Here is a 129,845-nt window from a genome sequence, read left to right on the forward strand (position 1 = left end):
TTGCTCCCAACAATCCCAGATGACGGAATTTTAACGGAATTCTAATTTCTTTATTCCTTCTTCCATTCCTCCATTTTGTCATTCTTAATATTGATGCTCAAACATTGCAGTATCCCCTCCGCAAGGCCCGGAACTCTGCACATCACGGGTGCACTCAACAACACTGTATACTAGTATCTAACAAAATCACCCTTCCCTAATCCTAACTTTGTCTAACCCATTGATAGTCTCCCCTCTATACCATGTATACAATAATTATGCATACCATACAAATTATTGTTATGCATGCATCACGTTAGACAACTATTCAATAACTATCTACTATTAAACAATCAGCAATTAGCTGGCAATTTCGTGTAACAACATGTATCAATCAAAAGGAAAAATGTAAGAACTCACATTGCTTCCTTATCATTGTTAGTTTAGCTTGTTTGAATTGTTAGAGCCTCCTTTTTCCTAACAGCCAAACATGACAATCATTTACTAGATAAGCTAAAGATGTCCAGATTTTAAAACTCATAATCCATCATTGTAGGAAGCTTTTAAGAGTTCTTACTCTATCTTTTTCTTTAATCCGTAAGAACAGAGTGGTAAAGAAGCTTACCAGGTCTTTAATTTCTTTACTACCAGTCTTCAAATCACATGATTGATGTAGCATGCGAATCTTTCTTTAGTTAAATTCTTTTACTCTTCAGAGCAACTAGAGAATGTGATGTTATAGGAAGAAAAATATGGAAACAGAATTAAGAAATTCTATCTCCATACGCACATATCTATATATATACTCATTTGGTATGATATTCACTAATTGCCACAACCATTCATTCTTAATCATTTTGTCCCTCACTATGGAACCAACTAGTTCCATCCTAATCGAACCAAAATTGAGATCCAACTATTCACAATTCAACCTTTGAATTTTTTTGAATTTCCTAGTAGAGTCTGAAATTTTTCTAATCTTTTTAATTTAATCTTAACCATCCTTTAATTTTTGGGTCAGTAAAGATAACCGAGTGTTAAATAAACGTGGCAACCCTCCTCATTGCATGCATCAGTTCTTTTGAAGAAGAAGCAACAGAGTGGCTTACGTAATGGCCCTGGCCCACTAAAGTGTTGTCATCTACAATGACCATAGTTGTGTGATTCGATTCTAGTAAGGTCGTAGCTCTAACAATAACGGGATTGAAACCAAGTGGGATCCGAGGCCCATTTCGCTTACTTTCTCCTACCCTCACTTCCTTAGACTAATCTTTCTTAAGGGTAGATTGTGGCTTTTTTCCATTAGCCTTTGTGATTGACCTACCATTAATTTTTCTTCCATGTGAATCCTTTACTAACTCTTCAGAATTTGATCCCTTTAAAATCTCTCACCTGGATTCTTTCTCTTTTAAATTGGCCTTATTTTTCATTTTAGAATATTTAGCTTCCTTATTTTTCATTTGAGAATATTCAATTTCATTATCAAAAATAGTTTCATTCTCATCACTATTATATTCTAATATTTGGAAGCGTGATTTGCTCACTTCCTCAACTAGTGGTTGATCTTGTTTTCCTTTTATAGTAGACTTTCCCAAAATATTTGGTCTTTGTCTACAGGTCGAAGCTTGCATACAAGGTTTGTATAGAGAAACTGGATCCTTCATAGCACTCGCGATTGTAACTGTCACAGTATCAATAGTTGGTACCACTGTTGGTTCCGTCGAGTCCACCTTTTTATCATTCTCTTGCTATTTTGGATAGCTTTCCTTAGTGTGTCCATAGCAGCCACACTCATAACAGATGATAGGCAAGCCATCGTACTCCACATATTGAACATGACCATCAATACCAACACAAGAAATTATAGGTTTTTTTAGATCAACCACTACAATCAGGCGAGCAAAGCAACCCCTCTTCGCTTATGTCGTGTTATAATAAACTTTTACAATCTTTCCCAGCACTTTAGAGATAATTCTCAACAAACCTTTAGTATAGTATCGATATGAGAGTCAAGGAAACCTTACTCATACCACCATCTTCGAAGGATAACTTTCACTTGTTGTGAAATCTCGACTCCATGGTTGTATCAAAAGATAATGTCCATAAATCATTCATGAACCTCCCATCAAAGCATTATCATAGTCATTTTGGTTAGTGAGTTTAACCAGGAAAAAATTGTTATCAAGATCAACCACCTAGAATCTCCCAGTTAAACCCCAAAAAGATTGTAAATGACCTACCGAAGCTTTGTAGCTAATATTTTTTTTCCAAAGAGACGTGCTACAACTATCTTAGCCATGCTCCTATCAATCTATTCATGAATCCGCTCAAAAAAGTTACCTCAGGATACTCGCCTTTAGTACTCATCCTCCCCAATTTCAAGTTCCGATTCTACAAGCACTTCATCCTCTAACCCCATATCCTTCACATTCCCTACAAGTTTGTCTTGCCATGAACCTTTTGGGAGGTCATCTTCCATTACTACATCCTCTGGCTTTGGACCATTAGGAGATTTATTCTTGACTTACTTTATGGTCCTCTCAAGGCCTTCAGGGACCGTGGACCCTAGTCATTCTAGCGAGGCAGAAAAGAAAGACTCTAGCGGTAAAATAGAACCCATTTTTTTAGTATTGCTGTCAAATCTTTTCCATCATATATCTTTAAATTCAAAACACCTCATTTGGTTACTGGTGTAATAACATAAGGGAAAGTGTATTTAATACATATGTATTAACATTAGTAAAAGCTAGTGTACTAATATAAGTAAATAATCCAATGTTTGGTAGGTGAATTGAAAAGAATGTAATAGATATATTTTGTTTTGTTTAGTTATGGTATTGAACAAGTAAAATTTAGATTGCCAGTACAGGAGGTCGTAGGTTCGAGTGCGTTGAAGCGCATTATCCTCCTATTTAAGGGTTGGGGAGAGGTTATGAGCAGTTCTAGGTATTATATCAAAAAGAACATATATAATTTAATGAGATTATTGTTCAAAATAAAAAAAAAAGCATATTATATTATGAAACATCAGTTTGTATTTAACGAAAGAGAACTCAGTAAATCAAATGAATGCTTAAAAATCATAGTGAAGTCTGAAAAGTGATGTGGGCACATTTATTAGAACACTAATAAATAAATACAAAAAGAATGAAAATTTCAAACATAAGTTGTTAACATAGTTCAAACTTAATTTTCATTTATGAAATCTTACGGAGAAAAGTGTCCACTATGTTCTCAAATACAATAGATGATTTAAAGCCCAACTCTTGCAGCCTCACTATTGTATCACCAAGTGAGCTCATGATAGAAAAGCACAAATTGAACTCAATTTTCCGCTCAAAGCTCTACATATCCTACAAATACTTACAATCCTAGGTAAATAGGATGATAATCAGCTTAGCTTGTTGATCTGCACCGTATCGAATTTGCAAATTGACCAGATCAAATTCAGTCTTAAATATATTTAGATTCATGCTCCAATCACTTGGACCTTCATAAGTTATAACCCAAATCCTATTGGGTCACACCACCTATGTGCAAATGAAAAAAAAAAAAATCGGGTTTATGGTTAATTTTTATATTTTATTAACTTGATGTCTAAAGTCATCATACCACCAACTCAAATATAAAATTATTAAATTATTTTGATATATAAATTAAATTATTTTTATAAAATTATTATTATATATAATAAATCAATAAAAATAGATTTCGAGTCAATATCATGCATAATAAATATTTAACTTTTATTTAGCTAAATCACTGATTAATTTTTTATCAACTTTTAGTAAATGTATTTAATTCATTTATATATAATTTTAGTTTTTTAATAAAATTTAATTATTAAAAATATAATTTTTACTCACAGCGTGAGTGGAATAAATAGTAGTTTATATATCGTTACTGCAAGTAAAGTTTAATGCATGCAGTATATAATAAATAACTGAAATTTCATGGTTAGAGTCACCACGCATGGCTGCTTCATTTTCAACGGCTCACGTACCCCCCTTCTCCTCCGCACGAAACGAACTTTTTTCATCCTGTCATGGCTTCGGAAACAGCGTCGTGAGATTGAAGCCCCAATTGAAGTTTCAGACTCAGTCTCTTAAACACAAAACCAGGCCTAAACGAGGTGAGTCGATTAAGCGCGACGTGATTAACGAAGACGATAGCGTTGACGAGACTTACAACTCCGTCGACGATAAGCAGTTCGTGTGGTGGTTCCGTGAGGCTTGGCCTTACCTGTGGGCCCATCGTGGCGGCACTTTTGTTGTTATTATTTCTGGCGAAATTGTTGCTTCCCCCTTCTTAGACGTCATTTTAAAGGCAAATACTAAATCAATAAAAGAATTTTAAAAAACTTCTAGATCTTATTTACGATCAAGGGTTTAAATTGTTTTTTTTTCTTTTTCTTTTTATTTGCAGGATATCGCGTTTTTGCATCACCTGGGGATCAGATTTGTTCTTGTTCCAGGAACTGACGTGATGATCGACAAGCTTTTGGCTGAGAAAGGTGATCCAATAAAATAAAGGAAACCATTTCAAGTTCCTTATTTCTCATTTTATAAACATATTTCTGCTGAATTTCAGCGCATATTTTATGTTCAATATTCCAGTCTTTATCTCTCGCTTTCACTATGATTAGATTTTTTTTGTTTACATAAGTAGATTGTAACATTTAAGATGAACTATGAACCATTACAGGGCGTGAACCCAAGTATTTTGGCAGCTATAGAATAACAGACTCTGAATCATTAGATGCTGCAATGAAAGCGGCAGGAGGGATTCGTCTAACCATAGAAGCAAAACTTTCACCTGGACCTTCCATATTTAATATTCGTAGACATGGAGATACTAGCCGTTTGCATGAAGTTGGTGTCAGTGTTGCTGGTGGTAACTTCCTTGCAGCCAAGGTTAGAATGTTCCTGTTTTTTATATAACATTTGGATTTGGGTTATGCTTTTATGTAGATTTATGTTCTTCTCTTCGAAACTATGACTATACCCTTGTAAATCATATAGTGGGAATATATCATTTTTTCCTTGCGTATTTACATGTAGTGATTATGGGTGGCCTGTAAAAGCATGTTTTTTGTATGTAGTATGTAGTTCGCTGTTAGACATCTTCTGTTTTTGCTTATTTTAATCTTTTTAAACCCTTTTGCAGAGAAGAGGAGTTGTCGAAGGTGTTGATTATGGAGCATCGGGTGAAGTAAAGAAAGTAGATGTTGCTCGCATGTATGAGAGGCTTGATGGTGGTTGTATAGTGATACTAAGCAATCTGGGCTATTCTAGCTCTGGAGAAGTTTTGAATTGCAAGTATGCTGTATAACTTTCAGTGGTATTTTATTGCAGCTTGCTTTTTTTTATCTATTATCTGATGAAGTGAAAATTCTTTGATTTATCATTCTAAAAGAGCTTTTTTTTGGGGTGGGGGGGGGGGAGATTAATATTGTGCAACTCTTATAGCAGCTATTGTTGATCAGGAAAGTCATCTGCAATGAGAAAAGGCATCTTTTCCCATTTTACAATTTCTATCTTCATTTAGTTCTATCTAAGTTGCTTTTCTCATTTACAGAGGGATCACTTAGTTTGGTGTCTATCTCAGTAAGGTATATTTTTACGATTAGCAAGATGTCAATCACAAGGTTTTGGTCGAGAAATATCCCACTGTGGAAGTTACGTTCTCTTAAGGGATCGAATATACTTTGTCTCAGCATGAGCAGTCCTTATATTCTTTGCATATGTAGTTTAATTTTGAAAGCTAGTTCTATTTAACTAAAACTTATGTTTACTTCATGGTGCCTCATTACTAGCCTAAATTTTTTGTTTTACTTCCCACTGATTTTAACCTGATTGCTAATACTTAATGTTTTCATAAATTTCAGTGCGTATGAGGTTGCTACAGCTTGTGCATTAGCTATTGGAGCAGATAAACTTATTTGCGTTATAGATGGCCCAATTTTGGATGAGTATGGACGCCTTATTAATTTCCTGCCTCTTCATGAAGCTGATATGCTAATCCGTCAGCGGGCAAAGCAAAGTGAGATAGCGACCAAATATGTGAAAGCTGTTGGTGAATATCTCACTAGCATTGGACGTACTGGTTCTACTGCAGTTGTCCACTGTTCGCAGAATGGCAAGGCTCCTAATAGTACACATTATGCAACCTTTCAGAATGGCATTGGTTTTGATAATGGCACTGGACTACGGTCTGGAGAACAGGGTTTTGCTATTGGAGGGCTGGAGCGGCTAAGTAGACTAAATGGTTACCTTCCAGAGTTGGCTGCTGCAGCTTTTGTCTGCAGAGTAAGTTACAATAGTTTCTCTGCCAACTTAGTAAATGTAGATACTTTCCCATGAAAGAAAAAAAATGGCCAATTGCAAGTTCTGCTTCATTGTCAGGGTGGTGTAGAAAGAGTTCACCTGTTAGATGGCACAATTGGCGGGGTTTTATTGTTGGAGCTATTCAAAAGAGACGGAATGGGGACAATGGTGGCCAGGTATTTGCAGTGAACTTATTGGTTAACCTTAAGGGAAATGTTTGCTGATAGGCAGTAAGCATTAGCATATACATTGTCAGCTTAATTTCCAATGTATCTGCATTTGCTTTGTGAGTTCTTAATCCCTGAATGATTTATAGCCTTGGATGTCTTGGTGGACTCTCCCACTCAGGTGGAGGGTTAACCTAAAATGGATGTTTTTGCAACTAAGTAATCAATAGAGTTAGGTACATATTATTTGAATTTCCTATTACTTAAGAGGACTTTCTAGTACTATAACAATCCATTTTCCAACCTGGTTTTCAGAAGCATGTGATACTTCTTAGTTAGTTGTTGGGCGTGTGTAATGCGCGAATCTGCTACATAACATTTAGTAACAGACAAACTGGAGGGATATGTTGTTCTAATATCCTTTTTCCAAAGATTAGGGATCTCGGAGCAACTTCTTGTGGCTGACTTTTTGTTAATTTACATGAAATGCTGTTGCAAGATTTAGTAAGTCATTAAGTTGTTTTGCATTCTGTTCATTGACTCTGGTGTTGCTTGTTATTTAGTGATCTATATGAAGGGGCTAGGATGGCTAAGGAAACAGATGTTGCTGGAATCAAGCAAATCTTACAACCTTCAGAAGAGTCTGGTACATTGGTTCGCAGGAGTGTTGAGGAGGTATGTACTGTTTTAGTTATGAGCTTATTGGACCATAATAGACGTTTGGTCCTACCTTGCATGCTCTGTTTCTTCTACTTGTTCTTGGGGTCTTTTGGTTGTAAAGATGAAATTTGTTAAAACTGGCCTTTGTTTCAAGTCTTAACAAACAAAATGGTAATGGAAATTTGCCTTTTTTCTTTTGAGCTGGAGCCAGCATCTGAAAATTATAATGTTGTGTTGTTTTTTGTTTGTGCAGCTAGTTAAGACCCTAGATTCATTCATTGTTATGGAAAGGGAAGGTCAAATTATTGCTTGTGCTGCTCTTTTTCCTTTCTTCAAGGACAAGTGTGGAGAAGTTGCTTGTATCGCAGTTTCTCCAGAATGCCGAGGACAAGGGCAGGGAGACAAATTGCTTGGTATGATGTTGAACATCTTAGACTTCACTACTTATGCCATATAGGAAATGATTATACTTTGCTACCTATTCTGTTGAAGTTGACAGAGTTGCAATGTGAGAATTTGTTGGTTTCTGTCTTATGGAAGCGTATAAATGTATTTGCTGATAAGTTCAGTTCAGATTATCAAAGCATAGAAGGATGCTGAATTTCATCTGAGTGTGATTTTTTAATTTTATGGCCATCGTTTTGATTTGATATTTCTACAAGATAACATTATGTGGTCATCCAATCAGATCATTCCTAATAATAATTCTCTTGTTGGGCAGATTACATCGAGAAGAAAGCATCCTCCCTTGGATTGGATATGCTTTTCCTGCTGACTACTCGTACTGCTGATTGGTTTGCATTTTTCTCCCATTACTTATTAAACATTAATTATTAAAAGCATGCAGCTATTTCGTGCTTCATTTACTTATAAGTTTGAAGTAGCTTTTTTAGTCAGAGAGAGAGAGAGAGTTTGGTTTTGTTGGAATGTTGTTTCGGTTTATCACTATACCGGTACCTATCGGTAAGAAAGTGAACACCCTACTATGGTTTTGCAGGTTTGAAAGACGAGGCTTCAAAGAATGTTCCATTGACATGATACCAGACAAAAGGAGGCTAAGGATTAATCTATCCCGTAAATCCAAGTATTACATGAAGAAGTTCCTAGCAGATCGGAGTGGAATTATTGCTGATAAAGCATTTGAATGAGCTAAGCAAAGGATAAAACTATGTTGTTTCACTTTTCAATTTTGTTGAAATACTCAGGTTTGATACTCGTATTTGAGACATAGATATGAATATATGATTCTCCAAATACATAGAAGAAACCTAGAAAAATCTGATCATATACGTATCCAAAGTAGCATAGGATAAAGTGTCATGCCCCTTTAGTCAACCCTAACCAGGGATGCAACTTCATCCCATCTGGTTAGCTACAAAACCATATACTTTAGGGGAGGATCTGATTTTCTCTGCATCAGGTTTTTGTCATGGTTTGTGGTTTTACATAATTTTGTATGTTAAATGTAATTACTATAGTGCTTCACAAAATGATAAATAAATTGGCCCCTTCTTTTATGGTTTATTTGTAACTCCGAAGATAGAGTTACAGCCCTAAGGATTGCTGCATTTTCCATTTCTACTACTACTGAATTTAGATCTAAACATACAATTATTATACATTGATTTCATCTTCCATGTAAAGTCATATTAATTTTAGCGTAGTAAATAAATAATCTCTGCCTAGTATTTGTTTTTTCAGAGAAAAAACTGGATAAAATATATGTATGGGTAAATACAGTTTTGATCTTCATGTTTGTATTGAGCTGCTTGTTTTCACTTTTCATTGTAGAATCCTAAATAAATTAATTGATCTGAAGAGGCTAATTATCTTGCAAATTTCCGCATTTATTAATACAATAAATTATTCAAATAATCATTTTCAACTACCAATTAAGTTTCATCCATCCTGATAATAATTAGGGTAAGCTATACCCGTACTCATTCAACTATTGATAAATTTCTTTTTAGTCATTTCATTATAAAAATTACAAAATTGTCATCAACTTTTCAATTTTGTTTTTTTAGTTACTAGCGACTAAATGGCCAATAGAAAGATGACGTTGTAACTTTTAAAATTGGCATAAAACAATTTTACTCTTATCATTTATATCTTGTGTCAATTTAATTTTGATTCTAAAAATTTAACCTCAACATTTACACATTATGTAATTTGGTCTTTTTGTAGTTTTTCTTTTTCAACCTTTTTCTTAAAAAGCTAAAAAATTATCAATTAAATTTAATTGAAAATATACCAAGTGTAAACACTCAAAATTCAAAAATAATTTTCATCTTTTTTATTCTTTTAAAATTAACTCTCAATGTCACCAAAAAAAAAAACTACAAAAAAGACCAAATTACACAATGTATATACGTTGAGGGTTAATTTTTTTTAAAATCAAGACCAAATTTGTAACACCCCTAACCCTTATCCGTTATTGGAACAGGGTTACGGAGCATTACCAAACTTTACGAATTAAATACAGACATTTCCCAACCTTTGTTACACATATTAAGAATCAATCATATAACACTCATATTGTCCCTTAGATGGACCTTCGAGGCCCAATATTCACCTTAGAAGTGAATCGGGACTAAACCTGGTACTCAGGGAATTTTTTCCAAAATTTCAAAAATTTTCTTAGAAGTAGGGGATACATGCCCGTGTCTCTGCCCGTGTGAACGAAAATAGATCATTTTAATGCCACTTTTCTCACCCATTTTGACATTAACCTGTACTCAACATTCACATACACCAATATATCCCAACCAAGCAATCAATACAAGCTAAAACATGTTCTGAACATGACATAACATCACAAATATTTCATTTACTTATACCTACCTATTTAATTCATTTCATTGATTTATCAAATTCTACTACTAATTACATACATACAAACATTTAATATTCACAATCATAATTCAAACTATTTCATTGCCAAACCAACCCTATACATGCCATATAAACCAAAATTTACATTGCAAAAACTACCGGAATAAACTGAATAGTGTAGCTTGATGTGTTGATCTAATCTTCCAACTACACGTTAATCTACAAGAACATTAAACAACACGAGTAAGCTTAATGAAGCTTAGTAAGTTCAATAGGTTAAACATTGATCTTATCGAACTTAATATAATATAATAAATTAAATTGTAAATAAATCATACATTTTTCCCTGTCAAATACAATATAATCAATAAACACACTTCCTTCAGATCAATATCAATAATAATTTATAAATCTTTCAATTCAATCACATAAGTCTCTTACCATTTCTTACTGAATCGAAGAACGGCTTACGGATATGAGTACATCGTTCTTTTTGTGCCATAGTCCAACTATGGTTTTACACATGCATTATCATGGCCTTGCCATGGTCTTACATTTGTAGTGTCATAACCCAGTTATGGTCTTATCATCAGAATGCCATAGCCCAGCTATGGTCTTACACATGTATCTATAATGCAATTGTCCAACCATGGTCTTACGTTCAAGGTGTCATAACCCAGTTATGGTCTTTTCATTAAAATGCCATAGCCCAGTTATGGTCTTACATTTAAACATTTAAACATTTCTATGGTCTTTTCATTAAAATGCCATAGCCCAGTTATGGTCTTATCCGTCAATTCATTCTTTGCCACGGAACGATCGTACTCAATCTCGCGTTCTACTCGTTTTAAACATTCAATTCAATTTTCATACTTTTACAATAATCTTAATTTCAACAACAAAATATAAATAAATATATTATACCATTCCTAAATTAACAAATAATCATGAAATTTTAACCATATGAACTTACCTGGATTGGATTGTAAAATTGGTAATAGTTTAGAGACTACTAGGCTAATTTCCCTTTTTCTTGTTGATCTACGAACTCTTGATCTAGAATGTAAAATTTTTCATTCATTAGCATATATTTCAATTTCAGTCCACTTCACAATTTTTTCCCCTCAAATTTCAAAATTACATAATTACCCCAACTTTTACAATTTTTACTATTTAGTCCCTCACCAATTAACTCATCAAATGAGATAATTTTTCTCAATTAACACTTTATATAAATATTATAAGCTATTACACAACCATTAATAAACAAAATTTAATACCAAACCCTAAGATTTAATCTTTTCACAATTTGGTCCTAAAATCAATTTCTATTGAAATTACTTGATAAAATCTTCATATGACAAAATTAAAACTTCAAATCCATGTTAATTCATTATAAAATCTGGAACTCATCAATGGTAACTTTCAAAATTACCCATAGAATCAAAAACTAATGAATTAGATTGTTGGACCTAATTGTAAAAGTCTCAAAAACATAAAAAATTCAAAAGAAAAGCAAGAATTAAACTTACATGAAGTAAAAATATAAAAACCAGCTTAATAAGCTCTCTAATGGTGTTTTTGGCTAAGAATTGAAGAAGAATTGCCTAGAAATCTTTAGATTCCTTTTTATTTAAGCTTAATTTCACCAAATTTACAATTTTACCCTTAAATCACCTAATTCCAAGATTTTTTTCTGCTTATCCCGCCTCAGCCATTCCTTGGGTGTCTAATTTCCCTTTTAGTCCTCCCTCATTTACCATTTATGCTATTTAATCACTTTACCAAGTTTTGCATCTTTTTCAATTGAGTCCTTTTTAATTAATTAACTATCAAAATGATAAAATTTTCTAATGAAACTTTAATACCACCTTAATGACACTCCGTAAATATTTATAAAAATATTTACAGCTCATTTTATAAAATTGAGGTCTCGATACCTCGTTTTCAAAATTAATTAATCTAACAAATATTTCTAAAGCATAATTCACTAATTCATAAGCCTTCCTAAATTCTCAATCGGCTCATAAACACTATATAATAAAATTTACGAGCTCACTTGTCGAATTTAGTGGTCTTGAACCACTATTTCCGACACCACTGAAAATTGGACTGTTACAGAATTAACATAATTTATAAATGTTGAGATTAAAGTTGCTATTATGTCAATTATAAAAGCTACCAAGTTATATTTTCATTGGTAACTTAACTGTTGGTGACCAAAAAAGAAAAGGTCAAATATTTGAGGGACTATTTTGTAGCTTTTCATTAGGGGTGAGCAAAACTCAATTCAATTCGAAAAAATTAAATTTTTTTCAAATTCTAAGTTAATCGAACGAGTTATTCAGTTTTTTCTGAATAAACTCGAATAAGCAATTTAATTTTTCAAGTTTGAAGTGAATTGAATTGAATTTTACATCTCGAATAACAAAATTGATGTGGTCCTGATAGTTTCGAAAATGTACAAAATAATCCATCTAAAAATGGAAAAGAAAATTATATTTATAAAATATTTTTTCCAAAATTTTATAAATATATATTCAAAAATTAAAATTACTAAAAATCATATATATTTACATATATGTATGTTAAATTATAATTTTTAAAAAATTCAAAATGATAAATTTGAGACCTTAAACAAGCAAGTTATCAAATCAAGTTTATCATACTACTTATCTTTTTTTCCTCTTATTTTGTTTTAAAAGAGTTTTCAAATAATTTAGTCATATTGTCTACAAGATTTATGGTCAGTTTAATTTTTTTTTAATTTTTTTTTAATTTAACTCAAACAAATTTATTTGATTTGTCTCGATTTGACTCAAATCTCATTTCACTTAACTCGATTTGAAAATTGAGTTAGGATGATAAAATACTCGGCTAACTCAAAATTTTTTCACTTTATGCAACTTGATTTGACCGAATGTTTACCCTTACTTTTCATAGTTGGATGCCAAAAGATTTACTAATAGTTGGGTGACTACTAATATAATTTACCCTAACAATTATGACTAATTAAATTTCTAAAATTAAAAATCATTATATTTAGACATTACTTTTAATTATGTATTGAAATATCTTAAATAAAATATCATTACACCTATTTATAAAAGCATATAAGTTAAATGGTATTAAAGAAAAATCACAAAATCAATTTGAACAATTTAACTAAGACTATGGGATATATTCTAAAAGACAACTGTGATCTGAAGATGATATAAAATGGAAAGTTTTGATGATATTTAGAATCTTATTCCTATTTAATTGTTAAACCCATTATTTAAAGATAAAAATATTTATAATACAAAATCATAAATAAAAGTGAAATACTACTTAAAATATATTTATATTACAATTCTTTTTATTGAATATAGATTTGTTATACAAAATTAAATTATTATTATTATTTAAAAGTAACTTTTAAGTTTAACAAATAAATTCATATGCATATGTTAAAATATGATAGACTGCTCAAATTAATCATTCAACAACAAAAGTTTAAAAGTTTCTCCACATTTGAGTTATTGTTATTTTAGGATAATTATTAGGTGGAGTTTTTCAATTATTATTTAAAATAAGTAAATGAGATAAATTATAATTTCTTGCTTGTGAAATTAAAAACATTTATATATTATAAAGTGTACCGAAATGATCAATTTATTAATTTTTAATCGTAAAACAATGTTTTAAGTAACTTTGATGGGTTAGTTTACTAATTATCCAAAATCTAGGGTTGAAATTTAACTTAGAGAGAGATTAGGGCTAGAAGTTAATTTTCATATTTTATAATCATACATTCATCCACCTAATAAGCCATAGATATAAATACCTCAAAAAGAAGCGAGTAGTAGTAGTAGTAGTTAAAAAGAACATTTCCTCAATTTCTATTTTATTTAATATCTTTTGGGGAAAAAAAATACACTTTTTTTTTTTTTCCCAGTTCTTTGTTTTGTAAGAATAATTTCTCGACAAAAAATCCGATGCGCCACTCGTTTCTCCGATCAGGTACTCCATTTTTCATCCTCAATTTTCTCCCCAAAGTTCACTCATAATTCGAAATTCAGTATTTAATGCAAAGGTTTTTTCTTTCTTTCTTTGTTTCGAATTCTCTAGATAAATTGGTCGTTGTGAAGTTTCGTCGAAGTCTAAGCTTTGGATGAAAATGCATTAATCTGATTGTTTGTTGTTTCATCATGGTTAATATTGTTCTCCAGAGGAGAAAAAAGTTGGACATGAATCTATTAGACTTTTTAATTTTCATAAATCTGTCCTTTCAGAATATAATTTTGATTTTTTTTAGAGGAAATTAGAGATTTATAGTGATAGGTACATTTCTTGAGCTGTGAATACATGTTGTGATGGATTTAGTCTAAATTTATGTATAATTTGAGTCAACAGATGTTGAAAGTTTGAGCTTTATGCTTTAGATGGCGTTTGGATTTGTAGAACTTTGTCTAAATTTCTCAAACATAATTGCATCAAGGATTTTATTTTTTCTATTTTTTCATTATTTTGGTATGTTTTTATAGTGAAATTTTAAATTCTGCACTAGTGGAATTTCACTACGGTTGAGCATTGGAGCCTTAGAAAATGTCTAGAAAAAATCTGTCTGTGAATGTCTGGTGGTTGTGTAAATAGGATTATTGCCTTTGAAATGGTTTGATTTAGTTTTGGCACCTATTTCTTCTACAATTACAATGTTTTTTGCTAGTTGTCTAAACATGATGGATAGGCGCATAAGCATATAGGATTGAGTGGTACTAGTGATTGATCTTTTCTAATTCCTGTTGTTTATATTTTCTTTCGTTGGGGATTTCAGGACTTTGTTAATGGGTGCCCCTAAGCAGAAATGGACAGCAGAAGAAGAAGCGGCCCTCAAGGCAGGAGTTCTTAAGCATGGTACTGGTAAATGGCGCAATATACTTTCAGATCCTGAGTTTAGTTCTGTCTTGCGTTCACGCTCAAATGTGGATCTCAAGGTATGTAGCTGACCTTTAGCAGTCTTCACTAAGTACTGTTGGAATAAGTTTTTAAATTTTCTGGTTTAATGACCAGAGGTTGCTATGTCCTGATAGTGCCTTTATTAACTGCATGGAGGTGAACTAATGAGTATAGTTTTATTGTGGCCAGGATAAATGGAGAAATATAAATGCAACCGCCATATGGGGTTCAAGGCAGAAGGCCAAGCTTGCCTTTAAAAGAAATCAGTTGGCTGCTAAACATGATGATAACCCCATGGCTCTAATCACTGTACCTCCAAGAGAAGAAGTCGTTGATGCTAAGCCCCTTGCAGTTTCTAGTGGAACACCAAGGGCAACTGGTTCCAAGAAACTGATTTCAAGGTTATCTATTACGTATATTCTTATGTGGTACTGAACTTACTTCCAGTTGAACGTAGGTATACGAGTTCCTAGATATTAAATAACGACAATTTCAAACTTTTCTATTTAAATTGCAAGGTTATTTATTAAACATATTTGTATATCATATTGAAGTTATTTTTAGTTGAACCTGTTTACATGAGGTTCAGATACTTGCAACATGAAAAGACACAGAAAGAAAAACTTATTATTTCCTATATTGTTTCATTTTAAACTGGCTGTAAATACACATATTTTTAGTGCCTTTGGGCAACAGCGCTTATTTGTAACTGATGAAAACCAAAATTATCCAACTTCTTGGTCTTTGTAGGCCAAAAAAGTCTTGTACCGAGAGCCATGTTATTCTGATTATGTTCAGGCATATTCATTGCTGCTTAAGTGATATCCTCTCAATGTTGTAGGTTGGACAATATTTTACTGGAGGCTATCACTAGTTTGAAAGAGCCAGCCGGGTCTGACAGAGCTTCAATTGCTGTATACATAGAGGTGCTTTTCCTTCTTGGATTATTCCTGAATTCTGAATACTAAAAAGAAAAGTACTCATTTAACTAAACTGCTGGAGGATTTTTTGTTTTTGTAATGGTTTTTATATGTCAAGAATTTTCCTTCTCTCTTGTTCTCCAGTAGGTATGGAACTTATATTTTCTTTTTCTCCTTTCTTGTTCTATTTCTGATTTAAAATCCTTTAACCTAAAGCTCAGCTCTGAAATTACTGTGAATGTTTTCTGCAAACATCTAAACTAATATGAGTTGGTTTGTCTTTGACATTATAGGAGAAATATGCTACTCCACCAAACCTCAAGAAGCTATTGGCAACTAAATTAAAGCTGTTGGTAGCAAATGGGACATTGATAAAGGTAATCATGCTGTTAATTACTGGTGGACCAATATCAGTGGAATATTATTACTTTTGTCAAGCATATAAATTCAATATTAGTGTCCCAGGGTCATCGAAAAGGTCCTTAGAATTCAGACAGAATTGCTTAGGTGATACTTTTGCCATTGATGTTCCTGAAAACAATATTAAGGTTAATTGATATGGCATATGCAATTGTAATATTAGATTTAAAGAAAGACCGCTGGGAAAGGTTGCTTCCCGTTTGCAAAATGTGTCCAACAACTTTGATACTTTTCTTCCTCATTAGTTGCATGAAATGTTGATGTTAGTTTTCTGATCTACATATGGAAAGTTACTGGCATATCTTCACAAAATGGGGGAAATATGTTTCTAAAGAAGATTTAGTCTAATGTTCATAAGTTGCGACTGACTCATCTTTTCAATGTGTATTTTAATAGGTAAAGCACAAGTACAAGGTTGCACCGCGTTCAACTATTTCCGAAGCAAGAAAATCTCCTCTGCTTCTTTTGGAAGGAAGGCCAAAGGAATCTTCAAAAGCAAAGAAGAAAGGCATCAACATTCTTACTAAAACCCAAGTTAATGCAGATTTGTTGAAAATGAGGAGCATGACTGCAGAAGAGGCTGCTGCAGCTGCTGCACAAGCAGTTGCAGAGGCAGAAGTTGCAATTGCCGAGGCTGAAAAGGCAGCAAGAGAGGCAGATGTGGCAGAAGCTGAAGCAGAAGCGGCAAAAATTTTTGCTAAAGCAGCAGAGAAAGCATTGAAGTCTAGGATGCTATAGACCTGGTAAATCATCTTTAATCAGTTCTTGAGTATTCTTCTTAGTGAACTATGTTCATAGATTTGAAAACACAGGTTTTCTCAGTGGATGCTCGAGTTGGTTGTTTAAGAGGGATAAACGTGATATTTACCCCCTGCAGCTCTGCCAATCAACAAACCTTCATTGCAACAACTCCACACCCGTTGAACAAATTTCATTTCACTTATTTCTGTGAGCCTACTTCAACCTTTCCTCTATGTGGTTGAAAAATTTCTGAGACAAAGATGTAGGAAGGAATGGCTATTCGTTTTCTGTTTAGTATCCTTTGACTTCTTTTGACTTAGAGATAGGATAATTTCGTAAAAGAAATCCCTGTGAAATCAGGCAGTTACTTTCACTTCATAACATCAGTTTTTCCTCCTCATAGATGCTACACTTTTCCGTTTATTTTGCACTAAGTATATCCAAGAAATAGTGACATGGTGCGGTCAAACATTTTTGACATCCATCACGTTCATGTTGTCAGAAACTACAATATATTAGTTGTGAAGTACATCCAACAGAATGATGAGTGACCAGACATTTTTGTCATCCATCATTTTCATGTTCTCCAAAACTGCAGTATATTACTGATTTTCTTTTGTGAACTGCAATATATTTTCATATCTTTTGTTGAACTTGTGGTGTTTATCTTCTTGATATCGGTTGCAAACTTGTGCAGATGGCATAAATGGAAACCTACCATTTGGTCTTTAGCTCATTGCTGGAACAATGCATCAGACTCCGACATCATGCTGGCCTGGTATACCAACCGCGATCATGTCTATAACTGTAAATATATTAGGCTTGTAAAGAAGAAAATGTGAGATAAATCGGTCCATCAAGTGCTTCTTTTTGTACGAACATTTGGTAAAGGAGGTTAGAGGTGTTAGTGATTCTATAACTTTATCATGAAGTAAAAGGGTACAGATATAGCAAAAAGAAATAGAGAAAGGCATTCATGATGGCACGCTTTGAGATATATGATCCGTCTCTACTGAGAGTCAACCCGTATACAACTGAACTGCAATTCTGCTAGTGGGTGTTCAAGCTATTTAGTATTACTGGTGGCTAATGGCCGCTTAAACAAAACAACCTCTCTCTCTCTACATCATCTGATTTGACTTGTATTACAATTGCAATATTTTATAGCTTCGTGTGAAGTTTGTAGGTCCATACTACCCACAACCCAGGACCTTCCCAAAGCATCATGGAAAATGGCTTTGAACTTGCCAACTCTCCAAGCTCACAATGAGCATGGATTTGTGCCACACATGTAGGATGAGGATGATGAAGCAGCATAAATATGACAGCTTTTAAGGGCTAAAAACAAGAGCTCCTGCCGAAGCAATTCATTCCTTCATACTCTCAGATCAAATATATTTCAGGCTTGCAGAGAATGATGGTGATGATAAAGCATTCCCTTTTAACCTATTTGAAGGGATATTAGCAATATACGACGGGGACTCCTACGTGGAAGCAGAGAAATTAGATAAGCAGTGGAACTAAGCTCCAAAAGATTAAAAGCAAAAAAAAGAGAGTTTAGAGACGCTACGTACAAATGACACCGCATTATAATAAGGGTTTTCCCAGGTAGGTGTGTAGTAAAACTTGACACAAAGTTCAAAAACACAACATCAGCTTAAAGCAGCAACAAGAGCATTAATTTCAGCCATCATAGTAAATGTCAAAGAAACTCGAATCGATAAAACGAATTTCAAGGTTTGTTCAACCTTTTAATCAAATAATGAAACTTTCTTCCTTCACATGGGTGGCGCAAATAGTTTCAGTGAAATTAAAAATAGTAGTAGCGATTAGTTCTTATAATATTAAAAATTTTTAAAATAAAAATAACTATTAAGGATATTAGATTGAAAATGGAATTTAGTAGAAATTTTATTAGAATTAAATTTATTTTAAATTTTATTAAAATGTATTTTTTAAATAATAATTTTATTAATTATTTTCATTTTCATGTAATATTTATTTTATCAATTCATTTTAATTTTATAATAAAATTTATTTCTAATTCCTTCAAATATATATGTATCTAATTACAATATAAAATAAAATTTATAGATTTATTAAGTAAAGAAGTAATTAATTTAAAATACATATAAAAATATATGTATTTAATTATTTACTTTTTAGTTAAAAATAATCTAGAATTGTAAAAGGAAAAAAAAAATGCAAAAGTAAAGTTTTACCCAACAAAGGATACATTTCTTTCACTAGAGGGCTTTTCCTTCCATTGGAGCTTCAGCCTTGAGCCTTCAATGGAAAACGAGAGTTACAATGTGATTAAAAACCCCAAACTCACCTCTCCTTATGTTATCCAAACAATTTTTTTCAGTTAAAGAGAATATACGCTTGAAATTCTATCTTACCATGGGTGTGATGGAATCCAAAGGGAGCCGTTGAACCATGATCATTCAAAGGTGGCTTATGGAGGATTAAATTGTGGTGGCAAAAGGCTTGAAGAATGGGGCAGCCTAGGTCGAAATAATGTGGACCCAAGCTTTGAATGGAGAGGCAGATTTTGGCAGAAACACCATTCGAGTTGTGACGCGTTTTTGGCTTTGTTATGGATGAAATTGAGTTAAGTTGTCTTCATACAACTTGATGAGCTATTTCTTAGCTTTCCAACGAATCAAGTATCACATCATTTGGATCTTTGTAGTTTAAGCAATCATCATAACGAATCAAGTATGTAAGAGCTAGAGTTATTATATGAATCCAAACTCTGAATTACAACTTGTAAAGTATTAGATCAACTTTAATGACATTGGATCGACTCAACATAATTCATTTTTATGACAATTGTCAGCATTTTATTGAACAACATAGATTCCTCTACTGCTGTTCAACTTCTTCCCCTCCAAGCCACCCCTGCTTCTCCATCCTTTGTTACCTCCTTCCAGCCACCGCACAGTCTCTTCCTTTCCCCACTACCATCATCATCATCTTGAAAGTGAACTGAAAACAGATAAAAGAACCACTCAATTTAAGTTACAAAATTGAGTTCTTTAAGTGGTTGTGACAATGGCGGAGACGCTTCATTTTATCTGTTTTGTATAATGACTTAAAAGTGGGAGAGACTCAAAAAAAAAAAAAAAAGATGGCAATTCAACAACATGAACAAGAAGAAATTTACCCTTCTTTCTTGCTTGATGGTCTTTACTGTGAAGAAGATGATGAGAATGGTGTAGGTGAAGTTGTAGAAGAATTCTTTAACTGTCTGTAACAATGGCGGAGACGCTTCAACTTTTTTAATCGTTTTTGTTGTTGGAACAGGATTTGTTTTGGGAAGATGAGGCCCGCCGTGAGGCGGCGGAGTGGATGCTTGAAGTCAATGCTCACTATGGGTTCACCACTCTCACGACGATGCTTTTTGTTAATTATCTTGATAGATTCTTAAGTAGCTTCTGTTTTCAAAGAGATAAACCATTGGTGATTCACCATGTTGCTATCACTTGTCTCTCTTTGGCTGCTAAAGTTGAAGAAACCCATGTTCCTCTTCTTCTAGACCTCTAAGTATGTCTGTCTGTCTGTTTCATTTGGAAACACAATGACATGTTTTGTTTTTATAGGTTGAAGGGACAAAATATGTTTGAGGCTAAAACCATTCAAAGAATGGAGCTTTTGGTTCTTTTAACACTGAAATGGAAAATGCATCCAATTACTCCACTTTCATTCCTTGATCACATCATAAGAAGGCTTGGGTTACAAACTCATCTCCATCGGAGTTTCTTAAGAGATGGGAACATCTCTTCCTTTTTGTAATCTCTGGTAAGTAAGCCTCTGTCTCAAACACGACAAAAAAAGATACCCTTTTGTGTCTTGTCTCTCATCATTTGGTCTAAATATGTGTTCATAGATTCAAGATCTGTGCAGTATCTTCCCTCTGTATTGGCTACTGAAACAATGATGCACGTTATAGACCAAGTTGAGGTTTTTAATCCAGTTGGCTACCAGAACCACCTTCTAAGTGTTCTTAAAATAAACAAGGTTTGTACTTCATTAAAATAAAAAGACATTGTTAAATTTGGGTCCGTTTGATTGCCAGTAAAATGTTTTCCGTAAAATGATTTTTGGAAAATGTTTTACTTTTCTATAAAATGATTTACTGGAAAATATTTTCTGGTGTTTGATTGAATCTGTATAAAATATTTTCTGCTGTTTGGCAGATTTCCTGAAACTATTTTCCGGAAAAGTTGTTTTTACATATATTAATATATATTAATAAATTTTTATATTTTAAATTGTTTTTACATATATTGCAATGATTTATTTATAATTAAATAAATCAAATTAAATATATAATAATACTCAATTATTAAGCTAGACTATTAACCGTATGAACTAGATAAATGAATCAATGAATCGTAAATTGGCAACAAACTTTATTCAAACAACATTGAAATTCAATTTTATCGCTCAAGATTTTGATGTTTGTATATAATACGGTCAATGTACACTTCTTAATTTGAACATCTATGGAACCGTCGGGATCTCTCTTGAACTTTTTGTGTATGAAGAAAGGGTTGAACTTGGAAGTTGCGAGTCGCTACAAAGACGAAGGAGCCAAAGATTGAAGAGAGTTAAAGCAAAGGATAGAAACCACAACATGAAAGCCATAGTCAGAGACAATCGATATCATCGCATATCTTTGACGGGCAATATGTCGAATGACATTGACCAAAAGACTTGTCACACTAGCAGTTGAGTAAGCCGCGGCTAGTGAGAGAAATGACAAGGCCTGCAATCAGATAAAACACATGTTTTTACATCAAATTATGATAAGGGATAACACCATGGTGATGATATGCATAATAAGCCTTGTAAAATACCTAGTCTCCAACAATGACAACCAGCAGTACGCTTTGTTGTCGTGGTAAGCCTTTAACGAGCACGGAATATGTATCAACCAATGCTAATGACACACTCTATGGAGTCACTAAACCCATGATTGTCACCAAGTAGCTGCGAAAAAATTTAAAGGAAAATTGGAGATTGATTTATCACCCAACAATTGGTGAGCAACAATGAAAACACAAACATTATCTTCTATATCATTATATCTAATGAGCAATTGAACATTATAGTTTGTACCTGCAATTGATCGAACAACACCATAGACAAGGCAAGTTTAGACATTAGAAGACCTTATCCTATGGCAATTTTTTATCATTCAATAGCTTCTGTTACTAGTGCAAAGTCTTTGAAATTGCAAGAACATATAAGGTAAGACGACCATGCCAGTCATAGCAAATTGGTACTTATGGTCTTATGTCATAGCAAATTGGTACTTATGGTCTTGTACAAATGCTCCCAACATTGTGCATTTTATACACAAAAAAAAGACACATTTTTTGCATTTCCATTCACCTAGTGAAAACTTTTAACAGAGGAAGGAGAATAACAAATAATTTCAATCTGAATAGAGTCGAAAATAAGAAGTCCGGAAATCCAGCCTTGGATAACAAATATCATCAGCAAATAAGTTATACAGGCTTCTTCTCACTGCAGTATGGTAGAAACAAACTTTTATTGCCTACAAAGGATGGAAGATGCTAACTCAAGCCTTAAAATAGTTCATACATCAGAAGCTGCATGCGAGCCAATGGCACCTCAAGAGGCATGAAACTTTACACAGTTAGAATCTTCACATTTACCCCTAAAGTTTAGAATTCAAACAACAGAAAATGGTAGATGAACTAGCTTTTTATAGTGTCAAACATGCTGCATTGCAACAAAATATTTCAATCAATATAATGTGATTCATTAATAAGATCATTTTGCTACAAAGATTTCAATCAATCCAAGTCTGAATTTTCCTTTTTCAAATTGACCAGCAAGCTACCTTCAGATCAAATCCTGGGGTATCAATGATGGTGAGGTTAGGACAGTGTGCAAATTCAGCTCTCATTACAATTGGCTTAGGAGAAACTGAAGTTTTAGTCTTCTTCAGAAGTGCCTCGGTTCTTGATTTTATGACATCCGCAATTGTTGATCCAGAAACAACTAGACTTCCATATTCTTTAGAATCTTCTTCCTGTTTTCAATTGTCAATTTTAAGTATCAACGAAAAAGAAGACAATGCAAACATAGGAAGCTGCTCAAATGGAGCATTTACTCAATGAACACCCAGATGTTACAGAGAAAAACTTTTTTCTAGCAAACATTAACCCTATAGTTTAAGATTATTCAGATCTAAAACAAAATAAATCCTTGGTAAATAGATACATTATCGATATTTAACAAAATTGATCCGTCTAATTTATTATAAATTAGAAAAAGCCTTAAATTTTTCGATCATAGATTCGAAATATTTCTTTTGATTATACAATTTGAAATTCTTCCATCCAAAATCCAGTTATTACTTCATATAAATTAAATAAACGCAGATAAAAGCCCGATTCAGCATATAAAAAATCAATAAAAAACTTTAAATAGAAACATAAAAACAAACCCCCTAAAAATAAAGTTATTAAACCAAAAGCACCCAACTTTAAAAGCAAAAACCACCTGAAAGCGACAACGAGGCTCAAGTGCAGAACAGTAATGAACCATTTGCAAAATGAGAGGTTGAGGAGTACCCATTTCAATTTCACGCACATTGAAACGGAATCCAAGCAAAGCTTCAAGGAAAGAGCTTTTTCCATCAGATTGACTGCCGAGGGCTACAATTTTCGGTAATCGGCAACTTCTCTTTGAAGGCCACTACCATGGCTTGGAGGCAATTGTAGGCTTCGAAACGGGAAAGGGAAGGGGTAGGGGAAAGGGAAGGAGAAGGGGAAAGGGGAGAAGAATGGGTCATTTTCCGGAGAATGTCTTACCGAATTCAAAACGGTAAGACATTTTCCTAAAACAAGAACTCCTTTTCCCGTGTTTTGTAAAATATTTTACAATAGGAAATCATTTTCCGCCAATCAAACACGGGAAAACTTGTAATTGATTTTTCGGAAAATCAATTCCGCCAATCAAACAGACTATATATTTTTTGGAACAGGAAAAGGTAAATGACTGTTACAAGTTGATTATTGATTTATCGACTAGACCCCAAAACCAAAACAATGCATGTAATAGTCTTTTTTTTCTTCTGGTCGAACACCCCCCACCACAACCATCATAAGAGGAACCACCACAACCACATCCACAATGCATATCTCAACGTATAATTTTTAAAACAGTTACTCAATTCTTACCGAATTGATAGTTTTTTTTAGATAAATAACTAAAATATTAAAAAATTATGTAAATAACTAAAATATTAAAAAATTATGAAAATACTCTAGTATCAGATTATTTTAAAAAATACCTAGTTCTATAGCGTCAATGGGTGCCATCTCTTTCCAAGGCGGCACCATCCCAAAATGTGATATGATTATTGTCTCATAATTACAAAAATTATTGGATGAAAAAAAATCTTTTTTTTCTGCCACTTCCTAGGACGACACCCTTATAAATTTTTCACTACACCATATTTTCATTGGCATTTCTAGATGTAAATGAAAAAATATATATTTTATAATTTTTTTTACGGCCTCCTTTAATGGAGGCATCAAATTGAATAATTTTTTTTTTGGTTACATGTTTTTAAGTGACGACACCAAATTGAATTAAAAGAAATATTTGTTGGTGCTACCTCCATTGGAGCCACCAATACCAGTAATTTTTTTTCTCTCTAGTATCTACTTCAGATGTGGCGGCACCAGTATTCTTTTTGAAATTTTTTTGTGTCGCCACTTCACATGGAGTCTCCAAAAACAGTGAACATTTTTTTTCCTAGTCCCTACTTTAGATGTGGCGGTACTACCAACTATATATACCCTCATTGCCAACTTAACAAGTAAAGGTCTTTTTTTTTTTTTTTGTTAGGTTGAAAGGAAAAAAAAGGAGAAATAAATGTGTTATGTTGAAGGAAGGGGGATATTTATTATTATGGTGGTGTTGTTTTATGGAAAAATTGTTACGTCATCACCCTTATATATAAACGACTCGTAAAACATAATGTCGTTTTTAGAGTGGTAGTTATGTGGTTAAGAGTTTTCGTTGACAGTGGTTATGCGGTTAATAGTCTACCCCCAATCGAAATACCCCATTTAACACTAAAGGAGATGAAAATTCTAGTTGGTAGTGGTTACACGGTCAAGAGTTCCTGTTGGCAATGGTTACGCGGTCATGACCGCAAATTGGTTATGTTGTCAAGGGAGAAACATCGTTGTGAAAACTGCTCTCAGGCTGGGAAAGTGCTACCAGAATGTTGTACCCCAAGAGCAACCAAAGGTGAATACCGCATGGTTCTTGATCGACCTCATTCAAGCAGAAGTTGATAGAATTGGACAAAATATTGATTTTACTAGATTATCAACTCTATAATGTGATAATTTTAATTAAATTATTATTATTATTGTAATATTTGAAATGTTATTGTGTTAAGAAATATTTAATTTGTTAGTTATGTATATAAAATATGATTAGTGGAAGGAAAATGTTTAGATGATGAGAAAATAAATATATTGTTCCATATAATCTGATACATAAATAAAAATATTTTGTTTTTACAATTATTTTTTTCTTTAAAAATGTAAGATTTCATATAATCGGATGAAAAATAAAAGAGAAAAATATACGATATATGATGGTAGTATAATAAAATAAATCCGAGTGAAATAAAGAAATTTGGAAATGATAAAAGAAATGAGGAAAAAATAATATCTGAAGATGATAAAAATATGAAAATTTAATTGAAAAAATTTGATGTATTAATAAAATAAAATAAAAACAATTAAAAAGAAGATATTAGTGACGGAAAAAATTGCTTGCGTAGGGAAAATTGAAAGGTAATTTTTTTGGTGTATTTTATTAAGCTTAAGTTTATATTAAAAGTATGATTTGTTATTATTAAAAACACATTTTTTTTACTATTAGATTCGATGGAAGACAACTTGTTATTGACGGGGATGGAGGGGGTGATAGTGATGGCCCTATTAAAGATTGCAACTTAAAGAAAGTCTGCTTCCGGCAACCGAGGGAAGATCCTGAGATGAATATGGAGACTGAGGTGGTTCGGGCGCTTGATGTCTCTTGGAAAGACAAATTGCTGGGAAGAAATTCTAATGGATCTATAAGTTCAGATATTATGGATAGCGAGGATTTCGTTTTTTCGGATGGAGACATATTGAAATCCACCGTTAATGGAATCCCGACTATCGAATTCTCTGACAAAATTCAAAATATTCTGGTTCAAAATATGGAGACCACTATTGTTGTTAAACTATTGGGGCACAATATTGGATACATAGTGCTTCATAATCGAATTTCTGTGCTTTGAAGACCATCACAACCTTTTCATCTTATGGATGTCGAGAACGGGTATTTCTATGTCAGATTTTAAAATAAAGATGATTACAAAATGGTGCTTACCCAAGGGCCATGGGTGATCTTTGGACATTATCTCAAGGTCTAAATGTGGACAGTTGACCTTAACTTGTCGAAACCCTTTCCAAGCGTGGTCTTAAACTGGATCCATTTTCTTGGACTACTGGGTTTTCTATACAAGCAACGGGTATTGAAGGAGATTGGCAGCCTAGTGGGTAAGATGGCTAGGTTGGATACAAAACTGACAGTGGTACAAGGGGTAGGTTTGCTAGAATGGTGGTCTATGTAGATTTGGAGAAGCCGCTCACATCGCAAGTCCTAGTTAATGGTAGAGTACAAAGGGTGGAGTTCAAATCCTTATCGACAGTGTACTTTTCCTGTGGTTGGTATGGGCACTTAGAAGGCCTTTGCCCTTCTGTTGTTGCTGATCAAAACTCCGCTAGAAACAAGGTTACTGATTTTGGCCAGACAACCAAAAATCCTGTTTCGGTAGAGACTGAGAAACCCTTTATTGCATGGATGGTAGTCGAACAGAAATCCAGGCGAAATCAAAATGATAACTGTAATCAAAGGGCGAAAAAAGGGAAGGAACCAGATTTGATATTTTGGCATTGATGGAGAAAGAAACAGCTGGTGTGAAAGATTATGGGTCAAACATTCCAGAAACTAGGTTTGTACAAGGAGATTTTATAAAGAAATAAAAAAAGAAATATAGGGCCAGTTTTTGGGCCTGTGGGTGGCCAAAGTAAAATTTCTCGTGGTGTGGGCTACGTGAATGTGACAAGACTTAAGGCTTCATCTTTAAATCGGGAAAACAAAAAAAATAGAAATAGAGGGGTAGTTAGTGGGCAGGCCTTGGTGGAGTCTGATGGAATGTTGAGCCATGCCCTTGGTTCAGGTGTAACTACTGGAGTTGATAAGGGGTAGGCCTTTAATTGGGCCTTGGTGAAGCTAGTGGCTGTGGAACAAAACTCTAATTCCAACGTAAATGCGGTTGAAGAAGCAAGTAATTCTTTAATGCATTTCAATCCCACTTTCGAATTCCCAATTGAATCGATGGTAGATTTAAATTCCAAATTTCTTGATTCCAACCGACACTCGGCTGTAACTTTTAAAGAAAATTCTAGTCCAAATGTTACAAAGAACTCTACTAAGGAAGGGTCAATTGATTTTATTAAATCTAGTTTGGTCTCTAAAGGGCATACCCTGGAGGGAAAATGTGGTAGTGGTTGTTTGGTAAGGCTTTGAATAAAACTATTCGTGGTCGAGGAGGCCGCTTCAGATTAACTGCAGTTTTCGGGTCCCTCTACCTGGTGCCATGTTTTTTATGGCAATGCTTATTAGCTCCCAAGTTTATCTTAAGGCGAATAAAATTGCTCGTTGTATGGGTGGCCATAAAGATGGTGTTGGATCTCCTTTTGCTACTTAGTGGTTGGTCCCATTGTCTCCTTTTTTTTATTATTTATGAATTTTACGATTTTTTGTTGGAATTGTCAGAGGCATGCTAGTACCAAGTTCCCATGATTTTTTTGTGAGCATAGATCAGATTTTATTTAGAAATAAGGGTTAGTGGAGAAAAATCATACTCGATTATAGTGTAGCTTGGCTTTCATTATTCTCACTGCGTGGAGGCGGTTAATTTTTCAGGTGGTATCTGGATTGAATGGAGTGATTCAATTTATGTTGAGGTTCTTAAATGTCACCTTCAATTCATTTTAGCCAGAGTTTCAGAAAGCATTCATAGAAGATCGCTGCTAGTAGCTTTTGTCCATAGAAGCCCTGATAGTGGTAAATGGAGGCATCTTTGGGGAGCTTTGGAAAGTGTCATTCGGTGGACGGGACCCTGTGGCTTGCAATTGGGGACTTTAATGATATACTTTTTTCTAGTGAAAAGAGAGGGGTGTATCTTAGGGAGAATATGTTCCTATTTCGATGATTTTATGGATTCGAACGAGCTTCTTAATTTGGGTTTTCGAGGGTTTTAGTTTACTTGGCAAAGGGGGGGTTTGAGAGATTGGATAGAGCCATTTGTAATGAAGTTTTGTGCTCTATTTTTCCACAATGCACGATGAATCATCTACTGAGACTAAATTCAGACCACAGATCACTTTGCTTATCTCTTATGCCTGATTACCACTCTTCTATGAGCTGTCTGTTTAGATTTTTAGCTGGTTGGGTTGAGCATCCAACTTTCTTCGACTTTGTCAAACAAAAATAGAGCATCTTTAGAAGTATGTCAAAGGTTCACTCAGTCTTCACTGATCAGGTTAGACATTGGAATAAGGAAGTGTATGGCCATATTTATTCGCGCAAAAAACAGTTAATTAGGAAGTTGAATAATATCCAGAAAGCATCGGATGTTGCAAGGTCTGTCTATCTTAATCGGGTTGAAATGGAGGTTAGGGAGGAGTTGGAAAATGTGTTACATCATGAAGAACTCTTATAGCGTCAAAAGGCAAGGTATGATTGGTTGTCTTTAGGAGATCGTAAGACTAATTTTTTTCATTCATGCACACTGTGACTAAGAAAATAGAATCAAATCGCAAAGTTAAAAATGACATGGGTGAATGGATTTTTGATGAGGAGAAGTTGAAACTTGAGGCGATTGATTTTTATAAGAAGTTATATGGTGAGCATCCGGGACAAATGAGAGGACTTCCTCCGAAAGCCTTCTCATGCCTTAACGATGGTGATATGCAGTTTTGGAGTAAATCGATCTCCAATGAGGAAATTAAGGTTGCACTTTTTTATATGCCCTCTTTAAAGGCTCTTGGTAGTGATGGATTTCATGATTTTTTCTACCAAAGTCAGTGGGAACATGATGGGGCTTCGGTTTGTGAGTGGGTCAAAAGGGTCTTTTCTGGGAAGTGCATTGATCCAGACTTAAACAATATGCTCCTTGTGCTTATTCCTTAAGTACCGAATCCGAAAAGCTTCTCTTAGTTTTGCCCTATCAGTCTTTGCTCAACCTTCTATAAACTGGTCATGAAAATCATGGCAAACCGGTTCAAAATAGTCTTTCTGAATATCATCGCTTCTGAGCAGGCTGGATTTGTAAAAGGCAAAAATATAACAAATAATACCATTATCACGCAAGAGGTTATCCATTCAATGAAAAGTAAATAGAAGAATAGAATATGGATGTATATCAAAATTGACCCCGAGAAAGCCGATGATCTTGTGAGCTGGGAGTTCATTGATGCGTCACTACAAGCCGTAAGTATTCCTATTTCTCTTTGTAATGTCATTATGTCTACTATTTCGATTTCTACTATGCTGATTCTTTGGAATGGGACTCCGACGTAAAAGTTCAGACCGACAAGAGAAGTTAGACAAGGTTGTTCGGTATCTCCCTATTTGTTTATACTTTGTATGGAATGGTTAGGGAATTGTATTCGCTTAGCTATCAATTCTGGAGGTTGGTCCCTGATCCGTCTATCTCGTACAGGTCCACCATTGCCTCATCTCTTCTTTGCAGATGATTTGATCCTCTTTAGCCAAGTGGGTGAACATCAAGCGAGGGTCATTAAAGGGGTCTTGGATAACTTTTGTGAGTTCTTGGGACATAAGATTAATATGCAGAAGACTAATATCTTCTTTTCGAGTTGTGTTGACAGTGATTTAGAAATATGTATAAGCAACATTTTTGGTTTTCAAAAAGTGCAAAACCTGGGTCTTTACTTAAAGGTGCCTCTTTTTTATGACAAGGTAACAAATAATACATTACAATTTGTTGTGGAAAAGGTGCATAATAAACTTTCTAGTTGGAATGCTAGGAAACTTTCTTTAGCAGGTAGAATCACTTTGGCTTAATCGATTTTTTCTCTCAGTCCCAAGTTATTTCATGCAATCAATAATGATCCCTAAGGGATTATGTGATGAGATCAAGCTAATGGACAGACGATTCATATGGGGTTCCCAGAATGGTCACAAAAAGATGGCTTTAGTGAGTTGGGATTCAATATGTCAACCTAGATCACATAGAGGTCTTAGGCTGATGCACTTGAGGGATCATAATACTTCCTTCATGATGAAGTTAGGCTTTAATATTGTAACAAACTCCAACGCTCTCTAGTTTCGAGTTTTAAGATTGAAATATGGAGTCCAAAGTGATTTGCTGGAGTCTGTTTCGAAAGGGTATGGCTCTTTTTTTATGGCGAGCCCTTATTAAGGTATGACCTCTTATTCGTGAGAACTTACTATGGTCTATTGGTGATGGAAAAGATATTAATTGCTAGAGGGATCATTGGATTCCAAATCTCGGTCCCTTATACAAACAGATCCCTTCTGTTTCGAACATAGATATGGAATGTTCCTTTAGTGATATGGTAACAAGTGACGGCTCATGGAATCTAGATTTATTTTGCATTTGGGTTACTAAGGAGTTTATTGCTAAGATTGTAAGAATTCCATCTACTCGTCTAACTGTTGGTCCGGATAAGATCATTTGGTTGGCTACTTCTACTGGTTTTTTCTCCTTAAAAAGTGCATATAGTAAAATTCGAGAGGGAGTTTGGAATTCAAAAGAGTCTGTTTGGCAGCTCCCTTAGAAGTTTCAAGGACCCCAAAGAGTTATATTTTTCATTTGGCTTGCTCTAAAGCATTGGCTACTCAAGAATGCAGAAAGGGTAAGGTGAGGATTAGGCAATGACAGTCTTTGTAAAATTTGCTGACATGGTTCTGAGAAGGTGTTGCATGTCCTTCATGAATGGATGACAAAAAACCTCCAAAATAAACACTCATTTTGTTCGAGTGGGGTTGATTGGTGTTGTTCGAGTGGGGTTGATTGGTCTTGTCTATTCGGGATAATTTCTTGGCGCATCTGGAAAAATCGTAATATTTTTATTTTCCAAAACATATCTTAGAGTACGGATGAAATTATCAAGATCTCTTATAGCTGGGCAAGACAGTATACTTCTACTTCTAAGTTGTTTTCTTTCAAGCCACAAAGTCTTCCCACTAGTTCACACTTGCCAACCAATTGGGTATGCCTTAATACCAATGGTTTGGTTAAGATTGAGGAAGGTTCTGCAGTAGCAAAGGGTCTTGTGCGAGACTATAATAAAAAGTGGATTTTGGGTTTTTGCAGATACTTGGGTATTTGCACCGTTTTGGAAGCTGAATTTTGGGGCATCTTGGATGGGTTGAATCTCTCACTAGATTAGGGGTTTTAGAACAATTTAATTCAAACTGACAACCTTGAATCCAGTCATACCGTCCAAAAAGATACTCTTGGAAAGCGCAAGTCAACTTTGATTAGGAGAGTACATTAGCTTTTTGGAAAAGTTTGACATTGGAATATTCAAGATGTTCCTCGAGAAGAAAATACTTTCACAGATGACCTGATTAAGATTGTTTGTGACAGGAAAACAAGACTTCGCTTATTGGAAAATCCCCCACCGGAGGGATTAGTTTAATTTCTTTTAGTAGGCTTATTTTGTTTCACAAAAAAAGTATGATTTATTTGTTTTACTATTGTTTTTATGATATCTTATAACACTTTTTTGTATTTAAAAGAAAGATTTTTTGTTGTTTTGTTTTATTAGATTTAAGTTTGTATTAAATGTATGATTAGTTTGTTTTATTAATGCTTTTGTTGTATCTTATATCAACTTTTTGTATTTAAGGGAAGGATATTTTTTGTTGTGTTTTACTAATTTTAGATTTGTATTAAAGGTATGATTAATTTGTTTTATTAATATTTTGTGGTATCTTATATTAGTTTTTCGTATTGAAGGAAAAATTATTTTTGTTGTTGTGTTTTATTAGGTTTGATTAATTTATTTTATTAATGTTTTGAAGAATCTTATAACGGTTTTTCGTATTTACGGTATGGACATATTTTTTATAATTGGTTATTTGAGTTTATTTAATGTTTGGGGAATTATGTTTATTAATATAATTGATATGTTATATTAATTTATTTATTATTTTAAAAGAATGATTAACAATATTTTAAATAATAATTGTGACAGAAATTAGGATGAGTTCACTTATCACATCAAGTGATCACACGGCACGAAGGATCAATTAGAAGGTAAACAAAAATTAATTATGTCTTACCGAGAAGTTGAAATGCTAAATTTGTGAAATTATTTTTAGTTGATCAAATTTTTTTTAATTGATAGGATGAGTATCGTGTTTTGAGGGCGCGTAGCCATGGTCAGGCTACTGTCCTGACCACAGTATAATGCTATACTTGGAAATGGCTGGATTTGGATTAGCTGGTTTAATCGAGATGTTTGAGTTGCGGCTTGACTTAATATTCGCATTGGTTGAACGGTGGCATTTAGACACCCACACATTTCATTTATCGTGTAAGGAGTGCACCATCACGTTCGAGGATGTTGCACTACAACTCGGGCTATTAGTGGATGGTTATGCGATCATCGGTTTCAGTAAAGTGGCCGAACCTGCTGTTTTGTGTGACCGTTTGCTTGGTTGATCACCAGGCGATGGGGAGAATAAATCTACCAGTTTGAAATTTGGATAGTAAAAACAAAATTTCAAAAATGTATAGAGTAGTGCCATAGAATCGAAGCTTATGTGTATTGCTCGAGCATATATTATACAGATGATAAGGGGTACTGATGCCAGACGCGAACAATAATAGAGTCCACATTATGTACTTGTTACTATTGTTAGATTTACGCGCCGCTTGAGAGTATAGTTGAGGGTCGACAGTATAGGTTGTGTAATACTGTTGCAATCATGGGCTTTGTATAGGATGCCATTTTTGGCATCAATGGGCCACCAACCACCAATGTGGCCGATTGTAAATAGGTAAGTAAATATTAAGAATAACTCAATCAAAAATTAATTTTTTTTGCATAAATTTATTTGTTAACAATTTTCTTTTGTTGGCAGATGGTCTACGTGCCTCGCTATAGGAAGGTCCGCATAGCTTGGGGTGTATCGTCAAATGATCGAGGCTTATTCTAGAGAGGAGGTGGAATTTAAAAAAAAAAATTCAATAAAAATTGTATCATGTTTTTTAAGTAATTACATTATTTCATCACGGTAGTATAACTATGTTAAATATTTTGCATTTCGTGTGGATGTTGAATTCCACACCGAACATTGCCACTGTTATTTCATAGTGGGCTCATGCACACACAACTGTGTGGTGCATTAACGCTCTGGTGTTGAATTTCTCGACCGTTGAATGGTATAACAACAATCGAGTTCTTCGGCAATTAGACTGCAAACAACCTGTTCCGAACAACCCTGTCATATTCGTCACTATCCATGGTATCAATAAGAGAGGGAAGGAATCAAAGAATTAGGCAATCGTGCATCAATAATTTATCGCATTGTGGAATGCCCGGTTGCAACATAAGCATCAATTTGAAATGTGTTTGTTTGACTTCAATCCCTCTGTTGAGTTCCAGCAACGGTACTTGGAGAAAGACGTGCTATATCTATTTAGGGAAAGTTGATCGTAGTCCTGAGACACATATATCGAGCCACACTCTGAGGTAGACCCCAATCCCTAGCATCCGCAATTACATTCATAGTCTGAGTCCAGTTCTTATCGTTCGGACATGGGAGTTTCTAGCTATTTCCCATATAATAGGGAGATGGGCGATTGTAGTAGAAATTTTGAGCAACCACAATCAATAATGATGGAGGATATGTTTCCACCAGCACCCTCGAATACCAAACATTACGGTGATTTGATTTATCGGATTTATTCAATACACCCCAAGGTCCAAGGCAAGGCAACATGAAGAGAATGATGACGATGACCTTCACCCTTGATGGCAAAGAAAGCCACCTCAACGGTACACCTCAGGCACAACTTCGGGCTCAAATGAATTTTGAGTGTCGAAAAAATATTGATTAAATATTGTATGTAATTTGTGTTAATGCTTGAATAGAATGGTATTAATTTCCATAAATTATGTATTAAGTAGATGATCATATATAATTAATTACTTCCATGGATATCATAAATTGACAAAATTACTTAGAGTAAATTACTAGTGAAATTAATCAAGTGTAAACTGGTTTTTTTTTTAATCCTAAAATGAATATGAAAGTAAATATTAAATCTATTTTATTATTGAACAAGATTTTAATTTTGCAATGAAATCAAACAAAAGAAAGAATGGAACTCTAAAAAATGTGCAAGAAGTGAAGTAATCGGATTAAATGCATTAAGTGATAAATAAATTATTTTCATATATTTTAATTTTAATTTTTGTGAATGAATGGGGCTCTTCAATCTTTATTATCCCTTCGACCTCAAGGATTTTCTAGGATGGTAGTTTTGATGTGGACACTTGTTCCGATTGCAACTGACTGTTCTGCAAATTTCACAATGTTTTTTTCCTAACAGCTTTCTTATGTCCATGTCATTGCGAATTTGGGTGACCTGCGGTCAACCTTTGGGTTTCCTACGAAGCCGCTTGTCCAGGATCAACTCGAACTCAAGAGGAATCACTTTCCATGTTGAGACATCCCGCAAGATAGGGAACTTGTTAACCCAAATGCGCAATGTACGTTATAGCGTGTAGGCATCATCGATATATTGTTCACAATCCACATTGGCCCATGCACATATAGCAATAACATGTGCACAGAGATACCGAAAGGCCTACAACTTTACACACTAGCACTGCCTCTTTTGGAGATCAACGCCATAGGACCTAGCTGGTACACTCGCTTGACAATCATATGTTCAGTCACCCAAAAAATTTCCATGTGCCGTGAATATAGTTCTACATTCATCAACCTTTCTTTTTGGTTGTTCAAATCCATCGCCTTCTACACCTCCTCCACTAACATGTGTCCTATCTCCAACTGCTTTAGTTGTCTAAGCCTCATTCTTAGCATCAATGTTGTGAGCCTGTAGAACATAGCTGAGAAAGCGACAGTAATTGGTAGATGACGAGATGACGTGTACGTTTCAGACAGAGTTAACCCCCTCCACGAGGTTGGTAGTCATATGACTATACTGAGACCCGTCATCAAAACTTTGAGCCCATTGCTAGGGCTTCATGATACTTAGAAATTCTTGAAGAGAATGATTAATCACACAGTGCATATTAGTCTCAAGCCCTGCCATCATTTGCCTGAAACAATGTGGTTCTAGCTCGTACCCTGCGTATGTATTTAGATATGACATGTTACGTTTTAATTATATAACATAAATGTATTCAAGATATTTAAATAATATTGTGATTTAGGAATTTACCCATTTTCACCAAATCTTTGCACTAGTTCGCATTCTTAAACTTCTGATAGAAATTAACTGCGATGTGACGGATACATTAGACGAATCTCCACGGAACCCTATATCGTCGAATCGCAACAATTATCCCATTCGATCTGTCAGAGATAATACAAATGTTGTCTTCTCTAACAACATAACTCCGCAAGTTCATTAAGAAAAATTCCCACGATTTCATGTCCTTTTTTTCCATGATTGCAAACGTAATTAGTAAGACGTTTCGGTTCCCGTCTTGTGAAACTGCCTTGTGCAACTGCAATGAGGAGTATCCCGGTATATTTCCTATATAACTAGGTACTGTCAACTTGCACAAGCGGCTTCCAATGTGTAAAGGCTCGAATACATGGATCGAATGTTCAGAATGTTTGGTGGAAAATTCTTCTCCCAAGTTGAAGTTGGTAGTCTAAGCTATAATAAGGTTGCGTCTACAACTCCACGACTGTACCTTACATGTATTATTGCATTGCGACTATTCATCCCTGAAGTTCGTTTTACGACACATCCCAATCACTGTACCACTACTCCATTGCCATTTGTTTCACCCACCATGCTTTGCTATATGACACACGGTACTAGAACTGGGTTTGCATGTCACAATGATGATCGATACAGGAATGGTGGGCATGTTCTTCACCACCGGCATGATGCAGTTGCAAATTGTTTTCGCATCTAATTTGAAATGGTCTTGCGTCATACATGTGGATGTGCATGTATAAGTTTCCAAATGTACCACTATTGAGTCCTCTGCCCCAATGTAGCTTGAATCCATCATTGGTAACCCTTCCCAAACCTCCAACATTGTCCAACATATGATGTCGGTGTAGACTTAATGACTTTGTAGTCCACCGACACTTTCATGTTGTACCGCTTGATGGCATGTAAGCAGTTCTGCTTACTTGGAAATCGTTGCCCTACGAATAAATCTTTCGTTTCTAAAGATGACATCAACCGATGAGCAGGTAGTATATCTTCGTACTTGGGGAACTCAAATGCATGTGCCACTTCAGGGTTTAACACTCAACATGTTTGCCCCAAGGTCATTTCCTATAATAATCCCATAACTCGAGTGCCCGATCGAAACGGGTTGTAGATTTTCACCTTCCTCTATGCTTTCATCTTCGATATCATCCAGGACTTCATCTTGATCGAGGTCACTATATTCTTCACAATTGTGGTGAGAATGAACATCATTATCGGACCCTTCTTCATTGTTTGCATCAGTGCCCCTCACTTCAAGAATTGAGTTATTATATGTTGTCGACCCATACTGTGTATTTTCAGGCTCTATTGATGGCCCTCCATAACATGATTGTTCTATCCATCTGACATTGGTATCAAAGTCAAACCCGTGTTGTTGAGAACGAAATTTTTAACGAGCTCGAGGTCGACTACTCAACAAAAAATTGAATTGGTCCAGTTTTGTTGTCCCCATTCGAGCAACAAATTCCTACAATTGTGCCCAAGTCTTCTTCATCTACAAGTTCCATCTGTTGAAATTTCAACGGATTGAAGGAAATTGGAAATCTGTAGAATAGTCTAAATATTTTCCTCCCACAACGTCGAGCTATTGTGGTACCAATCTTTCTTTCATTTCTTACACCCCTACATTTTTATCGAACCTCATTCCAACCTTCTAATGATATTCAAATACACAACCAACCACTCTTTCTAAAATGACTCTTATCAAAATGAACGTAAACGATAATTTGGTTATTCATTTTTTATACAATCTTTATGTTGCACACTCTAACTAAAAAAATAACTTCCTTTTTTTTCTTCTCTCTTTAACAGTTAGCAATAAACATAGATATATAATGAATTGTGCCCAGAATGGAGCTTATATAAACATACTGATTTTGGTGCTACCACGTTTATAAGCGGCACCTAAAAATTAAAAAAATTTTACCTGATGTCGCCACATCTGGTGTAGGGACCAGGAAAATATTTTTACTCATTCTAATGACTACATGAAGTGACAGAATTGAAAATTTCAAAAAAAAAATACTGTTGCCGCCACAATTAGAGTAGGGACCAGGAAAAAAAATTCACTGTTTTTGGAGACTCCATGTGAAGTGGCGACACCAAAGAATTCCCAAAAAAATATTGGTGCCACCACATCTGGAGTAGGCACCTGAGAGAAAAAAAATAATTTATTTGTATTGGTGGCTCCAATGAAGGAGGCGACACCAACAAATATTTCTTTTAATCCAATTTGGTATCGCCACTTAGAAGCATGTAACCAAAACAAAATTATTCAATTTATTACCTCCATTAAAGGAGGTGGCACAAAAAATTAATAAAAAATAATTTTTTTCATCTACCTTCAAAAATACCCATGAAAATATAGTGCAGTGTAGAATTTATAAAGGTGCAGCTAGGCAACACAAAAAAATGATTTTTTTTTCATCCAATGATTTTTATAATTATGAGATAATGATTGTATCACATTTCGAAGTGGCAGCACCTATTGACACCGTAGAAACTAAGTCATTTTTCTAAATAATCTAATAATAGAATCATTTTATAAATTTTAATAATTTTGGATTACTTAACTAAAAAAGCGGAATCAATTTATTCTATTATATTTTACAATACATTCATGTTCTTATTTTCTAATTGAATTTCAATAAATAAATAATAATAATGTCACTAAACTTGTTCGCAACCCAAAAAGGTAATTTAATTGTATTTACATATTTTATTTGTTCAAAGTTTCCAGCAATAAAGATTTGATCCAGGTATACCATATCAATGAATTGATCAGAGTATATAATTCATGTTGTTACAAAAATTTCACAATTCTATCTTTAAACTTTTGTTCGAGCTAATTGTGTTGAATGCAGAACACGACATACGATTTTATTACAAAATCATACTTTTAGGTGTCATGCACATATGGTTACCTTTTTTTTTTTTTTGTTAAGTAAAACAAAATCATAACTTTAACCATATTTTTTTGAGTTAACTAAAATAAAATTTGTATAATTTCTTAATTAGTAAGTAAAGTAAAAGTTTGAGATAAAATATTCATATAAAAATAAATTAATCTAATTAAAACATATCATAAACAGTTTCAATATTATAGATTGAATAAAAATTTAAATAAAAGATCATGCTAACATGTTTTTGGTTATTCATGATTATTTATAAATTATCTTTACTTTCTTTATATTCTACACACTCATTTAAGATTCCAGCAAATTATAAATACTGAACAACTCTCACATACTTAGAGGTCAATGCATACATTTACTAAAATAATATATTTTAGGCAACACTAAAATTTAATTGTATAATGTACAATACATATCTTCTTTAAAGTTGAAGTTCTTTCTTCTTATTTTCCATTTTCTCGCATTTTTTTTGGTTGCATTTGCATACATGTCATTAGTATTTGAATAAACCCGGGATTTTAAAAAGAAAAAGTTTTATAAAATAGGGGATTGTTGAAAGTTGAATCATTAAAAATTGAAGATGAGTTGAGAAGCAAGTCTTGAATGCTGCCAATCTTCTCAAGTTCATAAGACCTAATCATCACTTGTGCACATAAACAAATCCACGTGCTGGGTAAAAGAGCTTAGTGATGCTAACATAATTTGAAAACCAAACATAATCAAATCAAGCATGTAAACTAGTTATGAATTCATATATAAATAAATGTATACTTGTTGGAAATATACTACTGCAAAACCAAATTGTTAGCGCTGACAGGAAATCAAACAGAGTGTAAATAAATAAGGCAATCACTATGTTGTGGAAGAACCACTGCCTTAGAAGCAAATTCACCCTAGTCGGTCTAATCGTGTAGTGGACGTCGCCCCCCAAGGTTAACATAGTACTTCAATATTTGTACACCTGAATAAAGAAGGTGGAACATAATTGATATTGCTCTTCCCGAAATGAATCGAAACCGAAAAAACAAAAGTAGTTGGTCGAAAATATGATCGGAAAATAAAATGGAAGAAAACCAGCAAAACTACACTAGGTTAATTCCCAGGATAGATTAAAGGGGTCAGACAATCCCACTTAAAACTCAATCTCTTAGACAGGATTTCCCTCTCGTGTAATTTTACAGAACACCAGAATTTAAAGAACAAAAGGATGAGAAAAGTTGTTTTTCTCTTATTGTGTTATATGAAAAGTGAGGAGAATGACCTCCTATTTATATTATTTTCTAAATGGGAAAAACGGCAAGTTTACAGAGTCAGTTTCCTAAAAAATCTCAACAGCCAAATTCTAATTCTGTCAAATTGTAACCATTTAGAAGCTAGATTCTGATTTTGTCAAATCATAATTGTTTAATTTTTTTTTCCCAATTTCTTTGCATTATTAACATTCCCTCACTAATGCAAAGTAATTTTTGTAAACATGAAAAAAAAAAGGTCAAATGTGAGAAGAGCAACGACAAAATTAGTCGCTTAAGCACTAGTATCTTGTGGATTTGAACTAGTAGTGAAACGAGTGATTATTCTCTTTAATAAGTGAACGAATCTTGAACTTGTTAAGGTTGGGGTTAACTCATGACACACGACTAATATCAGATCCCATTGATGTTTCACGATAGATCAACAAGTTTTAGCCAATACACCTTGGGATGTTGGTAAGTGCTCTAAATGACTTCAATGTCTTTCATAGACGGTGGCTAGTCATTCACACTTACGTAGGTGATTTCATCAAGTCTATCTCAATATAGACCACCTAAATCAAGACTATGAAATCATTAAGAGCATTTATGAAGCTCATCCTCTCAAAATTTAAATTCAGTGAATTCATCAAGTCCGTCTCAATAAGACCACCCAAACTCTAGGATATGAACTCATTAAGAGTAATAAACTCAACCTCACATGTCGGTGAATTCATCAAGTCCATCTTAATAGAACCACTCAAATCCAGGGATATGAATTCATTAAGAGTGAGAATTCAATCTTATACATGTACATCGTTCGTCACAGAGATAGGTAGAATGTACATTATGAGTCTTTCCGTGGTTTCGTTTGACCACATTGAATTTAGAGAACTAAGTTGGGTATCCACCATGAATTCCTCAACCACTAGGTTTTAAGATCTATCCCCCTCAAGGAATTAAAAACCATTTTCCTACTTAACCCTTTAGTTAGTAGATCAACTAGGTTCCTTTTAGACCTCACGTACTCTAAAGTAAGTACTCCATTCTCCCATAGAGAAATCTCTGCAAGTAGATTCATAAACCACTCAGCCTCTTGCCTATCTCAGTTAAGAGTTATAAACTTTGATTCCATCGTGATAGTTGCTCCACCCAAAGTAAAGACATACCCACTTGTAAAGCTAACTTTATTAGTTACCTAGTTTGCATCACAGCATCCCTTTAGGACTGCAAGGTATCCAAAAAATTCCAACTTCCAAGTTATTGTACTTTAATTTCACTTAAGACCATTTGAGGAAAGCTCAACCTTGATAACATGCATAGTAATTTGTGGACCACTACACTCCCCCACTTACTATGTCGATGCCCTCAACAACATGAAGCCACATTTTTAGTAACCTTGTTGCATTGAGTTGATATTTCAGTCTTGAGTCCATCTTGGGCCTTTAAGGCCTAAAGATATGATCCATTCAACACACATCAAACATAGACTTGAACTTGATCTCATCTCAACCGTTGGTATAATCTTGCCTATGCTCATTCCTCCATCAAACACTCGAGCTCAATGCCACAACACACAATCATCAGGTTACTGTTGGATTTGGTGCCATAAGTGTAGTATTTTCTTTTAAGCACACTTGTAATTTTTTCGAAGAGATTGGTTAATAAAATTATTAATAAATTACATTAATATACATTGTATTATTGTCCTCAAATGATTTTTGCATGCAAAGAAAAATAGAAGCAAATGTTGCTTATTGGTTGACTATTTTTTAAACTAATATTAAGTGGTATTACGTGGTCGGATTGTAGTACGGAAAGACAACTTGTATTAGTAGACAAACCTAAACATATCCTTAGTCTAATCGGAAATAAGAAAACTGATTGAAAGGCTAATATGTCGTCTATCAAGTCTAATTAGGGAGATGCCTTGTCTTGGACACCAAGTGGATGACTCCCAAAAGATAGAGACATAGATGTGACTGACTGGATTGACAGTACATTGGACAGGACCCAAGCGGAATAAATCCTGAATCTGTTTATAGATTTATTCGCTTGTGACATTTATAGTGTGGCATACCTCAATCCTGAGTGGATGACGGACTATGTATGCATAGCTCGTACACATTGATGTAAGTAAAAGTTTGAGTTCAAATAGATAAGGAACCGAAAGTTGGTGGGTTGGGTGTACAACTTTTTTAGTATGTAATGCCAATTGCAATAGTGGAATTCATAGTCCAAAACATGGGTAAATGATATCCTCTCATTGACATTACATGGTTGATGAAAAGTAAAAATGATCACGAGTTGTCCGTCTTTGTGGTGGATGAATTGATCACTATTTGATAGTAATTGACTTTTCATGAAGGAAGATGTAATGATTACCATGAGATAAAATAGGATCAAATTAGGAAAATGAATATTATCACAAAAAGATCAAGGATATCCCATTAAGGTAACACACTTATGCAAGGTCATTGGACGAGTACTAAGTAGTTGCTTTCATAATGGCATGTCATTGGGGAGAGCTCAGTCACGATCCTATACTGGAATGACTTCGTGATTAAATGAGTTTATAATTAATAGGCAAAAATTCAGAACTTAATTATAAATCATTTGAACCTCAACTACATATGTTCAATTTATCTTTCCGCTAGCTCGTTGAAACCAGAAATGAATTACATGTTATGTTTGAATAGAAATGAAAAGAGTAAATAGGAAAAGAAAAATGTGAAATATTCAAGAATGATTATGATTTTCTCTTAAATAGAAAAATAGAATCATTTGGAAATCAATATAGGTTTCCAAAAATGAAAATGGAAATGATCCATTTGCAATCTTATATATCGAAAGAATGAGTTTATATTATTGGATTGTTTTGAAGCCCGAAAAATAAAATAAATCATTCGGTCATAGTGAACATGTTGAGTTGTGAAATATTAAATATATTTTCTCAAAATTTTACTAGGGGTCTTTCCCAAGACCCTCTTCAATTGGCCCTGAAAGAGCTAGAACAGAAGGAAAGGTTGAGAAGCCTCAATCAAGCCAAGATCGAGGAATCCCTCAACTCGAGCAAACATCCTAGATATCGACCATATCACTCTCGATTTGGGTATAAGTCGAATTCCAGCTTTGATATATCCAACTCCGATGAACTCACCTTCTACATGGCTTATCCGAGTTCCAGAATACCAACTTGCATTTACAGCTTTAGAGTTCCACATTTTCTATCTCTCCAAAATAATAACTAGTGCGGAAGTGCATTTTCTTCTATATCTATAAATTTTTCGACTACTTCTCCGGTGTTGAATAGTTCTTGTTTTTGTTACTCAACCAAAGTAGTCCATTCAAGTACCGCTGATAATACTAATCTCAGCCAAGGAATGAATATTAGCAACAAGGAAATACCCATTGAAGAGATTGATAAAAAAATTACATTTATAATATTTTATTTAAATATCTGACCTGAACACATATTGGTAGAAAACTAGAGTTAGGTATTTGAACTTAAAAATTAAAGAAAAGCATTTAATTACCTATATAGAAAACGAGTATAATTTAAATATTAAAATATTAATAAAATCGAAATATTAAAATCAAACTAAAAAATTTCTACTTTCATATTTTTTTAATGTTTAAGCACATTTATTTTACAATTTATTTGTAAGAATCTATTTTATTAATTTAAGCCCATAGGTTTTCCAATTCTGTTTTCATAAACTTTTTGGTTAAGTGCTTGCATCCAACTTTTGTTTTTATCAAAATTATATGATATACCAATAACTTTTTTCATAAAATTTGACAAATATATTATAAAAATAAAAATTTTAATATTTATAAAGTCTAAAATATTTTAGTAAAAGTGTATCAAATAATTATTATGGTAAAAGCCAAATTTGAAGTGTTAAAATACACAAATCATAACACCTTTTACCTATTTTAGTAATGAGATAAGGATGAACCCTGACTACTGTACACCATTAACATTAATATAAAATAAAGCTTACAAAAGTTGGACCCATTTTCCTTTCTTGCCATGCATCCCTTCCAATAAAAAATCTTTTGCAATATTATCTTTTAAGTAAATAGAGGAGAAGTACTCCTCTTTTGCGGTTCTTTACCCAAATAGTTAAAAAATAATTAATTAGTAAATGACTCTAATTCAAAATAATCACCTAAATAACTTAAAATGAACAGTAAAATTATTTTATGAGAATTAAATAATTGACACCACTTTTTATTAAAAATAATTTTTAGGGTTTTGAATACTAAATAGCCGATACTCATGTATTTAAAAAAAATAGGTGCTGATACACTAATGGTCGACACCCCTTTACCTGATTAAAAAATTATATTTTTGAGTGTAAGGTGCCTAAACTCACCTAACAAAAGAGTTGAGAATATTGCAATGTTGCAATATTCTCATCCCTTTTGTTGAGTGAGTTTAGGCCTTGTTGGTTGACACTAACACCTCAAAAAAATAAGCTTTTTTTAATTAGATAAAGGAGTGCCGATCATCAATGTGTCAACTCTTAAAATTTAAAAAAAAAACACATGAATATCAACCATCTAGTGTCCAAAACTCCAAAAATTATTTTTTGATAGAAAAATAATATCAGCTATCTAATTCCCATAACCCAATTTATTGATCATTTCAAGTTATTTAAATGATTATTTTTTAATTAGGATTATTTATGTAATTAATTATTTTTAGGTTATTTGAGTAAAATAGCCCTCTTTTGTAAAAAAGGAGATCAAATTTTCCCTTTGTCCCACCTTCCAAAAATAGAATCTGCCTCCCTCCCAAAAGTTTCAACGAGTTCAATAGAAAAGGTATTAAAATATGAAATGTAACAGGTGTTTGCTATAATCACAAATAGGTTTACATATATGTCCGAAAGACAACATAAACCCATTTAGATAAAAAAGCACAAGTAGAATATTGACTACTTTGTTTACTCAATCTGTGCAAAATATGGCCGCTTTGCTCAACTTGTCTTTATCACAAGCGGATGGAAGTTTTTTGCACTTTCATAAAACGTATGAGAGGAGTGAAGGCACTTAAAAGCTTTGAAAAAGAATACACAAAACCCAGAGACCTTATTGGCTACTGCAAAGGAGGAGAAGGAAAAGGGAGGCAATGAGAGTGCAGGTCAGAGATATGAGGTTTTATAGAGGGTGCTTCTAGGGCAACATTTTGGAGTGGTGCCAAAGCCAGCAGCGTTAGGGCAGCGGGCAGGGAGGGGAGCGGTGCGTAGGAGGAAGGTGAGTCTCGGGCAGCTGACCAAAAATAAAGAAATAAGGCAAGTTGCTAAGCCTGGCTCTGTACAAATCTAGAAGCACTATTCATTCTGAGTTGTAAGTTTTAAACTACTGTACGTGGAATATCCAGGCTGCAACGTGGACTCCACGTCTGCATTAAGCTCGGGTATAGAAAGAATATGGCTAGTAATGCCATTGCCACACATAATTTTATAATAAAAAGAATTGACGTCATGCACAAAGGAATAGGAATGATTGCGATAAAATATTTGAATTGGAGAAATTTAATTTTTGTTAATTATCCCTAAATTCCTTAAGTATTATTATTATTTAAATATTATCATTCGTCGCATATTTAAATTCAAAGAAAGATAAAATCAAAACTTTATTTTATAATGAGTGAATTCAAATATTGAAATGTAAATAAGCGCAATGTTGATTTGAGTAATGAATATCTTGGATATCTAATATTGAAATTGAATATGAATAATATTCAAATCCACAATATCTGAATACATAAAACAGATTAGATATTTAAGAATATTTGAATCCATAAATCAAATTGACATCCCTATTTAAGATACATCCAAATTTGGAGGCCAAATTAGATCAAATTAATTTTTTTTTTGAGATTTTCAATAATTTCAGATTTAGATTATTTAAATTTAAACTATTTTTGTCTGGATTGGGAAATCTAAGTTTTATTTTGAATTTCTTAGATTATATATATTTTTATTTCAATAAATATGAATGTCAAGTATCACGTTTTTTAACATTATTAAAAAAATGTTGAAAATTGAGTATAGTTGAAGGTGAAATTGAAGTGAGTTAAAATTTTGAAATGATAACACTCTCCTATAATAAACCTGCAACCCATTCTATTTTCATAGTGCTTTGGAAGTTTTTTGAGCATTTTTTTTTATTCTAAGTGTCGTGGGTGGATTCATATTTTATTTTTGAATCTATCAAAGCCTCGTTTAATCTTTACCCATGTCCCTTTGATTTTTTTACAGTTCTTAGATTATATGAAATATGTTTAAGGTTCTTCATACTTGATTTGGAATGTGTATTGGGCTTATCTTTTTTTATAGTTGTGATATTTGATGATTTTTTACCATTATTACGTATTTTCCAACATTAGGTAGTAAAAAAATGGCCAAATTCAATCATTACAACCCTGAATATTTTTAATTTATAACCTACCTTCAACCAATTTATAAAATTTCATTAAAACACCCATAAGTTATTAGAAATTCCAAGTCTTTTATTAGGATGAGACTGATATCTTTTAAGAAAAACTTAAATTCATTAAATTTGAGGGTCAAGCTAAGTCGGTCCAAGTTAATGAACTAAATCAAATCGAGTTTGTCGAAACCATTTTTTTTGAAAAAACAAAAATTTAGTTATCGACTTTAAAAATAAAAATTGGAGTCGCCACCGATCCTTTATTGAGGTGTGATCGGCTCACCTTAAAAACGACTCTGGTCTACGAAACTTTGAAAACGGGTTCGGGAGTCAGTTACGCACGAGGAAGGGTTAGCACCCTCGTAACGCCCAAAAATCGGTACCAATTGATTATTTGATGTCTTAATGTCGAGGGTTAAAAAGATTTTTAAAATTCAAATGATGAAATCTGAAAAGGATAATCAATTATTCAAGTCATGTGAAGAAATTGAGACCCAATACGTTAGGATACAATTTCTCAAAATCCCTGAATTTTGAATATCACTTTTGCCTTATAAGTAAATCTTCGTTTCGAGGAAGCAATTATGTCATGCCCAATACGTTAGGACATAACAAATTAAGTTCCCAAAAATGATTTTTACTTATATATTTTAAATAACGAATATTCTCGGTTATTTGGAATTAACAAAGAAAATCGGAACCCAATACGTTAGGGCTCAATTTTCCTCGAAAATCCATAACTTTGAATATTGTTTTATTTTGAAAACCTTTGAATCATAAAAAATAATTTTAATGTTTTGACCAAAATCAAAATGTATATGAAAAACATGTTAAAAATGTAAATGCGATATGAAACAAATATTTTAATTTAAATTATGTGTATACATGTTTACAAAATATGTATATATAAGTATGATATATAAGTGAATTTTTGCAAGTATGTGTATGAATATGAAATAAAAATGCATAAGTATTATAAAATGTTAGTGCATATATATATATGAATACAAAAGTCATGAAAATAAAACAATAATAAAATACATATAAAGTATATTCATACATTTACAAAAATAAAATAAAAGTATAATATGCTAGTAAATTATGAAAATATGAAAATATATACATAAAAACATGAGAAAATATATTTATAATAATTTTGAATAATGTATAAATATGCATATTATGAAAGAAATATATATATAGGATTATAAAATATGGAAAATGTATAAATATTATAAAATAATAATGTATGTACGTATGTATGTATATGTATGAAAAACTAAGAAAATAAAAAAATAAAATAAAATATGTATGTGTATTCATTTAAAGAACATTTAGAATATATACATATATATATTATATAAAAAACATACGCGTGTATATGCATAAATATAATAATAATAATAATAATAATAATAATAATAATATCAATTCAATTCAATTGAAATTAAATTATTTAATAGCACTAATAACAAAAAAGACTAAATTAAACTTGAAACAGAAATTCGGGGCAATTTTGAAATAAATAAAATACGAATGGATCATTTAGAACACCCAATCAACAATGGAGGACCCAAAGAGAAATTTACCCAAACATCCCAAACACTGCACAGCAACATGGACCGAATTGAAAAAGAAATAAAACATGTAGTTAAAATTGCAAATATATAAAAAATAATTAAACATAATTCATAAATACTGAGGACCCAACGCACAAATAACCCATCAAGGGCCAAAACACGCAGATCTATAGCCATTAGACAGTACCCTTTATTTTTGCAAGCATTTTAAAACCAAATTAAAAAGCTTTTTGTTCAAATCTGCAGAAGAAGGGAGACCGCCGTCCCTGTCCTCGGTCGCTTCATCTTCGAGACCTTCGCCCATTCAACTCCGTCTCAGGCAGAGGAAAGGAGAGCGTCAATACTTCGCAATGGTAAGTCCCCTTCACCTTACCCTTTTTGTTTATTCGTTTTAAGAAATCGAAGAAAAACCAAATGAAATGAAAACAGTGCGAAAAACAGAGGAAAAAGAGAACCAAAATTTATCACCTTCCAAACTTTTCTTTTCTGTCTTTCTTTTTTTTTTTGTATTTTCTTTTATTAATTTTCAACACAAAATTTCTCTAACCCCGTTTACAAAAATGCATTTGGCTTTAATAGCCGAAATAAGGGAATCAAAACTCCCAAAAACTACCTTATCTTTTTTTCCTTTTTCCCTTGTATTTTCTGCTATTATCTTTGTTCGTGGTCATGATTTGTTACAGGTACGGGCATCGTGCGAAGCTACCAGACGTGGGTGAGACGACGTGGGCAGTTGCTATGCGTTCGTGCGTGAAGACGATTGCTGCAACGTGGGGGCGAGGGTGACGCCGATCTGCTGCTTATTGCCAAAGGTTTCTGCTGTTCATTTTTTTGTGTTTTAGGCTAATGGGTTAGGTATTTGGGCTGTTTGGGTACTGGGCTTGTAATTTGGTTATTGGGTCAGGGTGTTATTGGGTTTGTAATTGTCTTTAATTTTAGTTTTTGGTTTGGGCCCGGGCTAAAATGGCCTATTACAGAGTTAAGGCGGTCCAAGTCAGATGAAATCAAGTCAAATCAAAATAATAATAAAAAATTAAAACGTTGATCGACGATTGATGAACATGTAACAATGCATGGGCCTCTATTTGAAGGTTTGACGACGGGTGACGCATATATGTAATGGGGTGTTTTCGAGCATCTTATGGCTCATATGATGTTTTTCACTATTTGCATTATTTTGTTATATGCCATGTTTAAATACAATATTGCATTAATTTATCTTTTGATGTCATATGATTGTGTACACTGACCATTCACAACATCTGTATGCATTAAGTAGTGATATTCTAATTATCAGGTAAATAACATCAATTATAATTAATCATGTTAATATATTTATTTTACCTATAAGAAAGAATTATACTTTCTTGATTAATTAGGATGAAATAAATGCTATTCTGGTTCTTAATTAACCCACAAGCATTATAAAGTATAAGTAATAGCTTCACCCCTAAAAGAAAATGAATCATATTATGTATTGTCTTAAAGATTTTATTATATGTTGATTCATTTACTATTTATTATATGATTTTGCATTCATTAACTCATCATTTTGTTTGAAGGATTGTACTTCAAATGTTATTTAGTAAGTATATTTGTTTACTCTTTTATATTGATAATAATGTATAAATTTTTTTATTTGAGTGATGATAATTATAACAAATAGAAAGAGGTTGTCTTGATGTATTGACTTTGATTGTTCTCTCCAAAAAGAGAAGTCATTGATGGCTAATGTTGGGAGTACTCAAGTTGAGATCAATTTATACAAAAGATAGAAGTGATCCGATTGTATAAGTATGATGTTTATCAAATCTCACGTAATATTGTGGGTCAATATTAAATTATGAGAAAGTTATAAGACTCTGGATGTATTGACTTTGATTGTTCTCTCCAAAAAGAGAAGTCATTGATGGCTAATGTTGGGAGTACTCAAGTTGAGATCAATTTATACAGAAGATAGAAGTGACCCGATTGTATAAGTATGATGTTTATCAAATCTCACGTAATATTGTGGGTGGGTCAATATTAAATTATGAGAAAGTTATAAGACTCTGGATATCACCTTTTACAAGTAGACTGACATCAATGAAACTTATTGGTATTGACATCCATGAAGATTAATAATGATTTCTTGATACATTACATCTTGAAGACTTAAAGCCTTTCTCGTCTCACTATAATCCTTTTAAGATATCATACAAGTGTTGTGACGTGTCGAAAATTAATTCGACATATTAAACACGAAATCTCAATGATAAAGACACCATTAAATTTTTTAAATTAGGTGTGATTACAATTTAGAATTATTTTAAGCTTAAGTAAATAATCTAAAAATAAATAAATTCTGGTCTACTTAAATTCGGAGTATGGTAACTATTAACAGCCCTGCAACGCCCATCCCTAGGGATAGTACCACATTAGTTTTATAACACGTTAGGGCTTAATTATAATATTTTAATATTGAGTAAGCTACCCATTACCCACTCTAAAGTTATTTCTAAATGAACAAAATCACGTTGGAAAAATCAATCATAATAATTAATTAAAATAACAAGTAAAATAATAAATTAAATCAGAGAATTAGGAATAACAAGCAAAATAATAAATAAAAGATATGACATAATAAACAAATAATAATAATAAAACATAATAGCAAGTAAAAAATTAGCATCCGCTTAACAATAAACAAATAAAAATAAAATCAACAAGTTAGAAATAAAAGTAAAAATGGGAATTAGAAAGTTTGAATTTAAACGAATAATTGGATTATTCAATATGCTTGCATCTAATAATTTAGTGTAGAAAGAAGTAGAGGCCAACTAAATATTAGAAACCTTGAGTGGGCTGTGGAAGCTTACAAAGGATCTTTCATATGAGACCGATGATTGACATTTTCTAAATCCTGCCTCTACCTTTGCCTGCATGCGATAATAAAAACACTGGGTAGGACTTTGGGGGTATATTAAGAGTACCATTGGGTAGGACTGTAGGAGACGACAATTAAAATACAAGTTTCAGGGACTTCAACAGAGCAACTATTTTAACCTGGAATCTCAAAATTGACAATTATGTGATCATAGACAAAAAAATAACCAGTATATCATAAATTTGGCAATTAAGACATGAAAAGCAAATTTCTAATATTCAAACCCTTTAAGAGCTCAGCCATTAGCCAAGTTCTTATCCACATTATATATATATATATATATACACACACATCAACTGTTACCATTTTGCTTTCTAATCTGCTCCTGCAATACTTCCTCTCCCATTGCCTAAGCCTCGACCTTTACATCAATCAAGTTTAACACTGCTTGCCTAGAATGTTAGATCTGTTGCCAATATCTCCCTAAGAAGTTGAAGTGTTGATAATAGGATTACTCTATAGGACCCACTTCCGGGGAAATACTTCTGTTTCTGCTTCATTCTCTTCCCCTCGAAGATCCTCACCTCTGCCTCTGGGTGCCGACCTGTTCTTTAATCCCAAAACTTCAGTTCTGAGAATGCTATGGAAATGGTTCCACTCACTTCTGCCCAAGATGGAAAGGGAAGTATATCCCATCACTTTCCCTGCTTTTCTTCCATGATTCCAATATTTCTTGTGCAGAAGGCAATTTTGACGTAAGAGAATCACTATCCTCATCGATTAGCAAATCCATGTCAGTATTGCCATCAACTGGAAGGTCGGTTTCAGCCTCATCGGTATCTTCGGTATACTCATCTAGGTTTAACAAAGGGACCTGCTTACCTGAACCATTAGTAGGCTCACCAGATGTAACATCATTAGCAAAATCCCCTGTGCAGCTGTGTTTTTTGGATGCACTATCATCTGCATCGACACCACCCTCTTCGTTCTTTCCAGCATTGGTAAGAGACAACATAGCAAATGATGTATCAGTTGCTTTTAATGGAGGATATGTGGCTGCTTTTCCTTTCTCATTCCCGGAAATACTTGGAATATTTAATCTCTCACTACCATAACTTTCCCCAAAGTTACCAAAGGACATGGAACTGGTAGACGGGGCAGATCCACAAAGAGATTGCAGAGATCTTAACAAGTTTGAGACTGTGATTTCAGATGATAACTCAGAACTGGAGAGTGCATCAAACAGTTTCACTAAACAACCTTGAGTAATCCTATCTCTATTTTTCAAAAAAAGGTCAGTCCACTGCTTTTCACTAACTTGAAATGGAGCATGAGCCATGGTGTTGACCAAGGTGACAGCCTTCTCATAATTACTTCGCCAAGTAGCTTGTATCAACATCTCAGTGAAGATCAGAGGATGTGGAATCTCTCCACCTTCCAAAGAGGCATCAAAGGCATGTTCTAATAGATACCACTGCAAACATCAAAGCAAGCTAGTCACTTTATCCATAATTCATTCTATACATTAGCAACTTCCGAGTAAAATGAGATCATGAATTTCCATAAAAAATCATGTTGGACCCAAAATAATGACTAATCAACAGAAAGGACCTGCTAATTAGAATTTTGGTGGTGTGATGGGGAATTAACAGCTTTAGAAATAATACAAGGGACAACTAATATTTAACAACTTCATAAGCACGAAGAAGATATATATATAGCTTACCTTTCCAGCTCTGGATGCTTCCACAAGTAGAATTGGAAGTTTACTTTGATCTAGCTGATATCCAGAGAGAGCCATCTCCTTATAGACATACTCAAAATATTCCCATTGGTGAGCACTAGCAGACGCCTCCAGCATTAAGCTATAAGTGAAGCCATCAGGGATAAGGTTACCAAACTTATCATTCAGGGAACTATAAGGACCAGATTTAGCTTTATTGGTTTCTTCAAACAACTCTTTGGCTTTAGAAAACATATCATTCTGGCCATACACTTTAAGCATTGCATTTATGGTTCCTATGTTGGGTGCACAATGGTCTTTCATGTATTGAAATATGGAAATGCAATCATCAACATATCCACCATCCAGGGAAGCCATTATCAAACCAGTGAAGGTGATCTCCAAAGGTTTCCTAGTAGATAGTCTTTTAATCTTGTCCACCTGCAAGCAGATAAAGCTAAATCAATGCCAGAATGATGCAGAGTTACAAATACAAAAAGAAACATGAAATACTATTATTAGACTTTGTTCCATCCAGAACAAGTAAAATAATATAAATATCTAAAAGAGAACCCCGGTTGAATACCATGTAACTCTTCAAACAAGCCACTAAATCAAAGCTTTCACGATTCTTATTCCTTATGGTTCCTTGGGTCAAGCCTCATGTTATATGTGAATATTTTTTCCCCAGGGCCTATGCTAGTGCTATAAACAATAATAACATCAATTAATTGTGAAAATATGAGCTTGAAGTCTTTGGGTTTGCAAAATAATTGAACCACGGAACATCAATTCTAAAACAAGTGCAGGTATGCAAGGTAAAGTTAATAACATCCATAATATGATTTCTTCATGCTCCACCCTCCTCACTCACCATGGAGGTGAGGACCACTACCCAGTAGCCCCTAAAGAGTATGCATGCTCCATTATGCCATATTCAACAAAGTTACCTCTATCATAGCATCTTGCCACCTTCCATTTCTGCAAAGACAGCAGGCTAGCTCATAGTAGACACTGGCCGTTCCAATTACTCCCCTCCGTTCCATATCCTGGACCGCTTCCACAGCTTCATTAATCTTTCCTTCCTCCCAAAAAGCTTTGACAAGGACTGGAAAGCCACAGATCAAGCGGTCTATTGAGTCAGGAAAAAGAGAACATCTTTCCAACAGAAACACAACACAAACACATGTGCTAAAGATAGCGATAAGAAAATTGATTACCTTTGTAAGTAAGTGCTCTTGGAGCTTCTCCGCTCCTTTTCATTTTTCTAAAAAACTCATGGACCAAATCATACTTCCCAGATTGCAACATTACCTTTCAATAAGCACCTCCTGTAAGACTCGAATAGAAATATAACTTGAGGAAAAACAATATTTGCAGTAGATATACTGTCCTTCGATCAAAGCATGAAGCATATTTCCACTAAGGTCGTAAGGTGGGTATGACAAACCAAAAACTAATATTCTGGACTCCCATGCTTCTAATTACACAAAATATAGTGACTGATGAACAAATTCCTCTGCCAACACACAGAAAGATAGAGTACTGTCCTTGACAGGACATTTCTAAAATTAAGCTTCGTTGGAAACAAATAGACAATTCCCACTTTAATGCATTTAGACCACTGCCTGACATCTAAAGCTTTCAAAGCTGAGGCAATTAGCATTTTTCAGAAGGAAAAATAACTCAAAAAAGATAACACATGAGCTTAACACACAGTGGCATTCAACTGACCATGTTGCCGGCACAAAACAATTGCTTTTATTGCTTAGGACCAAAAGTAAGATGCCTGAACCATAGCACAAGTGCGCATATCATAGATTATAAGTACCTCCATTGCAAGCCCATATGTCGCTCCATTAGGTCTCAGACCACTCTTTCTAAGCTGTTCAAACACCCAGGAAACACCCTTCCACTGATGCAGTGGGACACAAGCATTCAGAACCTGAAAAGCATTTTGCAAGAGAATTATTTTATGGACCAAAAAATGTCAGAGAATGCCAAAAGTAAAAATCCTCACATACCGCATTATATACAACCAGATCAGGTTCAAGCACAGGATCCCAGTTCTTGCGTCGCATATTTTTAATTCTTTTAGAAGGTTTCTGTCTCATGCACTCGATTATGTTCAGCAATTCCTTCAAAAGACCAGCTTGCCCCAATGTAACAGCAATACTGTGATATGCAGCTAAATCGGGATATATAAGGCAGTCTCCCTAAACAAGTCAAGAGTAAGTATTGAGCCAGCATATCATAATTAGGCAAAAGGATCACCCGCTGCATAAAATAAAATAGTGAAAGTGATTACTAACAAGCATCAGCTTGAAAATCTGAAGAGCTTCCTGGGGTCGTCTCGCCTTCCCAAGAACTGACAACAGTTTTGTGTAAACAAACCTACAAGAAGCTTCAATAAGTTCATATATTGTACAATCTTATGACCTCATATCCAACATCAAACTACCTAATTGTCTAATTAATTTACTTCCAACTAACATTGATAAGCCGAAAAAGAAATAATCACAATTTTTAAAAAAAAAATAATCTTTGCAAATTGATTGAAATGAATGCAAAGGGAAGAAGAATCACCTGCTTTTGAAATCTTTACGCTCCTTATTACCATACAGCCATTGGACAATGGCCATTGCCTGCCTCCATTTCCCGTTCTTTCCAAGTCCTTCAACAATCCTAAGTAACTGCCACTCTGTAAATTGCAACCCTGATTGCTTCATTATCCTTACAAATTTCCAATGCCTTTCCGTTATCTCCCTCTCACTTAACCTGGAATTAATTAATGAAAAAAAAGTGAAAAATACAGGAAATTGATGATAAAAGAAAATGAAAGCACAAAAAGCCGAAACCTGTCAACAAGGAATCGAATTGCTTCTTTCTCGTTACGCCAACGTTTTGAAGTGTCCAAGTCCTGCATTTGCTTTTCAGTGGGTAACAGACAATCATCGTCTTCCACGTCAACATCATCCTCCAGGACCCAACGGAGATCCTCTTCGAACATTTCTCTGAGTTCTTTAAGGTTCTGTCTCTTCAAGCTCTCCCCGTGGAGCTCTTCGTTTTCTGAAACGAGGTCCCGGAGTTTGGGTCCCTCGATTCTCTCCCATGGTTTTCCCGCCAAGGAAGGACTTTGGCGCTCCCTTTTGGGGTTGAGAGCTTCGGAGAAGCGTCTGTACTCGCGTTTTAGGGTTAAAAAGTGAGACTCTTCAGCCAAAGACTGGAGGTCGGAAGCGGAGAGGGATGGGGTTTCAGGCTGGGGTTGTTTAGTTTTGCGGTTATGTTTGAGAATTTCCCTTTTCCTGAGAGTTCTAACGATTTTGGGAGTAGGGTAAACGCCTTTCCGGAGAAGCCTCCGTTTGATGTTTTCGGTGTTAGGTTCGAAGTGGGGAGGCGGGAGCTTAGGAGATGGGACTATTGAAGCGTCCATATTGCTTCCACCGGAGTTCGTACCATTATCCTTCTAAAAGTTTAAAATATCCTACTCAATTTTTTTATCCCCTGCGTCTGCGTGTGTTCCAAATTTTACAAGTTTTAAATCCAATTTTTATTTACAATATTTAATTAATAAATTATAAATTTGAAAAAAGTTAAAATTGTTTTAAAATTTTCTAATTTTTAAGAAATACTTTTATTTTTAAAATATGCAACTTTTTTAACTTAATTTCAAAATTTTAAACATATTTATTTAAAAACTTGTATATAAGATGATTATATATGGATAATCTATAATATTAGTTAAAAGTAGCCTATACCTTTTAAAAATAAAGACCAAATAATTCATGAATTGATGGTACTAATTTAACTTAAAAATTAAGAAAAAAAAAAGTATATTCTACTAGAGTTTTTTAATTAAAAAAGGTATTTTCCATTATTAATTGCAGTCAAACAACCTTAAAAACGTAATGTTACAATCGTTATTTCACGGTTTCGACTTTAGAATGGCCTAGTTCGTACCTGCTGACACCTCGAAACCTTGAACTTCTTTTCACAGTAGTAGCAGCAATGGGTCGTTGTTCATTTTGTTGCTGGCGTTGAACTTGAACCAGTCCTTGATTCCCATCAAATCCAACCGCAACCAAACCTAGAGTTCTTCGCCGTCTCTTCACATACCTTAGGGCTTGAACCTCATCATCGACAACTGAGCACAACCGGCGACGGTGGCTTCCTAGGCATTGTGCTTTGTTAACCATCATCATTTCCATCTCTTGTCACCTTGATATTCTTTTCTTCTTTTTATCTGTTTTGTTGCTTTACTTTTTTTCCTTTTAATGGCTGCTTGATCTCAAACGTGTTTTGCCTAACAAAAATTAGTTTAACTTTCTGGTAAAATAATAAATAAAAGTAAAGGTATTTTTGGAGAGTTAGGGTCTGTTTGATAGCCAGTAAAATGTTTTCCGTAAAATGATTTCTGGAAAATGTTTTACTTTTCTGTAAAATGATTTCTTGGAAAATATTTTACGGTGTTTGATTGAATCATGTAAAATATTTTCATTGTGTGGCGATTCCTCAAAATATTTTCGAAAAGTTGTTTTACATATATTAATATATATTAATAAATTTTTATATTTTAAATTATTTTACATATATTGCAATGATTTATTTATGATAATACTCAATTATTAAGCTACAATATTAATCGTTATAAATTGAAAAAACTAATATCAAATAAATTATTTGTAATTATGTTAAAAAACAAGTATTGAATAATTAAAAAATAAGTTCTTGGAAAATCGATAAATAGAAGCAGTTTTCTACCGGAAATGAAGGAAGGAATGAAGGAGGCGATAAAGAGGAGAGCACGGAAAATGTCTTACGGAAATTAAAAGGGTAAGACATTTTCCCTAAAATGCAACTCATTTTCCCTTGTTTTGGAGTTCATTTTCCAAATGAAAAATGTTTTCCGCCAATCAAATGCTGGAAAAGTTGGAAATGATTTTCCGGAAAATCAATTCCGTCAATCAAACAGACCCTTAAAGTACCAACAGCTCACTGCACCTCCATTGTTGCTGAAATCTCCAGTTGATTTTCAGCTGACCAGTGTGGTGGAGATGCAAACTCACTGCACTAACTTGCTGAACCAAACAGCATAGCAGTGAGATTGGTACCATTTTTTTCCCTCAACTGTACCTCACTGGCTGTAAAAGCCAAACAGGAAGCCATAATATATTGGCATAAAATTAGATTGAATTTTGTGATAGTTAAATTTAAGGTTTAAAATTTAAGTCGATGAAATCAATAAGAAAATAAAATAAAATTCCAATTTTTTTTATTTACTTGCAAATCTTGTTAAAGTGACAAGAAAGTGAAAATCTTCTCTCTTTACATCTTACCATTAAATCAACAAAACAGAAAGCGTTGACATAAATGATAAAAACCCAAACATCCACAGAATTACAGATGGGAAACTCGAATTATAAAACACAGATTCAGCAAAGATGATTTTTTTTTTATTTGAATAAAAAAGAAAGAGTGTTGTTTTTTTCAGCTCTTTGATTTAGAATGCTTTACAAGCCAATCAATAACAGAATCAATGTTGGTTGAGTTCTTGCATGATATCATGTAGCAGCAAACTTCTCTGTCAGTAATTGACTTCAACCCCCTGCATTGTTATGACAATGTGTTTAGTTCCATGTTGTTTTGTCCACTTAATTTAGTGAATTATGACAAATATATCTTACATTTCTTCAGTCAATGCCTGTTTTGACAGAGATTCAGGCTTGTCAATCTTGTTGCCTAGCACCAGAAGAGGGATGCCATTAAGTGAGGGCTTGCTCAGCAAATCATGAAGCTCACTTCTTGAGATGCTCAAGTTATCTGGATCAGCCGCATCCACCACATAACTACACCCAAATTCAGGTTACATGTAATTTCACTATAAACACAGTGTGAGACACGAGAGGATCCATAAAAATGTAATGCACCTAGAATTTTTTTTATGGGATTTGGATTAGTTTCACTACTATAAGAACTAAACAAAGAAGCTAGGATTCAAATGGGAACAACATATGATCATACACAAAAAGTACAGCAGTTGAAACCGGCTGCAACTGATTCGATGATATAGGTTATAAGTAAAGTTTCAATACCTGCCTTTCATTGATCTATTTGTAAGGCGCTACAGGAAGAGGCACAACTTTATCAAACTAGTAAGAAATCCTAACAAGAACCATTCTTTAGAGTTAGATTTTTTTCTCCTTGCACTAATGCTCGTTGTTTTGCTAATAGATACAGAAACACGTAAATGCAGTTCATATAATTAAGATAGTATCCTGTTCAATATTTGAGAAGGACAAGGGCAAGTTTTCAGACTATTCTTGAGGGTTTATTATTCTGGGTTATTTGCCTTTCTTCAATTAAAGGCAAACCTTTTCAGGCCCTAAAATTGTTAAAGCAATTTAGAAGGGAGTTACTGGAAATAACAAGTCTGAAAATAAAGAAGAAGCTTCTTAGTTCTTACACAATTGCAGAAACTGAACGGCAATATCGTTCCCACATACTGCGAAACCTAGGCTGACCTCCAAGATCCCATAACTTTATTGTAACATTTCCTTTAGTCACTTTCCTCATGTTGAATCCAACCTGAATGTAAGCCAGTAGGCCTTAATTACCTTACTTCTATGACAGAAAAAAAAAGCCTTGGAAAGTAATATCATACCAATTCACAAATTTAAAAAGAAAAAAAAAAAAGTGAAGATGCAAGTAGAGATCCTCTTAGACAAGATGACTCACCGTTGGGATCATATCTTCACTATATCCACCAGTCTGAGAAAAAACCAACAAGCCAACTTAAGGTCAAGCCACAGAATAAAGCAAAACAATACTACATTGCTAGCAATGGACCCTTAGTACTGCGGTGACATTTACATTGAGTTTCTTAATTTACTTACTGCAACAACATTTACTAGTGAGGTTTTTCCAGCATTCTGAAGTCCTATCAAAGATAGCTCCATTTCCTGCTTGAAAAACAGGCTGCAAAACAACAAGTAAGCCCTCATACCATGAAGGTTGAACTACAGAGGTCAACTTAAATAACAATCTAGAAGGATAAAGCTCACAAATTAGCAATTTAGCATTCATTTAAAGAATTCTCCAAACATGTAAATCAATAAAAATCACAGAAAACTAAATGAAAAGTATGTGAATTCCATAAAAACAAAACTAATTTTCCACCAAGCACATGAAACCCAAAAAGCATTCATAACTTAAATTAGATCTCAAGTAAGTGTGGAGCAGAAGAGAATTGAACCATCCACTCAGCTCTTCCTTGTCTTTGAAAATTTTCCTTTTTACATAGATTTCCTTATCTGCAGAGGCGATGGTATGGTAATCTACCCCCATTCTAATATAGAAATTAAAAAATAAATTAAACCATTGACTCATTAAAATTACATTAAATATGTAGTGAACCATTATTGTTTTTTCTAAGAAGAAAAACAATCAATCGTCTATTATTCATTTGGTTCATGAACCACACATCAATTTACTAATTTCGATATAACATTCTTAACAATAGAAGTAATTTTACTGTATTCTCAAACAAAAGATGAAAATTTTACTTCTTTTTAGCTTAAAAAGATGAAACCCAACTTTATAAAAATCATAATTCTCTATCCAATCCAATACATCACCTAAAATTTAAAAAAGGAAAAGAAAAAAAAAACAGCAGAAATTAATAAAAGAGTGGCATTGCAACAAACCAAAAAAAAACCTACCTTCGAAGCCAATTGAGAAAAGCTTCCAATAAACCCATTAGAAGAGATCACAAAAAAAAAAAAAAGCCTTCTTTAGTAAATTTTCGAAGAGAAAAACAGGAAGAGAGAGCCAGAGATCTCACAAAGCCCCTGGCTTTTCCTTCCCTCCCTTCTGGCCTGCTGATTTTTATTTTTATTTTAAATTTATTTTCACTGAATTCCTTACTTCGAATTATTTCCTTTCCATAATAAATAAACAGCCAAATTGGACTCTCCAGATTACGGTGGGATTAGGGGTAGTTGAAAGAAAAAGAAATTATTCATTTTTGAGGAAAATATCAGCCGTTGATAGTGAGTGATTGGGAAATTTATGGACGGTTTAGATTCTATTGGATCTTTTACCTCTAATTTAAGTCAAACAGGCAAAAACAATATTTTCTCTATTTGGGAGAAAAAGATTCCGTAGAACACTGTGAGAGTAGTTCGGAGGAAGAAATAGATTGAACAATCAACGGTCTCAATTTTGGCGAGTGGCGTTCACGAACGAATTTCATTGGTGTATGGTGCAGACGTTTTGTGGAGGTGATTGGAGAGTGGCATTCACCTCTAATTGAAGATGATCTAATAGAAGAAGTTGTACAGGAGAATTAAGGTGACAGAGTTGTACTATTTTATTTCAACCAACTTTTAATGTAACTTGTAGGTTATATTTTCTTTAAATTATATTTATGCGTTTAATTATTCTAATTTAATTAATTATACTAAAATTGTTATCACACATGTGTACGTACTTAAAATACATATAAAAAATTAACATAATTAATTTTAATATAGTTAAAATTCTATTCAAGTAATACTTCTATTTTACATCAATAAAATTAATATATAAAATTTCTTTTAACTAACAATTTATATTATAATTATAATTATCACAATTTTTCCTATACTTCATAATTAGAGTTCTATTTAAGTACTAACTCTATTTTAAAATTAGTACAATATTTTTAACTAATAATTGCAAATTAAATTATAATTTCTTTTAAATGTATAACAATTATCACAATTTCTATTTTACTTCAATTTTATCTTAAAATGTGAATTTAATAGTATGATGAAAAATAAAATGTATTTTCATCCGTTCAAAAGTTTTTCAAACTCATATTTTTATATATATTATAAATAAATTAATATGTTAGTATAGATATATAATCGACGGAGGTAATAAAGCATACATAACACAATTAAAATTTAAATATTATATTACAATAAAGTTTGGATTTAGTAGTAAAGTTAATGTTTTATTAATGTAAATAATACAGTTTCAAATCCAAACACATGGAATTTTTTATTGATTTTTTAAAAGTAAAAGATTAAAATACCTTTGAATGATATAACTTATTTTAATTATTAAAAGCCATTTTCATAATTTTTTGATCGAGTTGGTGCCTAGTTAATTTATAACATTAATCGGGGCTTAAATAGAAGTATAGATATTAAAACTCTATTTAATTAATGTGAGTAATTATTATTTTAAAATATATGATTAATTATTTTAATATAAAGTGTAATATAATATTTTATTAAAATTTATCTATTCTAATGTTTTTCTAGTTTTAATATAATAAAAATTTATCTTCAATTAATAAATAATTTAAACTAATAAGATATTATTTATCCATAAATGTGAATATAATTTAAGATTTAATATAAAGTGTAATTCAATATTTAAACTATTAGTATAATAATATTTTATTATTTTTAAGTAATATGGTTATTGATTATCTATGCATTTGAATAGTTTGAATTAGGTGAAAGTACCCAAAAGTCCCTGTAGTATCATAAGGGAGTAAACAAGTCCCTCTACTAAAGAATGGAGCAATTGTATTTTAAAAATGGAAGCAAATTAGTAAAGTCATTGTAACGAAACTATTCAAATGGATGATGTGGCACATGACTGCACATTGAACTTATAAAAAAAATTATGGTTGGCTATAACAATTAATTGTTTTAATTAAGTTTATTTTAGGTTAATTTAATTTTTGTTAATTACTTTTTAAATTGATAAGTTTTAAAAATTAAAAAGATTTTTTTTTAAAGCATTCACATTTATTTGTTACAACGAATCACAATCTTAATTTTTTAAGAGTAAATTACACTAACAGTCATTCAACTTTGGGGTAACTGACAAAACAGTCATTCAGGTTTCAATTCAGTCACTCAACTTTCAAAAAATAATAAAACAGTCACCACTAACCCTTTTTCGTTACAGAAGTAATGGAGCTACCGTTTTCTGTTACAAACTTACTGGAGCTGCCATTTTCCATCCTCTTATCACTGCTCTCCCATCCCTCTCCCTCTTCCCCACCATCCCTCCTACTTTGATTTTCTCTTCCTCCCCCCTCCTCTCTTCCCCACCATGTTTCACCAAACTTGAGAACCACATCTTCACATTTGGTTTGCACAAAATCAAGCCTAGCAAGTCTGGGTGCTGCATGTTGTTCACCTTCCTTAATTCCCATCACAAACCCAAGAAAAGAAAATCTCAAAAAATAGTCCAGGCTGCCTTGTTGCAGCCACCAAATTCGAATAAAATGTCAAATTAGTCTCCCATCATTCTCCAAATTTCATGGGCGCATATTTAGTGTTTATCTGAACTTTTTAATTCATTCCCTTATCCCCCTTTGGAGGAAATGTAATCTACAAAAAATCTCTCAAGTATGAACATTCTTTCTTAGTCCTTTTCCCTGTAACTCCACAATGGAGCTTTGGACTCTAACACAGGCAGAATTTCATTCTTTTCCTATGGCACATCCCTAGCTCATAAATTTTCATTTGAACTTTGCAACTAAAATCTCCAAACCCAAGTTCAAGTTCTAACCACCATTTGGATTCAAGGTAGATTTTTTTTCCCTTTACTAGTATGCAGAAGCTATCATATTGTTAAATTTTGTAACTTTGATTTAAACCCATAATCCTAATCCTCCATAGGCTTATATGAATTCAAACATCAATCATTGTAGGCATCAACACAACAAAACTGAACAATGGAAAAAAAAAAGAAAAGAAAAGATAAAAAGCTTTGAGATATATCGCGAAAACGATGCCAAAAGCCAACAAATACTGAACAAAGAAACCAAGAACATCCCACTTGGGACCTTCTCATAAATCTGGCTGAAGGCCCGGAAGATCCGGGAATGACTTACCATCAACCAAAATCTCAGACGAACTCCCACCAACGTCCTCTAATCCAACTCCAACAGCAATGCTTGATTCTTCAATCTTCATCGTCCTTTCGGGCTCCTATTCCTCATCTTGTTCTTTTGTGGTGAGATTGCTCCTCCGGTTCTTGCTGTCGAAGCATCCGGTTTGGGAAGAGAACTTTTTGGCAGCGGAGGTCAAGTGGATGGTGGGGAAGAGGGAGAGGGATGGGAGAGCAGTAATAGGGGATGGAAAATGGCAGCTCCATTAAGTCTGTAACGGAAAATGGTTAGTGGTGACTATTTAGTTATATTTTGAAAGTTGAGTGACTGATTTGAAACCTGAGTGACAGTTTTGTCAGCGGCCCCAAAGTTGAGTGACTATTGGTGTAATTTATCCTTTTTTTAAATGTCCATGTCATATTTAATATTAATATTTAATAAATGCCATGTCAGCAATGTCAGTTACATGTCATCAACAACTTCACTATCATGTGCGACATCATCCATTTAATTATTTAATAAATATTAACAATTTTACCAATTTACTTACATTTTAAAAATACAGGGATTTAATTGTTTCATTTTTTTAGTAAAGGGGACTGTTTGCTCCTTTATTGATAATACAGGGATTCTTGGAGTACTTTTACCATTTAAATCATAATGAATTTGGAATTCGAGATGAATATAAAGTTTAATTAAATATTCTTCAGGCTTTGATCTATTTAAAATTTTAGTAATGCTGATATAATGATAGAAAATAATTGAATTTAAAAGCGTAATTCAATATTTATCGGATTTTATCTACTCAAATTTTTATTTTTAATACAATAAAATATATTTTTATGTTTAAGTAAAAATATTTTAAAATAATATAATATTGATTATTTAGAGTTGAATGGTTTAAATTATAATGAAAGTAAATATAAATTTTAATTAAATATTTATCAAACTTTTATCTATTTTATTTACTTTGAATATAATAATAATAAATAGTTCAAATTATAATGAAATATTATGAATATAAAGTGTAATTCAACATTTTATTAGGCTAATTTATTCAATTTTTATTAGTTTTAATATAATAAATAATTTCAAATAATAATATATCACTTATATAAAATTTTGAATAAATTATAAAAATTTAAAGTGCAATTTATGATGATAAAAGTGTAAATTCAATTATGAAATAAATAATAAAAGGAGTAAAAGAATAAGAAATAGGAGAGCAAAAAGAACGTATTTTGTATTAATCAATAGAGATGTTTATAAAGCTTCTCCAAAATTTATATTTATAGACATAAAAAATATACATGATATAAAACTTTACTTCTAATGACTGTTAGAGTCCTAAAGTCATCAAACTTATATTGATCTTGATGGACATCCACTTAATGATAAAATATTCATAACACTCCCCCTTAGATGTCTATTGGTAGATAATATGTTTCGTTAAAACCTTACTAAGATAAAAGACCATGTGGGGAAAAAGAGAGGACATTTATCTATAATACGCATACCATGCTGCCTCATTAAAAACCTTAGTAAGACAAAACCTCGGTAAGGGACAAAGAGTAAAACACATATTTACTCCCCCTCAAGACAACATCACATAATATCTCATATTCTATGTATTTAATCTTGAATACTAACTTTTCAAACCATCACTTAAACCAATCTTGAAGTCATGAGTGAGGAAGACTTTTGGAGAAATATATTTTGATCTCTTCAGGAGTTCCAACAATAATCATAATAAATTTTGATCATGATCCTTCTATAAAAACACAAATAGGTATTTTGGATCATTTTATAATCTTCCTTCAACTACTATTCACTAAGTCAAGTTTACTGCATATGTTCAAATTATTTCAATTCATATAAATATTTACACAAATATATTGAACAATTTTCCAAGAATTTTATATGCTCCCAACATTCTAAATCATTCAAAGATTTTAATATAAACTTCACTATATAATGATTCATATAAAAGACTATAACAACAATCATTAGACGCATGGCAAATTTTCATAAACTGTCAAACTAATAAAATATCTAAAAGTTATTACATCCACCACAAAAGAGTATCTTTCATAATCAATGGCAGGACTTAGTGAAAAACTACATTTTCCTTATTTTGTTTTCGCAAAAGTTGTAACAGCTCGATTTCGACCCTAATCGAACATAGTGGTTTCGGGGACCACAAATCCAAGTCAAAAAAATATTTTAATATTATTTTGTGTGTTTATTATGTGTGAATTTAATTGTGTGAAATTTTCGTGTTTAAATTTTATCGTTTGGATGACCAATTAAAGAAAATGACTTAATCGCGTAAAATGAAAATTTAGGGGTCAGATCTAAAAGTACCTAATTGTTGTTGTCTTTTTAAATGGGAGGTTTAAAGGTGCAATAATACCAAAACTAAGATAGTGGGTGGCTATAGTCAACATTACCCTTATATTATATGTTTATTAATTTAATTAATAAAGGTTAAATAAGTAAAATAATAAATGAATAATATATGTTAAATAAAATAAAAACATAAAAATAAGGTTACTATCATCCTCCTTAGCCGAATTCATGTAAAATAAAAAAAGAAAAGAAGTCAAGCAATATTCGGCCATTTTGAAGCTTGAAGCTTGATTAAGGTTAGTTCTTTGTTCGGTTTTTGATAATTTTTACATTTTTGAGAACGTTGCTTCGAATACTATCCGACCCATGTTTGAATTTTTTATTTTGATGAATATTTTGAGTTGTGCCATTGATAAACATTTGTGTTATGTGATGTTTGATGATGAATAATGAAATATATATTTTAGATTAATATGTTTTGTATTGGAAGTTTTGATGAAATTGAGTAATTAGAGCTAAATTGAAAAATAATATTTTGAGGGGTAAAAATGTGAAATAAATGAAATTTGTGGATTTTTATAAAGACAAGGAACATTCGGCCTCAACATAGTATGTGCAAATTTTGTGTATTTTGTTTTTTATGATATAGGAACTAAATTGCAAAAAGTGTAAAATATCGAGGCAAAATGGTAATTTACTCATTTATGTGTTTTTGGACTAAATTGAATGGAATAATATTTAAACTAGTTTATTTTGAATATATTTAGATCAAAAACAAAAGAAATCAGAGCTGGATCGAGGAAAAACCAAAATCGTCGGTTAATCGTCTTATTTCGATTTTCACCGTCCGAGGTTAGTCTAATAGCAAACGAATGTATGTATTGAATTTGGTAGGTTGAAATTAATTGTATAAATTATATGTATGTTAGCCAATGTATGCTTGGGTGTTATAAGTTGAAACTAATAGTATAAATTATATATATAGATAATAACCGAATGTATGTTTCGAGTTATATGAGCCGAATTTAATAGTATGAATTATACATATGTTACACGAATGTATGTTTGCTACGAATATTTGAATATAATTCGATTTTTGCTGAGATTTGATTATTGAGAAAATTTATATGAATCATAAAAAATATTTAAATTTTCTTATAAAGAATTTTGTGAAAGATCAACTTCGTATCTGTGATATTCAGGCTCGATGCCTAGCAGGCTTAATGCTGGTGAATTATTTTAGACTTTATGTCTAGCAGGCTTTATGCCGGTGAACTGAATCAGGCTTCAGGCCTAGCAGGCTACGTACTGATGCATCATGTCAAGACATGTGCTTAGAAATTTCTATGTTAATGTGATGTCAAATGGGATTGTGAAGTAATATAACCAAGTATGTGATATTTCATATCTTATTTGATGATTAGGTAAGTATATTGGTCGATTATAAGTAACAAAAGAATACTTATGTGTGCCTATGTATATGTTAAGTATACTCGGCCTTATGTTAATGTTAGGTATAATTATGAAAGTTTATATAATGTTAAATAGTTGTGACTAAATGTCTTGAGATTAATGAATGTTTTGGTAATGTTGTATTATGTATTTTCGGCTTTAGTAAAATTATCTAAGGAATTATATGATTCATATATTTATATGTTATGCTAAAGACTTACTAGGCTAAGTTAGCTTACTTTGTATTTTTATTTATCTTTGTTCTATAGATTTTGAAGTCGTTACGAGCTCGGAGATCGTCAGCAAAGCCTATCACACTATCGACTGTTTTATTCGGTATATTACTAAGTTAAATTTTGAGCTTATGGCATATACAGCCTAGATGAAATATTTGATTTTGGGACTTGAATATACATAGCCATGTGAAAATGGCTTGTATTTGATCATTAGTGATTAGTTTGATTTTATGGACTCTTGATTAAGTGTTTAATGTGTTTAATTATATCATTTCAGCTATGGTTTATTTATATGTAGTATACGGTAGTTATGTTTCATTGATAATATGGTGAATGGATGATATATATATATATATGTATATTTATAATATGGTAGTAAGTATTGATTTGGTAATTAATTGAGTTGGATGATTATAATTTGGAAGTATAGGTTAAATTGATTCGGTTTGTATTGATAATGTATTTGGGTATATCTTGATTATATATGTTCGGTTTGGTTTAAAAATGGTTGTCCATGATCATTTTGTTCAAGATGAATTCATGTGATTTTGAATGGATGCTTGTTGTGTCTAATTGTTATCTTAAATTTGATTACGTTGGAACAGGATTGAGCTTGCATTCGAATGAGATATTAAATTTACAAGTATGTGACATAAATGGTTTAAGTTAGGTACTAAAATTTTGAGACAGAAGTTGAATAAAAAGATGATATTTATCTATGTGATTCGCAATAAGCTTATTAATGGATAATTTGATCATATGTATTTAAACATACAATATTAAGCTAATTCACATTGGTTAGGTGATATATATATATAAGTGATATGTATGATATGCTTGGATTTAATAAATAAGTAAGTATAGGTTATGATTTATAAATTGTAATATGCTTGCAAAGGATGATTACTACTTATATTTGGTTTGCTATTTAAGTAAATGCATGTGGTATATTCGGTAAGTATGGAACTATGAAATTAGGTTTTATATCTGAATTGAAATGACATGTTAGAATGAAATTAGGTTAATGAAATGATATAAAATGACAAGCATAACTTTTAGTTTATAATATAATATTAATATACTATGAAATGAAATGAAGTCCTTTGGAAATGACCAAACGGTGTATATGATTTTGCAAAATTTGGAAATGGAAGATATGCATATTTATGTGTATGTTATTTTCGATCTTATTTATTTGGTTTCATATTATAATTAATTTTATAATGTTAATTGGAATTAAATTCTTAAGTTTATAAATTAATAGTAAATTATAGGTATGTGTATTTGGTTTAAATATTAAGCATGCAAATTTGATATAATTGTTTATATCGTTTTGTATATATATATATTTTTTGTTAAAAAAAAAACTTGAAATAGCATTAAGTATGGTAATGCCTCGTAACCCCAATCCGGCGACGGACACGGGTTAGGGGTGATACAAAACTACTTCATTTGCACCATTACTAGCTTTATAACTTTAGATATTTTAACTACTAGTCCAAAAACTTCACGAATTTAATTCTATTTGAATTGCATATTTCCATTTTGGTCAGTTTATTCAATGTCTATATTTTTCAACATATTCAAGATCTTCATTTTCTTTCATTATTTCAACATTGCAAAATCATAGTCGACAACTTTTTATTTTCACGGTTCCATATTTTCTTGTATTGACATAATTCATCGAGATCTCTTTATTTCCGTTATTTTCATCATCAGGTACCTGAATCTCTTCTGGAGTTTTAATAATTAGTTATGTATTAAGTCTCTTTAGGAGCACCGCCTCCACTATATGACCATCTAGATTTATTATTTTCTTTTATGATAACTTTTGTCTATAGAACTAGTCGATCTACCATGCTTCAAGCATGTTTTACTTTCATCTAATCTAATAGATTGTCCTACTGAGACTTTGATTCAAATAAAATATTAGTTGGTATATAACACAAGGTTATTCTCATTAAGTCAAGTAAATAAATATAGTAGTTAACTTGCAATAAAGTGAATTATCCTTTTAAAATTCTGGTTCAAATTACTTTCTATGAGGATCTAGACAATAATAATTTATTCTAAGTATTTTATTTATCCAACTATTATTTCTCTCCCCGATGTCAGGCAAACTGTCAAATCTAAGTTGTAATTACTAAATCATGTCATAATTGAATCTCTAATTCAATCAGATCATTTAATAATACAAGGAGATTCATAATTAATATATAAACCCAACATTATTTGAATACCCATTTTCTGTATTATGGTGGAGCAACTTAAACATACATTGCACATTCAAAGATTCTAAAATTGGTTGTATTTCACTCTTGATCAAAAGCCAATTCCAATGGGGAGTATTTATTATAACTTATTGACATGATGCTTACAAATGTTGATTCATGTAAAATATAATATCCTTATACATATATACAAAAAATTTGTTCTAAAAAATATGGTTTAGCTACTAACTAGAGGCATTTAATTATTAATTATATTAAACCATTTGTATGTATAAACAACAAACTTTTGCAATGGCTACTTGCATCAACAATCTAGCTTACAATAATCATTTAAAGCCTAAGTAATGAACTCGCAAACATTAGCAAAAATTATCTCGATTGCATACTCTGAAAGTTTTGTTCTTAAATCAATAATTGAACAAATAATCCTGCAAACTATAGGTTGCGCGTTGATTATCTCATATATGATTATCTTGTAAACGCATATACTATAATCATATCAAATCATCTATTTGCTAGATAAAATGGGTCTATATTCTTTCATAAATGCAATAGATTCAATTTCAACTTTTGCTAATGAGGTTTAATAAATATTCTTTGAGAAAAAATAACACTTGATAAATGAAGAATCTTCTGGTTCTTTGATAAATAACCATGTAAATTCCTATCTTATCGCATCATTATTGATTGGGACGATCTAGTCGATCATGCCAACTAATTAGTATATCTGGAACAATAAAATTTTGGTTTACTATACAGATGATTCAAGAATACTAATGTAACCTTTGGGTTTACCATCGCATGTGATCAAACAAACAAATATACTAGCATTGTGTCGAAGAAAACACCAAATTAATAAGACTAGAGGTAGTCATAGATGTCATCTTTGAAACATCCAAACTCAATACAATAAAATAAAAGCCCAGCCCACATGCATTTGTTGCAAATAGAATTTATCAGTTTTCAAAATGTGCACAAACTAATATTTTCCTTTGCATAGATATATGTGCAAAATTAAACAAAGTAAATAATCATACCTAAATGCACTCAACATCAATGTTATCATCAATCTTTACATTATCTTTATTTTTCCACTTCTAGTGGTGGGAAGAATTATTATAACCATCCCTTTTACGATTACTATAAAGCCACTTGTCATGTCCACACTCAAGATTATGTCTTTATATATTGCTACATTCGCTTTAGGGAATGGAACATATCTAATACAATGGGCTTTATTGTTTTTCATTTAATAGCTCATTATTTAATTCAATCATAAGTAAACATGACATTAATTCATAATATATCTTAAAAACTTTTCTCATATGGTATCGCTAGTACATTTGAAGCATGAAAAGTTGAAAAGTTTTCACTAACAAGTTCTCAATAGTAATATTATTCCTACATAATTGAGAACTCATCTTAAATATTGCATAATTATACTCACTTGCAAATTTAAAATATCACTTCAGGTGCATCCAATCATAATGAGCTTTAGACAAATTTATCATGTTTTGATGGTCATATCTTTCTCTCAAATTAATCCACAATTCAAGTGGATCTTTCACAATCAAAACTCAATCTTTCTCTATCCTTTTCAAAATAAAGATAAGTATTGATGGTCACAAAAGTAACTATAAATATGACTAAGGCAAGCGCACCTATCGAACAATAATATAGCTATGGTAAGTAGGGAATGTTGTATCAACGAGGACTAAAAGTACTAGTAATTACCGTTTTTCTATTATTTAGCCGATAAATTGGAGTGATTGTTTTTAATCTAAATTTACTAAACTAATCTAACTAAGAACACAACAGAGAATGAAATGGAAAATAATCGAAAATAACCAATGAGATAGATAATACCAGGAAAGAATCCACCTAGACTTCACCTATTATTATGAATCTGAATTAAACGATTTATTCACTTTGTGTCTTGATTCGTAGAAATACCTAAATTATATTAATATCTCTTCCGAGAGTAAGAACAACTGACTCTAGGTTAATTAATTGAAATCTCTTTCTAATTAAAACTCCTATTGTCGCATTAACTCGATCTATGGATTCCCCTATTAGATTTGACTCTAATTTAGTAGATTTATGTTGTCCTATTTCTAGGATTGCATGCAACTCTACTCAATTATGCTAGATCTACTCTTAAACAGAGCCTTTTGCTCCACTGAATTAAGCACATTAAACATGAATTAATATCCCGAAAATATTAAAACAAGAAATAAGCATACACAATTGAGAACAAGAATAAAGTATTTATCGTGTAAAACATAAATTAAATAATAGGATTCATCATAGGTTTCATATTCTCTAGGTATCTAGGGGATTAGTTCATAATCCTGAATGAAAACATCTCAAAGTCAGAAAAACCACAAGACTTAAAAAAATTCAACAAAATTTCGGAAGAAGTTAAAAGGAGATCTTCAATCTTGATGGAGATCCGCTTCTGAAATGGCTCTGATGGTGTTCTTCAAGTCTTTTCTTTGATCTTCTTTGATTGCCCTATTATGTCTTATTCTAATTGGTATTTATACACTTTAGAATGCTCAGAAAGCCTAAAAATTGAGTTTTTTTTTTGCGTATTTGGGAAGTAGGGTGCGATATCGACACGGGCTGGCACACGGGCGTGTGGCCAGGCCGTGTGGAAATGCCCAGGCCATGTGGATCCTAAAAATAGCTTTTTTTGTCTGATTTTGACTCGTTTTCACTCCTTTCGCTCCCAAATGCTCTTCTAAGTATAGAAACATGAATTTAAAAGGATTAGGAGCATCAAATTCACTAATTTACATAATTAATCATCCAAAAATACATTAAGAGTGAGATTAAAATATGTTACTTTTATAGCTTATCAAGTATCCTAGTATTATGCATAATATAATTCAATAACTTAATATTTTTGTATCAAAAGATGTAGATATTTATTGCAAGAGTGGTCATACTAAATATTATTTTTCAATCACAATCTCAATATGAGATTCATCACAGGAATATCTTTTAAGACAAAATAATTTCTCTGAGACTGATTAGAACATAATATATTAATTATTGCTTTATTTCTTTGGATAACAATGTATTAGCTCTTTTGGAGCCTTGAATTAATTTTGTAATTCAAAATATTAGTGTGTTTTATTGTCATATTGAACATAGGGTGACATTATATTAGCTCTTGTAGAGCCTTAAATTAATTTTGCACTATTAAAGTTTAGTTTGTTTCATTACCAAACAAGAAAAATGTTTTTTCGCAAAGGACAATATGCATTTTTGTATTATATACGAGACATATGTTTCCTTAATAGAGTGATAAAATATTTAGATGTATAATAGGTACATGTCATACATTGAGAACATAAGTTGCTTCTCTTCCACTTCTATTTGTGAAATTTTATCATATTCACAATTATACCCTTTAAATTTATTATTATGCTTGCATTCACTTTAGGGAATGTGATTCAATATAATGGGCTTCTAAACGTGTAAAATAACATTAAAATAGTATAGAATAATTAGAAACTTAATTTAGGGATCATATGTAACTAATCAAATAAATAAATGACCAAATGATGAAGTTTGATCAATAAAATCTTAGCATTGATATAGTAGCTCTTTTGGAGCTTTCAATTATTTTGTACTATCACATATTGTAATAATATTGGTTTGTTTCAGTACCAAATAAGATAAATACTTTCTACCTCTAAGGATGATGTTATTGTTACAAAATATTTGGGCATACAACAAGTATGCAACCAATGATATTTAATATCACATTGGTAACATAAGTTATCTCTACCATTTAAAGGGTTATTTTGAGAACTCTCATTATTCTCATATTTATTACCATGCTTCAACTTCTAGTGGTTATTCTTATGCCACTTATCATATCCATAATTATATCCTTTAAATTTATTTTTATGTTTGCATTCATTTTGAGGAATGCAAAAGATCTAGTAGGAGGACTTCTAAAAGTCCTAATATATTATTTATGTAAAAAGAATCAATATAAAAACATATATATATAATTTCTTAGTGCTTCATCGAGAAACACCACCTACTTCAAACTATTTCACTATAGAATATTGCCTCATAATACATACATAAAAATATTGTTATGATAATATAAATTCTATAATATCGAAAAATAAACCAATAAGATCACCAAATAGGATCATAATTGTTTTATTCATTAATAGTGCACACACAAAAATCACTTAATAATTTCAATATATATCACAATTGAAAAATATAGTCGAAATATAAAAGCTTTTTACCAAATATGAACTTTACGTGCTTATACAACGGTAAATCAAATGTCAAGAATAAGAATTAAGATCCATTCTGAGATCGAATCTTTCAATATCCTTAACAACATAGAAATAAAAAAAGTTAATTAAATTAGTTGTTGTTAATCATAGATAAAAAATTAATCTCAATATGAAACATTAAGTAAAAACTTTCGACAAATTCTCGCATCTTGTGTCTAAGACCTCAGAGAATAGATATGATCTTCGATTCTCGAATGAATAAATCCAACCAGATGTGAATAAACATGTTTTACATATTTCTTGGCATAAAATAAATTTTGAAGGGTTTAAAGGTGGTTGACTGTAAAAGATGTTAAAGGTTATAAGAGGTCGTGAGTTCAAATATTTTTTTTGTGATTTTAACTCTCTAGCATCAATGGATTTTATAAATGACTGACACAAAATATCAATAACATTTTAGTAGCTAAGGTAAAAAGGTTAAAATAGGTTGATTGATGCAATATTATTAGGGTTGCAAGTTCAAATCCCATCATTAGTCCAAATTTTTTTTTCTTTGAATCCATATCTAATTGATTTTCATAGATTTTTTTCGCATATAAAATTAAAATTCTCATGATAGGTGAGTGGTGAGCAGGGAGTGAATGAAGTTAGTTCTTTAAGGGTTTTGGGTTCAATCTATTGGGATGGTTGTGAGAAAGATTTTTTTTTAAATCGGGTTAAAAAAGAGAGAAAAGGGTTATAAAATAAAAATAAAGAAGGGAAGGAAGAAAAGAAATCAAGTATTGTGCTTATAACGTGTTATGAAATAAATAATAAAAGAGTAAAAGAACAATATGAGAGCAAAAGAGAATGTATCTTTTATTAATCAATTGAGATGTTTACAAAGCTTCTCCAAAGATTATATTTATAGACATAAGAAGTATATTCATGATATAAAACTCAACTTTAATGACTATTAGAGTTTTAAAGTACATCAAACTTATCTTGATGGACATCCACTTAAAAATAAAATATTCATAACAAATTTAATATTGATTAGACTTTATTTATTCAAATATTTTATTTAGTTTTAATATAATGATATTTTTCTAATGTTTGTATTTGAATGTTGATCTTTAATAAGCCATAAAAGTGACATATTTTTAATCCATTCTTGATGCGTTTTTGCATTATTTATTATGTAAATTAGTGAATTTGATGCTCCTAATCCTTTAAATTCATGTTTCTATACTTGGGTGAGTATAGGGGAGTGAAAAGAGCGAAAAACAAGCCAAAATCGGACAGCAAGAGCTGTTTTCAGGATCCACACGGCTTGGGCATTCCACACGGGCTACCCACACGCCTATGTGCCAGCTCATGTCGATATCGCACCCTGCTTCTCAGATACGTGAAAAAATCCAATTTTTAGGCTTTCTGAGCATTCTAAAGTCTATAAATACCAATTAGAAGAAGACCTAAAGGGGCAATCAGAGAAGATTGAAGAAAACACTCGAAGAACGCCATCAGAATCAACTCGGAAGTGGATCTCCCTCAAGATCGAAGATCTCCATTTAATTTCTTTCGGAGTTTTATTGAGTTTCTTTATGTCTTGTGGTTATCCTAACTTTGAGATGTTTATATTCAGGATTATGAACTAAATTCCCTAGACACCTAGGGAGGATGAAACCTATGATGAATCTTATTATTTGATTTCTAACTTACATGATAAATACTTGATTCTTGTTCTCAATTATGTATGCTTATTTCTTGTTTTAATATTTCTGGGATATTAATTCATGTTTAATGTGTTTATTTCAGTGGAGCAAAAGTCCCTGTTTAAGAGTAATTCTAGCATAATTGAGTGAACTTGCATGCAATCCTAGAAATAGGACGACATAAATCTACCGGATTAGAGTCAAATCTAATAGGGGAATCCATAGATCGAGTTAATGCGACGATAGATGTTTTAACTAGAAAGAGATTTCAATTAATCAACCTAGAGTCAGTTGTTCTTACTCTCGAAAGAGATATTAACATAATTTAGGGATTTCTATGGATCAAGACACAAGTGAATAAATCGTTTAGTTCAGATTCATAATAATAGGTGAAATCTAGGTGGATTCTTTCCTGGGTATTGTTTATCTCACTGGTTATCTTTGATTATTTTCCTATTTCATTATCTGTTGCATTATTAGGTAAATTAAATTAGTAAATTTAGATTAAAAACAATCACTCCAATTTGTCGGCTAAATAATAAAAAACGGTAATTACTAGTACTTTTAGTCCTCGTGGATACGATATTCTCTACTCATCATAGCTATACTATTGTTCGATAGGTGCGCTTGTCTTTGTCGTAATTATAGTTAATTTAATAACCATCAATCTTAAAAATAGAAAATATTTTGTTATTACTTTAAATTTATCAAATTATATTTATATGTGGGTAAACTACATTATATGTTATTGAATTTTGTTTAATTTTTCATTTTTGTCATTGACATTTTAAAACTTACAAAGATGCCACAAATGTTTTCGGTTGTTACAGAAATTCCACTTAACTGTTTATTGTTGTTACTGAAGTAACGTGAATGTGATATGATACGTTTAGTTGCCACTTATTGCAAACGTGGATTTCCACGTAATTTAGACCCATTTATGTTTTCTTTAGACTTTAAAAAATTAATGATTTATTAGTATATTTAAACCCTAAAGAAGCTAATTTTTTCAATTGATTTTTCAGACTTTGAAACAATCAAGGAAAAAAAAGGAAGAAAAGAAGAAGATATGAATGTACCCACTATGATCTCAGATTGCTATTATGGAAACCCAACCATGTTAAGAACTTCCTGGTGCAATAATAGCTCAGGTAGGAGGTTTTTTGGTTTCAAGAAGTATGGCAGTGGATTTCGAAATGCTTGTGATCCACCACTGACGGCATGTTCATGGATAGTTTTGCTGGGGTTGTTAAAGAAAGTTAGAACAATAGAGAAGGAAAGAATGAAAGAGAGAGTAATCTAGATTTGTGCTTTGAGTGTTGAAATGATGGGGAGTTAATTTTAAGGGTTAGGTTAGTTGGTGTTAAGGGTTTAGCATATCTAAGCAATTTTTATTGTTGATTTGAAAATGTATGAGAAGATGAAAATGTTGTTAGAGGGATCCCAAAAAATTATTAAGACTTTTGTGTATGTTTTGGGTTTCTCTTGTACATAATACTTTTTTTCTGGTAAATTACTTATATATGGCTTAAACCGTACGTAATTTAAACTATACAAGTGACAATTTAAACTCCAAAGCAAGTTGGCAAATTAAGAAAGGATAATAAGTGAACTTCATTAATCTATAGGCAAAGATTCAAAATAATATATTGATATGATGCATCCGACACTCAATTAAGAAAAATTAGCAATCAATTGAGCCATTGAAGTTAAATTTTTCATTGAAGTTTATAACTGTTTGTTAAGTGATGACGTGAGCGATTGAGATAAAAAATGATGACAAGATTTTTTTATTAGGAGCTTAATTTTACAAGGTTTATTTTTAATATTTAAGCTAAAATTATTTTTAAAAATTTTAAAAACTATAAAAAAAATTGCTAAAAAGATTTAAATTTTTGGAAAGATTCTAAAAGTTATACAAATTTAACCTTTAGAAGAAAAAAATTTCCATTTGCTCGTAAAAAGAAGGTTATTACTCATTTGACAGGAGCACAACGTGCTATGACCATACCGAGAATTTGATCAGTTCTTCATTGCTTTTGAAAAGTGCTTTTGAAAAATGTTATGGAAAAGTGCTTTTGAGAAGTGCTTTTGAAAAGTTTAGTTTAAAATTTGAGTGTTTAGCATTGCTGTCAAAAAGTGCTTTTGAGAAATAAAATGTCCATTTTAGACATGTTATTATCAAGTAACAAATATGCATTTAAATAATATTTAAATTAGTTAATATTATTATATTTTAGTAAGAATATAAAAAATTATTATAACTTGTTGTTAATATTTAATATATGAAATATAAATTTTAAATATTTTAAGTAATAAATATTAATTATTTATAAAATTTAATTAGAATATATAAACTATATTTTAAATATTTAAATATAACCATTAAATATTTGTAATTAGTATTTTAAAAAATATTTTTTTATTTTTAATTAATGATTTTAACACAATTGTAATTAAGCACCAAGAAAAAAAATAAAAATACCATGTTATTAGAGGGGTGAAAAAGTAATTAAGCACCAAAAGTGCTTTTGAGAGAAGAAAAGCTAAAATTTTTAGCTTCTCCTTTTCAGCTCATTTTCAGAAGTGCTTTTGAAAAGTATTTCTGAAAAGCTAAAAATTTCAGCCAAAAGCAGCTTGTTCTTCACAGCTTTTCCTTCAAAAGTATTTTTGGAGTCAGAAGTATTTTTTTAAGCAATGAAGAACTGACAGGTCAAAATAGATTGTATGGTTTGGTCATCTCAATCGAGAGGTGAATACGGTGGTGGACTATTTGGGTTAAAGTTCTTAGGAAGTTTTGTATTATAGGTAATAGATTAAATTAGTCCATTTATTATTATTTAATAAATTTAATCCTATATTATTAGAAAATAATTAAATAAATTTAAATTGTAAGAGAGTTAACGATTTATGTATAAAAATATTATTTCAGTTACAATTTAATTTCAAATAAAATATTTTATTTACAAACTATAAAAATTTAAAATATCAATTATATTTGACATTAAGGGTCCGTTTGATTGCCAGTAAAATCTTTTCCGTAAAATAATTTCTAGAAAATGATTTACTAGAAAATATTTTCGGTGTTTGATTGAATCATGTAAAATATTTTCATTGTTTGGCGATTTCAAAATATTTTTCGTAAAAGTTGTTTTACATATATTAATATATATTAATAATTTTATATTTTAAATTGTTTTTACATATATTGCAATGATTTATTTATAAATAAATAAATCAAATTAAATATATAATAATACTCAATTATTAAAATATAAAAGCATTGTAAACTACTTCTGAAATTTATTAATTAGTAGTGAATCAATTGTAGTGATCTCCTAATGAAATTACGCTCAGCATAAAAACAATTACAAGAAATGAATTCAATGCCAAAGTACAAGATAAATGGAACCAGTCATTACTTGGTATGAGGTTAATGCTTGCAATAGAGGGATCAACACAATCAGTTGATAACTTTAAGAAATTGATTCGAGGTCAATTATTCTTCTGAATCATAAAATGGGAAAAAGAACAATAAAATTAATGATACTGAGACAATAAAAATTATAACAGATGATCATTTATCTTGGTCTTCCAGATGTCAATGTTTGCACTAAAGATGCGGCAACTCTCATTAACAGCCCATTACCGCACAATTATACACAAAAGTACCTGCCCGTGCCTTGACAGCAAGCACATTCCACTCTTGTCCATCCCTGTTTTCCTCATCTGGATTCCAAGAATGCAGAACAATTACTCCATCATCATGCCCTCCATGATCTCCAGCTCCTATTACTAGTAAACTGTTTCCGCATGCTTTAAATGCTAGCCCCCAACCATAGGAAGAGTCCGCCCTCACAGGTAGTCTCTTCACAACACTCCATGAGTTATTAACCTTATCATATTTCTTAACCTTATCACAACACTTCATTATTTCTGCTCTCCTGGTCCAAGCTTCTAAATCTGGAGGTGTGGCAATGCTGAAACAGAACTTTATAGCTCTTAGTAAAACTGATCAAAACTTCCTGCAATTAGTACCTCAATCCAAATTGATTGCCTAGGCCAGCCGCATTGTGCAGTAAAGAGTTAAGCCATAACAAAGTAAAATTTATAACAAACTTAGTTATCTGATGATACTTAGAGAAAGAGGGATGATGAAATGTTGAACCAAAAACTAAATTAAGCAAATTGAGCTATTTCAGAATTGAATGATGCGCATTTTGGTTCTGAAGCAATATACAATATGTAACATCATCAAAAAGAAAATAAAAGAATGAGACTAGGAATCTTTAAGTTCCAGACAAATGGAAGAACTGTTATAGAACATACTCTAAGTAAGAGAGGAATATGCCAAATGTTGGGAACATAATGAATATTTAGGATGTTCGCAACCTTTGAAGAACCAGAAGGATAAACACAATCCTTAGTAAAGATGACCAAACTAACTCAAAAGAATACAAACCAAATTTTGCAATCAAATTTACCTCAACGTGACAAAATTGTGAAAGTTTCATCTTTGTATTATCCAATAATGGCTGTAAGTCACCAACCAAAAGGGTGTATTTACCATCAATTTAGGACAAAGCTTAGATCAAGAAAACAAAGAAATCAAAAGGATATCCAGTAAGATAGGAGAAAACACAAGCAAATCCAAGGGCTAAAGCTGAGAAAATGCAATTGTTCACAAAATATTTCTATGATATGAAAGCTACAGATACAATGCCAAGTTTTATACGACAAGTTCAACAGCAGTTTGTAGCAAAACTTATGCAAGTAAAGCGCCAACATAATGCCGCACCCCACAAAGATGATAATGATTACATAGGTTCATGCCAACACATTTAAAAACTAATAAAAATGCCTAAAAGTGCTACAATGAGCCAACACAATAATACTCCAGAAAGATAAAATGCAATGATGCAATTCCCCAAACGATTCTAATGAAAAATCACCTAACACAAGAAGTACACAGGAGGCAGTGTACCTGAGCTAAGTGACATGTAAGCAGATCAGGAATTAGGCTGACATGAATGAGGCAGAAGTTATCTTTCCCTGAGGAAGAAAATGAAAATTATTATGACACATGAGGATTAATATCCAAATATACCAAATAGATTGATATAGTCTCTTTGAACCACTCCATAGATGTAGAATCAAATGTTCTAGATTGAGGTTTAACAGAATGGGAACGGCTACAAGACATTCCCACTAATCCCATTTGAACAAATAATGTGTGAACTTAAAGACTTTGAATTTTTCTCATTAGTTGTGTCTCGGCCACCACCACCATTACCATATCTGAATTATTTCATTACCACCAACAAAAATCCAACTTGCATAGTTCAAGGAAGATGAAATGGTAAATAACAAAAACCATAAAAAATTAAAAAGAGGGATTAACCAGCAACCAATTGGGCCAAAACAACATGTTGCTACTAAAAAACAACCACATATTTCTTCCTTTTCATTCATTCCTTCGAGAGAGGAAGATGAACGCCATCGTCGATTGGTGCAGTGTAGATTTCGACAACGAAAGGCGGAAAGGAGGAAAATCAAAGATGAATGCCGGCGGTTGGTGTTGGGAACCATTGCTGGCTGGCGGCAAGCACTAAATCAGGGTGGGAAGGAAGGGGGAAGGGGAAGAGGCTTTGGGTTACATTTACTGCTGAAGAGAAAAACTTTGGAAAATGTCTTACCAAATGATAAACGGTAAGACATTTTCCTAAAATGAAGAGTTCTTTTCCCGTTTTTTGGAAAAGCTTTTACAATGGGAGTTCATTTTCCACCAAACAAACAGTGGAAAAGGAGGAAAATATTTTCCGTAAAATGTTTTACAGGTAAACAAACACAGCATAAATTATATTTGAATATGATTTTAGTTGAATTTTAAATAGCACAAGAAAAATGAACAAATTTAATCATGTTACTGTAATAAAGGAATCTCTTGCATATATTCGCTGACTACTTGAAGAAGAATATATAGTTTGATGCTACACAGCTACCGGATTTCGGTGCACCTTCTTTCGATATGCAAAATGTTGGACAAAATACATTAGCGAACAAAATATATAAATATAAATAAATAATTATTTATATTATTTATATATAAAATAAAATAAAATATAAATAGAATAATTTATATTTAAATTGTCAAATACGTGAACAAAAAAAATCATAACAAAAAGTTGAAATCCAAAAGAAGAATAGAGATTTACTAAACGTTGAGGCCTGTTTAACACAATTTCCTTAAGACAGATTTGGCCGCTCCTACGGTACTTGGAGAAACGTTGGTCGAATGTCTCCCAGGATACAACAACACAATGATCAAAACAGTAGCACCTCTGCAGTTATCAACGAATAAACGTTGCATTTTTCTATTACTAGAACGTTGGAAAATATGTAGAGGAAAAGAAGAAATTTGAGAGAAAAATAAATTCGGCGTGAAAGACTATGAGTGTGGAAAAATTCATCAGAATTCATAGCCTTTTACAAGTATTTAGTATGGTGGAATTTTGGAAATTTCCACAAAATCTGCTATTAAAGGAGCCAATAAATCAATTTGATTAAAATTAAATCAAATTGATTGGAATCAAATAAGATAAATGTCCTTTTATAAATAGATTTTGTATGTTTGTTGAGAAAAAATAATTTCGTGTTGGGCTAAAATATCCGTAGGCCCATTTTGGTCCCCAACTGATCCAGACATTTCGCGTCGCCCACGTCGTGCGGGCCAAAGAAAGATGATGGAGAGTTGGCCGAATGGGCACTAAATATTTTACGAGAGATCTCCTCCAAATCACTGGTATGGCTATCGAAATCGTGAGCATTGGCATGTAGGTTCCAGATCCAAGTGGTAGTATTGGGTCCCTTAGCTATTGTTCTTGAGAAATAGCCCAGCCTAGCCCATTCCTCGAAAGAAGTTTTTACAGGATCCCTATCTACCAAAATTTTTACTTCTGGTTCCGGTGAACAAATAATCATTAAGTCCTCCTCTTTCTGGACAACACATACAAAGAGACCTGCCAACAGTCAGTAATTAGTGAACCTATGAGAGACACTTATAATTAGTTTCTTTCTCTTCTATCTCTCATCTATCTATATCTATCTATATCTATTTTTTTATCTATTTGTTTTTTCTTTAGTTATTCACTAGAGCAATTATGATCTGGAAGTCAATCCGGGGCAAGTGTTCGGATCTATTATGACATATCCATGAAGTGCTTAACGGACCTTTTTAATCTTATAAAACTCTTTTCAGACTTTACTTACATTGGTGCAAAACCCTTTTTTTTGTGCAACCGGTGTAGTGTATTCATATCTCAATTAGAAGTTCCAAGGTGGAGTTTTTTTTGTCTCACATAGATATAACAAACAATATTACTCTATCCCAAATCACGTGCGTATTCATTACTACGGGATACTCCAGTATTGATAGTTAGTCATTTGAGGAGATTTTATTTGTGGGTGCACTCTAACCCCAACGGGTTTGGACCTACACCCCCTTGTACACAAGGCAGGGTTCCAAGCTTAGTCATTCGATCACCCTTCAAGAGGGTTCTCATATATATACACATCTCACACTTAATATTTAACCAATGTGGGATCTAAGCTTTTCTTTTCCTCAACAAATATTTCCAAGTAGCTTACTTTGAGCATTAATTTCTCATTCATCACTCAACCATTTTGAGCATATGATATACTGTTGTAAAAGTCTCATGGAGTAGAATATGAAACCATAATTTTATGATTCAACTCTCTACCTTTACCTATTAAGAATATACCTCAAAGTTCCCATAAATTACAATTTTTCCAACAATCCTCCACATGAATGAAAATTGATAGTTTTATTGAAAAAACATTGACTCGATGTGGTGATAAAATCTATAATCGATAGTAGCATAGGATAGGTATTAAACCTTCCTTTGTGAAAGTACATTTACTTTACTAGCTGACCAGTAGACGTGATGTCCTTGAACTATTCTGCCTTTTGTGTAAACGATGATATACCTCACACAACTACCTTCCTGGCAAGATTTTAGTTCTCATGGGTATGTTCATATACCCGCGAACATCTTCTGGTTGTGCAAGAGTTTGAGAGAACTATGCCCCAATAGTCTCCTCGAAGCGGCCTTACTTCACTCTCACATAGGTGACTTATGTTGTTTGGCTCACCGAAACACACAATGGTCATTAAAAGCATTACTTAACCTTTCCCATTTTTAGTCATTGTTTACATCATAGGAACGAACTTGGGATAAGTACCCCCACAGTGACCTCAAAAGGTCTATTTAATTAGGTTGTCCCTTTGAACCTAGATCATGGGCTTTAGTTTCATTTCTTTCGATGTTTTATCAACATGATCTCAATTTAAGCTTTTAATTAGGGGATTCACAATGTTACCCTTTTGATTTTACAAAATCAATAGAGATAGCTTCGTTTAAGATTAGTTGTTTAACAATATTATGTTGACGATGCATGTGTCTCGACTTACCATTATACATTACACTAGCAAGACACCCCCCACGCTTTCAAGTGGTTGCAGGATAATTTTCTACATTTCCATAAATCATATGGTGTCTTGTCCTTTTTCTTGTGGGACACCTTATTTAAAAGGCAATTAACTCATAGAAACGCTCCCCCCACATTTCATGTGATAACCCAGAGCTTTTTAGCAGTGCATTCATCTTTTTCTTTAGAGTCTAATTTTTCTGCTCGGTTACTCTATTGGAGGAAAGTATGGTGTTGTTACTTTATGAATAATGTCATGTTGTGTACAGTATTCAAATGATTCAACATATCCACCACCACGATCACTTGATCTTTTTATTAAGTTGGTTTTCAACTTCTTGTTTATAGAGAATAAATTTCTCTATAGCTTCGTCTTTGCTTTTAAGAAAATTACGTAGCAATGAAGGTAATAAAAATATGTATTCCTTCCTGTCATTTGAACAAAGGTCACAAGCTTTGCTATGTATTAGATCAAGTGGTTTTGACCTTGTTAATTTTTGCCTCAACACATGTTTTACATTTATAATTATAATTATTGTGAAACGAATGAATGTGCTCTAAGTTAATTAATATATGTAAAGTATCATAATTAACATGTCCGAGCCTACTATGCCATAAATTAAATGACTGAAGCATATAAATAGAAAAAGAAGCAACATTCTTAGGATGTAGTTTTGGCATAGGAAATCAGAATGTTTCTAAGCTTCAACAGCAGTGAAAATGATAACTTCATCTACCTCACCCTTTTTAATAGTAAGAGGGTCATTTTTCAAAAATTTGGTCAAGTTCAACATGGTAAAATAAAACAACATTTTCTGTTGCCAAGTCTTGAAGTTCTGTCGTGAGAATTTTGCAGGTTTCTCGTTGTGGCTTACAACAGCCACCATCGGCAACAATGAGTTTTGGATCGAAGATTGCGTTTGAACCAAAGTTTCAGATTGCGAATTGATTGAATTGGTGGAAGTCTCCATTTTTCTGTTAAGAAACAAAACTAAAATTAGAAAATTTATCAACTTTTGTTAGACGGCAGGAATTTAATAAAGCCCGAAACAAAAGTTTATATGGTCTAATAAAAAATACAATAAAATAATGCACCATGTAGGTAACCCTAAAAGAGAGGCGGTGCACTCGGCACGTTTAAATACCAAGTCTTTCAAAGAACCAATCCTAGACATGCATTCTCGTATTATCTTTTTAATTCACCGTTGATAATTTTTTTTAATTCATAATTTAAAGCCACAATTAAGGCCACCATAAACAAAAAATTTTCCCTTTAATTTGTTTAACGGTAGAATTAAAATTCTAAAACAAAATCAAAATCAAATTTGTTAAACGACAGGATTAAATCCCGAAACAAAATTATATAACCAAATCAAAATAGAATATGTTAAATGACGGGAATATATCCCGAAATAGAATTATTTGATTAAGTCTTTGTTTGGAAACAAAACAATATCGAATAAAATCTTGTTAAACAGCAAGTAATAAATCTCAAACAAATTTTATTTAATTTAATTCTAATTTGAAACAAAATAAAATAAAAAATTTGTTAAACGACGTGAATAAATCTCAAACAAATTTTATTTAATTTAATTCTAATTTGGAAACAAAATAAAATTGAATAAAATCTTGTTAAAGCAGCGGAATAAATCTCAAATGATTTAATTTAATTTAATTCTAATTTAGAAACAAAATAAAATCGAATAAAATCTTGTTAAATGGCGTGAATAAACCCAGATTTGATTTTATTTAATTTTAATTTCTTGTTTTGGCAACAAAATCAAAATGTAATAAAATCCGTTGAACAATGGGAATAAATCCCAAATGATTTTATTTAACTTTAATTTCTCATTTGGAAATAAAATAAAAAAGAATAAAATCCATTGAATGATAGGAATAAATCTTGAAACGGATTTTATTTTAATTTTAATACTCATTTTGGAAATAAAATCAAAATTGGAATAAAATTCATTGAACGGAGGAAGAAATCCCGAAACAAATTTTATTCACTTTTAATTTAGAAACAAAATCGAAAAAAATCATTAAACGATGGAAGTAAAGCTCAAAGATTTTATTTAATTTTAATATTCGTTTAGAAATAAAAACAAAATAAAAAATAAAATTTGTTGAACGGCGGAAATTAATCTCGAAATAGATTTTATTTTAATTTAAAAATTTATTTTCAAAATTTTTCTACTTGCTGTCTCGTTCGCCTCGGATTAGAGAATTGCAAAATAAAATAATCTATCTTAAGATTGTTGGACAAAACACGTTAGCGAACAAAATATGTAAATATAAATAAACAATTATTTATATTATTTATATATATAAAATAAAATATAAATATAATAATTTATATTTAAATTGTCAAATACGTGAACCAATAAAAATCATAACAAAAAGTTGAAATTGAAAAGAAGAATAGAGATTTATTAAACATTGAGGTTTGTTTAACACAGTTTCCTTAAGACAGATTTAGCCGCTCCTACGATACTTGGAGAAACATTGGTCGAATGTCTCCCAGGATACAACAACACAATGATCAAAACAGTAGCATCTCTGCAGCGATCAACGAACAAATGTTGCTTTTTTCTATCACCAGAATGTGGAAAAATATAGAGAGGAAAAGAAGAAATTTGAGAGCAAAATAAATTCGGTGTGAGAGAGTATGAGTGTGGAAAAATTCATCAGAATTCATAGCCTTTTATAGGCATTTAGTATGATGGAATTTTGGAAATTTCCACAATAGTTGCCATTAAAGGAGCCAATAAATCATTGGAATCAAATAAGATAAATGTCCTTTTATAAACAGATTCTGTATGTCTGCTGAGGAAAAATAATTTTATGTTAGGCTAAAATATCCACAGGATGGCCCATTTTGGGCTCGACCGGTCCAAACATTTTATGTCTCCCACATCGTGTGGGTGCGCCCCAATCTCGACAGGTCTGTGCACGAGGTAGTGTTCCAAATTTAGTCATTAAATCACCTTTTAAGAGAGTTCTCATATATATACACATTTCACACTTAGTATTTAACTAATGTGGGATCTAAGCTTTTCTTTTCCTCAACAAATATTTCCAAGTAGCTTACTTTCAGCATCAATTTATCATTCATCACTCAACCATTTTGAGCATATAATATACCGTTGTAAAGGCCTCATGAAGTAGAATATGAAATCATAATTTTATAATCCAACTCTCCACCTTTGCCTATTGAGAATATACCTCAAATTTCCCATAAATTACAATTTTTCCAACACGAAATGCACTGTTGAATGTGATGCCTAAGGCGCTATTAATATCGAATATTATTCTATTTAATTATATATCATACATATATATATGATAATAATTGATTTTTTTATTTGACAATGCACAAATTTAATTGTATGTATCAATTAAAATATATTATAATTATAATTTTATTATTTTATTATTGATATTATAAATAAATTTAAATCAATTTATTGCAAGTAAAATTTTAAAATTTTAAAAAATTAATAATAAAAAAAAGAAGAAAATAAGATCTTTCTCTAAGTACCTTTCACAATGAATGCTTTACATTGAAAAAGAATACATGATAGATTAGGATGTGAAATTAGCTAATTATATAATTAGGATATATATGAATGTGTTGGTAATAATATATGAGTTTTGTAATAATTTTATAAAATTTGGGTATGAAATAATTAGTTAATTGTTGTAAGAGGAAGTAAATTATGAAAAGACGAGGGATATAAAATTTTAGTGCTTAGGCCGATGGGGTGTTTATGGGAAGAACTTAAAAACAAGCTTACCAAATCTAAAATCAATCTTGCTTATTTATATGATTCAAATTATTACTACGCTCTATAATTGGCGTCTGATTGACACTTCTGTTTCAACCCCTAATTGATTTTGGTGATTATTTGGTTCCATAAAGTAACCATCTTTTTTTAATAATTATTTAATTTATTATAATTTTATAATCATACCTATACTAATAATTTCCTCCCTTTTTTTATGGGATGACTTATATTTTGTAGATTAGACATAATATTAAATAAATGAATATTTTAAAAAAAAATGAGTTTTAGTACATTTTACTAGACTTGATTATAGATCGAGCTACTCACTCAAGTTCGAAGGTCTGCCTAAAAAATGAGAGGGTTTGGACAAAAATATAAGTATGAAAAATGAGCTTAGACAAAAAAATAAGACCTGTTCTTGAAATGGGTTGGGCCTTGAGTAGATTTTTTGGTCTTGGGCTTGGCCCGAATCAACTGTTTTGCTTATTTGCTACAATTTCATTATTATATTACTTCTATTTTATTGTTATTATATTGATATTGTATAGCTCTTATTTTATTGTTAAGTTTGCTACTATTTTAGAGGCATTTGCTTGCTAAGTTGCAACTATGTTAGTGTTATCTAAGTAAAAAAACTTTTTTTAAATGTATTTTCAATTTGTTGAGAAACATGTATTTTAATTTTTTATTGTATTTACTGTATTATATTTTTTAAAATTTATTTTTATATAAAAATAGTCTAAAAAAATTAATATGGGCGGTCGGGTTTAAAATTTTTAATTTGGGCTAGACTTGGTAGAATTTTAAGGCCATTTTTGAACTAGATCTGAACTTAAAAAATGGACTTAAAATTTTATATTGATTCGACCCAAACATGATTCAATCTAATCTATGATCATGTCTACATTCCATGCAATCTAACTATTTAAAATATTTATTATTCATTCGAATATACAAAAATAATTAATGAAGATGAGTTTTGGAGATTTAAATGTTAAAAGAAAGTAGGGTAAAATTTCAAAATGTTTGTGTGAAATTAAATCATCCATGTAGGATTATCTTCATCGGCTTTAATTATAATCTAAATTTGAATAAGTATAAAATAAGAATAATCCAAAATTAACTTATGAAAATTGCTTAGGATGAACTGCAAGGGAGGAAAAATAAAGCAGGAAGGTAGTCAAAAAAATGGCACAGAAATTTCGGCTCTTGATTCGTTGCTCTAAAACATATTCTTTCCTTTCACTAATAACCACAAGTGATTCTTACCTTACTCTCCAAGTCCGACATTCAAGCAACTTATCTTTCTTTCTTCTTCTTCCCAAAGTTGTTGATGCAAATTTTATCTTTCCTTTTTAGTTAATTTCATGTTTCCACCCTTTTCTTCTCTTCATTCTTCTAACCAAACACCTATAATCCGACCTCTTTAATGTCATGTCCAAACCAAATGGACCCCTTGTTTCATTTGTTTTCCTACTCGTCTTCTCTTCCATCTTTTCACCAAAGTTGGTTTTTGGATCAATACCTGTTCATGAACGTATCATCATGAGACCCGATCCTCTTCGACACTTGAAACACTACAATGATGTCTTTAATGTTACCAATAAGCATTACTGGGCTGTGAGTTCTTTGTTTTTCCATTTTCCTTTTTTGCCTTTTTGTCATTTTATTGAAGGAAAGCTTTTTTTGGTTTTTAATGATGTTACAGTCAACGGCATTTACAGGAATTCATGGGTATGCAATGGCGGGTGTTTGGACCTTGTGTGGAGTATATCTGGGGATTTTCATGATTTTCAAGAACTCAATAGCCAGCAATGAATCTTCTTCTTCTTGGCTTACTGTCCATTCGGATCGTTACTTTTTGCTGCTGTTTATATTGTTCCTACTCTTAACGTTGTTCGCCATGTAAGCTCATCAATCTTTGCTTGTTTTCCATAGAAATACATATATGAACATGTTACTAATAAAATTGTTACTTTTTGCATGTGATTCAACCCGAAGAATTGCTGCCAGCTTCGTCATTGCAGCAAACCAGATCTCTCAGCACAGAACAAAGAAACTGAAGAACACACTTGTAAAAGCTGGACATGAGGTTACCCAATCCATCCGAAGATTAATTACCAAAATGACAAGAATGCAGTACCTTCTGCTTCCTTATGATCAAAAGACGTCATCGAGATTGAACGTGACAACTCATAGACTCGGAAGGGAATCCCGAATGATTCGCAATTTCGTTAGGAATCATGAACATTCACTCGATGTGGCGATTCAAGTTCCGTAAGCATCCAATTTCTAGGCAGGAGCTTCTTTCTCTATTATGTCTTCAAACCATGTGTTTTACAGTCTACAACTCTTACATTCTTTTTTTTTTCCGTTGTCATAGATACATAGCACATCTTGGGATTGCCAGTGTTAACTTGCTGTTGTTGGTTGCTGCACTAGGTGAGTTGTGCTTAATTTCTGCACTTGACATGTAGCAGTCTGAATGTTTATCAATCTTAAAAATTATATAATCACAATTAATTTGATTTAGACTAATGGATTGCTGCTTTGGCTCAGTTCTGTTCCTTCTACATTGGCAGCCTGGGCTTATCTTGTAAGGACATTTCTTACTTTCTCCTTCAACTTATGTTGTAAAGATTTAAACCCTTTGCCTTGTGTTTATAATCTTTCTCTTTGCATTTTCAGCATAATTGTTTTCTGCTGGATCTTAACAGCTCTGTGCTGGGTTTTGACCGGTTTTGATTTTTTCCTTCACATGTACGTAAACAATATGAAAGTCATTTCCTTTCCCAGTCTTGCATTTCCTTGCAAACTTCGTAAGATGTTTTAAGAATCTCTCCATTGCGGCTATGCAGTTTTGCTGAAGATACTTGTTCAACTTTTGAAGATTTTGTGCAAGAACCCTACAACAACAGTTTAAGCTCATTGTTACCCTGCATGAGTTCAAGAAAATCAGAGAAAATTTTGACCGAGATCGGCTCCACCATCCATGATTTCATAGGGAAGGTACGAAATTTATTAGTATTTTCCATTGCAGAAATGAGAAACATCAGTCTAAACTATTTGTCAATGTATTTCTCTATATGTTGTAGTTGAACTCAAAAATAACTGAGGTGTGTACAACTATGGGGCTGAGCGAAGAAAATTTCGAAATGCTCGGATTCAAGATGATATGTGACCCGTTCTCCGGAGCACCAGACTTCAACTATGAACCTGGAGACTGTGCTAAAGATGCCATCCCTATCGGTAAAATACCAGACGTAAGCAAAGATTACTTGTTCCTCAAGACATGAAAATCTTGATAAAATGCTATGAGTTTTGTACTATTCATTTGCAGATCATTTCAAAGTTCACCTGTTACAAACAGAATTCAACTGAAGCATGCTTAGAGAATGGGAAATTCCTTACAGAGGATGCTTCCAACAAGGCATTGGCATATAGCTATACTATTGAGTCAATGCTTGATGTATATCCTGATCTGCAGAGCTTGACGGAATGTACCATGGTGAAAAACACGTTCTCTGAGATTTCCCTGAATCAATGCAAGCCATTCAGGTCATCCCTTCTTTGGCAGTGGGCGTCTGTACTATCCCTTTCCATTTCCATGGTGTTTTTAGTGTTCACTCTGATTCTCAAGGCTTATCAACAAAGGGGAAGAAACTTTTCTATATGTTCAATCTTCCCTAACAGATCAAACTCTGTAAATGTAGAAAATCAAAATGTACAGTAAAAGAAAAAAGGAAAACAAATTGTATCATTTGTAAATATAATAATTTAATTCCTAACTAGCTTGTCTTGTACCAATCAAATTGTTTGACTTTCCTGACTTGCACCACTACAAGAAAACAAATTTATTTAAAAAGGAGAGATCAAAATGTACAGATGATGGATCATTATTATCAATAATGTTTTGAGTTACTTTGGATAATTAGTTCATAGAATGTGGCTAGTTTATTTGTTCATATGATTTTGAATTTTTATTTTCGGATGAGCTAAGAGATTGTTTACTGTAAATTTCAAAATTTTTATTAACAAGCAGATTCATGAGGCAAGCATAGATTCTTACCATATATCATATATATCCATAAAACGCAACGAAAATAATTTATTATCATCATGAATATAGAATCGAAAACATGTTAAACAAGATAATGAAAGCGTTGATCTAAACATAACAATATCTTAAGCATATTAAACATAAATTGAAGTAGGTCATACTTTAATCTTAATGATTTGATGAAAACGAAATCTATCTCGAATGGATCCTCTAAGATTCTGTAAAATCATGAGCAGCCCAAGTGTTCTGCCTCTAATGCAGTCCACACGGACAAGAGCTAAGAACTTTCAAAGGTTGCGGGGTTTACTCAGTGCTAGCTAGATGATCTTTCTTCTTCAATGAAAAATTCACCTCTGTAATCACTTAACAAGACTTGATTCAACCAATATCCAATATCTTCTACATGATTAAAAAAAAAAATTGAGGTAAGGGATCTAAGGCAGTCAGCTATGGTGAAAGCTTCTTGGCCTATTAAAGCTTTTTGTCCAAGTCAATTAACTCAATCTTACAATCTTCCTGAATTTAACTAAATTATGATTGATTAAAAGTAAAATTTGACAGTCTCTTGAGGAAGGGTACAAGAGAAGCAAGAGATAGTGGTTCTTGGTATTTTTTTCTCTTTTTCGTCGGTCCTTAATTGGACTTATGTGATCCTTTCAACACATAATTAGGGAAAATTCCTTGGCTTATGTTGTGGACACTAAGCCCATGATTTTTAATTAAGCATTAGCTCTTACTTAAAGATCATTCACATATGTTGGCTCAATTAATTAAATTGTCCAACAATAAAATTATGCCTATTAATTAAATTAAATCGTTAAAAATCATTTTAATACTAGGTAAATTTTGATCACTCCTTTGATCATCCATATGATTGATAAGTTGATCAAAATTTACCTTCCTAATAATAGTGTAAATATGTTAATTAAAACTTACCCTAAAAAACATTTAAAGAATATATGGATCTTGATTGTATTGATTGATGGTATTTATAAAATGTGATACTCTAAATTCAATTATTGTGTTTTGATATATTTCATGTTTATTATGATCGTGTGCACATAATTTATTTGAAATTATTTAAAACAAAAAAAAACTTTATAAGATATTGTTATGACCCGAATGTGATATGTATGTTACTTAAATCCCTATTATATTGTGTTGTGATTTTATAGTATATAAAAGGAAGTATGTGACTTAAACTACATATAACTATCAAAACTCATGTTGTCAAATCATTATGATATGATAAAATATTATACTTTTCTATCTGCTAAATGTTTATGTTAAAGTTTATGTTTTATCACATTGGTCCAAGTGAAAGAATATAAGATTTTAGCTCATATTATGGATCCAATTAAGCCTAAAATCAAGTGGCTCAATTGAGATCATTAAACTATTTACTTTAAAAGCAAGTTAAGTCCTATTTGTGTATCCATTTACTTGAGCGAATGTACTGGATTAAAAGTTAGTCACATATAAACTAATCTTTCATCTACCTATTAAGGTTACAATATAGAAACTAATTAAAACTTTATAGCCTCTATTATTAAGGCTTTATGTGGTAGAGTGGAAAGAGAATTGGAAAGATGAAAAATTGAAAGGGTGGAAAAATAGAAAGACGAAACCATAAGTTCGCTTGATAGAAAAGATGGAAAAATTGAAAGAAAAAACAATTTTCTTTCCATCCATTACTTGATATAGTTGAAAAATGAAAGAAAATAAAATAAAATAATTGAAAAATACATAATTTTGAACTAATATATACATCTATTTCATTTTCTCTCCTCTCATCATTCCAATTTGGAAGGATTGATTTTTATATATTAGGATGAAAAATGATCTTCTTTCCTATTTTCTTTCCACTTTTTTGTTCCTTCTTTCCATCCCTCCACGTTTTCACCTAACCAAACCCACGTAAGAGTTTATGTAACAAAAGAGAAAAACTAAATTATTGTGATATTTTTTTTATTAATTCAATGGTCAGCTCTTATTCCATATCAAATAATTCCATATACTTATTTTAAAATTATTAATTATGCAATATTAACTTTTAACTTTCATTTGAGTTTTTACAATTTATTGTTATTAGGTTAATTTTTCACATTGGTGGATCATACCATATGTACATGAAATCACTTGAATTTTCGCCACTTAAGTGAATAACTAATAAATTTTTAACTTGTAACTAAAGATGAATAGATGATGAAAATATACTAATTGTTATACCACCTTCAAAAATAATTACAGGTGACGTTTTTAGACGAATCTCATACTAAATAGACTTTTAGCATTGAATTATTTCTGAAAGAATCTCGTGCCTGACGAATTTCCTTCATAAATTACTTATGTCAAGAGTGTATAAAATGTCTTGTGCATTGATTATTAAACCGTCTTAAGATGTCATATCACTACTTTATAATATCACATTATCACCTCTAGCAAGAGACAAGATGCGACTTTGCCACTAGTAAGGTCTTGACGCATGACGAACCCTTTATTCCATGTATATAAACCCTTCTAGCATTCGTTCCTTTCTTCCTCTCAACCACTCTTATCACCGTACCAACCATTAAAATACAACGACTATTTACCCTATCAAGATGAATTGCCACCTCGCCTTCTTATTTCTCCCCCTTATTGATTTTCATTTTCAAAATAAATGGAAATGAAATCGTAGAGAGTAGGAGAAAAGTTCTACTCAAATAAAAGAAAGTAGGTCGTTTGAAAAATAATAAAAAGAAAAAAAAGAAAGTAGACACTAGAGAGAAATGGTCGGGCCACACCAACACAAAGCGTGGCAGGGGTATGCCACTTATGACTAAACATCTTTTAAGATTCCTCATAATTGGAACAACCCAACCCCTCTTAACTAGTGGCCGTTCTAATATTCTGAGGCCCCAAACTAGATATAGAAGGACCTATATTTTTCTTTTAAATATTTTTGTAAATAATTGCAAATTTTGGTAGTGACCATTTTAAATAATATTTGAGCTCCTCTATTACAATATATTTTATCATTAAATTTAACACTTATTAATTTAATCAAATCTTTTTATTTAATATAATCAATTATCCCTTTTAAACCCAAAATATACCAACCCCATTTTAATAATTAGGACCTCCATGTATTATTTTATACATTTTAATTTTACTATTCATAATTTATTATCTTCATTAGCAAATAAATATAATGCATTTAGTATGATTTATTTGATGAATTTTATTTTACTCATAATTTAATTTAACTTTTTTTATTTTAATATCGTATATATTTTATATGTTATTATGATTAACGGTTCCAAACCGTTATATGTTACTTTTAAACAAACATCTGTGTTTTAAATTTGTGATTTCCACATGCATGTGCATGTAATAGGATTTCTAGTATTATATAATATATGTTGAAAATATGAGATAAAAATAAACTTAATAAAGATAAAGAGTAAATATATAACAGATTATGTTATTATATGTTAATGCTTGATTTTACTTTTGGGTTATTGGGGTGAAAGGTTTTCCAAAGAAAACCCTGAAGTTGGCACTCCGATGATGAGCGGTGGGTAAGGATTGTTGGAGACCTTTTATGGTTGCCTCTCATATGCTTCTCACGTGACCTTTCTCATCATGCTTTACTGGGTATACGTAGTCATGGCATAACAAGTGTTATTTTTTTTATATAATAAATTAGTAAATATATGATATCTTAATAATTTTAATAATAATAAAAAATATAAATTTAATTTTAATAACTTATTATATTATAAACTCATTTAAAACTAATATATAATATAGAAATGAGAAAAGAAATTGATCAGAACCAAACACCATAATATATTTTATTTGACTTTCATACACAAAATAATTAAAACAAAGATTGATTATAATTACTGAAACTCAATTTACCCAAATCAAAAAGCAAATTCTGGGCACCCCCACTTCCTTCTATCTCCCTTTAACAAATCTCATTACACGTCCGAGAAAAACATAGCACGCATTTGAATCCCTCCATGCACTCAAAGGAAAAACACATATATTGCCCTCGTCAAGGCCGCCATGCACTGGCCCAAACCACCGGTTGGTCTTTCCAAGACAAGAATATTCCGGCGTCAGGACACTGTGCCATTGACCAACCTTCCTTGTACCTTCTCAACAAGGCGCGTACATCATCGCACACTTCATCACTCAGAACCACGGGGTTAAATCCACTTGCTTTAAACCGCCAGGACCAGCGGGTCGCTGGCTCCCGCATCTCAATGGACATGGACGGCGAACAAGCCACCAAATCAATTATGGCTCGACCAGCTGCTTGTTCCAGCATCAACCTTACATTGCTTGTTCTCTCAAAACAATCATCTAAGGCTTCAAAGTAAACCCTAAACCATCTTAAACATTCGTGAAAACCTTTAACGAACTCCAACCCGTCAACCCCAACGTCAAGATCAGCTTCTTCTTCGATCACCGTGATTATCCTTGGTTGCAATCTCCTGAAATTCGATATCACAAGATCCCTACGATTATCAACGGCTGTGATGGAATGTAATGTGCCAACAAAGTTGATGGCTAACGCTTCATCTTCGTTAATATCAAGTTCTGATAAATCTAAGTCACATAAATCGCCGGGATGATGTATCACTTTGAATTTAAAGGGAACTCCCATAAGCCTAGCAAACTTTACCATTCTGTTTCCTATTTCTTTCATTACTTTTTTAACTGAAACTCCCGAAACCCCACCTTTTTTGCTAGGAACGATAGTGGTTAGCCTTAAATTTGGGGTTTCGTCGGTGCGGGTAGCTAGGGCTTCAAGCAATGTAGGCCATTGGGTGCAATAAGTGTTGCTGATATCTATTATATGTAATTTTCTTTCGCCTTCGAAAGCTTCCATGACTGCACCATTACAAGCTACGTGACCAAAAGTAGTCCAAGGACTTACCTCTTGAAACTTCAATACCATCTTTCTTGTTGATTCGAATGAACGGGTTTTATCAGATACTGTGTCTAACGTTCGATAGCAACGCTCACCAGTGTCGGTAATGCGGCGAAACAAGGCTTGAAGAAAGTAAGAAGCCAGCTTTTGCTCGGTGTCACCGTAAGGTGAGCTAAGTTCATTGAGCATCCACATGAGTTGTTGGACACGTCCACCGTTTCTGTCAGAAATAGCGGTTGCTGTTTCGAGGAGGATATCGGTAGCCCACTTACCGGAGAAATCAAAGTTTAGGTCCCAAGCAAGGGAGAAAGTAGAGAAATCAGAGCCAGAGGTTCGAAAAACATGGTGAGCGGTGGCGGTGGAAGTGTTTTTTGTGGTGGAAGAAAGGTGGGGTTGATGATGATGATAAGGATAACAATGTTGAGAAGAAGACGAAGAGTAGTCATCTTCATCCATGAAACAGTTGAAGCATTCTTGGTCCTCTTGTTGGTAGTGAATGTGAAAGTTTTGTTTAGAGGATCTAGAGCTGCTAGAAGTTCTACTAGAGTTGAAAGATTGATCCGATGATTGGAGGCTCACGAGTCTAAACAAGGTATCCATCTAACACCAAATTAAACAACCCAAAGACCAACATAAATAAACTTTGGATTGAGGCTATTGGATTTGGGATTGGAAGGGTGGAGAGCTTTGTACTAACAGCATGGGAGAGCTTTTTACTAGTTGGGTTTTTTTTTTTTAAATTACTATAGTTATTGTATATAAGGGTACTCATGAATAAAACAAAACCCTTGAAAAAGTAAAGGGTAGAAAGGAAGGTGTTGGGAATCTAAGTAAGTAAGCGGGGGAGAGTTTATAGTAGCTTTATTCTTCTAGGGGCTGCTTTGTTTTCTTTTATATTCATGGGGGAATTGACCAATATGGGGGGAGGGGTTTCGGTAAAAACTTCGAAAGTGGAATGGAGTAGCTGCTAGCTGGTGTTTTTAGGCATAGAATTTGGGACTGACAAAAGATGAAAGAGATGGAGAAAGCAAAGATAAACAAGGGCAATATCACCAATTGGGTTTAGTGGGATAGCTTTTCATTCAGAAAGGCACGGAAAGCGAGAGAGAGAATGTAAAATGTTAGCAATATAGTAGGTGGTTTTAGTGGGAGCAGGCAAGTAGGCAGGCGTGCCATTTGGGTTAAAGAGAGAGAGAGAGAGTAAAGCTGCTGGCATGCATCGCCATCAGCCATCAGCCCATCATCAGACCCACCACCATCATCCCCAGCCCCCCAATACAATCCATTCACATTCCATGCCTCCTAATCACTCCCCAAATTCTCTTGCCATATAATAATAAAACTCTATTCTGTTCCCAAAATGTACCCTTCCCAAGGCCATCCAGCATGCTCTCCTCCTTCCTCCCCACACTTCCCATATCAGCAGCGTTAAATGTTAACAATAATAATTGCATTAGTGACATTTCAATAAACATAATATATTAACCATTAATCACAAACACATTACACTTTGCATTCTTTTCCTTGAATCAATGCTTGGAACAATAAAGTTGAGAGAATAATATATATGCTTTTTAATGGAAGGTTTCAGGTTGAGTCTTTATTTTAGGGGACAGCGAAGCGCAGTGTAGCTCAGCTAAGCTTTTACTCGTCTATTTTAATGTCATATTATATTATTTTCTTAGGTGATTTGTGAAGTGAAGGTGGCAAGCTAGACCAGGCTAGCCTTTAGGCACTTCTTTTGCTGTTGAGATAGTATCATGGTCATGGATTGTTCTTTCGTTGTCCTAGATTTTCTTCGACAATCATTTGGAAAATTCCTTTGTGGCTTCAAGTCTTTGTCCCTATTCAAGATGAAGCTATGCAGACACATTTTTTTTTTCTTACCTTCCAATCTACACATAAGGTACTCATGGTAGGATAGGAAACGGAAAACTGTATGATATTAATATAATTTGTTGGGATTTAAAGTCGTTAATTGTTTGAATTGTCTAAGTTGAATGGAAGTGTCTAATTGTAGTGGTCATCACAGTTAGCATTGGGAAAACTACGCAAACAGAACAACAAAAATTACCAAGGTTTGTTTATACAATTCGATTTCCCTATATCTATGGAGCCTAACTCAAAAAGTAATTTCATTATCTTTAATCCATAATACAAGTGAATCACACTTTATTACACCACAAGTATAGAGATCTCACATTTGTATCTAAAGACTATAACACTTACCTCTAAATTCCCCTTGAAAATTTAGACTGTAGACATAAACTGTTTAAACTTTAAATGCACTCACACAATCAGCTCCTCGATGAACAAATAAAGTGCTCTCAAGATGCTCTTATACATAACCTATACAAGCCTCGTAAAATATATTTGACTTGCTAACATACTTGTGATTAAATACAATGCAACCCCTTAAAATCAAGAACTACAATATAGCAAAAATAATATACTAACAAAGTCCAATAAAACGTGATCTGATGGAGATTCAGTCTTCAAGGTAACTTCAATTTAATCCAAATAATTCTCCATAATCCAAGGGTCATAAATTTTCAATCCAATCCAATATTCACAAATAAACAAATTGGTTTCGATAATTGGCCTTTCATATCTTCAGAATATCAACATAGTTAATAGCTTAAAAAAATTTATTTCAATAAATTGCCAACACCAAATGTGGTAAGTTTTGTTGCACTGTTGCAAGGATGAATGGTAGCGGCCGAGTGCCATTTAGAATGCTCCTCCATAACTTTTCTCAACAATCTCTCCCTTTGGCAATTTTTTGAACAAAATCAAACAACATAGAAAGCTAATCACTAGAAACAACCATAGCTTCCCCCAGCACAATCCTTACTCTAATATACTTAACTTAGAACATAACCACTTAAATCGACTATAAATGCTTTTTGTAGAATTTGCATTAACAATCAAAATATTGAAGTTATATCTAAGTAAGTTGTGGATAAGTACAGTGCACCAAAGTAATGTAATCAAATATTCATAAGTTTGTTTTATAGCTCAAAACATCTTCAAAAGCAACCACACACACATACATACACACACACATAAAAAAAATCAGCATCATCATCAGCAAACATCATAAAAGCAAATCAAGATATTTCACTATCGACAAAATTACTTGCACATAAACATACAACTTCCACTATACATTTAGCTACCAGCTTCCATTATACTCCTCCGTTTTGCTCAAGACAATTGCCAATCAAAATTCTATAAGTCTTTACTATCTGGATTGGACCAAGGCTAAACAAGTGTTGAAGAATATGATGATAAAAGTTAATCCATCCAATCAGGAGTACAAGATTACTAGACTGAGCAAACAATTTTGTAAGGATCAAAAGCATTGGAGATCATTCCTCAAGGCAATCTCTCTATCTCATATATGTTGGATCATTGTGATTTCGACCTTGAGCTTGGAAATAATTCGATGATGAGATTCAGTAGAGAAAGTCAAATGATCAATCATCCTCTTATTGAATCCAAAAATGTTGCTCAAGGTGCCAACAGAGTAGGCACTTTAGCTTCCACTACGGTCAGGTTCTGTTTCTTCTTCAACATGCTGTTCAAATGCATCTGTGGTGACATGCTTTACTTTAAGCCACTTGGAAGAGAACTTGAGTTCAAGAACTGCTCTTTTACATTGTTCAGTGACCTTTACTAGCCTTGGATCTTGTGTAATAAGTACTTGAAAAATCAAAAAGGGAAATGGTAAAAGATGTCTAGCTTGTACCTTTTTAGCATGACTTACCATTTGATCAAACATAAGCTGCCCTAAATCAAATTCCAACATCTTCACCACTTTTCTTATCAGGGCTGCTGTCTTTGCCCAACTGCATCCCTCTAGCTGTTTGATACCTAATTTCTAGTAGTTATGCCAAATAAGGCTGCATAGGTAGTGGTAAAAAAAGAAGCTTGAATGCCTCCCTTATCAGGCCATGTATGGTGGTAATTATTAGTAACAACAAAAGCAATTATGTCTAGTGATTTCTCCAACTCCACTATGTTCTAACTATAGTAGTTAAGAGCCTTCCTAATGAGCACTGGATTGAAATTGTGCCACCTTCCACGAACATAAACTTTCTGAATGAGCTTGCTATTATCTTTTGTGACGCTTTTTATTAAATTGACATAGATATCCAACACCACTTGACTTACATAAGGCTTGACAAATGTGACAAAGCTAGAGAGCCCATTGTTATTAAGGATGGTATCAATCTCATGTTTAGTAAAGCTTGCATTATCAATGTTTTACTCCTCTATGAAACCCTTTGTAATTAGAGCTAGATACCAGTTGGAGTAATCAAAAGTGAGGTAGGTTAGTTCCTTTTTCTTTAACAAGGCATCATTCTCTGATTTTTTTTGTTGTAGCTTTAACCAATATGGAGGGAACTCCAAATTACTTTAATTTTTTTTTTGTTTTTGTGTTGGGTCGTTAATGTAAAATTTAGCCTATTGGAACGAGCCTTGGTTGCAACAATTTCCTTCAAAGGAACATCATTTTCAAAACTGGGATCAGAAGCAAAACTTGACTCAACAGATGAGTCAGTAAAGTTATCAGTAGGAATCTTTTCAACAATCTTATTTCTTTTCTAAGAATCTTTAAAGGGCAACTAGAGCCTTCCCCTTTTAACTATTTTTGCGTGTGCCAAGGTGTAACATCCTTTGCCCAGTCCAATCGACAACTAAAGCTACAAGATGTTACCATCAATTACTTGAACTAATATTAAGTATATTGTTTTCGCGGACACAATGCTCACATAACCTACAACATGCTTAATACCTACATGGCGAACTATTCCGCGAACTACTACATGGCGGACTCTCTTGCGAACAGTTCCATTGTGGACTATCTTGCGGACTTCTATTTCGCGAAATGTACCTAAAAATAGTTAATTCTATGCTTTACTCAAAGTAACATCTATGCGGATACAACAATTTAAAACACATACATACCCAGTCATGGACTTGCTGTTAGATTTGGTGCCCCGATTGTAGTATTTTTGTCTAAGTACACTTGTAATTTTTTCGAACAGTTTGGTTAATAAAATTATTCATGAATTACATTATACTTTGTATATTGTCTTCACATGATTTTTGCATGCAAAGCAAAATGGAAGCAAAGGTTGCTCATTGATTGTCTAATGTTTAACTAATACTAAGCGGTATTATGTGGTCGGACCGTAGTATGAAAGGACAACTTGTATCAGTAGGCGAACCTAAACATGTCATTAATCTAATTAGAAGATTGAAAGACTAATATGTCATTTATCAAGTCTATGGATTTATTTGCCTATTAGTATGTTAGTTCGATGACTTCCAGAAGATAGAGACATAGATGTGACTGACTGGACTGACAATACATTGGATAGGACCCAAGTAGAATAGATCTTGAATCCGTTTATGGATTTATTCACTTGTGACATTCATAGTGTAGCATACCTAAATCCTGAGTGGATGGCAGACTATGTTTGCGTGACTCATTCACTTTGATGTAAGTAAAAGCTTGAGTTCAAATAGATAAGGAACCGAAAGCTGGTCCGTTGGGTGTATGACTTTTGTAGTATGTAGCATCATTAACAACAGTGGAATTCATAGCCCACAACATGGGTAAATGATATATTCTCATTGGCACTACATGGTTGATGAAAAGTAAACGTGACCACAGGTCGTCCGTCTTTGTGACGGATGACTTAATCACTAATTAATAACGATTGACTTTTCATGAAGGAAGATGTAATGGTTACCATGAGATAGAATAGGATCATATTGGAAGGATATTATCCCAAAGAGACCAATGATATCCTATGAGGGTAACACACTTATGCAAGGTCATTGGACGAGCACTAAATAGTTACTTTCGTAATGGTATGTCATTGGGGAGAGCTTAGTCATGATACTATAGTGAAATGACTTCGTGACTAAATGAGTTTATAATTAATAGACAAAAAGCCAAAACTTAATTATATATCATTTGAGCCTCAACTTCATATGTCCAATTGGTCCCTCCGCTAGCTTGTTGAAACTAGAAATAAATTGCGTGTTTGAATAGAAATGAACTAAATGAATAGAAAAAGAGAAATGAGAAACATTTAGGAATGATTATGGTTTTCTCTGAAATAGAGAAATGAAATCATTTGGAAATGAATGTAGGTTTCCAAAAATGGAAATGGAAAAGAAAATGAAATGGAAATTTGCAATCCTATATATGATTACTTAAAAAATGATGAAATGAGTTTATGCTTTTGGACTGTTTTGAAGCCCAAAAATAAAAATAAATAATTTAGTCATAGTGAATATGTTGAGTTGTGACATTGATCAAATTTTCTATAAATTTTATTGGGGGTAAAATCGTCAAAATCGGGGGTAAAATCGTTAAAAATTTACAGGGGTAAAATTGGAGTGAGAAAATGATTTAACATGTAGATATTAAATTTTATTTTAGGAAATAGAAAAATTGAATCGGGTTGGATCACATTACAGGGTACTGGGTCAAATATTTTTCAGGATTATTAATACATCGTAACCCTGAGAGCACTGGTAACCCGATCACACTCATTTGGCATAACATTATTGCTTAAATAAATGGAGGATCTAACAAAATTAGTACATTAACTCGAAACAACAGAGTATTCAACAATGATACTTTTTAGTGCAAAGTCGTCTCCATTGTGACATTACCAAAGATAATACTATCATCTGTAAAAAAATAAATGGGTAACCTTGGGTCTATTACGACACAATTTAGCACCACCAATTGTCCCCTTCCTTATTGCCATCTTTAATAAAGTCAAAAAATCTTCTAAAAAAATAAGGAAAATATATGGGCTCAATGGGTCCCCTTGTCTTAACCCTTACTCCAGGACAATACTCCCTTGCACCTTGTAACACACTGTTGGTTGCACAGCTGATATGCAAGTCGTGCAAGTATACAGTTCGAACAAGTAATAAAGTAATGAGTGAGATCGTCTTTACAAGGATTAGATAGGTATAATTTGGTCGAGTTATTATAGTTAAGTTTGATTAATGCTAAACCAATATAATAATAAGAATGTAGTGGAAAAATGAGAGAATGATGATGTATAAAATATGTAACATCTCTAACCCGTATCCGTCATCAGAATAGGGTTACGGAGCATTACTATAAAAACTTAATTTAAAACATTCATTTAATTCATAAAACATAGCATAATACAAACAAACACATGCATATTGTCCCTTCTTCGAGCCATCGGGCCTTCGAAACACTTTAGAAACGATTCGGGACTAAATCGAAAACATATGAAACCTTAAAGAAAAATTTAGAAAAATTAAAACTATAGGGGTCACACGGTCGTGTGACTTATACGACTGAGATACACGCCCGTGTCTCAGGCTGTGTAACAATTGAATTAGGGACACACAGGCATTGTAACACCCCCTACTTATATTCGTCGCCGGAATAGGGTACGAGGCTTTACCGGAGTTTTCCGAATTAATTTTTCCGTTATTACGAGTTAAATACTATTCTTTCATTGAAACATATTATGACATCCCTTAGATGGGCCTCCGAAACCCAAAACATACATCGATATCAAACCAAATCAACCAATCCAATTCAACATATTTTCAAAATAGATTTACACATATCCATAAGATAACCTCATCACATACCAAAACCAGGATTTGATAGCCATATCAATGGCTAACTTTACATTCATTTCACATTAACATTTACTTTATCAACTTATACACGCCATTGATTTCCAAAATAAAGTTTCTTGATATACCAATATGTTGAAGTTGATAGTATGATGTGTCTCCGACCGAATCCGACCTCCGAGCTCTTAATACTACGAATCAGGGAAAAAGGAAACAGGGTAAGCATGTTGTGCTTAGTAAGCTCATGTAACAAGAATTATACTTACCTAATATTTTCAATACAATACAATAAATATTCATACATCCATTCAATCTATCATTTACCTATCACACACAAACTCAACCAAAACATTAATCAAATAGCATCATATAAGTTCAATACAAAGATTAATGATTGATGAGCTCACCAATTCCATGTTTTCTATTACCCTTATTATTTCTCATTTTTATCCCGTTGAATTTCTCAGAATTTTGATAGATTTTCAGAGGTACACTTTTAGCGTACTATTCCGAGTCTGTTAATTCATATTCATGTGCACACATTTTCATTTCAGAGAGCACACTCCCGCGAACCTCATCCTTACAGCAGGATTACCAGTCCAGGCTAAATCCCCTGCAACGACAATTTACTCTAATGAACTTGGATCTGAATTACTAGTCCAGGCTAAATTCAAACCCTAATTCGGATTACCCGTCTGGGCTAAATCCATTTTACACATATTCTTCGAGAGGGCTATATCAGGATAGAATCACCCGTCCAGACTAGATCTTTTTTAACTGTCAATTTCTTTTTAAGATCCATCAAATTTTTCTTTCACTCAACCGGGATTTCTTCCCTTTTTTATCAAATATATCAATGTCTCATCAATTTTCATACAATGAACATTTAAATCATATTCACATCAATAACATACATTTCAAGCATTTAAGAATATAATTCAGGTTACACGAACTTACCTCGATACTCGTTCATATACAAAAATCTACTAATCCAGAACTTTTCCTTTCCTCGATCTAGCTTCGTATTTAAAATTTATGGATCTAAATAAATAAATTTAATCATCAATTTAATACATTTCATGTTCATATGTAACATTCTCTATAATTCCACTATCATTTATAGTTCACTCAAAGCTGTCTACTTGAGCCGTAGTCACTAAAGTATTTATATCTCAAGCTACAGAATTCCAAATTAAAAATTGCTTGGTGTTTTTGAAACTAGACTCAAATACCTTTCTACCATAAAGTTTTCATAATTTTTGGTTTAGCCAATAAGTACAGTAAAATCTTCAAACTTACCCCTGTTCTGCTGTCTAACAGCTTCGACCTTTCTTTGCTAAAAATTAATCATCTCTTAGTAAAATATTTGGATGATGTTTCCATTTGTTTCTATTGAAAAAAAACTCATTAATAATTTAAACTTGTAAATTTTAACCCCTAATTATTTTTATCCAATTTTTAATGAATTTTCAAAGTCAGAATAGGGGAACCCGAATTCATTCTGAACTTGTCTCACAAAATTTATTATATCTCATTATTTACAATTCCATTACTTACACCATTTCTTCTATGAGAAACTAGACTCAATAAGATTTAATTATATATTTTGTTCATCCTTTAATTCGATTTCCGTAATTTATGGTGATTTTGCAAAGTTATTCTACTACTGCTATCCAAAACAGTTTTATTGTAAGATGTTTATTACCATTTTCCTCCTAAGCTTTTAATAAATGAGAATTTCGTCCCTGCTCAATTAACCTCTCAATTGAGCTGATTTTTCTCAATTAACACTTTATTCTATCACTTTATACTACTTTATAACCTTTGGGAATCATAATTTCAGCACTAGACTTTAATTCCAACTTTTCACAATTAGGTCATAAAAATCAATTTCTATTGAAATTACCTAATAAAATCATCTCATAAACAAATTAAAGTTGCAATTTCATGCTATTTCATCATAAACTTACAACACTCAACCATGGGGACTTTCAATTTCATTCATGAAATAAAAAACTAATGAATTTAATAGTACAACCTAGTTGTAAAAGTCTTAAAAACACAAAAAATTACAAGAAAAAGGCAAGGATTAACTCACTTGGTGCAAAAATTATTAAATACAAGCTTAAAGAACCCCTCCTATGGCATTTTGGCTGATAAGAATGAAGAGAAATCACAAGAAATCTAGATATTTCTACATTAGTCCTAATTTTATTTAGTTAATTATGCAATATTCCAGTTTTGACCTTAAATCATCCATTTTCTTGCTGATTTCATGCCCTTGCCGTCCAGCCCAAATAAGTTTTGGGTCTAATTGCCTTTTAAATCCTTTCTCATTAGACACTTAAGCTATTTAATCATCCTAGCCACTTTTACACATTTTCCAATTTAGTCCGTTTCACTTAATTGACTACCCAAACATTAAAATTTTCTAACGAAATTTTAATACCACATTACTTACATTTCATAAATATATATAAAAATATTTTTGACTCGATTTTATGAGATCGAGGTCTCGATACCTTGTTTTTACCCAATTTCTTCAATAATTTCTTTTTCTAACTAACCACTAAATCGGTAAAATTTTGCTATCGATATTTTCATACGATTTTCCTATCATATCAATATTCATGCAAAAATATTAAAATAAATATCTCTTTAAATCGGATTTGTGGCTACGAAACCATTGTTCGGATAACCTTGAATTTAGGCCATTACAGCCATGTACGAGCCTGCGTTCGTGCCTGTGCAACTCTCTAATTTAGGTCACACGACCGAGCCACACGCCCGTGTGTTAGACCGTGTAACCTTCGAAATGCATCCTTCAAAACCTATAGAGGACACACGATCGTGTCACATGGCCGTGTGTCACACACGGCTGAGACACACGCCTGTGTCTAAGGCCCTGTGGACAAGAAAATGGCCAAAATCAAGCCATTTCTCTCACCCTTTAAAACATGAACCTACAAGGCACTTGCACATTACACAAGACATTAAAACATACCCAAATCATACCTAAAATGGTGTCTAAGGCCCTGTGGACAAGAAAATGGCCAAAATCAAGCCATTTCTCTCACCCTTTAAAACATGAACCTACAAGGCACTTGCACATTACACAAGACATTAAAACATACCCAAATCATACCTAAAATGGCCAAATCTTTATACCAAGTGTCCATACAACCAATATGGCAAAAAGACACCTCAATCATAATTCATCAAACCTATCAAAACATGTGCATATTTATCTATTCATCAATCAATCACACCTAACCTTTTTCCATACCAAACTTACCATATTTGACTACATTTATATCATTACCAATAGTTCATGACTACCTCAAAGCATAATCCATCTTGGCCACATTATAAACATACCAAATATGATCATTCCAAACATGCATCAATTTAACCATATTAACAACCACCAACAAAGCATCAAAATACTATAAGTACCACAAATCCAAGGCAACATTACATGCCATAAACATCAACTAAACACTAGACATAAGTCCTCCTATACATGCCATTATAACCTTGACCAAAAAATCAAAATCTATCGATATAATCATTGGATAGTGTGATAGATCTCCGACTAGCTTCCAACCCGATCGAGCTTCCGATAATCTATAAAGTAAGAGAAAGATAACCACATAAGAAATGAATGCTTAGTAAGCTTGTATAAACTTTAATAATAATATTCCATTTTAAATATGAACTTTATAAGTCATAAATAGGGGTGAGCATTCGATCGAATCGAATCGAATCGAATCGAAAATTTTCGAGTTAATCGAGTTTTCGAATCTCATTTTATCATCCTAACTTTATTTGAAGTTTTCTCGAATCGAGTCGAGTGAGATGGAATTCGAATCGAATCGAATCGAATCGAATCGAATCGAATCGAATCGAATCGAATATATTTGTTCGAGTTAAATTTTAAAAAATAATTTTGGGTCCTTGTAACCATTGTCACCCATTGTAATAAAATTTGTCCACCTTAATCAAATTTTTTATTAACTTTCATCACTTCATAATTTATTTATTAATTTTTTATATATTGGTTAGCTTCTTTGCTTGCTTAGTTGTTTCAATTATCTTGATTCTTGTCACTATGTATTTTAGAATTAAAAATATATTAAATGTAAAAATATAATTTTTAATAAAAGTTATTTTAAAAATAAAATGTGAAATTGATACCAATATAAAATTTTAACACGAATATTTTATGGCATAATTAATAATTCAATTTTAATATAAATATTCAATATGACTAAACAATTCAATAATATAAATAATATAAAATGTGAAATTTAATTTAATAATATAAATAGTAGATATAAATAAAATTATTACTATTTATGTTTAGTGATTTTTTGGATAATTTTGATTTTTATTTGAGAGTAAAGGGTGAGAAGTAAAAGTTTAGGGGAAAAATAAAAAAGTTTTGGGAATAAAAGTTTGAGGGAAAGTAAATAGGGGGAGTAAAATTTTGGAGGAAAAATATTTAAAAAAAATTGGAGGGGGGAGGGTTTGGGATAGATGAGAGGTGAGATGAGAAGGGAATAAAAGTTTTAGGGGAAAAGTGGGAGGGAGTAAAATTTTGAGGGTTTTTGGGAGTAAAATTTTGAAAAAAAAATAAATGGGAGAGTAAAATTTTGGTGGGAAATGGATTTTGGGTAGATTGGGGGGTTAAGAGGGGAGGGGATAAAAGTTTTGGGGGGAAAGTGGGAAGGAGTAAAAGTTTTGAGGGAAAAGTAAAAAGGTTTGGGAGTTTGGGGTAAAAATGTAAAATATTATAGCTTGATATTCGAATTATTCGAATTATTCGAGTTATTCGAATTCGAAAACTCAACTCGATTCGAACTCGAAATTTGAAAAAAAATTCGAGTTGATTCGAATAACTCGATTAACTCGATCCGTTTAACTAGAAATTCGAATTTTTTTTCGATTTTTTCGAGTCGAATCGAGTTTTGCTCACCCCTAGTCATAAATAAACCTATACCAATGCCTTAAGATTTATCAAACTATATAATTATCAACTCACAAATGAATAGGTTTATTAACATCCCGAATACTTTCCATTTATAACATAATAAGGTCTCATAAGTTGAATTACATAATCATCAACCTTTTCTTATTACGGTGAATCATTTCATTTACTTACTTACCATTCCATTTGCTTAGCATAAGCTTAATTACGTTATCAATTCATGAATTAGTGTATTTATTTGTGACATAAGTAAACTCACATATATCATAAGTAAATTCCTTCCTTACAAGTAAGTCCTTTAACTCAACAATCCTTTTCATTTCATCATATTTCGTCTCATCTATGAACTTATCATTTCAGTATCTATTCTCACCCGTTTCATTTGCATAACACACAAGACCTAAGCATAAACATCAACCAACCACAAGCTAGTGCATTTAAACATATCTCTTTCACATTTAACTAATAATCATTTTGTAATTCATCATTCGTCTCAAACTTTCCTATAAACATATCATTCTGGAATTATTTAGTTTCACTAAAGAAGATTAAAGCTAAATGAATAAATTAATCATACCTTTTATACATTTACGAAGCACTTATAAGCTTAATATTGGAAATGATTCATCACATGCTTACTATACTATAATAATTCAACCCAAACTCATTTATATATGTATATAAACTTATATATTTAATGAATAATCACAAATATAATGATACTCACATATGATCAAGTAATTCATTGAACATTTAACATTTAACATTTAACATTTAACATTTAACATTTACAAATATCTTGACTATACATTAGCCACTAACATTAAAATAATTTTGTAAATTCCATTCACACTTAGCCCGATGAACTAGTAACTTGACTCGGATACTCAGGTAACTATATCACACCAAAGGTATCATAGATGCATAACAGGGGCACCGAAGTGTAGACATGCGCACAAATGTGCAAACAAGGACACCGAAGTGAAAATCTCGTACAAGCGCGCATTCTAACCCTATTGGCATGCCAATCGTATCCTAGTGATTAATACCTTCAACCGGGCATTTCATGTAATCCATTTCCTTTAAACATATTTATCATTCAAGGGCACTTCATCGTTTCCGTACACATAATATAATATCAATTCATATATTCATACTATCAATGTACCATCACAAAGATTGACATCATCCATTAATCACTTTCATATTTCTCGATACACATGCTGTAACAGTTCATAATCATTCTGAAGTCACATATCTCATATTTCATAAATATTCAATAGTTTTCTAATAAATCCTTTCTCACATTATATTTAGTTATAATATTTCGAGTTCCAACTCACATTTTAAACATCATATATAAGTATATACATTTATAAATCAGTAATAACATTATTTATATATATAGGTATGTACAATTCTATACCTACGAACTTGGCTAACTTGCAAAAATAACGAGTACAAAGGTTATTTAGAAATATTCTCTTCTTGATTTTCCACTGTTCTTGATCTAAATTAAGAATTTCATTCAATTTATTAATTTAAATAGTAAAAAAAATTATTTTATGAAATTTATTCATTTTTAAAATTTTTACAAAATTACCCCTAACATTTTACTTTTATTCAATTCAGTCCCTGAGCCTAAAACATGCAAATTAACCATTTTTATTGCAAACCCATGCCAACCGAATATGGATAGCATCCATTTCAGCCCATTTTTGCAAAAATTTCAAATCAAGTCCTTGAACTATTACTATTTCAACAATTTAGTCCCTAATCAGTAAATTCATTAAAAAATCATTTAACAAAATACTTTTAAATACTAACCAACACTTCAAATTCATCACTTAACATCTAAATTCACAAAGATTCATCAATGAAAAAAAATTCAAAATCTTTAACAATTTCAAAAACGAAGGCACGGGTTAGCTAGACCTAGTTGCAACGATATCATAACATAAAAATTATTAGAAACGGGTGAAAAACAGACTCGTATGCATCCATTGAAGCTTGGCCGAAGCTTGGAGCTTCTCCCCCTTTTTGTTTCGACTAAAAAATGGTGAAGAAGATGAACAAATCATCTTTTAGTTTCTTTTTCTTATTTTCTTAACATTATAACATAATATAATGTTTTTATAATTTAATAAACATCATTTTTAACTAAATAACCCTACTAATCGTCCAAAACCTTATAAAAATAGTATATTTACCATTCAAGTCCACTTACTTTCATTCATTAAGCCATTTAATCATTCAAATCTAATAGTAATCAAATTTTACATCCTTTACGATTTAGTCCTTTTAATTAATTAACTATTTAAACATTAAAATTTCTTAACAAAACTTTAATACAACCATAATAACACTCGTAAATATTTATAAAAATATTTAAGACTCGATTTATAGAAACGAGGTCCTGATACCTTATTTTCTAAAATCACTTGACTTTAGGGTCTTACCACTTGAACTTAATTAATCATTTATATAACATAAATTACCATATCATAAACCTTTTTAAAACCATATTTGACTCGTAAATATTAAACAATAATATTTACAAACTTACTCATCGGGCTTGTGGCCTGAAAATCACTGTTTTCGACACCATTAAAAAATGGGTTGTTACTAAATGTGTAAAACAAAACAAGTAAATGGAACAAGAATGCCATGACAAAATCACTATGAAAAAGGGTTAAGAAACTACGATGTTGATTAGGATGGCTGGGATTACTAATGAATCTACCTTCACTAACTATTAATGCCACAACAAAGTCGTGAATATTCTACCGCTCGATAGGTTTCTACTGTAGTATGCTTCTCTTGAGAGCAAGACCTTGGGTTACCTCTCCTAGGGCACTATATGTCTAGAGACTTTGAGTTTGAGTACCACTAATATTTTCTACCTTCTTTCGTATGAGGCAAGGCTCTATGTCTAAAGATTGTTGTGAATAAGTGATTAATCATTCACTCATATTATCCAACTTCTATCCAGTTAACCTAACCCTATCGAAATTAAGTTATCTTTATAAACCTGCCGTACATTCGTCAATGTACAGCCTGCATGTAACATGAAATACCATCGAATAAAATATTAGAACAAACCTAACTTAAACTTTAAACATTAATAGAAATAAAGTTTTCATCAAAGTAATCCTTAGCCTAAGAGATTTAGCTCATTATTGGGCAAATCAACTTTGAGTTTAATACGATAACCAACATTATCAATAAAAAATAAGCTTTAAAAGAAGCACAATAAGAAACAAATGAGGAAATCTGAGTTGGATAGCTTTTGCCTATCCAACTCTCAACACAGGCAGCGCAATGTCTTGTGGCTGCCAAAGATGATTACAGTCGTTTTGCTCCTTCTTCTGCCGCCCTCGTTCTTGGCCCCTACTCAATACTCTCTGTTTTATCTAAAGCTGTTCGCCCTAATTAGGGTTCCCTACTTGGATTTTATAAGTTTCACCTTTTAGGGTATGTAACACCACAAACTCGACCTAGAAGTTATGGACGGATCTGTTGTGTCACATCAAAGTGTCATTTGAAAATTTAAACTCGCTTTTTTTGTTTCTAAGTTGAAGATAAACCCCTTTTTATTATTAATTAGTCGAAACATCTGTCTTGTTATTTGATATTAATTTAATCAATTAATCTAAAATCGTAAAAGCTTTTTAAATCCTATTATTTAAAACTCGTGTCTTTAAAAATGGTAATTACTTTAAAAGTCGTCTTCTCCTAAACTAGCAGTTTAAAATATGAAAGTAAAAGCCCAATTAAAAATTTAAACCCAATTAAAGGCCTTATTACAAAAACAAAACCCAACTTATTATTTAAATTAAATTCAAAGCAAATATGAAAAACAGTGTTTGTGTGGCCATCTCCGAGTCCCTCGTAGCACCGAATCGTCTATGGCTGAGGATTACTTGCACAGTTAAAGGAAAGGGTGAGTTTACGAAACTCAGTGTGTAATCCCCTTCTAGAAAAACACCATGCAACATGCAGAATCAGTCTGGGCCTAAGCCCTATACAATATCAATACAGCGTGGGCCTTAGTCCATTACAGTAACAGTGTGGGCCTTAGCCCAATACAGTAATCAATACAATGCAATAATGCAACCCATCCCAATCCAGCCAACACACCACTCCGTACCACCAATACACCATGTGGGGATAAAATCGACCCACCCAACTAACACACCAATATTGTAGCAAAGCTGCTAGTAATAGTGATGCAAAGAAAGTCGCCAATAAAGAACGCAAAGAAAGCTACCAAGAATAAAGATATGTGGCAAAGCCACCAGTACAGTATACTTCCCCTATATCAGAATCCCAACCCCATGCGGAATGTCATGTCATAAATCATACGTGTATGCAATATGTCATACTCAGTAACAGTCATATATATATCATAGAGCAAATCAATCATACCCATATTTCAACTCCTAGGGGTATAACAGTCATTTTACCCTTTGGGGGTATTCGGTCATTTTATCCTTTAAGGGTATTTAGGTCATTTTACCCCTCAGAGGTATTTCGATCATTTTACCCTTCGGGGGTATTTCAGTTATTTTAGGTCCATTACGGCCTAAGCCCATAAAAATGCTCATGGAGGCCTCTATAGCTCAACACCATGTTTCGTGGCTCGGTTTACCACACGAGCTTTCGCACGCACATATGGTCTCAGCGCTGGCTTTTCGACTTTTCGACTTTTTAGCTTTTGCCGATTTGCAGTTGAGAAAGGGTGTGATTACACACATGTTTATGAGAAGAGTGTTGTTTCCACGTATGCCCACCTAGAAACAAACATAACCCTGAAGTTAGTCCATTAATAGTTGGGTAAAAACGCCCTCTTAATACACTTAATCTAAAAACACCCTCCTACCTTGAAAGAACGTTTAGCACAAAGGTTGCGTTTTTATTTTCGATCACGTACAAACCACCATACTTGAAGGAGATCCTAAGACCGCAACGAGTAACACCATAAGAAAAGAATTAACCATAGGCAATCAAATAGTAAAGAAGAAGAGTACTCGATTATGGGAATAAGAAAAGAAGAGAACAGGTTTACTCAGGTGAGGAGTATAACCACTTACCGATAGTTAGAAACCTGCAGCACAAGAACGACAACGTATAAAATGAAATAACTAATAAGTGATATTCGACCAAGAGGTAAAAAGGAGAAAGAATCCAGACAGAGACAAACTGATGAAATTAAAAGGTTATTCGGCCAAAGACGAAGAAAAAAGAGAAGAGAAAGTTGACCGACAGAGAAGAGAAGAGAGAGAAGAGAATTCGGTCAACAAAGGGAGAGGGAAAAGAAAGAATGAATAAGCAAAAAAGAAAAATACACAAACCCGAGACAAGATTTGGCACTAAAAGCGAATAGGTGAAAAACGAAATTGACCCAAAAATTGAATAACTTTAGTCCTTAAAGACCAATTTCGACAAATGCTCCCCAAAAAGCTCTTCCAAATACTGAAAATAACACACTTTTTCCCCCTAGCCGAATTCGCAATGTTGGAATACCCCAAACGATACACACTCCCCCCTCTCATCAAATTCCTTAATTTTCTCCTAAGAATAATCCCCTTATCCCTCGATTTTTTCCACCACATCCTCCTCAACTCCCCCAACCACTCCATTCAAAATCCACAGTATTTCAGTCAAACTCCACCACCTCACAGCATAGATGATAAAATTAAACACTCCACAGTGCAACTCAGGATTCGAACCTTAGACCTTAAGAGTACTTCACATGCCACTTACCACTGTACCAATCGGCTCTTTGTGTCATAAAACAAGCACAAATATTTATAAGGCCTATGTGCCAGCGTCCAGATTCAATTAAGAGGAAAACTAAAATTTTTGCAAATGCCAAGACTTAAACCTAGGCCTTTCAAACACTCCCAAACACACCCAAATCACTTAGCCATTAAAGCAAACAAGCAACTTTGTCAAAACATGAAAAAAATTAAAGACTTATATTTTGGGGCGTTACAACTCTACCCCCTAAACGAAATTTCGACCTCGAAATTTACTTGGTCAAAAAAGATGAGAGTATTGCTGTCGCATCGCCTCTTCGAGTTCTCACGTGGCTTCTTCTGAATTGTGGTTACGCCAAAGCACCTTGACTAATGGAATAGATTTCTTTCTCAGTACTTTAACCTTACGGTCCAATATCTGCACTGGCTCCTCCTCGAAGGTTAGATCTGGCCTAATCTCGATCTCCTCAACTGGTACTATGTGTGTGGGATCAGAGCGATAACACCTTAACATGGAGACGTGGAACACATCGTGAATCCGGTCTAATTCTGGAAGCAACTGAAGTTGATAAGCGACCAGTCCTACACGCTTCAGCATACGGTAAGGCCCAATGAACCTAGGGCTAAGCTTACCCTTCCGTCCAAACCTCAGTATATTTTTCTATGGAAAACCTTGAGAAATAGGTAATCCCCTACAGAATACTTAATCTCTCGGCGTTTAAGATCTGCATAAGACTTCTGCCTATCAGATGCTTCCTTCAACCGGTCTCAAATCAGTTTTACCTTTTATTCGGTATCAGAAACTAACTCTGGCCCCAAAACTCGTCGCTGCCTAGCTCAGCCCAACAGGTAGGAGTACGACACCTACGACCATATAACGCCTCGTACGATGCTGTTTGAATACAGGACCGGTAGCTATTATTATACACAAACTCCACTAGCTGCAAATAATCTTCCCAACTGCCTCAGAAATCCACTACACAACACCTTAACATATCCTCTAGTGTTTGAATCACCCTCTCTGACTGACCATCTGTCTAGGGATGAAACGCAGTACTAAAGTCCAGTCTTATACCTAAAGCCTCGTGTAACTTCTTCCAAAATCGAGACGTAAAGTGAGGATCTCTATCTGACATTATAGAAACTGGTACCCCATGCAGTCTTACAATCTCAGCCACATACAGTTTAGCCAACTTTTGCAAAGAGTAATCAGTACGAACTGGTATGAAATGAGCAGATTTTATCAATCTATCTACAATAACCCATACCGAATCATTCCTGATAGGCGTTAAGGGCAGCCCACTCACAAAATCCATGGTTATTCTCTCTCACTTCCAAAGTGGAATCTTAACTGGCTGTAATAACCCTGAAGGTAACTGATGCTCAACTTTCACTTGCTGACAAGTTAAACACTTACCCATAAAATCAGTTACTTCACGTTTCAGTCCTGGCCACCAGTACAACTCACGAAGATCTCGATACATTTTATTCCCGCCAGGGTGCATGACAAAAGGACTACTATGCACCTCTCGTAGAATAGAATGCTTCAAATCATTATCCCTCGGTACATAGACTCTCCTATGGAAACACAGTACTCCTTCACTATTTAACCAAAAATTTGAAGTTTCCCTATTCTCAACCTGAGGGAAACGAAGAACCAGTGATTTATTGAACAACTGTTTACCCTTAATCTGATCAGTCCACGTTAGTCTAACTTGTAGCTCAGCCAACAAACTACCATCATCAAACAAGCTGAGACGAGTAAGCATCACTCTCAAATCAGATACAGCCCTACGGCTAATTGCGTCAACTACCACATTAGCCTTACCAGGATGGTATTCACTCGAGCAATCAAAATCCTTAAGCAGCTCTATTCACCTTCGCTGCCTAACATTCAACTCCTTCTGAGTGAGGAGGTACTTAAAACTCTTGTGATATGTGTAGACAGTACACTTCTCACCGTAGAGATATTGCCTCCAAATTTTTAGCGTGAATACCACTGCAGCTAACTCCAAGTCATGAGTAGGGTAATTCGCCTTGTGAGGCTTAAGCTGATGAGACGCATAAGCAACCACCTTACCCTCCTACATCAGTACACAACCCAAACCAACGTGTGATGCATCACCGTAGACAGTGAATTCTTTCCTAGACTCTGGTTGTATTAAGACAGGGGCGTCAGTTAGAACTTTCTTCAATTCTCAAAACTTTTTTTCTGCTTATCAGTCTAGTTAAACGATACTCCTTTACGCAGCAACTTAGTCAGTGGTGCAGCAATTAAGGAAAACCCCTCAACAAAACGTCTATAATACCCTGCCAAACCTAGAAAACTTTGAATCTCAAATACGGTCTTAGGTGGTTTCCAGTCTAGTATAGTTTCAATTTTTTGAGGATCAGCCCTAATCCCCTCGGCAGACACCACGTGACCTAGAAATGTCACCTCTCGTAGCCAAAACTCAGACTTGCTGAAGTTAGCATACAGTTGTTTCTCCCTTAAGATCTGCAGAACAATTCGGAGATGTGCCTCATGCTCATCCTCAGTTCTCGAATACACTAAGATATCGTCTATAAATAACACCACGAACCAATCTAAGTAGGGCTAGAATACTCAGTTCATCAGGTCCATGAAGGCAGCTAGTGCATTCGTCAGCCCAAACAGCATTACTAGGAACTCGTAATGACCATAACGAGTCCTAAACGCAATCTTATACACATCAACCTCCTTAACTCTTAACTGATGGTACCTAGAATGAAGATCTATTTTAGAGAAAATTGAAGCTCCTTGCAACTGATCAAATAAATCATCTATCCTCGAAAAGGATACTTATTCTTGATAGTCAGTTTATTCAATTGTCGATACTCGATGCACATGCGCATTGTCCCATCCTTTTTCTTTACGAACAACACTGGTGCTCCCCACGATGACATGCTAGGTCGAATGAATCCTCGATCCAACAGTTCTTGGATTTGAGCTTTTAATTCCACCAACTCTTTCGGTGCCATCCTATAAGGAGCGATAGACAGTGGAGCTGTTCTTGACAGGAGCTCAATTCCAAATTCAACCTCGCGGCACGGAGGCAACCTAGGGAGCTCATCAGGAAATACATCAGAAAAATCCTTAACAGTTATGACATCCTCAACAGAAGGACCCTCAGAATCAGATGCATTAATATAGGCTAGAAACGCTTCACAACCCTTGCAAACCATTTTTTCAGCCCTTAATGCAGAGATCACGTTAGATAGAAAATCCCTTCGCTCCCCAATCACAGCCACCTCCTCATCCTCAATAGTTTTTAATACCATACGCTTAGCAACACAATCCAAATTTGCACGGTGTTTAACCATCCAATCCGTCCCCAAAATTAGGTCGAATTCACCAAACGGTAGTTCATCAAATTCGCTAGAAATATGACTCCTTGAACCTCTAGGGACACATCCCTGAAAAACTTGAAAATAACAGTTCTTTTACATTTTATAAATTAGGAAAATTTTACTAATAAAATTTTAATCAAAAACATCATGCATGTTACCATGGCAATCAAAACATTGTGTAATTATTGTTTGGAATTTTAATAATATATTTGTCCCATAAATTTTTAATCAAAAGGTGTAATCTACTTTTGGTTTTTCATTTACTAATCATCCCTCCCTAACAGGGAAGAAAGATTTTCCAAATTCAAAACTTTGGTTCCATCACCTTGATAATCGATTGTTGAATTATATGATTAAAAGAAAAGTGCGACAGCCATACAGTCTCTATGTTGATAAAACAACAGAGATTTAGGGGACAAAAAGATAAATAAAAAAGTAAATGCGACCACAGAAACACATGCTTCTCAATCAATTTTATCACCAAAATATGCATGTTTTCCTCATGGCCTTTTTACGAACAATATCCCCACCATAATGGATAATGCTGAGTTATCATATCACAAAAGTGTATGTATGTACGTACCATAAAAGCAAACTTTAGTGCACCTGCAATAATGGGGAGAGGGGGGATGGGTTTTTCCGGACAAGGCATCACACCATTAGGCCCCCACCCCCCTTTCCCTAACTTTTCTTTTGCATCTAATCTCTTTTACTACAAAATATTTTTGGTGTTCTCTTTTATGATAGAGGGGAATAATTATTTTTGATATATTTTTGTACGATTAATATTTTAATGATTTAATCATTATATTTTATATTCTTTTCATATAAATCATACATATCAAATTTGACGTAAATTTAAATTTTTTAACTATTTGTTTTATGTAAAAAAAACTTTCAACCTTTCAATAAATATTAACATATACAGTATTTTAAATCGATATGATAAAAATATCTGATCAGCTCGAACAATATCCCACCATCGATATCAGTGATTAATCTCCTCGTTATGGGTACTCTCCATTATTAATAGGGTAAACTACAAAAATAGTCACTTTTGTTTGCTTCAGATTACATTGTATTCACTTATGTTTGAAATGTTATGCTTTAGTCACTTACGTTATTGTTTTGTTACGAAGTGGTCACTTTACCGTGAAGCTCCGTTACCTCCCTAATGGCGGTCCTACGTGACAGTCCAAATGGGTTTTAAATTCCAATTTGGATGTCCTACGTGGTAGTCCAAATTAAATTTATTTAATTAAAAACCTATTTTTATCCCACTAACTAGACATCCAAGTTAGCATTTAAAACACATTTGGACTGCTACGTAGGACTTCCATTAGGGAGGTAACGGAGTTTAACGATAGAGTGACCACTTCATAACAAAACGATAATGTAAGTGACTAAAACATAACATTTCAAATATAAGTGACTAAAACGTAATTTGAGGCAAACAAAAGTGACTATTTTTATAGTTTATCCTTATTAATAACCTTTTATTATTTTTCATCTAATTTCTAGTAATTATTAAGTGTTAATATTTTTTAGTATTTAAGTCATAAACTTTATTATTTTACCAAATTATATCATTCAACTTTTTATTATTAACAATTTGGATAACTTATGCCAACTTCGTTAATTAATTTGGATATAAAACCATGCATGCGTGATTTATTTTCTAAACAAAATCAACTTTTGAATTTTCGTGTCGACTATGTATGCATTTTGAGCAAATTCTTTTAATAAAAATTATTTAACTCAATTTAACTGAGTTTGCATAATTGACTTAATTTATTAATAATAAAAGTTTAGTAATATAATTTGATAAAATAAAAGTGTGTAACTCACATGAAAGTTAGGGAGGTTTAGTTCATCAAATGTAATATTATAGTTCGTAATGTTATATTTCAAAATCAGATTACAGTGTTTAGATTATAAACATTCTAGTTATCTCATAATCTCACATTATGAAATAGTATCAATATGTCATAATATAGATAGCGCTTGATGCTTTTTCATATTATGATTTTAACGGAATGTGATTGTTAAGAAACTTATTTTACAACATTTAGTATACATTAAAAATTACATTATCACAAAACTAAATACTTTTCTGAGAATGCAAGGATACTTGTTAGTCATGGAAGCAAACACAGAAGGATATGTAGAAAGATAAAAGAAGAGAACTGTATTTAATCTTTTATTTAAAGATACAAAAACCTGCTTTTACATGGTAACGCTTCACTATTTATAGGGTCTAGGATCAATAGGTAACTGTAGCAACAGCTGTAACTATATCAGTTAATAGCTAACTGAATTAGTTTGACTAACCACCCGACTTACTATGTAAATGATTAAATATGCATATAAAAATAAAATTAGAAAAAAAGAGAAGAACATACTTTTGAAGAATCAATTGAAATAAGAGGTAATAACTTTTCTTCTTTTTCTACTTACTTACGGAATATAATCTAAGATTCAATGAACCAAACACACGTTAATGTTAAATTAAGTGACTGAATTATAAATTACTCGATTAAAATATGCTTAAGTCTTTATACTCTTCATACATTTGGATTTTAGTTTTTCTATTTTTATTTTTAAGAATTTAGTTTATATACTTTTAAGATTTTAAAATTTAGATCCAATTAGTAACATCGTTAATTTTTTAATTAAATTTATTGGTGTGATATTTAAAAGAATTACTTAATAATTATGTAACAAAAGGAATCGACCTAAATTTAGAATAATTTTAATAATTAATAACAATTCTAAATTCAAAATATATAAATTAAAATTTTTTAAATAAAAAATAGATTAAATTTTAAATATGCGAAAACGAGAGTATATTAAGAGCCTATTTTAACCGGTCCTAATTTCTTAGCTGTTAAAATCAGCTTTAAAGCAAAGAAGAAAAAAATGGAGCAACAGCTTTCTCGTCCTACTCAAGTTTGTTACAATGGAAGACAGATTGAAAGATGAACTCTGATTTGACATATTCAAACAGGAATACTAGAGAGGGAGAGACAAAAGGGGACCTCTGCACTCTGCACATATGCATTATTATATTTCTCTCTCAATACACAATTATATATTCGCATGGTTTTTTGAAAAGTTTAAAATATATTATTAGTTTAAATTTATTTTTTAAGAATTTAAGTTTTTTATTTTTAGATTTTAAAATGTATATTTAATTGTTTATATTATTAAAATTATTTTGTTAAACTTTGATTTATTATAATGTAATTTTGTTATATTGCTATTAAATAAGTATTTTTATTTTAAAATATCACACCAATAAATTAAAAAAATAACAGTGTTAACAATTAAACTTAAATTTTAAAATCTAAAAAATGAGAAAGACTAAAATCTTGGAAACAAAAATATAAAGACTAATTTCTAAATTTGTGAAGAATACGATAACTTATAAAAGGTTTTAGCCATCTGAAATATATATACTTATATATTACAAGCAAGAAAAATAAATAGAGCGTAATAAAGAAAATCCTAAAGAAACTTCGATTATAAAAAATCTGAAATGTTTTTCTTGTCCATTAACATGAAAATTTTAAAAGTATTAATTAAAATATTATTAAACAATATTTAAAAACATCAATATTATCTTTCCCGATATTTTATTTAGTATTTTCCAATATATACTAAACATTATAAAGTAATATTCTCAACATTCACGTTACAAAGAATCACATTCAATTAAAATAATAGGATGGAAAGTACCAATCGCTCCCTTATAATAAGATTTTACCTACTTTAAGTTTTTTTTATTGTTGTCAAAATTGTGATTGAAAGTTAAAATGTTTTTTTAGACATGATAGTAGAAAGTAAAAAAAAAGAAAGAAAAAGCTATATGATTAAATACTTCAATATAATGATACATGAAATATAAATTTTAAATACCTTTTGAGTAATTAATATAAATTATCTATAAAATTGATGATATGTAAAATATTTTAAAAATTAAATATAATAATATATATAATATAATTTTATATAACTTTTAAATAATTAATATAAATAAAAATATTTTGATAATTTCCACTTCTACAAAAACACGTAACTTTTGATTGTAAAAGCAAAATATTATTCATCATTTCTACAATGAAAATGTACTTTTAACCCACCGCAATGAAGAATGTCAAGAATAACATTTTGGTTAGAAATCAACAAAAAGAAATGTACATAATTGCTATTTCTAGCTGATCTGCGAGTTAGACCAAGCCATTCATTTTAATTTCTTTTTTAAGAGAATCACTAATATATGTTATTACTTACAATAATAAAATGTTAATTTAAATGAAAAGTAATGATATTAAATAAAATATGGCTCAAATATTTTAACAATTAATTTCTGTGAAAAGTTATATATTATAATTAAAGTCTTCAAATTATATATAGATAACTTTTTGACATCTTATCTTCAAACAAGAAAGACTTACTTTCTCATAAAAATATTTCAAGATATCGATGAATTCATGTAAGCTTTTGCATTTAATTTTTGTTATTAATAATCTAACATGATAAATCTTAATTTATAATATTTTATATAAAACTTTAAGGATTTAACAAGTGATATGAGAGTTAAGTTACGTGGAATCATTAAAAATTAATTGAATTTTTATTATTTTTGAAATGATTGTTAAAATATTACGGATTTCTGTTGAGATGACCACGAAGCATTAGGTTTTGGCTGCTTATGAATTCAATTTTTTAGGGTTTTATAAACTAAGTTGGATTAGTATTTACACATGTTTGATTCAACGAAGGATCAAAGTCAATAGATTTTGTACTTACTGATTTATACGATTTTATGCACCACCGTCTTTTGTTCTCTTCTCACAAATATTTTTTGGTCGAAGCGTTAACATGGCTTTGAAGGCAAAATTAGGCTTAAAAGCCGATTTTGTTATTTACTTACTTCTTTAGGCCCCTTTTTATTTATTTATTTAGTGAAATAGGCCATTTTTAAGAGAGAGAAAGGGAATTGTTTCTTGAATGTTGTCGCGCTAATGGTACGAAAGACTAAACTTTTCCAACGGTAACTTTTTTTTACCTTATAAATATCTCTCAATTTTCATTTTTTTCAATTCACATCTTTCTCTCAACTCTCTCATTTTAATTTTTTTGATATTTTCATTTAAAAATATTTTTTTAATTATCCCGTGTTTTATTCATTCAAATCGATTTCTCACAAATGATCGCCTCTATAATCCGCTTTGACGACAAGCATATTTTCGCTGTCCAAGTAGTAATGGTAGGACGAAATTTTAAATTTCGTTATTTTCAATTATGTTAAAATTAATTGGTTTTTTAATTTGAATTTTTTTTATTGTGTAAATAGGCGGATGATTATGTTCTAGAGGGCTTCATTCATAATATGGGAAATGCTGCGATCCCTGAAATTCGTGGCCACTTATAAGAGGCTGGATTCTTGCATACGTCTCACATGACCAAGGGTTGCAAACTCAATCTTACACTAATCAGCATGTTGGTGGAAAGATGGAGGCTCGAAACACACACTTTACACCTTTCATGCAATGAGTGTACAATCACACTCAAGGATGTAGCGCTACAACTCGGTCTGCCGATGGATGGGCCAGTCATCACGGGATTAGCGGTCGTTTCAGGTAAAGTGGACATCTGCAGAGCACTGTTAGGGAAGGTCCCAGACAAGTTTAAAGGTGGTCGGATATCGATCAACTAGTTGAAGGATAATTTTGACAAGCTCCCTGAAGACCCAACGGAGGAGATTATAGAATAATACGCCTGAGCATTCATCATGAGGTTAATCAGGGGCATTTTAATGCCCGAAAAATCTCAAATTTGATGCACGTAAGGTGACTACTACATCTAGTGGACTTCAATAAATGTGAAAAACCAAGTTGGGGATCTGTCGTCTTATCCATGTTGTACAAGGAGATGTGTCGGGCCACAGTACCAAATATGATGTACATGGTGGTTGCCTGCTCCTACTACAGTCGTGGGTTTGGTGGCGACTACCGTTTTTCTCCATTTCCATGCAACCAGTACCTTTAACCTTCCTTCTTATTCAAAGTTCGGCACCATTGTGGACGCAAGAAGACTCTGAAGTGAGTAGCAACTATTGTGGTGAAGTAAAGGTGATGCTCTTTTAAGGGCGATGACTATTGTCGTTATTAAACAAGCCATTAGTAACTACAACCACTGTCGCGCCGACCTGAGTTTGACCTCTACTGTGCCGGAACATCTGCTCTCCACCTAAGAGCCCTCTTGTGTCCACCTCGGTGTCAGCTTTCAGATAAGAATGAAAGGTCAAAGATACCGGCTGTTTGGAAATAGAGAAAAAATTTACGTTGATTACACTGGAAGTTCCCAGAGTTTTTTCGTATGATTATGGTCTCAATCTTATATATGGTATATATAGGGCATCATTTGGGGGTATCCAAAAAGCTTGAACACCTGATTGCATAACGACTATCACCTGTCCCCCCGGTTATATTAGAACCCATGACCATATCACGGTCGGCAACTGGGACCTCCACCTAAACTTCGACCCCCTAATCGTATCAAGCATTATTACCTCAAAACCAGATTTCCTCACGATGGGTTTCTGAGGTGATGGTCTTATCTCGCCATGACATATGAAATGTATGTGCTATAAACCCTTAAATCTAGCTATGAACTGCCGCAGTTTTAACCCTAAACCCTAAAGCCTTTCAAAAAACTATAAACCCTAAAATATACACCAAGCTCTAACCCTAACCTTAAAAATATTATAAATGATTAGAGTTTTTAGGAGAGAGAAACGGAAAGCGCGTTCAACTTAAAAACGCCCTATTTCGCTAAATAAAAAAAATAGCCTAAAGACCTAATTAAAAAAAAAAAGGGACTCTTAAGCCTAATTTAGTCGACTGTGAAAGCTTAATTCTTTTTTATCTCTGAAAGAAAGAGAGAAAAGATCAAGCTTTACAATTACGTGTAATTTGCAAATGTTGTTGGGAACAATTTTAAATGATAAATTTGGGTTTTGATTGAATAACTAGCAGAATTAAAACCAAAAAATGATTTTTATTTAAAAATAATTTATTTTACTTTTAAATTTCAAAATTTAAGTCCTTTTGTTAATATTAAATTAAAACCAACTTCACAATTTAAACAGTTTTTTCCTAAGCATAGAACCCACAAACCATCTTAATTTTAAATAATATCACTTTTAAGTTTTAAGTTTATTAAGCAATATGAGAATAAATTATTATAAGAATTGAGCTAAATAATTTAATTTAACTTTTAATTCAAATAAACTAAATAGCATTTTCAGAGTGGAACGTAACCAAAGTGGGCAACAAAATGAAATTCAAAAGTAAAATTAGATCCATTGAAACATGTAATTTAAAGTCAAATGATTCTTATCATTAAAATTCTAAAAAAGTCCATGCATTTAGATTAATTCTTAGGCCCATTTTGTCAAAAATTTAAGCCAGGCTTGGCCTACATGGATAGAACAAAGCAAGCCTAAAAGAGTCCAATTATTTATCCCACAGGGGTTATATTCCAACGGTGATGATTGCGGGTTTAGCAATGGCAAGACCAACCAGTAGCGGCGGCGGCAGCAGCAGCAGCGAAGAAGACGGGGACGCCGAGTGGAAAGCTGCCATTCAATCTATAGCCGCAACCACTACCGCCACTTTCACTGCTAACGGTTCCAACAGCTCCACTGTAACAATACAAACAACAAGAAACAACCTCGTTTCAAATTCAACCCCAGATACAGATGATTATGTTGATAAAGCTGATGAAATAGATCAGAGAAAGCACCCCCAGAAGCTTAAAAACTACCAACTCAAGGTTCCCAACCTTTTTCCATGTTTCTATCTTTGTTGTTTTAGCATTAGCTTATCTGGGTAATTTTGCAAATAATTGGATTAATATCTACTTAAAAAAATTATGAACTCTTAGATTCCATGTCGAGTGTTGAATCATGTTTATTGGATTGATAGTTTCCATAAGACTCATTTTTTTTCACCATAATTTGGCATCAAATTTGAGTGCACTGCCGGAAAGTTTAATTTTCTTCGAAGGAACTTTAATGGAGGGTATTTCAGATCAGTTCTACAACTTAAAAGGACTCAGTTTTAGTAATTTTCAATTCATAATGTTTAAATCATATATATCAAGTGCTATTTTGTTTTGTTTGCTAACTCACAAAGTCATAAGCAGGCACAAAAGCTTTTGGATAACATGTTAGAGAAGCACTTAGTGATAGTGAAGGATGCCTGTAATGTCTCAGATGCTGATAGCGTGGTAAATGAAAGTGGAGTTCGTTTATTTAAAAATTCTACTCCTGGGATAGTATTTGACCACGTAGGTGAGTACCTCTTTGCCTCATTTTCATCTCTTGCTGCAATTGGAGAAATGTTTTTACAGTCTGCATTGTTCAACCTTTTCTTTCCTTGTCTCTTTTGCTACTACATTAGTCTCAAATGATTGGTTCTAGATTCAGAGTTTAGTGAATGGGAAAAAAGGGCAGCCTATTTAGGTTACTAATGAAACTTTTCAAAGGGATTCTTCCTATTGCTTTTGAATAAATTTGAACTGTTATTACAGGATACTGGATTGGTGTTGATATTGCAATGTGTTTGTGCATTTGCTCTTATCTTCTGAGCTAGCTCTCGGAAGGGTTATCTACGTTATGGTATTTGAGGTTTGAGAGTTATTTGTTTGCTGTCAGATGAAATTCAAGGACCCCGAAAGAAACCAAAACTTCTTCCCAGAAGAGGGATTGATGAGAACTCGAAAGAGGTCCGCTTGTTGTCTGGATCTCTTTTGTTTCTGTTAACTCTTTTCTCCCCCTTTTTACTTTGGATTATTCCTCTTAATTTATATTTGGCTACATGGTGGTATGCAGTTCAGACGACAACTACGGTCCATAGCTGTTGATGGAAAAGATATATTGGCTGCAGCAAGAGATGCAAGCCAGAGATCGTTAGCTAGATTAGAAGCTAAAGAAGCAACAGCCAAAGAAAGAGCCAAGAGAGAGGAAGCCAGGATCGCGGAACTGAAAAGGATTAAGGGAGAGAGGTGGCTACCTTCAATGGCTAGAGAGATGCAGGTAAAGTCTCAAGGTTGAAAATCACGATCTTATGCACATTTTCAGTCATCTAATCTCTTGTTGCCATTATCTTTTTTCTTGCTCAGTTAAGCAAAAGATCTGGGCAACAATTATAGGCCAAACATTTGAAGCTGTTTAGATGGTTGTTTTTCCTTGATGAATGATGATCATAATTGATTCATGAGCATGCATGGCAATGCCTCCCCTTCTTTATTTATTTATTTTTCTCTTGAGCTGATGCTAGATATCACTTTCCTTGTAAGTTACATGTAACTTTTACATGCTCTGTAATAGTGTCTTTTTGTTTGGGTATAACTAAGGTATTTTCCTTGTCCGTGAAGACTAATCCTTTTGGGATTTGTGATACCCCTCCCGACAATGCTGTAATGGTCTATTTTTTAAATAGGAGGATTCAAGCCCCTCCTATTACAAAGCTTCAGATGATTTTGGCAATCAGCGTGGTATAAAGTATCATTGAAGTAATAATCAAATTAACATGACTAATAGCAAATCATCATTACAAAATGTAGACTTTTGAGAGAATGATACTATTCATCCTGTATTATTATCAAGAAAATAAAGGGGGGGGGGGGAACAAGAAATATGATCATCCTTAGCCAAGACATCGACTTTTAAGACAGGGTATGAATCACAAGAATGATGAAGCAAAAATCCCATACAAGAAGGGAAAAAAAGATCCAATTGGCTCGCCTCAATGTGGTTAACAATCCCAATTAATATAGTTTTTCTTTTCTTTTCATTTCTTGCTATTAAAAATCATGTATCTTGTAAGGAAATAGACTGTATGGAGCTCCATTGTTCTATTAACCATATGCTCCCAAATAGTAAAATGGTAGCGCAGGTGAAAATGGGAAGCAACGCGGAAGCTGCCGCCTTATTTAACCTTTTCGTGAAAAAGCCATGGAAAATGACGGTAGTCTCCATCACTCCATCCCTTCGGCCTTTACGGTTTTTACCTACTAACCCTCTTTTTCTTCAGCTGCAAAACAACACTGTCGAAGTTTCATTTATAACTCATTTTTTATCTAGCCGAAAGAGAGTTTCCCATCAATATAAAAGCCTCTCTTTTGTAACCCCTTGACAATTTTGTTTTAGAAGATGGCGGTGGTGCTGGCGGTGGTGATTGATGGCTTGGGATTGTTTGTTAGGACGCTGTGGGATCTGCAAGAGAGGCGATTCTCTGCAACTTTTAATGCTGTAACTTCAGCTGCTATTTCCATCACCATGGCCCTTGTAGTTTGCCTCTTGTCCCTTCATGGACATGCAACACCAGAGATTGGTGTTGCCTACATTTGATATTTCCATCTATATTTAAAGCTTTTCTTTCTCCTCTCTCTTTTTTATACTAGTGCTTTTTGCTGCTGTACTTCACTGATAAACAAGAATACATGTATATATGATATATATGGCTTTCTTTCTATATATTACTAGCCATTTTTTCACTTTGGCAAACAATTTGTGCAAGTTGTGGCACCCAAAATTCATAGATTCATTTATTTATTTCCAAGCTGCACCTGTGCATGTGGGGTGTATTTTGTAGGAGGATTTTCCAATCAAATAAACTTACTATCCTTGATTCTAATGGAAGGTGGATCAGTGGAATAAACCATTACATCCCAAAAGCCACAAGCCTTGAAGCAGAATTATACGGATTTAAGAGATGGACTTTAACTTGCAACCAGACTAAACATGAATATAAAAATTGGAAATTGTGCTGTCATTAGTCTTATTACTAAAGACGGATGTTCTAAATCCTTGTGTCTGATTGCAGGATGCCTAAAGCTCAATTAAGCATATCCTCAGAGGAACGTATAAAATTTTAATCCATATAAATTTATTGTAAAATAAAAAAATAAAAATATATTATTAAATAACCATAAAAAAAAAAGGCGCTTGGGGATTGTATCACTATCATGCCAACTTTTCATATACGTTGTACTTCCTACAGACATTTCTTTCGCACATTTTCCTCCCAGAACTCATTAGCCGACAATAATCACAAACTTGACCCTTCATCTTGTTTTTCCATTTTTCTACTTGAAAGACCTATCCAAAGATGTGCTTTGTTTAAGGCTTTTCTTAAGTTTGGATCCTATTTGGTCCTGATTTATTTTTCAACTTTTTTTTTAATTTTATGTTAGGATATATTTAGCATCTCTTTTAATA

At 32.6% G+C, this 129,845-nt stretch overlaps 9 protein-coding genes, 3 long non-coding RNA genes, 1 other non-coding gene and 1 pseudogene across 15 annotated transcripts; 8 read left to right on the forward strand and 6 right to left on the reverse strand.

The window, feature by feature from the left end:
- Nucleotides 1-3,928: 3,928 nt before the first annotated feature.
- On the forward strand, nucleotides 3,929-8,742 carry LOC105804044 (probable amino-acid acetyltransferase NAGS2, chloroplastic). Its single transcript, XM_012636528.2, has 10 exons — nucleotides 3,929-4,305; nucleotides 4,405-4,492; nucleotides 4,684-4,892; nucleotides 5,146-5,297; nucleotides 5,867-6,287; nucleotides 6,384-6,481; nucleotides 7,036-7,147; nucleotides 7,386-7,545; nucleotides 7,854-7,926; nucleotides 8,130-8,742. The coding sequence occupies exons 1-10, from the start codon at nucleotides 3,952-3,954 to the stop codon at nucleotides 8,278-8,280; spliced, it is 1,818 nt and encodes a 605-aa protein (XP_012491982.2). The 5' UTR covers nucleotides 3,929-3,951; the 3' UTR covers nucleotides 8,281-8,742.
- Nucleotides 8,743-13,826: 5,084 nt separating this feature from the next.
- On the forward strand, nucleotides 13,827-17,983 carry LOC105804039 (telomere repeat-binding factor 2). 3 transcript variants are annotated; one of them, XR_008190587.1, is made up of 8 exons: nucleotides 13,827-13,969; nucleotides 14,784-14,943; nucleotides 15,095-15,333; nucleotides 15,747-15,831; nucleotides 16,119-16,202; nucleotides 16,642-16,988; nucleotides 17,058-17,193; nucleotides 17,684-17,983. XR_008190587.1 is itself a non-coding variant. In XM_052622994.1 (7 exons), exons 2-6 carry the CDS (start codon nucleotides 14,794-14,796, stop codon nucleotides 16,981-16,983), a joined length of 900 nt encoding a protein of 299 aa, XP_052478954.1. In that variant the 5' UTR covers nucleotides 13,827-13,969; nucleotides 14,784-14,793; the 3' UTR covers nucleotides 16,984-16,988; nucleotides 17,684-17,983. The 3 variants fall into 3 exon arrangements, 1 of the variants encoding a protein (XP_052478954.1); XR_001136702.2 differs by having other exon boundaries at nucleotides 15,095-15,306; XM_052622994.1 differs by lacking the exon at nucleotides 17,058-17,193.
- LOC105804043 (uncharacterized) lies at nucleotides 17,824-18,796 on the reverse strand. Its single transcript, XR_008190588.1, has 2 exons — nucleotides 18,561-18,796; nucleotides 17,824-18,470 (listed from the first exon to the last, which is right to left on the reverse strand). It is a non-coding gene; the product is annotated as an uncharacterized LOC105804043 (long non-coding RNA).
- Nucleotides 18,797-19,734: 938 nt separating this feature from the next.
- LOC105801084 (cyclin-D3-1-like) lies at nucleotides 19,735-26,338 on the forward strand (annotated as a pseudogene).
- Nucleotides 26,339-27,341: 1,003 nt separating this feature from the next.
- On the forward strand, nucleotides 27,342-31,930 carry LOC105804038 (uncharacterized). The gene is made up of 2 exons (XR_001136701.2): nucleotides 27,342-27,816; nucleotides 28,033-31,930. It is a non-coding gene; the product is annotated as an uncharacterized LOC105804038 (long non-coding RNA).
- A 16,045-nt stretch (nucleotides 31,931-47,975) lies between these two features.
- LOC105804037 (uncharacterized) lies at nucleotides 47,976-49,001 on the forward strand. Its single transcript, XR_001136699.2, has 2 exons — nucleotides 47,976-48,123; nucleotides 48,454-49,001. It is a non-coding gene; the product is annotated as an uncharacterized LOC105804037 (long non-coding RNA).
- A 1,846-nt stretch (nucleotides 49,002-50,847) lies between these two features.
- LOC105804035 (pentatricopeptide repeat-containing protein At5g67570, chloroplastic) lies at nucleotides 50,848-55,868 on the reverse strand. The gene is made up of 9 exons (XM_012636518.2): nucleotides 55,218-55,868; nucleotides 54,946-55,137; nucleotides 54,672-54,753; nucleotides 54,384-54,575; nucleotides 54,191-54,304; nucleotides 53,580-53,673; nucleotides 53,310-53,467; nucleotides 52,363-52,800; nucleotides 50,848-52,110 (listed from the first exon to the last, which is right to left on the reverse strand). Exons 1-9 carry the CDS (start codon nucleotides 55,790-55,792, stop codon nucleotides 51,295-51,297), a joined length of 2,661 nt encoding a protein of 886 aa, XP_012491972.1. The 5' UTR covers nucleotides 55,793-55,868; the 3' UTR covers nucleotides 50,848-51,294.
- Nucleotides 55,869-57,790: 1,922 nt separating this feature from the next.
- LOC105804036 (ADP-ribosylation factor-like protein 8a) lies at nucleotides 57,791-60,319 on the reverse strand. The gene is made up of 6 exons (XM_012636520.2): nucleotides 60,078-60,319; nucleotides 59,253-59,334; nucleotides 59,095-59,127; nucleotides 58,823-58,944; nucleotides 58,044-58,205; nucleotides 57,791-57,964 (listed from the first exon to the last, which is right to left on the reverse strand). The coding sequence occupies exons 1-6, from the start codon at nucleotides 60,113-60,115 to the stop codon at nucleotides 57,847-57,849; spliced, it is 555 nt and encodes a 184-aa protein (XP_012491974.1). The 5' UTR covers nucleotides 60,116-60,319; the 3' UTR covers nucleotides 57,791-57,846.
- An 18,552-nt stretch (nucleotides 60,320-78,871) lies between these two features.
- On the reverse strand, nucleotides 78,872-80,737 carry LOC105804033 (uncharacterized). Its single transcript, XR_008191332.1, has 2 exons — nucleotides 79,819-80,737; nucleotides 78,872-79,715 (listed from the first exon to the last, which is right to left on the reverse strand). It is a non-coding gene; the product is annotated as an uncharacterized LOC105804033 (transcript).
- An 8,287-nt stretch (nucleotides 80,738-89,024) lies between these two features.
- On the forward strand, nucleotides 89,025-91,629 carry LOC105804031 (uncharacterized). Its single transcript, XM_012636512.2, has 9 exons — nucleotides 89,025-89,405; nucleotides 89,494-89,690; nucleotides 89,787-90,062; nucleotides 90,169-90,227; nucleotides 90,345-90,381; nucleotides 90,474-90,545; nucleotides 90,644-90,794; nucleotides 90,881-91,048; nucleotides 91,126-91,629. The coding sequence occupies exons 1-9, from the start codon at nucleotides 89,220-89,222 to the stop codon at nucleotides 91,516-91,518; spliced, it is 1,539 nt and encodes a 512-aa protein (XP_012491966.1). The 5' UTR covers nucleotides 89,025-89,219; the 3' UTR covers nucleotides 91,519-91,629.
- Nucleotides 91,630-95,655: 4,026 nt separating this feature from the next.
- LOC105804032 (protein SHORT-ROOT) lies at nucleotides 95,656-97,796 on the reverse strand. Its single transcript, XM_012636514.2, has one exon. The coding sequence runs from the start codon at nucleotides 97,370-97,372 to the stop codon at nucleotides 95,891-95,893; it is 1,482 nt and encodes a 493-aa protein (XP_012491968.2). The 5' UTR covers nucleotides 97,373-97,796; the 3' UTR covers nucleotides 95,656-95,890.
- A 17,712-nt stretch (nucleotides 97,797-115,508) lies between these two features.
- On the reverse strand, nucleotides 115,509-116,499 carry LOC128034796 (uncharacterized). Its single transcript, XM_052623636.1, has 2 exons — nucleotides 116,350-116,499; nucleotides 115,509-115,844 (listed from the first exon to the last, which is right to left on the reverse strand). Exons 1-2 carry the CDS (start codon nucleotides 116,497-116,499, stop codon nucleotides 115,509-115,511), a joined length of 486 nt encoding a protein of 161 aa, XP_052479596.1.
- A 9,564-nt stretch (nucleotides 116,500-126,063) lies between these two features.
- On the forward strand, nucleotides 126,064-127,998 carry LOC105804029 (uncharacterized). Its single transcript, XM_012636510.2, has 5 exons — nucleotides 126,064-126,394; nucleotides 126,767-126,914; nucleotides 127,278-127,348; nucleotides 127,455-127,658; nucleotides 127,745-127,998. The coding sequence occupies exons 1-5, from the start codon at nucleotides 126,110-126,112 to the stop codon at nucleotides 127,772-127,774; spliced, it is 738 nt and encodes a 245-aa protein (XP_012491964.1). The 5' UTR covers nucleotides 126,064-126,109; the 3' UTR covers nucleotides 127,775-127,998.
- A 156-nt stretch (nucleotides 127,999-128,154) lies between these two features.
- Nucleotides 128,155-129,101, forward strand: LOC128034562 (uncharacterized). The gene is made up of 2 exons (XM_052623077.1): nucleotides 128,155-128,592; nucleotides 128,778-129,101. The coding sequence occupies exons 1-2, from the start codon at nucleotides 128,374-128,376 to the stop codon at nucleotides 128,973-128,975; spliced, it is 417 nt and encodes a 138-aa protein (XP_052479037.1). The 5' UTR covers nucleotides 128,155-128,373; the 3' UTR covers nucleotides 128,976-129,101.
- Nucleotides 129,102-129,845: the final 744 nt, after the last annotated feature.

Source organism: Gossypium raimondii, chromosome 11 (assembly GCF_025698545.1).
Source record: "Gossypium raimondii isolate GPD5lz chromosome 11, ASM2569854v1, whole genome shotgun sequence".
NCBI lineage: Eukaryota > Viridiplantae > Streptophyta > Magnoliopsida > Malvales > Malvaceae > Gossypium > Gossypium raimondii.

Excerpts from the sequence above, each read along its gene's own strand:
- LOC105804044 (XM_012636528.2), top strand. The coding sequence starts at position 3,952 with ATGGCTGCTTCATTTTCAACGGCTCACGTACCCCCCTTCTCCTCCGCA. Across the intron at positions 7,546-7,853 it reads GCAGGGAGACAAATTGCTTG|ATTACATCGAGAAGAAAGCA; the intron begins GTATGATGTTGA and ends CTTGTTGGGCAG. Across the intron at positions 7,927-8,129 it reads ACTACTCGTACTGCTGATTG|GTTTGAAAGACGAGGCTTCA; the intron begins GTTTGCATTTTT and ends ATGGTTTTGCAG.
- LOC105804039 (XM_052622994.1), top strand. The coding sequence starts at position 14,794 with ATGGGTGCCCCTAAGCAGAAATGGACAGCAGAAGAAGAAGCGGCCCTC. Across the intron at positions 15,832-16,118 it reads CAATTGCTGTATACATAGAG|GAGAAATATGCTACTCCACC; the intron begins GTGCTTTTCCTT and ends TTGACATTATAG. Across the intron at positions 16,203-16,641 it reads CAAATGGGACATTGATAAAG|GTAAAGCACAAGTACAAGGT; the intron begins GTAATCATGCTG and ends GTATTTTAATAG.
- LOC105804035 (XM_012636518.2), bottom strand. The coding sequence starts at position 55,792 with ATGGACGCTTCAATAGTCCCATCTCCTAAGCTCCCGCCTCCCCACTTC. Across the intron at positions 54,305-54,383 it reads ATCTGGTTGTATATAATGCG|GTTCTGAATGCTTGTGTCCC; the intron begins GTATGTGAGGAT and ends AATGCTTTTCAG. Across the intron at positions 52,111-52,362 it reads AAGCATCCAGAGCTGGAAAG|TGGTATCTATTAGAACATGC; the intron begins GTAAGCTATATA and ends TGATGTTTGCAG.
- LOC105804036 (XM_012636520.2), bottom strand. The coding sequence starts at position 60,115 with ATGGGTTTATTGGAAGCTTTTCTCAATTGGCTTCGAAG. Across the intron at positions 58,945-59,094 it reads GTGAAGATATGATCCCAACG|GTTGGATTCAACATGAGGAA; the intron begins GTGAGTCATCTT and ends GCTTACATTCAG. Across the intron at positions 57,965-58,043 it reads CAGGCATTGACTGAAGAAAT|GGGGTTGAAGTCAATTACTG; the intron begins GTAAGATATATT and ends ATAACAATGCAG.
- LOC105804031 (XM_012636512.2), top strand. The coding sequence starts at position 89,220 with ATGTCCAAACCAAATGGACCCCTTGTTTCATTTGTTTTCCTACTCGTC. Across the intron at positions 89,406-89,493 it reads CCAATAAGCATTACTGGGCT|TCAACGGCATTTACAGGAAT; the intron begins GTGAGTTCTTTG and ends ATGATGTTACAG. Across the intron at positions 90,063-90,168 it reads GATGTGGCGATTCAAGTTCC|ATACATAGCACATCTTGGGA; the intron begins GTAAGCATCCAA and ends CCGTTGTCATAG.
- LOC105804032 (XM_012636514.2), bottom strand. The coding sequence starts at position 97,372 with ATGGATACCTTGTTTAGACTCGTGAGCCTCCAATCATCGGATCAATCT.
- LOC128034796 (XM_052623636.1), bottom strand. The coding sequence starts at position 116,499 with ATGGATTTTGTGAGTGGGCTGCCCTTAACGCCTATCAGGAATGATTCG. Across the intron at positions 115,845-116,349 it reads AACTGTATGTGGCTGAGATT|AAAAATATACTGAGGTTTGG; the intron begins GTAAGACTGCAT and ends GGTTTTCCATAG.
- LOC105804029 (XM_012636510.2), top strand. The coding sequence starts at position 126,110 with ATGATTGCGGGTTTAGCAATGGCAAGACCAACCAGTAGCGGCGGCGGC. Across the intron at positions 126,395-126,766 it reads TTAAAAACTACCAACTCAAG|GCACAAAAGCTTTTGGATAA; the intron begins GTTCCCAACCTT and ends AGTCATAAGCAG. Across the intron at positions 127,349-127,454 it reads TTGATGAGAACTCGAAAGAG|TTCAGACGACAACTACGGTC; the intron begins GTCCGCTTGTTG and ends GGTGGTATGCAG.
- LOC128034562 (XM_052623077.1), top strand. The coding sequence starts at position 128,374 with ATGTGGTTAACAATCCCAATTAATATAGTTTTTCTTTTCTTTTCATTT. Across the intron at positions 128,593-128,777 it reads AAAAGCCATGGAAAATGACG|ATGGCGGTGGTGCTGGCGGT; the intron begins GTAGTCTCCATC and ends TTGTTTTAGAAG.